Source organism: Ictidomys tridecemlineatus, chromosome 1, assembly GCF_052094955.1.
Source record: "Ictidomys tridecemlineatus isolate mIctTri1 chromosome 1, mIctTri1.hap1, whole genome shotgun sequence".
NCBI classification, from domain to species: domain Eukaryota; kingdom Metazoa; phylum Chordata; class Mammalia; order Rodentia; family Sciuridae; genus Ictidomys; species Ictidomys tridecemlineatus.
Window position 1 is genome coordinate 15,234,211 of NC_135477.1, and position 123,946 is coordinate 15,358,156.

Consider the following 123,946-nt stretch of genomic DNA (forward strand, 5'->3'; position numbering starts at 1 on the left):
TGACTTTTTTTGCTTCAGCTGGGTCGGCACAGTGAAAGAGAGCAGTGTTTATTCAGTTCTGTATTATTTTCATTTGGGGGAACAAAGGCTATCTTTTCTTTCAACTCCAAGAATTGTTTGCCAAGATTATCTTTATTGAAATGCTCTGTATTAATAAGCAACACCTCTACAGTCTCACGTACAAGAGTCATTTTTAGCCTCCAGAGTTAAAAAACAGAACACACAACAATGACAAAAAGGGAAGTTAAGAGGAAAACCGCCCAAAAATTACATTAAGACTTTCTAACGACTGAGCCTGTTATCTACAGGGTCAAGTCCAATGTCTTAGGCAAGAGTGAAAGGATTTGTTGCTTCCTGGCCCTTGTAACTTGGCATCTCACTTCTCCACCAAAAGCTTCCTAAAGGGACCATCTTGACCTGGTGTCTCAGATCTAGGTGTCTGTACCTGTCACCTCAGTTATGCAGTCTGGGATCTTTGGCTGAAAGTGAGAGAAATTAATGTCGCTCCAGCCTGCCCATTCCCAGCCACCTTCAACCAACTGTTGACAGCAGGTGATGTACAAATGCCTCTGAGCCTCTCGAGTGGAAGCCCCAGGATGAGTGGCATTATGAGCTGAATTGTTCCCCCCATCAAGTCATACACTGAAGCTCAACCCAGTGACTGTATCTGAGATGGGACCTTTAAAGAAATAATTATGTTAAAACAGGGTCAGTGGAGCAGGTTCTAATCCAGTGACTAGCATCCTTATGAGAACAGATTTGAAGCATGGGAGGAACAGATGAACTCTAGATAGGGCAAAGGTGTGGGAGGGGAAGGGAGGGGGCAGGGGACTGGCAAGGATGGTGGAATGTGATAGACATCATTATCTAAAGTATATGTATGAAGACACGAATTGGTGTCAACACACTTTATATACAACCAGAGAAATGAAAAATTGAGCTGTATATGTGTAATAAGAATTATAATGCATTCCATTGTCATTTATTTTTTTAAAAAATCAATTAAAAAGAAAAGAACAGATTTGAACACAGATGAAACCTGAGGGAAGACCAGATCATTTGTTGGGCCGAGTTTATCCTGTTCCAAAAAGATTTTAGGTGAACATGCAGCCAAGAAGGTGGCTGTCAGAATGATGGCAAAGAACAAGACCTCAGAAGAACCAGAACTGCCGACACCCTGAACTTGGACTTCCAGCCTCTGGAATTGTGAGAAATTAGATTTTGGTTCCTTCAGCCGCACCATCTGTGGTCTCATTATCACAGCTCAAGCTGACTAGTCCCCAGGTGGAGCCAGGGAGTCTTCTTGTCTCTTCAGTTTAAGTTCGTTGTGACCCTGTTTCTCTCAACTTATCCCAGTTATTTCCCGTCCCATTCATATGAAAAGGAAACCTGAAATTTTAAAGTTATTTTGCTCGGTTCTTCATGCCTTGTTGTTTTTCTCTTCAAGTTTTCAATCCATCACTAACCAAATCTTCATCGAACACGACTATGTGTGAGGTGCTGTTCTAGAGCCAGTCAGGGTGGCCTGGTTTGCTGGCTGGCTCGCCACAAATCCACCAGAGGTGTCAACAAAGCCTTCAACAACGAGGGCTGAGAAAAGCTGAGTTTTCTTCCTTGAAGCCACTATTTTTCTAATTATTGAAGAAATTGGGATTGTTAAAGAATTTTGACAGCGATATGAAAAATTGAGTTCTATATATGTAATAAGAATTGTGATGCATTCCGCGGTCATGTATTTAAAAAATAAACGCAATCAAATAAATAAATAAATGAATATACAAGAATTTTGAAAATTGCCGCAGTCTGGCTGGGCACAAATCACGAGCCACTGAAGCAGGAACAAACTTTATTTCTGAACTCCACCAGCACACTCCACACACGCTCCCCGGGAACTCTCCCGAATGCCACGCGGCTCCTCCAGGAACCAGCAACTGGAAATCCCTCCTCTGGCACTTCCCCAACCAATGGGAACTCTCCAGGAAAAGTAGCAGGCCAAGGCAGACAGCAGGGGTCTAATATACACAGCTTAACATAACCATTATCATCTCAATGGCTTGCTGGCATCACCTCTCAACCACTCTGTTCTGGCAAAAATGCCATGCGTTATTCGGACTCGGCTATGGCTCTCAGCAGAAAATATATATAAAATATGATCAAATTACTTAAATTCACTTCTTGCAGAAGAGATATAGCTATGAAGGTTTTAAGAATTTTCCTCCAACCTGATTGGAAAAATAGATATTGGGAGAATTTCTTCATGTCATGAAGCAAATTTTTAAAATCGTCGCTAAAGCCATAACAACATTCTTTCATATGGATTCATTTTGTCTATCTTCCCTCTATCAAACCATTCACCTAGTCCCATTTCTAGACAATGGGACTCTTTCAAATTATTATGAGTATTGGTTTGCTATGCTAAGTAGCCTGGCTTATTGATCCTTCATGTAAATTTTTGTTCAATTTTCTGAAAATTTCCTTATGGTAAGTTCCAAGAAAGAAACTACAGGGATCACAGGAGAGGATCTTTGTAGTTCTTGAGACATCACAAAACTGCCACCATGGAGTGATTGTACAAATGGGACATAGTTTTTACTCTACAATAATCAGGTATAAAGGAACTTCTGCTTAGAATTGATAATCCCAAACTTAAAAGAAAAAAAAAAGTTTCATGAGATGATCAGAAAACTCCTTTGGAAAGCTGGCTACAAGAAGTTCAACTTTTTGCTATTGCATCTGAATTTTGTATAGTACAAATCATTCGGCTTGTGCTAATCAAGATGTAATAAAGAAAAGTTGATTAAAACTGAAGAATTTTAAATCTAGTATAAAAGATAAAAGGAATGTTAGGAACCACTTGCCATCTTTATAAATGATAAAAACTGAGGCCTAGGGAGGTGGACTCCCTAGGTCATAAGTCTAATCAGAGTTGACTTTGGTATCAATGTCTCCTGGGTCCTCCCCATAGAAATTCATCTTAGGAGATTCGAGTTAGGATGGCGCATAGCGATAATGATACATGACTGCTTCTTGATCATTTCCTATAAGGATATCCCTAACTAACAAGTGGCTTTCATGAATTTAAAAAAAAAAAAAAGCAATCTAAATAAATAAATAAATAAAAGCACCTTCTAATAATTGGTTAATTAGGAGAAGAGTGGTTTGCAAAGAGGATAAGTATTGACCATGGCTTCTCTTCAGAGGAAAATGAAAATGTAATAATGCCTTCTTTTGATGGACTGGTGAAAGTCCTACTTTCCCTTCCCTACTCAGGATTTTGAAATGAACCATTAGGGAGAGGCAGAGCATTTCCCTGGCTTCCCTTGCAACCTCAGAAACATGGGTTTCATATGCAAGGAAGGTGGGCAAGGAAAAATGTTGGTCTCCTGGTTTGGATTTAAAAACTTAGTGTTAGGTGGGTGGCCGCGACTTGTTGGAGACTTAGTGGCAACTTAGAACAAAGCAGCCCGAGCCGGAAAAGAACATCAATCAGATGCCGGCGGAAACGCCTGTCAATCAGCCAGATCTCCTGACTAACGCCTGTCAATCAGCAGGACCCCCTGGCCAATCCTGGAGTTCAGCCAACTCCCCTGACCAACTCCAAGGGGGCAAGGGACTCTAAGGACACCTTTTCCTGTCCCAAGCCCTTCCCTTCCTGCTGTAAGCCCCATAAAAGTCCAGTCCGTCGAGCTTCCATGCGGTTTCTCCTCAGACCCTTCCCCTGTCCCCTCTGTGGGTCTGATCGAGTTCCCCCGGGAGTGATATCTCAATAAAGCCTGTTCAGCGGTCCTTTTAAATCTGCCTCCTTTGGCCGCTGCCTGCCTTGTCTGATCTGACACTTAGAATTCTAAAAAAAAAAACCAAAATGTTATGCCAGCACTGTCTAACAGAATATAATGTGAGCATTATGTAATTTCCAATTTTCTAATAGTCACTTTAGTAAAAGTAAAGACTAGAACCAGGCATGGTGGTGCAAGCCTGTAATCACAGCAACTCTGGAGGCTGAGGCAGGAGGATCACAATTTGAGATCAACCTCAGCAACTTAGTGAGACCCTGTTTCAAAATAAAAAATAAAAGAGTTTGGGGATGTAGCTCAGTGGTAAAGCACCCCTGGGCTCACTCCCCAGTACAAACTACAAAAACAACAAAAAAAATCAAGAATTGGGCACAACAGAGAGAGGGAAAGGAAGGGAGGGAGGGATGTTGGGAAGGAGAGGGAGGAGTAAAAAGGGAGAGAGCGAGATGTCAATCATTCACAGCTGGACGATTTTGTACACTTGGCCAACAGCTTGAATTCACGTCCCCAGTGCCAAGGGTTCACCTACGGCTGACCTGTGGCAGCCACCTGAAGGCTGCCCTGCCCCCTGTAGCCATCAATCACGCCTGGAGAACTTGTCAGGGAGAGGAGAGGCAGGCTGAGCCCTGGGCAGAGAGTTTTTCTTATCAGGGACTCACAGTCAGAGAAAGAAAGTCTCCTTATTCAGGGAGGGTGGCTTTTGTTTGCTTTTTTGTTTCTCTTTTAGCTGAGAGAGTTCCCTGAAAAGATGAATACCACTGGAAGCGGAAATTCTTGCTAATAAGAAAAAACCTTCCCCATCCATACATGTCCTGCCCAAGGGACTGTCCCAGCTTCAAAGGATTCAGCAATTGTCCCAGAACCCCTCCTGCTTGGAGCTGCCTGAGGCCCAGTTCCAGGGACAGCCACAGGGTTTCCAGAAAGGCCTGCTCTCCGTTTCCTTTCGCTTTGGCCAGTGCTGCATCTAGAGATGCTGAGACCACTGCTGCCCTTGGAGGATGAGGGCAGGGCCTAGGAGGGCCAGGGACTTGACTCTCCTGGGCTGTGCGAGTGACAAGACCTGGAAGCAGGGACCGAGGAATATGGAGAGGCCTGGCGACCCCCATGTCCAGGAGAAGGATCCAAAAAGGCAGAGGGCCTTGTCCCAAGCCACAGAGCAGGGTAAAGGCAGAGCTGGAGCTGGTGTGTCCCTGACTGGCAGCTAGCCTCTCTTGCTCGTAATTCATGCTGTAATTCAGCAGATGCTGAAATGCCCCTCTGTATTTGCGGGTGTTGGGAGCGGGGCCTAGAGAGAGAGGGCTGTGCATCATCGGGAGCCGCACCCACACCCAAAGCGGTCAGCAAGCCAGTGAGTGGTGGTCCTCACAGTCACCAAGGCAACCCTGGGTGCCAGATTTGCCACTTCATCACTCCATTGATCTTTCTTGTGTCCCTACTGCACACCAGTCTCTGCTCCAGCTACTGGGGGATGCAGCAGGGAGCAAAGTACTCAACCTTTGCCTCCCTTCCCAGGGGGAGAAACAGATAATGCGTAGGTTAGAAAGTGACAAGCAGAGGAGAAGGGATGAGGTATGTGGAGAAGGGAAGGGCTGCCATTCAAAGCAGGGCGGTCTGTGAAGACCTGGCTGACAAGCTGTCATCCGGGCACAGTCTTCCTAGTTGGGGAACGTTCAGGTGAAATCCTTAAACTTCTGACTCTAAAATAAAACAGCAGTGATAACAATAACAGGGAAGTCTATTCAGAGGGCTTCTTCCACAGCCTTCTAAGTTCTTTATATGCATCAAACTTTCCTAGCTGTAGAAGCCCTGTGACACAGGTGCTCTTGGGCCAGGTGGGAAACTGTGGTGGAGAAAAGAAAAAGCCACTTGTGTGACACAGAGGGAGGAGTTGGCAGGCCTGAGACACAGTGGCTGTCGCCTGTTACACCTTCTCTTTCCTCCTGGTTTCCCCATTCTGCAGATGAAGGGTGTAGCTATCCCCTACCCAGTGTTTGGATGAAGTGAGTCAACACTGTTGGTGCTCTGCCAGGCTCCTGGGACTCCCCTACTGATTCTGCATGACTGTCCCCCAGTTCTGGGCACTCTGCTTCCCAAGGTTCCCTCCTGGGCCCTTGTCTGAGCACTTACTCCTGGGCTACTGGGGCTGCTTCTCCTGTAGGCAATGGTCCATAAGATCCTGGAAGTCCATGATTCCACCTACCCCGAGCCCCTGCCCCAAAGGCCTGTCCTTTGGGCTCTCCTGGGAGAATTCTCACCATTGCTTCTCCTCTTCCCACCTCCTGGTCCTGTTTCTTCTCACTTCCTTTCTGGTTCCTGGAGAGGGTACTTCCACTGTAAATCACTGGCTTGCGACTGTGACCACACCCAGCTTTGTGCCTGCCGCCCACCACCAGCTCAGTGGGGAACTTTCATCTCCCCAGGCCTCTGGGGGCTGAGCCGCCTGCACTGTTTTCCACCCAGGGGTCGCCAGCTAATTCCCACTGCGCTCCCTGTGTGACCTTTCTCAGGGCTCTGGGAGAGAGACCAAGTCCCCGGTGCAGCACAAGGCCCAGGCGAGATGCATTGGAGAGCTGTATAAGGAAGGCACATGCTTTGGGTAATTGTCAAGGGGACAAATCATAAACCCAGATTTTTGATCAACAAGACTTAAATAGAAACGGAGGCCATTCATTATGCTACCGGATTTAGTGCTTTTAACAAGAAACACACACACTTAAAAAGTAAGTCCTCAAAATTCAGTCTTTTGATCTCCACTATGGCTGATGAATCTCCACAATTTAGTGACATCCATGTGAGCCTGGGGACAGGATAGTCACCATGTTCAGATCCTCGGAGTGTTTATCTTCCTCACTTGGTGAGTACATTTCAACTCCCTTTCAAAGTCAGATGGCTTTAAAGATATTAGCAAATGATCAAATTTACCTTATGAGATCCAGTAGCCTTGCTTTTCTACCGGTGACATTCTTCACCCTGTCCTATCTGCCTCTCACGCCAACAACCTGAAAAATAATGCTTGTGTTTGCACATGTGTGGATGCACAGCATTTCTGGAAATTATTGTGTCCAACAGGGACCTCTCGATTTCACTGAGACAGGGTAGCATTATTCTGGAACTGGGCCAATTAAGGGATGCAGGAAGGGCTGGCATGTGTGTAGGGGAGGCAGACCCATCTAAGACTGGAAAGAAAGCCAGAGTCAGTTAGTCGAGTGGTCCCCAGTCCCGGAGGGACATCAGCATGGGGATCTACATGGACAGAGATCCAGAATCAGAACCACCAGGTGCTTTGCCCCAATCCAGCCCCAGTGAGCCTTCAGCCTGAAGAGTCTGGCCCGAGGTTATCATAGGCCCCAGGGGGTGGGAGGGGCAAGAATGGGGCAACAGGATCTAAGCACTAGGAAGTCTGTTGTCGGGTCCCAGGGCAGAGTGGGGGAGGGAGCTCAGACAAAGCAAAGCACTGAACCAGCCAGGGATGCCAGGTGACCACCCAGGCCCAGAACAAAGCACAGATACAAACCTAGGAAAGAAGCACTGAGCCCGACCTGAAGGAGAGCCCAGAGTGGAGCCTGTAAATCCCCCCAGCTTCTGCAGGCCGGGCCAGGAGTGAGTCCTTTCCAAAGGAGTCAGACCTGCTGCACTAAGTGAGGCCCCCTGGGACCAAATCACAGAAAATCCTCATCCTCATTCTGCTGCACCTCCGTCAGCCTGCCTCCAGGGACCGGAAAATGTTGGCCACTAGGGTCCTCTCTGGGGGTGAAGAAGCAGGAGAAAGGGGTTGGATGTTTCTGGAACATTTGTGGGGTGTGAATCTGGTAAAGGAGTACAAAACACTCAGCATGGACAAAGTAAATTGACAGACATCATTGATCACTTATAGACAAGTCAGAAACCATCTTTTTCCAGTTGGACACATCATCTCTCATGAATGCAGATTTCAAAATCTCTAGGTTCTGCTGGAATTTTGTTGTAGCAAATATTGACCCAAGTTGGTGGGCCGCTGGCAGGGTCTTGCCAATGTTTTGGTTATCTGGAAACTCTGACGGGCTGTAGTGGAGAGAATGGATCCTGGGGAGTCAGGAGACGGGGCTGGGTTCTGGCCCGATCTCTGTTACCAACCACCAGCGTGTCCTTTAATGACCCTCTTGGACTCACTGCCTCCCCCGTCTCCACATTCTTAGGATGAGGGGGTTGGGCTAGATCTTTTCCAGCTCTATAAACACGTGATCTTATGACATAAATGGGGGCACCGTAGCTAAAATCATCTGATGTTAATTTGGACTTAAAAACCATTCTGATAAGTGTTTTCAGCCTTAGGAGGTGGCCTGAAGTGCACTTGTGAGATCCAAATTGGCCTCTCCTGAACCCCAAGCCTACGCAAGGCTCGTGGCTTTGGAGAGCTGCTTGGAGTCTCCAGGCTGGACAGATGGTAAGGAATTTGGTGCCACTGACAATAAAGGTTGGTCCATATCTGGCTGGATCCTGCAGTAATAAATGCATCAAGTATTTTCTTTCTCTTTCTAGCTGGATGCAGCTCATTTGAAACAGAGCCCGAAACTCCAAATGAGGACACACAATTGACAGCCTCTCAAGAAGATTAAAACTCGGTTCAGGGTTACTCTAGATCAGTGTGGTTTCAGCATAGGCCTAAGTCCAAGCTGTCAGAAGAAACTCTGAGACCCTGATTTGTAGACATGGGGAGAAGCAGGAAAACACATATGTGAGGGCTCTTGAAGGAAACCTGGTCACTGGTAGCATTTGACCCCATTTCAAACGCCTGCTGCTCTCCTTTTTCAAAATAAGGGGTAAAGTGAAAACAGGTCTTCTGGCAGGTAGGGGGTGACCAAGGGTAACTTCCTCACGCAGGAGCTTCAGACTAAAGGGAACTCTGCCTTCTGAAAACATTGTTCACAAAATATTTAATTCACAAAATTAAGGGTGAGGAGGAAAGGGGATTCTTCGTTCCTCTAAGGAATTCTTAGGTCCGTGTACGTGAGGTAGGGCCGACAGTCAGAAAGGAAGCCCGTACATCTGGGAGGGGCACTTGTCTGGACTTGGGCCATGAAGAGGGCGATTAGGTAGCAGTGGATACTGGCCAGCCTTGGGTGGGGATCAGAGGTGACCAGATCTCTCCAACATGCCCCATGTGAAGTCATCCCTTTGTCAACCACGTACACGCACATTTATGTCACAAGAAAAGAATTTGTCCAGCTGTAAAAAAGATAGAGTACCAAATGGGAGACACCTGGACCCCACATACCTGTTACTTAAACATACCTGTTACTTCCCATGGTGATGGTGGTACAGAGGGACTTAGATTTTTTTTTTTAATATTTATTTTATTTTATTTTGGTGTAGATGGACACCACACAATGCCTTTATTTTGTACGTGGTGCTGAGGCTCGAACCCAGGTCCCGCCCATGCTAGGCGAGCGCTCTACCGCTGAGCCACAATCCCAGACTGGGACTTAGATATTTTCAAACCCACAGCTAGTTCAAGAATAATATATATCAGGCCTACCAATTATTGTCTTGTGTTATTTCTAGAATCCCATTGTAGAGTCCCATTTTTAGATTGTGAAGATTAGTCCATTCCGCTCTCTTTTTTAAAATGGTTCTATGACACAAATTTACCATCTTAGGAATTTTAAGTGCACACTGCAGTATTATTATGGTACAACAGATCTCGAGAACGTTTCCAACAAGCAAATCTGAACTCTAGACCCGTGGAACAAGAGCAACTCCCCATCTGTCCTCCCCAGACTCTGGCCACCACATTCTACTTTCAGTTTCTGTGCATCTGACCACCTCAGATACCCCCGCAGCCCTCAGTCTTTCTCACACTGTCTGGCAACAAGTTCAAGATGCAGATATTATTATTGCTTTCATTTTAGAGCAGAGCAGACTGAATCATTGGAGTGATTTCTCTAACTTCATAGAGCTAGTAAGTAAGAGTCAGACCTCGAAACCAGATCTCCTGACTTCTGGGCTGTGGTGGTGGCCCTTTGCCACAGCGCTGCCCACCACCCCTGCTCATACGGAATTAGTAGGAACCAGAGTGTTTGCAGATGTAATTAGTCAGGTAAAGATGAGTTCATATGAGACCCAAATCTGATGACTGATGTCCTTAAAAGAAGGCATAAGAACACACAGAGGCATGGAGATGTGCACAGGGAGAGTCCACGTGGAGAGCGAGAGAGGACTTGGAATAGTGCGAAAGCAAGCCAAGAAATGCCAAAGATGGCCAGCGCCTGCCGGAAGCGAGGTGGGGCCACGGAGGGCTGCTTTCGTGCTGCCTTCAGAGGGAGCTCAGCCCTGCTGGCAACCCGAGTCAGACTCCAAGCCTCCACAAAGGGAGGATAAATGGGTGTTGTTTCAAGCTGCCAGATTCGCTTCAGCAGCCCTGGGAAACCCAAACAGGTGTTATCTCTCTTGAAAAGGAGTCCAACACTGACTTCCCCGATGTCTATGGAGTGTTGAAAGGGGCTTCGGTAGTGAGTCGAGATGCCTAGACACCCTCGAGGCTCCCAGAGGCTCCATCTAGAATTCAGTCTTCCCTCTTCCCCTCCTGGCCAGCATCCATCCTGTCTTCTTTAATTCAGACCAACAGCCCTAACCCAGGACCCGGGAGGAAAAGGGACACCACGGTGAATCCACTGCCTGCCATCCCAGTTGGTAAACATTACAGGCCCCGGGCACTGGGGCACGAGATGGTCTTCTTCCGTGTGATAGGCTGAAGATTTAAATCTCTCTGCCCTTGTCCTACTCAAGCTCTTGAACCAGAACGCCCTGGCGTGATTTGTTCAGAGCAACCCCAGGTATGCGCGTGTCGAGTTTTGGGTAGTCTCTGCTACCTGTAATCATATTGGCTTACAGTAAGAAACAGAGGTCAGGATCCGGCTGGATGTGGGAGTGGGTGCCACAGGATGGCTGTGGGACTTGTTCTGTGCATCCAAGTCAGGATGTTCTCACAGAGGAGTCTGCAAAGTCATACGAAAGAAGAGGAAAGCTAAAAGGATGTTCTTCAGACCCATGCTATAGCAAAGGGGTCATGCTCAGATTTGTAGAGGTTTTGAAAAGCAAGAGTTTCCTCTTATGGGAGGAAAAATAGATTAGCATGTGAATCACGATGAAAGTTTCAGGTTTTCTTTACAATAGCGCTGGAAATGCCTTGCACGTTCTGGCTGATCTCCTGGTGAAAGCAGCTGTTACATCCACCAGCGTCCAATAACCAGTGACTCACAATCTGTGGTCCAGTGGACTCTCGAGCTGGAAGAAATCTCAGAGTTGATCCAAACACACTCCTCTGGCAGACAGAGAAGGGTAGGCAGGGAGACCCTCTCCAGTCCCATCCTTGTCCTTCCTGCCTCACCCCAACCAGGTGGACAAAGGACTTTGCCTTCTGTTTTTCTCTTTGCTTGCCTTTGCTATCTTCTCCTTAAATTCACTTCCGTCTGCATTGTCTCTGACCCTACATCATTTGTAGTTTGAGTTGTGGGCTTCAGTGGGATATAACTAATCAACTACCCATCCATCCACTCAACTATCCATCCATCCATCCATCCATCCATCCATCCATCCATCCATCCATCCATCCATCCATCCCATACTTACTGAGCAAACTCCTATGGGTCCACCACTGTGCACCAGGGATGTAGAGATCATTAGGGCAAGATCCCTGTTACCAGTGAGATTGTAATCCGATCAGAGGTATAAAACTAGTATGCAAGTAATGAGCCACAAACCAGCCTTCTTCAAAGAGTACTTCCCCATCTAGCAAAGCATTTGAAGAATTAGAGAAAAAGATTTTAGTAGAGGATATAGCCAGTCTTATAAGTAGGGATCATTTATTGATCTGTACAATTTGAAAACTTAATGAACCTTGGCAACTGTGTTTCCTCAATTTTTCAAAATAGCTCTGCTGCTATTTTCAAAATAGCTCCTGTCAGTCAGGAAATGCTGGATGCCATGCTGTCAGGGTTTTCTGAATCCATACATTCTTCTGAGCACCTTCCTTCTCTGCCTTGGATGGATTGGATCGTAGGATTTTCAATTCCAGTATCTCCCATTACCCCATTTCTATACCCAAAGAGTAACCACCTGAGCCATACAGTAGCTACTTCAATTACTTGAAGCCTGCTCAGGAGGTGGGAGAGAATCAGAGTGATTCTTTCATCCAATACTTGACCCAGCATGAACTCTGCTGAACTAAGGGCTGGGGCCTAAAGGCTCAGACCCCCATAAGCAAGGAGAGTCTTAAAGTCTTTGCATTTCTGTTTCATAGGTAGAAGGACCCTTACTCTCTCTTTCTTTAACAGCTCGGAGGAAAAAATTAAGTCAACATCTTTTTATAGTGAAAACACATCTCTCCATATACGGAAACACATGGCTCCCTGAGACACAAATGTCCAATTAATTGTGGACAAATTTAACCAGAAATTAGGAAGCATGTTAGGAATGGCCCCAAATCACCTGGGCCTTCATCCACCCTGCCAGCCCCATGGATGTGGAGTTTATTTCCCCAAAGGTTTTGCTTTACTGGTGCGTCAATTTGAATCATCAAGGACATTTCAAAAATATTCTATATCGTCTGCACATTTGAAGTGGATGTACAAGTTTAGAGTAGACTGGCTATAAGCCGTCATTTTCAAACACACTTTGGGTGGCAACGGAATCCCAGGCACTCACTGGGGCTGAAAAGCCGATGTCAGGCTGGTGCTGTGCCTCCTGCGGCTGGGGCTGATCCTCTTTTGAAACAAACAAGACTTTGGGGCCTGAAACCTACTCTGCCAGTCACCAACATAACTCTGCAAGTGAGCTCCCTTCAGTTCCACCCCAAGGACACCAAGGCACCGCCCAGCTCTCTCCTAAAGTGGCATTAGCTGCAATAATACTCAGAAAACCTTCTGTCTTAAAAATGCTTTGGCCTCAGGCGTTTCACCTACATTTGTCTTATGTGGAGGTGGTTCAAGCACTTGGGGGGCTGTTTCCCCCCACGTCCATCTCGCCTGTGGATTACAGGAAAGCATTTGGAGCAGGGACGAGGAGCTCAATAATCCTTTCTGGATCCGATGGTGAGCTGGGATGGCGAGCATCACCTTCAGCCTGTGTTCCAGGTCACAATTCACACTCCCGCTGGGATGGACCTAAGAGAGCCTGTTTTGTGCCAAGGACCTTACATCTCAGAGAAACTACGGCCCGGAATGGGTTATTGATCCATAAAGCTTGGAATCATGGATTCCTAGAGCTGCAGGACACTCCAGGCCTTTCGTTATCTAGTTCAGCCACCAACCCAAGGAGAGACCCTTTCCACCCACTCACTGGCTGCCAGATGATCACTGGGCCTGGGCTTGCACATTTCCGGTGATGGAGAATACAATGGGTTTTTTTTTTTTTTTCTCCGTCCATCCATTTCCAGACTTGTCTAATTGTTGTGAAGCTCTTCTCCGTAATCAGACAAAATCTGCCTTCCTGTCGCATCCACTGACAGCTGCATTCCAGAGCTTCCGGAACAAAACTCGGTGTCCTCTGGATCCCAGGAGCATTGCTCCCACCCCCACCACGGCATCTACCCATCTGGACCATTTACTCCCCTGCTTTAGTTCCCTGGAGAGTGAGGTCCACACTGACCGCTGGTGACTCGGCAGCTTGGAGTGTTTATTTATTTTGCTTTTGTTTATTAATGATAACCACCACCTGTTCTAAGTCCCACCCATTCCCTTCCCCCTTTCCTGAGGTGCAGAAAGCCCTCATTAGAACAGCGGGTGAGTTCACTGCCCTCTTTAAAAGCAAGGCGATGGAAAAGGCTTGTGTGTCTCTTGACAAGGCTGCTTAAATGTAATCACAGATCTGTCACAAAACATGCAGGCTTAGGAGGGGTTGTCACATTTTTTCCTGCAGTGGGAGACGTTTGAAGAAAAACATTTTTTTTTTTGAAAGTTAATTCAAAAGGAAGAAAGAGGGAAAATTAAGGACTAAGTGATTTTATGAACATTTTGCATAACTACCATATCACTAGCTTTGCCTGGATTAAGGATATTGCAGAGGATTTCTAAACAAAAGAGAAAATGGGACTTGGAGCCGTATGCGTAGTAAGGAGTTGGACATTCCCATTCTATGAACTTCCAATTCTCTTGCTGTAGCGAGAGGCGGGAGGTGGAAATACTCATTTCAGGTCCAGATTTAAGCCCATCATCTGAAGGAGGTTTCTTCAGAGATGTCCTGCTCACATGATGGCAATTACTCAGTCACATTCTACACCACGATTCCAGATTCCAGGGGAGTTATGGATTCCCAGGCATTTTTTTAAAAAATGTTCTTTTTAAAGCTATTTGGATTTGTATAAAGGAAAAAAAAAATTCACATCCTTCCGAGTTCTGTTGATGAGACCGTGGGGAATGTCCTGGTTGGCTTTGTCTTTCAGCCTGGCCTCTTCAGTGTCCTGAGGACCCTGGCCTGGACCTCCAAGTCCTAAAAGGATTCCTGCCTGAACTTAGCATCTGGCTGCTTCCAGGGTGTGGCCGCCCCACCTCACCCTGTTGCCCAGCATTTGCAGGCAGGGTTTCAAGGACATCTGAGCCTGTAGCCCCTAGCTCCTCCTGGCTAGATCCTGGTTGCTGCAGGGACAGTCCTAGGGCCCAAGGCAGTATTAAGTCCTAGAGTCCCAAGGATATTGCTGCGTCACCCCGTTGCCCACTCTCCCAAGCACTGCAGTGATTTTTAAGGCTTCTGCAACCACCGAGCAGAAATAAGGCTTCGGAACTCTTCCTGGCTTAAAATGTGCTTTTCGTTTTCTCACCAGCCCACGTCTCCCACCCCTTCTTGCCCTGAATTAGAAGCACATCAGCAGACAGATCTCAGGACCCTAAACTGCCCGAATGGCGGGTGTCTATCTTTCTCGTTCTCCAGTTAAATTCTCCTTCCCCTTCTCTTTTTCTTTTTCACAGGGTCAGGCTAAATGAGAGCATTGCATTCAGAGACGGCTTTAGCCTGGAAACACAGCCTCCCGCCAACCTGCCTACCCTCTCCTCCAAATGCAAAGCAATCCCACTCTTTTCAATTCCCAGTAGTTGTAATGAGGATTATGAGAAAGCACCGTAGATCAATTTTCAAATGAAATGTAAGAAGGCTTTCCAGTGCCTAATCCTGACTGTAGAGTACAGCCACAGTATTACCTGGAGTTGCTATTAAAAACCAGGCTGAGCCTCAAATTAAGTTACATTGTACCTGCCCAGGGCAGCAGAAAGGGACATCAAAGAAAGGACCCATTTGGATGACAAACAGAAATAAATGCCTGGCCTGGGCATTGAAGACATCTGGCTTTTTTTTTTTTTTTTTTTTTTTTTGAGGCTGATATTTGTAGGTGGGGACAATTAGAGACTTTAATGAGAACTGGATGTGGTTTCCGTATGCCCTCTTCTAACTCTACGTGAGTGAGTCTATTTCTGAAGGCTTCTTGGCGTGTCGATTGTCTATTCCTTGCTCTTTACAATTTCTTTTTGCATTTTAATAAACGAAAGTAGTCTTTTAGGTAAGAAGTCAAGGTTGGCCTGAATGCATGCAAGGTCAGAATTAGACTATTTTAAAGGGAATGTGGTTTCATTACTTTCGACCTAGAGCCATAGTAAATTGCTTGGAGAGGACGGTCTCTTTGGGATTTGCTCAAAGGGAAAAATAACTTTTGTAATTAATATGTCATTTGTCTTTTGAAGGACTTTGAAGTGTTTTGAATTCATTCTCATAGGCAGTTCTAACGTTACCTTCTATGATCTTTTTATAGTTTATCTTGATCCAAAATCTGTCAGACTCTACATTGGGTGACACTTTATAAAAAGCGTTTGGTTGTCCTCGATGAAGCAGGACCAGCAGCTCTAGAGCTGGCCAGACCCGGGTTTGAGCCCTGGCTTGACAGCCCTGGGGGGAGGGGTGGCTGGGGGCATGCCACGCACCTCTCCTGGGTTCTGTTTCCTCGCTGGTAAGTGGGAATAATGACAATCTTCACTTCTTGGTGATGTTGTGATGAGAAGAGGACAAAACGCACATGGCCACTTGTAACAGGGCTGGGCACGTACTGTGAAGAACATCTGCGGCCCTCCAGGGGTTTCTGAGAAAAGGGGCACAAAACGTCAGAATCTGAAAGGGTCCCTGTGCTCTCTCCCACCCTTCCTAGGAGGAAACCAGATGACAAGGACACCTCCTGCTGTACCCAGGTTTAAGCCTTAAGTCAATAAGAGATTTAATCTCGCGGGAAGCAAGAGCATTTTGTTATGGGTACAGAACCATTTTATCAGTCTTCAGGCAAAGTCAACAGCAGATGAAAGGATGTCATTTTTTCCAATTTTTTCTGATACGTAGGGTGAGAAAACGGCAGTGTGAGTCTCCGAGCAGCCTTCGAGGCACCTGTGGTACGATAAATAAGACCATGCTGGAGTGCATGTGGGGAAGAGACCTGGACTGGGTTTCCTGGACGCCTGGATTCTACGTCTGTCGCCGTCTGTTCAGGGCTGCTGTGGCGAACGCCTTCAGCTGGGTAATTTAAGAAATTTATCACTCACAATTCCAGAGGCCAAGATCAAAGTGCCGGCAGATTCTGAGTCTGGAGAGGGCTTGCTCTTTGTGGGTGGTGACGTCTTGTGGAATCCCCACAAGGGGTACAGGAGCTCCTTCATGCTCTTTCATATGGGCCCCAGTTCCCATCTGTGCGGGTGGGATTCTCATGACTCACCTCCTCACACTACTGCCTGGGGGAGTTTATCATCCCTGTGTGAACTCTGGCCACATCCAGACCACAGCGGTCACGGACAGTGGCACTGCTGATACGTGAGACTCCATGGACCTCTTTCCCCTCAACTAGTTGGTCCCCACAGTCTCTTGGGCTCCTGAGTCCACCACCAGCGTCCACTGGCTGTGATTTCTCTTTGGGGGTTAACAAAGCCTGCAGTTAACAGTGTTGGGCCATCCCATGAGACCTACCTTGCAAAAAGGCTCACGGCAAGATGTGCCTTTCCTCCCAGATATTTATGCCCAGGAGAAAGACCCCTCCCAGCCGTGCACTGGGGTGACATAGGTGCCAGCTTTGACTCCACAGGTATTCACTGGGCATGTGCCTTTCAGCACTGCTGCCCACCATCAGGCCCATGGGCATGGTGGTTAAATGGAGGGGGGGAGGGTTTCGCTGCTTGGTGAAAAACCAAATTCAGGTGAACCCTCTGGCTTTTATACAGATGGCCAACAAAGCTTACCTAACATTTGATCAGAGTGATGGAAGGTCTTTTACACAGAGTTCTGGAACTTTCCATATTTAGTTCCAACTGGAGCATCCTCGTCCCCAGTGGAGTCTGGTCCTCTCGGGTGACTCAGTGGGAGCACAGGCTGCTCTTTCTTCCTGACGTCTCTCTCAGGCCAAGCCCACCTGCCCCGACACAACAAGCTCTTAAAAATCAAATGCCCTTCTCTATCCTGTTTAGATGAGGAAACTGCTTTGTGAAGCTTGAAAATGGGCCACCATTTAAGTAGCAAGTTTGGTAGGACTGCTTAGTTGTCAAGATATAGATAACATCTTCAAGTGCCATGTAAACAGATCAAGAGTTGGGGAGCAAACCCCGAGCATCAATTTGAAGAATGACTCCCCACACGCCCGCTCATGATTCACTCCCTGAACAAGCTGTCTCCCTTGAACTGCTCCCCAGCTCCCAGGACACCCGAGGAAGGAGCTGCAGGAGCCCCAGGCTTTGTTGCTCTGATGTCCTCACCACCCTCATCCCCTAAATGAGGGCTCTCCCACTCCTAATTGTTCATGTATTTACTCTTTTTATAAAAGATTCAAGTTTAAAAGAAAGGAGGTTTTATTTAATGGGCTAAGAGCTGGAGTTGAATGGAAGGTTCTAAGTGGCACAACTATATAATGGAGGATGGGGGTAAAAGAACACAGACTTTGGGATACTGACAGGCCATCCAGGAGTGAGTGGAGGCCATCTGCGGGCCTTGGTGCAGGGCTTCTTCGGGACAGCCGTCCTGTTAACCTACTCTAACGTTTGCTGGGCTAAGACTAGAGAGGTCTGCTTTGCTTTTCCTTCCCTCTCTCCCTCCTTGTGGCAGTCTGGCTGGGCACAAAATCATGAGCAGCTCCAGCAGGAAGAAACTTTATTTCCAAAACTCCCGCGAACGCCACACACGCAGTCTTCTCCTGGGACACACCACACCAACAGGAACTCCCTCCTCCAGAAATCCCTCCTACCGCACTTCCCCAACCAACGGGAACTCTCTGGGAGTCCCCGCGAGAGCTCCAAAGCAGCAGGCCAAGGCGGGCAGCAGGGGTCTAATCTCCAATTGAATACACTTCTTAACCTAACCATTATCATCTCAATGGCTTGCTGGCGTCACCTTTCAACCAAAAATGCCATGTGTCATTCCTACTATGGCTATGGCTCTCAGCACCTCCTGCCCTTCCTTTTTTCAACCAGAACTTTCCATCTGTATTGATTTTCTTTGCTGTTATGGCAAATTACCACAAATGTGGTGGCTTAGTGCAACAGAGATTTATTGTCTCAGTTCTGGAGGTCAGGAGACCAAGCCACCTCAGGTGGCAGTTCAGAAGTCACCCTTGTTCCATGGCTTGTGGTCCCTTACAGCAATAGCTGTACTCAGGCCTCTGCTGCTCTGCTCCCATCTCTCTCATTCTTCTGTGGACCCCTGTGATCACATTGGGACCCCCCAATTGTCCAGGATGATTCCCCCACCTCAAGGTCTTTAATAACATCTGCAGTCTCTTCCACCCCATAAGGTAATGTATTCCGAGGCTCCAGGGTATCAGGCTGCAGACGTCTTTAGTGGGGGGCATTATTCTGCCCACTCAGCCAGAATTGCTGAGGCTGCCGGGCTGGGGGAGTGGGAGCTGGGAGGTCACCGAGTGGAAGTGAGGCTCAGGTTTGACTTTGACTTTCTGAGTGAGCCTGCAGGCCAGGGCTCTGGACTGGATTTGGACAAATGGCATTATTCTGGGTTCTTTTCACAAAACCACATAGTTCAAATATTAACTCAACTGCCATGACAGTGACAAGTGTCTATAAATATATATACAGATATAAAAATCATCTATCATATCTTCCTTTATTTAGTTAGTTTTTTTGGTACTAGGAATTGAACCCAGGGGTGCTTTACCACTGAGTTACATCCCATGCTTTTAAAATTTTGAGACAGGGTCTCGATGAATTGTTGAGGTTGGCCTTGAACTTGTGATCCTCCTGCCTGAGCCTCTCGAGTAGCTGGGATAACCATGTCCACTGAATAACCATGTCCAGCTTATAAAGTTGAAGGCACCCAGAAAACAAAAGAAAGGTATTTCTGTTGAATTTGGCCCTTCTTCTTCATGGTTTTAGGCAAGATTCTGAATTTTTCAGGTAAGAGTTTAGGGAAGGGGTTCGTGCCTGTTGTAGAGACACAAAATATCCAGGAGAACTGTGTGTGTGTGTGTGTGTGTGTGTGTGTGTGTGTGTGTGTGTGCATGTGCGCATGCTGGGGATCAAACCCAGGCATCCTGTGTGCTAGGCACGCACTCCACCACTAAGTTCTACTCCAGACCAAGAGAACTTTTAACCCTGGTGAAAGGAGTTTTCACCAAGCTATTGAATTTACTTTGGCCCTGCCCTTATTTACCATTGTTTGCACCTATTCTTTGCCCTCTAGTAAATAAAATCAAGAGTTTCCCGAAACACAGACCATTGTTGGATTTCCCTTCATAAAACAAATGGCAGCCACCCCTCCCCCCAGCACTACCCCAAGAGCAGCAGAGGTGCTCCTGTGCCTTCAGGAAAATCCATGTTCCTAGAGAAAATATTGTCTTTCAGTGGCCTAAGTTTGCCCTTAAAAACTTTCTTCCTTCTACCCCCCACAGAATTACGGTCTCTACAGAAATATTTAAAAAGAAGGCATTCCCGGAAAATGCTCATGACTTTCCTCTAGGCCTCTTTTACTTTGGGGACGCCTGTGCATTTGGATAAAGCTTCATTTGGAATAAAGTTTGAGGTTAGGGAAAGGCAAGCTAATAGCCCTTTGACAAATTCCAATTTTATGTCACCCTCTTAATCTTTAATCTGGTTACCATATGTTGTTTCTGAAGGATTAGTTGATTAAAAGACTGTATTTGCAGTACTAGCTTGTCCAAGCCAGACAATGCCAGAAAATGAGAAAAAAATAAGTAAATGTGCCAATGACATAAACATTTGAAAACAATGCTTTTTGTCTAATAAATTCTTACTTTATTTTGAACTTCAGTATCTGTTTTATTGCATGTATTTAAGGTATAGAAGTCGATTTGATAAGCACCTGTACATCAAACTAATTAATATATCCTTCACCTTACCTAGTTACTCCCCTGTTTTTGATGGTGAGAACAAGTAGAATCTACTCTGGGCAAATTTCCAGGGGACAACTAGCACTACTGGTCATCTCCATGCTGTTCATTACATTTCCAGAATTTACTCATCTTGCATAACTGAAGTGTCCTGGACCAATGTCCCTATATTTTCCCCTCCCACTAGCCCTTGGTAGCTACCATTCTACTCTACTTCTGTGAGTTTTGCTATTTTAGATTCCAGATTTAAGTGAGATTGTAAAGTATTGTTTTATTGGTATCTGGCTTATTTCATTTTCTATAATGACCTACACGCCCATTTATGTTGTCACAAGTGCCAGGATTTCCTTCTGTTTTGAAGGCCTAATAATATTCCATTGTGTGAATATATCACATTTTAAAATCCATTTATCTATGATTGGCATTTAGATTATTTCTGTATCTAGGCTATCAACAAAATTCAACATCCTTTCATGATAGAAACTCTCAACAAAATAGCTATGAAAAGAATAAATTTCAACAGAAAAGCACCACAGGTAACAACATACCTAATGGTGAAAAGCTGAATGCTTTTTCTCTAATATCAGAAAAAGACAAAAACACACTTAAAAAAAACATTTCTCTATTTTTTATTATTAATTTTTAAAATTTACATATGACAGAGGAATGCATTATAATTCGTATTACACATATAGAGCACAATTTTTCATTTCTACTTAATGAAGTACAAGAAATCCTAGCCAGAGCAATTAGGAAAGAAAAAGAAATAAAAGGCATCTTAATCCTAAGGAAAGAAGTACAGTTGTCTCTGCAGATGGTATGATCACATAGAGAGAAAAACCTAAACACTCTATCAAAAAAATCACTAGAACTAATAAGTAAATTCAGCGTGCTTAAAATTTTAAAAAATGTGTCTGGACTGGAAATAGAATACAGATTTTATTCTAAATTCATAAGCATTTTTTACAATAAGAAATAAATATAATTATTAATTAGAGAATCTGATATTAAAAAAGAGAAAATGATTTAATTCACTGATACTAACAATGGTTGTAGGTTTGGGACATCTCTAACAATATTTTTGAAACAAAATTTAAACTAGTAAGTTAGAATTTAATATTGGATTGTGTATTTTAAAATATAGTAAATGTTTGCATAGACTTAAATAGTTATTGTAATAGTTTCTTAGGGCTACTGTAACAAAGTACCACAAATAGTGGTACTTTGATGACTTAAAAACTTTTTTTTTTTCAGTGCTGGAGATCAAACCCAGAGCATTGTGCATATAGTTTCTGAGCAACAACACTTCAACACTGAGTTATACCCAGAGCCCCAGCTGGTTTTTTGATTGTTTGTTTCTGGGTTTTTTTTTTTTTTTTTTTTTTTTGCCTCTCACAGTTCTGGAGGCTCTAAGTCCACACTCAAGGTGTTGGTAGGGCCATACTACCTCTGAGGTTCCAGGGAGGAATTGGTTTCCATGGATATGGTCTATTATTAATTGATTTTTGGATGTTTAATCAACTCTGCTGACCTACAGTTTATCCCAGTTGGACATTATTCTGACATCAGCTGGTGTGCTGCAATTCAACTCTGGCATGAACCAACTAAAGTTAATTCACATCCTTCAAGGTAAAGGGTATGATACACAACAAGTTGCCCTCACTTCTGAATAACTTGCTACCAACCCGCGGTGTCCCCAAGAGCTTCTTGGATTAATTTATTAGATAATTAATAATAATTTATTAGAACAATCCACAGAACTCAGGAAAATGCTAACCTATGAGTATAGCCAGACAAAAGCCATGTAAGGTAAGGTCTGGAAAGGTCTAGGATGCAACTTCTGTGCTTTCTTCTCTTAGAATCAGGGAGTGCCACCCTCCCTGCACATCCATGTTGTCTCCAAGCAGGAAGCTCTGTTGATTGCACCCAGGGATTCCATTACATAAGCATGATGTATTGAACACGGGCCAAGTGATTGTTCTCCACCTCTAGATCCTTCCTCTCCTCCCTGGAGTTTAGGAGGTCAGGGTGATAGCATGTCTCAAGATCCAGACCTTGGAATCACAGAGTGGGTCTTCCCAGCTCCCATCCAGAAGCTCTCTAGGGACATACAGTGAATCACTTCATTGGTATAAATCCAGGTGCGATCTAAGAAACTCATAAATAACAAATACATCTCTATCACTCAAGGAATCCCAAGGGTTTTGAAGTTTCCACGCCAAGAACACTGGAAAAGACCAAAGCCTTTATTAAACAGTAATAATAATTATTTTTATATGCTGCTATATATAATTTCAATACTTTTATTAGGAAATTTTGCATCTATACTCATGAGTCATTGGTTCTTAGTTTTCTTGAGATGTTTTGTCTTATCTTGGTATCAGGCTCATAGAACGGATTGGAAGTATTTTGTGCTATTTTTTTTTTGTTGTAAGTATTTTGTGGAGAATTGGTATTACTTATTTAAATGTTTAGAAGAATTTGCCAGTGAAGTCATTCATTTTGGGGAATTTTTAAAATATGTTTTTAAAATTGTAATTCTATTTATTTTTATAGATGTATTCAGACTTTCTATTTCTTCTTGAGTCTTTTTCAGTCATTTTCGTCTTTATGGAAAGGACTGGTTCTCCAGGAGCCTTCCCCTCCTGGGAACTCAGGGGGAGGAAGTCCCGCCTTCTTGGCCCCACTTGAGTGGCATTTCCATTACACTGACCTGGGGCAGGGGCGGGAGGCAGGGCTCAGGACTCCCATGCCACAGATGCCCACAGCTCTTATTGAGACTTAAGATTTTCTTGAATAAATGTTCCATTTGCTGCATGCTCTTGGAACAATTTCCAGAGACTTTAAATGGTCATTTAAAAATATTCTTCACTAGTTGTGAGTATTCACTGGAAAGAGGGAGCTCAGAGGTCCTTGTGTGCCACCCATGTGATGTGACATTAAGTATGCCTTAATCCATCACTGGTCATCCTTTTCACAGAATGTGCTGTTTCATTCTTGACTTCATAACTTCTGCTGGCTGTGAACAGATTGGGTAGGACTAACCGAACGGAAGACGGGGGAAGGAGACACTGCAGGCATAAAATGTGGGGAATTAATATTGAATTGAAAAAACATATTAAAAACTGGAGTGGTTAACTTTGAAGTCAGAAGGCTAAAGTTATACAAAGAACTAGGAGCCGTGTTCATTGAACACGTGGGATGCTTGCGATGCAGAGCAAGGTACCTAGATTAGAAGCAGGGACTCATCTCCTGGCAAGGTTGCTAGATAGTTGAATATGTACTTTCCATAGATCTTGATCTTTCCATGGCTAATCTCATCAGTACTAAGCTGCAGCCTGTCTCTCCCTTCATGCACTGTAGTAGGATTCAAGGGGCACTTTCTGCATTAACAGGAATTACTAAAATGACTTCAGTGTTGTACCTTTCACCCGTGACACCCAAGCGTGTCTTAAAGCTTGTAATAGCAAGGTGAAGGAAACCAAACAAGGTTGGCCGTGTGGGTGATCATTCTGTTCTTCCTCCCCAAAGTTAAACAAATACAGGCAGCTGTTTTTTCCTCCAGGACTTTCTGCAAGGGTGACTTGGGTAAAGCTGCCCAGAGACGGGGGGCCCGGGGTAAACAACCTCATTAGTCCTGGCATTGCTTGTGTTCTGAGGTCATGTCAGCTTCCTGAACTGGGCAAGCCATTGTTCTTCCCTTTCCAGGATGGGAAGATAAGCTCTACTTCAAATATTTGTCCTCCTTATCTTGTCTACTCTAATAAGGGACTTGATTGTGGTGACATTTCAAATAAAACGCTAAATATAGAATTAAAGAGATAGATATTATTGAATGGGATGACTCCAATTACAATCCTAAACCTATTAAAGGAAATGAAAGCTTCTTGTGCGTTGGCAGGAAAAGAGAACTTAGCCTTTCTGAGAGATTTTCCCACTTTGCCAGGGGCAGTTCAGTGATTGCTTCAATAAGGGGAAATAAGAGCAGACTCGTAACAGCAATATTACCCACTGGCTTCTCCTAGCAACTGAAATTAAAATGTCCTCGACCTATTTTAAAATCATTTACAAAGTTTGATTAGATAATTACTACTTACTAACATTACATCCTAAGAATGGCTAGAATCTGACTTCAGAGGCTAGAAAGTGCAGCTGGACTCACACACACACACCCACACCCACACCCACACCCACACACACACATACACACACAATACCTATATAAAATTTGGGCATGTCTACACAATTTGTGTGTGTGCATATATCTCACAAGAGCTGAGTATGGCTTAAAAGTTATGGGGTCATCTTCAAGCTAAAAAAAGCTAAACCCTGTTTGTAATTAAGTTAACTGAAAGTGCCGTAGCGAACAGCAAGATGAAGTAGAGCATTCCTTCATGTGAAAGACATTCCCATTTTATTTTTACTAAAACCGACTTAAAAGCTCACTTGAAGCAATCCCATATTTTATTTTGAGGGGTTTATCCCTTCTTGGAAAATAATCAGGTCCTGGGTGCTGATGACGGCAGCTCACAGGCCTGGAGGCAGAGGTCAGAGGAACTGGGAAAGAGTTGCCCGTCAGTCGGTGAGGCTCCCTGACTGCCTCTGCCCTGACCAGCTGACCAGGGGAGAAACCAGCACAGAACATGACAAGGTCTGGATGTAATCTGTGTGTCATGGGGAAAAAAAAGCTCAAAGAGAAATATATTCTTTAGAAAATTGTCAAGATTAAAGTTACAACTCTATAAAATATTACATGATTATTGTAGATCAGATACTTTTTACAGATCTTATTTTAATGGAGTTTTAAAATATTCTAAGTAAGGTTTTATTTATTTATTTATTGGTACCATGGATTAACTCAGGGGTGCTTAACCACTGAGCCATATCTCTAGCCCTTTTTGATATTTTATTTAGAGACAGGGACTTGCTGAGTAGCTTAGGGTCCTGCTAAGTTGCTGAGGCTGACCTTGAACTCACAATCCTCCTGGCTCAGCCTCCCCAGCTGCTGGGATTACAGGTATGCGCTACTGTGTCTGGCTTAAGTAAGGGTTTATATCTATAAAGGTTATCTCAAAGATTTTCATGGACTATTCATAAAAAAGAGGGAGAGGGAAGTGAATACCAAATTGGTTTTTTAAAAAAATTCTTCCAAGTTTGAAGGTCCTGACCTAGTTAGGAGTTCAAAATGTAAGTTAAATTAGCTAGATTGGAGTTACACAAAATTATCGCCACTAACAAGGTTGTATCTGGTTAACTAAAAACATTTAAAATAATTCTCTGAGTCCTGTAAACTTCTGTGTAAGTGTACTACTTGATTAGTTTGTAATGACTTGGGCATAAAAACAAATTCATGTTGGAATGCACCTAAACAGATTTGTCCTTATATATTGTAAAACATACCCTTAGAATGGCTCAGAATCCTGGCCCTGTGTGATAAATGCTTACAGATCACCTTATGGACTGTCTGAGACATTCATTGGCAGAAAATTCTCTCTACAGCAGGTGTGATCGTGCAATGTTTTGAGCATTTACTAGTTTCTAGTCGCTGTGTTGAGTGCTTCTCTGACATGGTCACGATTCTGTACAGTTAGTAACATCCAGTTGTACAGGCAGGAAAGTGCATATCAATGGAGATGAAGTAATTTGCTCAAGGTCATTCTGTTGTCAAGCGACAGTGTCAGGTCAGTTGGCACATCCTGGATGTGACACTATGCCATGGGGCAAGTCTACTCTCATTCTGCAATTTTTTTTCTTGCACATATTCATCATAACCATCATAGCCCCAGTCCAACAAGCATTTATTTATTTGCCATTATTTCTTGTACCATTCATTACCTGTTACCTTTTCCAGGGTGCACACAAGCCATGATTAAGGGAAACAGAAGTAAGATTATACCTAATTTTGCTCTAAAAAATTGCTAACTTGTAAATTTTCAAGCCATACAAAAATGCATATGTTAATAAATACCACTTCCTCCCTATCTTCTTCCCCAAATTCAATTCTCTATAGCTATTAGGAGTCTGTTGTGTCCTACTTTCTAATTCCTTTTTTTCTATTCATAAGAACCCTTAAACATGTGTCCATCTATGTTTCTATTTTTCCACCTGTGTGTGTGTATGTACATATGTATCTTTGCTTTGAACAATTCCCATATGCACAATTCAGTTACTATGGTTTAAGTAACACCAGTCCTCCAAGAGCACGGTTCAAATTCCAGCTAGAAGTTAGACTGTTGTCCTCAGTCTGCAAATCACTCATGTAGTCACTTATGTTCCCCATGACTCGAAACCAGTAATGTCACTTCTTTCAAAGTCTGTTATGGCTGGTCACTGGGCATCTGTAATTCATTCAGTTCCTGCAGAGAGCAAAGCATGTAGTGACACTGCTTTGTTTCCTAGTGATACAGCCATGTGACATTTTACAAAGATGATGAGTCAGCACAGGGCACTGGCCAACAAGGACAAATAGTACAGCAAAGAAATTAAAAGTGATAACAATGGAAGTGAAATCTGAGAGGACCATGGGGTGCTGACACTGCTGCGGGTTGATAGGACATGGGTGAGAAGCCAGAGAAACTTAGTGAAGGGAACTTAATAAAAAGATGTCCCAGAGGAAGTGGTGCTGGCATAAACCGTCACCTCAAAAACTCTCGGAGCCATTTCACAACACTGAGAGCAAAAGAAAGGAATGTGACAATTTGCCAAGGTATAGGAATTATTTGCCCTGTATCATGACTTACATCCTAAGAAAGCAGGCACAGCTGGAATGTTCTTGTTAGGTTTTTGACAATAAAACCCTGAATTCTCAATATCGGAAATGCCTTATAGTGTACTAAAGAAATATTAAATTTACTATTTTTCATTTCTCCACACATTTTATAGTTGAAACTTCAAGAATGAATATGTTAACACATGATTTTGAAGGCCATGGAACAATCATTTTTCCCCATAAATTACTGTTTTGCAGTTTGTTCGCCTGGTCATTTTTTATGGTCTTGCCTAAAGACTCTATGTGTATATGTGTAGGTATAGAATCAGTTTAAAAAAATAAAAGCATATTCACGTTCCTTCTGAAACTTGTGTTCTTCCTATAACATGTGAGTGCAAGTAGATGTGATTCTTTTTAATGCCTGCATTGTATTCCACTGCATGGATAGACAGTTGTACAGAGAACATTTCCTACTGATGGACATATAGACTGTTTTCAGTTTTTCACTATTACAATGCTGACATACTTTCATGCACATATTCAAGTATTTTATGGAGGCAATTTCTGCAACTACTGGGTCATTAAAATAAGAAAAATATTTACCTTCACTACTGTTCATGGCAATAGAAAGCAACACCACAACATTTTACACTCGAATGGCCAAAATTCAACTCTGACAGTACCAAGTTGGAGAGAACCTGGGTCCACTGGCTCTCAAGTATTTTGCCAGTATTAGTGTAGTTCAGAGAGCCTCTTTGAGAAACACTATCCAATGTGGTTCCTGTACTTCACATAGGTACCTGTAGGAACTGGGTTCTTTTCACACCAACGCAATTGAGGCCTGGTATCTCCCTAGACCTTGTTAGTCATTAGTCTTTTTGTTTACTTATCTCCTTGACTTTCCTCTCAACTATAAAATAAGGTCTGGAGCAGACATCTTGTCTGACCTGTTCATTACTGGACTAGAAGAGCATAAAACACCACTCAGCGAGTAGCTGAGTGAATCATTTGCACCTCCTGATACAGTGGGACTGCACAGCTTTTCATTACTGTCTCTTCTGGGGACTGCATGCTCACATTTCTTGGACTTTTCCAACTGGGGAATCTCTTATTGCCTATAGGAGCTTTTCACATATTATACACAGTATTTCTATGTCTGTTTTGGGTTTTGAAAATATTTTTTAAGTTTGTCATTTCCTTTTTCATTTCTTGACACTTTTTGTGTGGTCACACCTGTCAATCTTCCCATCACTGCTTTTGGGTTTCAGGCCACTCCCAGGAATGGCATTCTAACCTTCCACACTATTCTTTCCTTGATCTTTTCCTGGCATTTTTGTAGTTTTATTTTCACGTTAAGTCACTAATTCCTTTCCAATCTATCTGCACAGTATCAGGTAGAGAGTTAAATTTTGTTGTTCTTTTCAAATTTCCTAATACCATTTTCTGAACAGGTCACTCCTTTCCAATGTTTTTTTTTCTTTAATTTTTGTTTTTAGTTGTCGATGGACATTTATTTTATTTTACATGCGATGCTGAGAAGCAAATCCTCACACATACTAGGCCAGTGCTCTGCCACTGAGCCACAACCCCAGCACCCCCAATGTTTTTAAAAATCTGTATGTAATTATGACAGCATGATTTTATTTTGAAGTGTTTGTTCAGTTTTTTTAAAATAACTTTATTCCCCCAAAGTTCAAATAAATCATGGCTTACAGGTTTCTAAGTAGTAAAATTATCTTATATAACAGAAAGCATATTAAAAAAAAACCCAGAAACATGGCTTGAGAGAAAATATTTAATCTATTTCATGAAAAAAAAGTATACAGCTTTAGAAAGAGAGGCAGTAGGTTTCCACATGCAGTATAAACATACCTTCGCTTTCTAAGATCACATGTACCGCACTTTTTTTTTGCATCTCTGAAGGCCACTGTGCTTACTGCAAACGATTAATACATGCACTCAAAGAAAAGACACTGAAGAATACGGTCTTGAAATAAAAGTAGAAATAGTGTTGTATAAAAATATGTCTGTCTACATTAAATATTTTTAAAAAGCACAAATAAATTCTTTTAGAACTAGACCGTACCTACAAATATCAGCATCTGAACTTGTAATTTACGATTTTCATTGCATTTTCAATCAATGAAGAAAAAATAAATATGATTACACTTTGGAATTTTAAGGATGAAGTCAGCACAGCAGACCAGCTCTAGTTTCAGAAAGAAAACCACACACTTTCTCCACACAAAAGATAGGAAAGAATCTGAGTTTTTATAATTTAATGTATTTATGAAATGTTATAATTTGAAGCAGTGATAAATGTATGAAAATCTCAATTACACAGCAAATTTTTATTTCTCCACAAACCACATGTAAAGTAATGACAGTGATCCTAAAATGGCTCTCAATGTATCCTAAGAGGGAGATTTTAAATTTTTTTTTTTGAAAATTTTAACCTATGGGAAGTATAATTAGAACATATAGATCAAATGACAGAGAAATTGATTTCAAGTCACAAAGGGTATTGCTCCCCTACTTTGAAGACTGATAATAGGAATTTAAGGGGAGGAAAAAAATCCCCCCACAAGAAACTCATTCTTCCCTATCTATGGTTACTGACATGACCACAGTTCCTCCCTGAAACTTCTACACAAACTCTGTGGTTTCTAAGGAGCAGGAGGTAGTGTGCAGGGGAATGGTGGTTTCTGTTTTCCAGATGATGCCAATGACGACGGTTCACAGGCGTGGATACAGTACAACGTGTCACACGTAGCTCCATCCCAACACAAATCGGCTGGTGTTCCCTCCCAGTGGGACTAAGAATAATGACTATGAAATTTTAAAAGTGGAAGACAGTTACATGGTGGAGTCAGGAACTTGTCTATTTTTACCCTTAAGAAACATAATTTATTGACTAATGTTTTGTCCTATTTATCTCAACATATTTTTCATGAGCATTGCACAAACTACGTAAAGAAAGAATTAACAAAAATTTTGCTTAAACTGGTCTGCTTAAATCTGAGGGCTGATTTTTTTTTTCTCTACTTCTTAGCACTGAGTTCTCCCTTCACTTATTTCAAATGGAAACCTGTAACCAAACACATTAAAATTAAAAAGGGGTAAATTGTGTTTGTTCAAGTATTTAACATTAAAAATCTGACAATGTTGCCTAACCCTGTGTTTCTTAACCAAGACTGACAGAGGAAGGAATCCTTACCACTTCTGGACAGCTACAAGGATGCTTTTTGGTACAAGACTGTTGAGTACTCATTTGTGCTTATGTAGTGCTTTTTAATGAAAGGTGGATGGTCCAGGGGGAGGAATACTTGGAGATGTCTGCAATACTCTGCTTTTGGTCCTGAGGCTTTCAACAGAACAAAACATCCCTTGGTCCTCTTGAGTGGCATGCCAGGGAAGGACACCAAAACAACAACTAACTCTATCTAGGCAAATGGTCCATGACACGTGGCTGGTATTTTAACTTTACAACTCTAACCTTTGGAAATGATTAAACCAAACCAGCACACTAAGAAAAGGAAGGGCTGTGTCAAAAAGCCGAGTAGGGCCGCCTCCATTCTTCTGTATGCAGACTCTGCCAAAGGAGGCCAGGCTAAAGGAGGCAGGTTGAATATGTGCAAGGGCCAGGGCTTGTCGGCTGTGGAATGTACATAGATGACTCGAGCCTCTCACTTAAAGTACTATTCTTTATATTAACCTAGTGCAAAGAAATGAATGAAAAGCAAACTTTTACTTATTTGGGACAAACAGTGATTTAAGATTAGTGCTAATTCTTCATTCACATAAACTATGTGCCACAGGTGGAAAAAGCAATCTTGGTGATTAATGGTAAATTCCACTTTTAAAATATGTCAACGTTCATCACTTTCTTAAATGGACATACATCACCTTATAGATTTCAGGAATGAGATTTTATACTAAAATTAATAAATTCCTTAGTGCATGCTACTGTTAGTATTTATTAAGCAAGCCATTTAACAGTGAAAAGATGACTGCATTCTGTATAAGAATGATCATTAATCAGAATCACTGGCAGATAATCACTGCTAGCACTTTGCTTCATTTCTTTTAATAGCATCTAATGCTGAAATCATAGGCTGACCCTGGCAAAAACTTTACTGAAATTGAATTGCATGTATTTGTGTCATTGTGGAATGGTCTACATACCAGTATTTATGAAGCAAGAAAACACTAGACTTTACATTACTAGAGCTAATTTGCTAAGGAAACAAAATTTTCTTAAAATACAAATGATCTTATCAGGGTTTGAAACAGTCCTGTGCTAAGAATTGTTAACTCTTGCGGCCATGGTCTTCATTACTGTCCGCAGACCAACTGAAGCCACACAGGTGGGACCAGCACTGGGATTTCTTTAATACACGCATCTGCCAAGAAAATTTGTGGATTAAAGAAGAGTCATATATAAAAGTCTTTGGGGAAACAATTATTCAGACCATTTTAAGGCCTGAATAATAGTTTATAACAAAAAAGCATGCAATTAGATGGATTTAAACTTCAAAAATAATCATTAAGAGTACTGGGTTCTCTGGATTGACGAATTACTACATAGAGCCTGGAAAGATGCCCCTTCCTGAATGTGTGACCTTGACTCTGCTGGTACAACTGCTCACCCCTATCTCAGCTTCTGGTCCTTCCCTCTCAAGGCCATCCTGAGTTATTGTACAAAGCGTTTGAAGAAGCACTGGGAAATGCTTACTACCTAGTTGGAGGCCTAAGAAAGTGTTCACAGAAGTAAGTGTTCTGCATCTTGGCTTTTTAACCTTATACCCTAGTGTAGCAGAGCCAGGAGTTAGGAGACCTGAGCCAGGACAAAATATCTACCATTCACTCTCCTCCCTCGTCATCCCACATCACCTAGCAACTGTGGACACCCAGCCCTGCTCTAGGTATCAACGTCATTTTGGGAGCTTTCTGATCTCAAAGCTGTTCCCTCATCTGCACAAAAGAAACAATAATCTTCCTGTCTAGTTTATAAGGTTATTTTGAAGCTCAATTAAGGCAGTATCTGTTAAAGCACTTTGAAGATCCTGTAAGCACTATCAGAGTGAAACTTCGGGTTAAAACAGGTATCCTGGTGCAAGTTGTTAGGCACGTGCTGTTGGAGTATGGTTCAGGGTATCTGGACCTTCTCTGAAGCAAGTGGATTATTCATGGGTCCAGAATATCTTTTTAAAGTTTTAATATGACTGTAGGCATGCATCTTTATAACTACAGTACTGTTTGGAAAACAATGATATGCTTTATTATAGAACTTTCTCTTCTTCAACACCAACTCTATGGAGAATACTAACACAACAAATAGTTGGTAGATAAAGATTTTCCTGTAAATTTGCAGTTGCAAAGAAAATGTCAAGCCATGTGTGTCTGTGGTCAACTTATTATTATTAACTAAGCCTTTAAGTAGCAGTTTCATTATTTACTAAATGCTAAAAAAAAATTATTACGCTATAGGTACATATTTTTATTATCTTCCCCAATTTTCCAACTTTGGAAAAACAAGTAAAGAATAACTTATCTCAGGGGTATTAGCTCGAAAGTAGACTGGCCATAAAAGAAATGTGAGAACTTCTTGAACTAATCTTCACATCCATGTACACATACACACACATTCATCCACACATATTATATAGTTTTGGGCTGCATTAAGACCTATATATTAAGCTTACTGTAGCTTTTTGAAGACCTGATAATACTCTAACTAAATACATTATTAGACAGTTAGGGATAAAATTGTTTTTCATAGTCTTTGAACTTTGCCAAAGTTACACTTATAGGTGATTAAACACAAGGTTTTCTCTTGTGAATAGGTTAAATATTTGCTTGAGATAGAATACTCAAGATAAGCAAAATTCTTTCCAGGGATCATATTGATCCTGAGTATCAATTTTTTTTAAAAAATCTTACTATTTGTAAAATGATATCACAGCAAGGATAATTCAGGGTAAAAATCCAGGCATTATGTCAAAATGTGTGTAATGTTATCTTACTAGTATTTTAATTAAGATGACTTAACTGAAACTTTAACTCTTTTGAAACCCACTGGACATAACTTGTGCAACAGAAAAGCAAAAGTAAAAAAATAAGAGCCCTAACGAAAAACAGAAGGCAGACATGGATCAAGAAGTTTTAAAAATAAGCTTTATAGTGCCTACTCTTATATAAGAGGTTTATGTTAGTTATAAATTCTAGAATCACATTTATATTGCTTTAGTGTGATTTATTCAAAATCATACTAATCCATTATAAATAAAATTTTTAGTGTATAAAACAATGCAGACTGGCAGTGGGTAAGAATAAGAATGTTCAATAAAAGAGTACTCTGAAAATCAAGAAAAGCATTTGCTTAAAACTAATCCAAAACTCTACCTAGGCAAGTAAAGGGAAAGCTTAAAAAGTAGTTTTGAATTTTTAATGTACACAAAAATATATAAACATATTCTGGGTATTATACTGAAAAATAAGTCATCAGTTATTTCTACATTAGCAAGTTAAAACTCTATTTCTTTTAGAGAGTGAGACTATTTATGTCCTTATACAGGAAACGAGCCAAAATATTCTCATCCTGTCCAAGTGGAAATGAGAAGTATGATAAGTCAATGACATTAAAAAGTAATAAGGTCTATTCTCCATAAAAGAGAAAATTATGTTTTGGTTGTTTGTGGAGGGAAAAGGTTTAATGAGGTAATTACATACAATTTTAAACAGAATTCTTTTTTATTTTATATTTTTCTGTAAAAGTAGTTTTTGTAGGCTATTAACTAATCAAAGTCATGATCTATACATTCTCTTAAGAGATTTCACCAACCTTCTGAAACAAGTAAATACTATGTTTCAAAACTGTATTTCCCAAAATATACATAAATGAGCAGACAATGTGTTTAAAAGATTACACTTCAAATTTAGCATTGTTTTTAAAGAAGGGGAAGCATATTATGTCATATTGTCTAAAAATATAAGGAGGGGAAGCATATTATTCCATATTGTTCATAAATATTTATTAAATAAATAAACATGGTCCGCCTGAGGTTTTTAAGATCTTGTAAGCTGATTAAATCACAAACATGTTGAATCTACTTTTGGAAAAACAAGAGTAAGTTTTTAGATAGTTATAAAATAAATTGTGATAACAGTAATTTTTTCTAAAAATCTCCAGTATTCTCAGTAGCTATTTTTTTTTTAGAGTTCAAAAAACCAAAAACCAACAAAACAGTATATGTTTTGGCTCTAATATTTTAAAAAGTAGTTAAGATATACTATACCTGTGAATTACACAAAAGTACTTCACATTGAAAATTTCAATATGAAGACTTAAATGTGATCTTAAAAACATCACGATCAACAATCAAAATTTAAATTTTAAATATGGGAATCAAAAACCCCAAAACCAACAAATCTGCATTTAAAGCTTACAAGTACAACATAAATTTCTGAAACAACATACATACCCATTTATATCAGATTCAGCTGTCACAATAAATTTTTTATCACAGACAGTAATGTGTCCTAAGTCCCTTCTCCTTGAAACTTATACTATTTCTGGGAGCCATTCATTATCTAGTGATAATGTGTTCATTCAAAAACCAAACCAAACCAAAAAACAGTTAAGGAAGAGGCCTATATGCTCAACTTTTTCTGTATAAAGTTATAAGGCATTAATAATGCTGTATTAAAACAACAAATAATTTATAATAAAAATAGATCAAAACTCTCTTTTTAAAAAAATATTTCAGCTGAGAAAATCACAGAAGGGAATAAAGGTATATGTAACCACCACATGCTCTAAGCATCTACTGTAAAGAAAATAAAATATATTTTTTTCTTTTTTGGCTTAAAGTAAACCTTATGCCTTAAATGGCAGGTATCCTTACACAAACATGTAGACTGGAGCTTAGGTCTATCTAAAGTTACTATAAAATTTACATATGCAAATGTGTTTATTTCTATTAATAAAGGTAGAAAAAGTTAGTTAAAATACTTGGTATGATTATATCAGCACTGCAAATTATCTTATAATATTCTTTATAGTGTAGTCTTCAGGCTTTTGCCAAATAGCTGCAGAGATTTCATATCTTTGTCTAAATGATGGTCAATGACATAGCTAATATAAAAGCAGAATGAATTTGTGTACAATAATAAATAAGCATAGCTTTATTTTAATTTTAGTTGCTAGAACTGAGCAATGGGCGTCTTGAATCCAGAAACAGAAATAAAATTTTTTCTGTAATGAAAGGAATGGAGGACAGGGCTTGTGACTAAGTGCTGCTAGCTGGCTTGCTAGAATACATACCTGAGCTCTACTGGATCTATGTACCCTGGTTGTGTGTAAGTTATCTCTAAAGGCTGCCTGAACAAAATTCCCTTCATCATGCAAGCACTGCTGTCTGCACTACAGTAATAGAGAAACACGCTGATAGATACAACTGCTGTAAGTGATAAGCAATTGCCAGGAATTTGCAGTGAAATCGTTGGTTGGTTGGAAATGTTCTCTATGTCTCCAGATGGTATCTGTCCTTGAAGAAGCCACTCATTGCCTAGAAAATAAAAGAAATAAATTGTTAAGATTGTATAAGAAGACAAGTAGGAGACTGGAAAAATCTCAGGGAGACAAGATACATTCAATCAACTAATATTGATGAAAGTTTCTAATGCTGGGCACTGCAATCTGGGGCAAAGGCATAAATATAAATAAGACATAATGACCACAAATGAGCCCCATCTGGTGATTTCTATATGTAATTATTACAATTCTTCCTTTGTTTAAACACCATAAATCATAAACTTAATTCTACTGAAATCAAGCTGAATATTACAAATATGGCTCTAGATCCTTAAGCCCCAAATTTCAAAATGAAATCTAAGCAGGCTAAATAAACACAAGCTATGTGAGATAACAGAACATTTTACCACAGAGACACAGAGACACAGTACAAAAAGAACTTCATCTAGAGAATACAAGTGTATGTACAACTCCACAGTGGCTTTTTAGTTAAGATAATGGTAAATTCATTATTTTTTTAGTTAAGATAATGGTAAATTCTTAGAGTAATAATAATAAAAATACAGATAATGCCATGTATACAATCTCTGAGTCCAAACAATACAGAAACTAAGATTTTTTTCTACCTCATTTTAATAGATAAAACTCATCTTAGACTTAGATACTAAGATCATCTATATAACAAACATTCAATAAACCACTAAAGAACTTTAAGCCTTCTAGTATTAAAATTCTTAACCGTCTATATTCATTTCGAGCCTTCTCTCTGAGGAAGGCCTGTGTCCTATTGAGGAAGCAGTACTGCACGGACATTCTGCTCACAGGGGCAGACACCAGGAGTCAGATTTGGGAAACACAGCCAGAAAGTCTTCCTGCTAGAGAACACTCAACATCTCTCACGATGCATCAATGACTTGGCCTTTGTACAAAAGCTGGGTCCTCCACTGAGTAGCCATGAGACACTTTTTAGCTTTCTGTCTCTTTTCTTTGCCTCCTGAGGAGCCACAGACTCAAGAGCCTGCCTCTATTAGTGTTCTCTCCTCTCCCCTTTGGTTGATTGCTTCTAATATTCGGTTGACTGAAAAATGAAATTTGAGAAAATTTAAGACACCCCATTGCTCAGTTCTAGAAATTGCAATTAAAAAAGTTAAGAAGAATAAGGAGAAGGTGAAAGGGAAGAATGGGAGTTAAGTGCAGAGAGTTTATGCAGGAGTTTTTCAACAGGTCTACAATTCTCTTGAAAATTCTTTGGCTTTCTTTACTTAGTTCTGGACTGGGAGTATGCTCTACTTAATCCTTGATTTCACCCGATAGAAAATTAGCACAGAATTTCTTAAATTTTAAAGCCAGATGGGAAAATAATAAACTGCTCTATTTTAATATTCAAATCAAGAAATAAAAGAAAATATTTCTTTACCTATTTTCATATATATGACATTAAGGATCTGTGAATTTATAATATATGCCAGAGGGTTTTTTTTTTTCTGCTTTTTTTTCTTTTGGCTTAAAACTTTCACATATGCTAACCACTTTAACTGTCTCAAAAAGCAGCCAAAAAGAGAAAATATCTTTTAATCCTAAGTGTACAAATGTATTCCATAAAATAATTTTCAAAATCTTGCCTAAAAGTTTATTTGCCTGTATGTAATAAAAATGGCACAAATATCTTGGACAAGTGATGAAAGAGCTAAGTATTTTCCCCCAGACACTTCACTTTAGTACCATTTGTATTTTATATCCCAATGACTTGAGAGTAATTCATCTGTTTAACAAAGCAGAGTTAAAAATGTTAATCTGTCAACATCTTATTTTAAAAATCAATACGCTGCTCTACAATTACACAGAGAGAAATGAGATTAATGATATCCAGCTGATGCACCACTTCAGACCTGGGGGCACAGACACAACAGTTAAACCAGCAGTATAGGGTCTGCTGTGAAGCCAGAGGGCTGTGGGACAACTCTTCTGTCTACAAAGCTAGCTCCAACTCTCTGAGTAGCGCATGGCTGCCCCGCTCCTTGTAGGGAGTGAGGGGGTGGTTTCCCTGTAGGCTCAGTCAGCCCGCCCCAGCCAGCCTCCCAGTCTCTAACTGGCATCTACACAGCTGGCCCACCAAGTTCTCTTTGTCCTCTTGATTTAGACTTGTTGAGTGGCTTCTGTTCTGAGAATGTATGAAGGTAAGAAGGCATGAAGCCAGGATTTGGGTAATGTACAAAAAAAAAGTGTGTGAGAGGGTATGAGGGAAAAAGAGTTGGGGAGGAAATGGAAGATTGAGTGAGAACGTGTGAAAGAGCGTGGGAGACTAGGAGAGAGGATGATCATTTGAGACAAGAAGTCCTACTTTCAGAAGTTCTGGACCACTACTATCCCACTGTAGAACTGCTGTCCGCTACATTACAGATGATGGAAAGCTCTAGAAAAACTCTAGTAAAACCAGGCGGTATGCTTATTCCATAGCATCCATGAATGAAACAAGAAGCTAGCTCACACTATAAAGGGCAGGGACTGCGTTAAGGTGACTAGACAGATGAGTTACAGAAAAAGATGTTAAATAAGGAGGTGCCACTTCATTTCTCTATTTCAGACTTTAACTTTAAAAGATTCTTTTTGGGAACAAAAATGAAAAAAAAATGAAGAACAAGCTTAGAATATGGGAAGAAGCATAGGCAAGTCCATTCTCTAAGAAACTGCTAACAACTGAGGTGTAATTCAGTGAGTTACACTGTCCTTTAATAAAATGGAGGAAAGGACCTCTGAGATCAAAGAAAACTGCCAATGTGGGTTAGATCTAAATTCATTTTTTTCATATAATCTTCCTCAATCACTGAGTAAAAAATAACACATGATAAATGAGCAAAAATTATTGTATTAAACACAAAAAATTTATTAAATATTTTCATACCTTCAGCTGTTAGAAACCAGCAACTGGATACTCCTTCAGTTAGCTTTGCTCCTGACGGGAGGTCCAGTCTGAGCTTGAACTGCAGCGTCTGCCCAGGACAAGCAGTTACTGTGGAAAGCCCAATGCTCGGGGCAGATTTAGGCAGTTTGGGTACCGTCTTCTGTTTTTCCACTAGGAATGGGCCATCTACCACAGCATTTTCAGATCTGAGGACAGGGAGCTAGGAAATCAAAAAATCTGTTATTAAAGCACCAGTACTGTACAGCAATTGAGAGTGAGTTTATTTTTAGATTTCAGTAGGAAAATGAATTTCTCTATCACTGAAACTGTCATTCTAGTCTGAATTAGAAAGTGTTTGTCCTGATGCCCTCCAGATTATTCTGTGAGTAGAGAGAAATGTTCATCTTAGCAAAAAGAGAACCAATACTTATAAAAGAGTAATTGTCCAGTTATGTTTATAGGTGGCAGGAAATCAAAGCAAGATTTTATGAATTTAAATGTAGTAGATATATCCATCCCCTTATAATTTGTAGCCAAGTATGTTATTCATCTTATAACAGAGATCTATGTGAAGAAAGATGACAGCTTTGATGGTAAACTGTTTTTTTATTTTAAAACATATTCTTTGCAGATTACTAGAATTTTAGAAGAAACAAATCTTCCCCCCCCCCCAGGTAAAGGTGATTCATCAAGAGGTAGCAATGATAGATACTTCTCTTACAATTCTATTATAGACCATGTCCACAACTTTAAAATGTGGATTCTAAAACTTCCTCTGGCAGATAATTTGGTACTGGATTCACCATAGGGAACAAAGATTACACGATAATCTCAGGATCACTGCGTAACACTACCCAACCCACGTGCCGTGTGTATGTAGTATGTGCTGGTGTATCTATATATTTAAAAACAGATCTGATTCCTTCCTTTTCTCTTGAAGGTTCATCAAATTCTCTCCAACTCCCAGTCTCTTTCTCAAACTCTCAGCACAGATGGAACTTATATTTTAGGAATGACAGGATATCCTCAAAGCAGTCCTGCTGGTCTGGTTATCACAGAACACCTCGGAGGAGGGCTTACTATACCACCTCCACGTGTCACCTGAGCCACTGGAGATGGTCTGACTCAAAGCATCTCTGTCAGTGCCATGGCACCTGAGTACTGTTCTTAAAACCACACCCTCAACTTATGCTGCAGTTCACTTACCACAGAAACTGTTCTTGTTTCTAAGTCCATCACTTTAATTTGGTGATTATTGGTATCTGCGACATATAATAACCGACCGTTCTCTCCAACACACAAGCCTCCTGGCTCATTAAAAGATGACTCAGTAAAACTGGAACTGAAAACATTATTTGTGTCTCCGGTTCCTGCTAATGTTGTACAGCTTTTTGTTTTTGGATCCACAACTTTAATCTAAAGAAAAAGAACAAAATTTATGTATCTGAAGATCCACCTCAGGCTTGTATAATGGAAAGGTATAGCATCCAGAAAATGTTAGAGTTTTGGATTGCCATTAAATTATCAATAAATCTAAAAAAAAGTAGGTATTTCCTTATTCTCTTGAAAAGCCCAACACTTATAATCTAAGAAGAGGTATTCCACCCCAAGAACTAAAAACTGTGTATTTTCTAGGTGTAATCTTGGATAAATTTTTTTCTGTAATTAAAAATAAATATTTCTATTGTTTTTCTTTACAGTGGAACATACTTTCACAACTGAACTGACCCTTTTCTCATGAGCATCTAGCACTGACAGAAGATTTGAACTTCTTTAATGACATCAGTCACGTCTCAAACATATTAAATTTATGATCTCTTATTACAAAGTGTTAACATTTGTTATCTATGGATGCTTTCTAAAAAAGAAACATGCAATGGGAACTAAAGCCACTAAAAAGACAAGTGGGGACGCTGGTGGAGATGGGATTTCGTGGCAGCAGGCACTGCGAAGACGAGAGCTCAGAAGCCCTCGCCTGCTAGTTGACACATTATCTTCCACGCTATTTGCTTTCTCCTTATTTCCTGAACATATTTTGATGGATCACAATTCATAACTTTTTTGCGGGGAGGGGTACTGGGGATTGAACTCAGGGGTGCTCTAGCCCTGAGCTACATCACTAGCTCTTTTTATTTTGAGGCAGGATCTTGTGCTATGATGCCCAGGCTGGCTTCGAAGTTGAGATCCTCCTGTCTCAGCCTCCTCAGAAGTTGGGACTCCAGGTGCGTGCTGCTGAACCCACACAATTCATAACTTTTTATTATAGCCAAGTTTAGTGCTTTTCCTGCTTCAGATATCATCATAATATCTTGCCAAAGAAAGGACCAGAAGAAACACAGAACAAGCTGGTACATAGCTGCCAAGGGCTGTTGTTCCTCTGTATTCTGGAGTGGCACTTGTAGGAGGTACACAGATCTTTCAGCGTTTTAAACACCACAGGCAAAAGCAAGGCATTATATAATTCTGTCAAGACTCACCTTGTGATTATAGGAATCTGCCACATAAAGCAAATTTCTCTTTTTATCCCACGCTACTCCAAGTGGGTGTTGAAGCTTTGCACTGAGGCCTACTCCATCGACATCACCAAAAGCAAATAAATTCTTTTATTTTTTTTAAAGAGAAAGAAACAGCAGTTATTAATTTTTATAATGTTTGTTAGAAAATAAAGTGAAAAAAAAAAAAAGAAAAAAAAAAAAAAAAAAAGAAAATAAAGTGAAAATTAATATAGCTGTATGTGCTATTACAGTTAAAAGGGAAAAGGCCTGTCTTTCATACAATCAGGGCTGGACACTTGCTGTAGACTGGCAGGGACTCACAGGACTGTGGCCTGGGCTGGTTTTGGTGCATCGCCACTCTACTCACGCGTGGTGAGGAACAGGCTAAATCATCGAATCTGGTGCCCTTTTCAACCAACATCTAATATGCGCTCTTCTCTTCTCAGTGAGCAATATTCTATCCCTTCTTTCTCTCTAAAACCTTAACGTTTACATGGTTACATATCATCAAGTAGCACTGATTTACTTTTCTTAGTTGGCTTTACTTGTTTTTCTTTATACTCATATTTTCTTAGGCTTGACCTTCATTTGATCTCATGAACAGGCCAAGAATGACTTCTCCTAAGTTTCATTAACTCTGCACAATTCAGGAAACTGACAGCTTGATCAGTGACTGGGCACACTGCAAAAGTGACTTTCTTTACCATGGGATCTCTTTCTCCTCCTACGAGGTGCTTCACTGCTCCATCTTTCAGCGAGACGGTTCTCACTGTACTGCTCTCACTATCTGCTACAAATAGGCAGCTCCAGGGATCTTCAGAGGCCAGAGAAAGACCTGAAGGTTGGGCAAAGCCCGCCTTGTGAGGATACGCATTGTTTCGATTTTCCTCATTTCCACTTCCAGCAAACCGAAGGCAGGTTCCTTTTTTTAGCTCACTGAAAGACAAGGTCATAGATGGCATCAATAGATGGGATATTGTGCCCAATATAGTCATCCAACAATTAATGAAAATGATCTAATCAATGGTGATAGCACTGTAAAAAAAAAAAATCAAAATTAGTGATCTTGGCCTAGTGAAACTGTGCTAGTCAGCCTTCTCTGTAATTTTCCAAACCATTACTTATTCAGCCACTGGGTAGAAACCTTCCTACTTTTCTTCAACATACACACAACTGAAAGCCCTCTCAAAGGCCAAACAGGAAATCCCCGACAGGATTGGAATTATAAAAATAATGGTCAGATTGTTTGATAAAGTTTATTCCCAGTTTAATGTCCTGACTGGTTTGCTGCATGAAACATTAAGTTCCGAAAGGAAACTAACAAGACTACCTAATTCGTGATAGTTTAAAGCTTACATTTTCATTAAAAATGTTTATGCTCTTGTGTAAAAATAGAGAATAACAAAAGGAATTAAGTAATAGTTTTTGAAAGAGAGCCAGGTCAGGCATCACTACTTTAGGAAAATGACATAGGCTGACCTTACTGCATTGACTACTGAGTCACATCAAATCAACTTCTTACATATACTAGGGAAATGTCCACTCAGGATACTGGAATGATCCTTTTTGTGATATAGAGAAAGTTTTACAGGTTAGTTTCTAAATTCATGCATAGGGAAAAAGCTGACTTAAAATGTAATATACAAAACAAATAAATTGAAAGGTAATTACTATTAAAAGTCTAAATACTTAAAAAATGAACCCCCTTAATCAAATAAAAAAGAGTGAGAAAAAGCAGTACATTTTAAAACATTAGGGGTCATTACTACTTGAGGACCAGTCATGAATAAAGATAATGCATCCTTAAAACAAAGGTGAGGGTCAATGTGAACCAAGTGTTCATTTTCCTATTATGAACAAGAATGACGATCTTACTTAATTAAGAAACTTAGACAGCCCTTGACCATTTATGTCCAAAATAGCCATCACCCAGAAGAACATATTCTGGCAAGCTCCATTACTTCTGTCTGCTGTTTACAATTAAGCCTCACGTACGCTGCTGGTAACCTCTAGCCTGGATAGCACTGACAGTCTCCTCGATGGCATCTCTATCTCCAGTTTTGTCCCAATCTGAATGCTGCCAGGGTTCTTTCAAAATCACAGAACTAATCATGTCACTCCCAGCCTGACCCTTTCTATAAAGGCTTGCAGAATGTCCAAATCTCTTAAGAGGACTCACAAGGCACTGGGTGATCAGCTGCCACTGACATCACTGGTGCCAGCTCTTGCCTGGAAACTGCCCCTGTCCCCCTGTGGAAGCCCTGCTCCTCCATGGGGTCTCAGTCCAGTATGCCTCTTCCAGGAAGCGTTCTCTGACACTCAACTCTTACTCTTACTTATATTCAGGACAATTTCAACATGAAGACTGCTCCAGTGATTCTTTTCTACATACACTGTTTTTGAATTGTTTGCGATCTGATTCTTCCTCTGTAGCCCACCGAGTATGGCAACTGCATGTTTTCATTTTATCTTTAATTTAGTGAGCATATCCTTTCATCTCTAGTCCTAGCACTGAGTGTATTTAATAAATATTTTTATATGATTGTTGTAAAACATTACATAAATATGTTTCAAAGCAACACACACACACACATATACATAATATTTAGAATACCTGATATTTTCAATTTTCTATATAACTGCTCCTTTCTACTGATAAAGATAATTGAGAGGACCTTACTTTCTATGGTGATTTAATGACCTTTATGGTCTACTGACTTTTATACTTCATTTATTCTACAAAACCTTACTGAGTACCAGATACATAATTAGGTACAGGGGATGCAACAATGAAAGGGACAGAGCTTCTTTCTTTAAGAGATGGTCTAGTATGAGGACCTAGTTAAAGAAGGGAGAGACAGGAAGAAAAAGAAAGGCTGGGCAAACTTACAAGCACAGTGATGGAACGATATCTGGATTATAGTGAGGCCACAGAGAAGGGTGTGGCCATCTATACCTGGAATGTCAGGCAGAGGCAGAAAGGCTCTATGGGAAAAGATCTGTAGAGACACCACCTTTCCATTCTCATATACCCTATGTTGGCAGTAAATTGACCTGTGTTTATGGTATGTGCCAGGCATTACACTGAGCTCTTCACAGGTTATTCATTATCAAAGAAAGTATAGGAGATCAATATGAGTAAGGAAACTGAGGCTTAGAAATCAAACAGATGAGTTCTCCTAAACTCAGAGTCAGTCAACGGCAAAGCTAGGGTTCAACTCAGGCCTGACTATAAAACCTGAACTTAGTGACCACTCTGCCACGCGATGCTCCTCCATCTGAAGGAAGAACAGCAGTTACTGGAACTATGTGTCATTAGTTAAGGGCTCACCAAATATTTCTAGTTCTTTTTCTGGATGCTCAGGAGGACAGCTCTTCTGGGCTTTTAGAAGCCAGATGTGATCACAAGACTTGCTTGGCTCGTGAAATGTGAGTAGAGGGGATGTGTGTCACTTTGCAGAAGTTTAGGGGCCAGTGAGTGACTCGCCACCTCCTTCCCTCATGATCTACCTTGATGATGGGCAAAGCTCTAAAAGGCAGTGGCTTCATCAGCCAGGGTGGCAGAGCAGCGCTCCCCAGAGAATCTGCACAGTGAGCAAGGAAAGTGTCTTGCTCTGAGCCAGCAAGAACTGGGTCTCATTTGCCCTGGTAGCATAAGCTAGAGTGTCCTGCCTAGTCCAGTGGGCCTGGTGAGCATGGCAACCCTGGGGGAGGGAACTCTGAGCCGTTAGAATACAGTCCACTCAAAGAAAGATGCAGAGACTTACTTTTTCTTCGGTAGTTTGCCAGAGTCCAGCAGGAGTGCCCATATCTGATGGGTCCCTGCCATGGCTATCCATAGGATGTCATCTCTCTGGACCTCTGAACCTTTATAAAAAATAATAATTACTATATTCACATCTGGTAATATAAACACTCCACTTGTTTCAGAAATTTAAATTCATGAACAATAGCAATATATTTATAAATCACAAAAGAAAAAATATGTTTTATGTTTTTATGTTGCTTTTGAAATTTTTCTGTTTTGTGAGAGGTTCACTTCTTCACTTATAAATTCTTTTTCTTCTTTTCATTTCAGTAGTGGGATTGGACCCAGGGGCATTCAACCACTGAGCTAACTCCTATACTTTGTCCTTCCATCCCTGCCCCCACCCTTTTAATTTTGAGACAGGGTCTTGCTAAGTTACCCTGAGATTCTTCCACTTTGGCCTCCTGGGTGGCTGGGATTATAGGCGTGCGCTACTACACCCAGCTCAGACTTATAATTTCATCTGGAATTGTAAGATTTCACGATAATCCAAAGTGTTAGGATACACTAAAATTATTCAACACATGTATACAATGTGTAATAATTAAATTAGGGGAATTAAAATATTCTTAATAGACTTATGCTTCTCTGCATTCTGAGCACAATGTTTTTAACTATCTGATTTCTTATCATATATAACAAAATAAATGAGCTGACATACTCTTCAAAGAAATTCTCAAATATCTAGAACAAACCCTCTAGGTTATACTCGTTAATAATAGCTTCTTTGAACAATTTCCATGAAAGAACAGAACTTTTAAGAGTTCAAGAAATGTGTATTCCATCAGAGTCTGTAATTCAGACACAAATCAAAACAACTACTTAAAAACCCATGGTTAATTGGTTGTAACTTTTAAAAAAATTTAGGACTGACATACAAAAAATAAAACCAAGACTGTAATATATGACAACATAGCTTTTTACTAAACATAATTTTCTTTTTTAGAAAGTGAACGATATCACAACTTATTACAATGGGACAAAGGTCTACTTCTCAAATTAATTCTACTGTTAAGATATTTTATTATTTTAATTTAAAATGTATTCTAAAGTAATTGAGGCACTATAACTAAAATAATTTGCTCAGACATTATCTTATAATAAAAGGAATGTCTTAGAAAGGTCATGTTATTTATGTTTCCTTTAATTTTATGTAGTTTGTATCCAGGAGAATTTTTTTTTCATTAACTGGTATCTCTTTCAATTTAACAACAAAAACAAAAACAAAACAAAACAAAAAAACACACAACCAAACAACTAACCAAAAAAACAAAAAACAAAAAACCCACAAACAAACAAAAAAATGCAATGATGAGGATCGTCCTCAAATAACTGTGGCTGCCATGTGCCAAGCACTTTCCAGAGCTTCATTACAGTTTCTCAAAAGCCCGGTGAGAGAGATGCTGTTAGGAGGGCTGACTTATAGCTGGGTAAACAGGCTCGAAGAGGTCAGATAACTTGTCAGCCTCACAGAGCTAGCCAGCGAAGGAGCTGGACTCTGAACCCAGGCAGTCCACCAGAAACATCAATGCCCTTAATCATTTCACATGCTACTTCTTTCTCTGTGCTCTTAATTGCTATCCAGTAAAATCTAAAGAAAAATAATTCATTTAAACTTAGTATTTCATACTCAAATATGTCTATAATCATAAATTAAGGTAAAAATGACACTGGTGTCCATACATTCTGGGAACTGAGCCTCTACTTACCTACCTTAAAACTAGATCAAAAGCTTTCCACAATTAATTTTTAACATTCCGCACTGCTCCTTCAGCTACTCTGGAGCTACACTCTGGGACTACTAGAATGACTGCAACACTGACGCTAATACCATATTCCATTACCTTAGATACACTGAAAGGTCCAAGGCCTGCGGAGCACTGGGACAATGCTGAGAGGCAGCGACACTCAAATGTCAGCCACAACCGTTACGGCATGACTTTGGACCTTAATTTTATAGCATGTCATTTTAGGGGAGTCCTAAGGCATTTACAGACTGAAGAGCCCTTGAGAAGATGGCATTGAGGGTAAAAAGCAGGACACATCTTCCATGAGCACTTGTTAATTTTACAGTGAGTGTTACTAAGCCTGTCTCATAACAGAGGATACTCACAAAGGGCTGGTTTACAACTGCTTATTTGTGTTCAATCTACCATGAACGCAAGATTATAAACTTCTCAGCATTAAGCAATGAAAATGAGTTTATGCTCCTGCTTAGATGACGGTGATAAGAACTAAAGAAATGGCCAAAACAAAAAAAACAAAAACTTGAGTAAGTGACATAAACAAAAGGCACAGAAAGTCCACCAAATGAGCAATTCTCATGAATTTTAACTTAATCTGGAAGGTTTTCTAATCCTAATTTTCCAAAGCCCATATTTATTCAATAACATTTTTAGAATCCTATCTGAATGAAGCATCATAAAAGATAACGGTTTCAAGTCTACCACTCAGTCCTCCCATTTCTCTGAATAGAACTAATTATGCTATAGAGTGATGGGCCACTAAAAGAAGAGAGTTCTGGACCCTTTCTCTATTTCCTTAGCTGTGGAACCAGGTGGCTTTGGCTTTGAGTTCCCATTGTATCATTTGTCCAGCCTGTGTACCTCCATTTCCTCATCTGTCAAATGAGAAGATCTTGTCTTGGTACTTGGGATTGAACCCAGGGGCATTTTACCACTGAGCCACATCCCCAGCCCTTTCTATTTTTTATTTTGAGATAGGGTCTCACTAAGTCATTGAGGGCCTTGCTAAATTGCTAAGGCTGGCCCTGAGCTTTTGATCCTCCTGCCTCAGTCTCCTGAGCCTCTGGGATTACAAGCATACGTCACCACACCAGCCAACTTTTAAAATTTTACAGAGCAACTATTAGAAGCCATGAATAAATTTAGATATAAAGCCTACATAAAAATGAATTCTATTTGTATACCATCAAACAAATACAAACAATTTTATAATGATAATGTTTTAGAAAACACCAAACCCCTATGAGCAAATCTAATGAAGGATGTACGTGTCCTCTTCAAGAATCACTATCATGGTGGCAAAATTACGGATACACTATTCTTCCAGCTTCTCAGGTCAAAGCCTGGAGTCACCCTTAATCCTTCTCTCACAGGGCACACAGGATCCCTCAGTAAATCCTGTTGGCTCCTCATTAAAATATATCCAGAATCTGAGCACCTGTCACCACCTCGTTGCTCTAAGCCATCATCAGGGAGTACCGCAAGGAGCACCCGCTAGCTGGACTATCACCTTATCTCCACATGAACGTCCTCCCCTAGGAAAACCGGGGCAGGGTGAGTTAGGCAAAACCAGCTCTCAGCCTAAGAGCCCCAACTTGGCAAAAAAGAGCTATGCTGGTGCACATCTGAAAGGCCAACCACACAGAGCCTCCATGGTCGAGTTCTCTGAACAGGTCAGTCCAGCTCAGCTGGGCTCACTACACACACCAGCAAAAGCCTCGCAGTAATGAAGTGTGAGCATTTGTTTAACCTTGGTCTCTGGGAACTTACTTTCTTCAGAAGCATCGCAATGAGAAAAGCAGAAGAGCAAGGCTGTGAGGCTGTGGCAGATCTTTGGGATTCTACACATCAAGCGACGAGGAAGGCGGTGCAGCGACCACCTAGAACGCTTCCTATGTTTAAGGCTCTAAGTGCTGTACCCGGGTTCCTTACTTCTATTTTACAACCTTGAGAAGTCTTGTTATCATCATATTCATTTTATAAAAAAACTAAAATTCAACAAGGTTAAATAAGTTGCTAAAACTCACATAGCTAAATCTGGAAAACGAGTTCATCAGTGAGTCTGGCTGAATTATTAGTGTTGTGATAAGAAAGAAGTACAGAGGTGAACCTGTACTCTTCTGTTCAGTTCTTTGGTTGGCCCCTTTCGTTCTGCTCTGACCCACAGATGGCTCTGGACACACAGATGGCTCTGGACAATGTCCCCACATCTGTTTTCAGTGTGATCACATAGATAAATCAAATGTAGCACATTTCCCATGGCAGGATGTGCAGCTAGGCTGACCCTGTCTGCCCTTCTCTCTGTAGACCCTACAACTTGTGTATGTATGGCTGGATAATCTAACAGTATATTTTCTAGTTCTCTGCCTTCCCATTTTTGTTATGGTTCCTATCATCAGTATCTCTTTGTGACTTTCATGACAAAACTCTCTTGTAGCAAACAATGACAACTGCAAAGACTCACACAGAACTTTCTATGAACTGATGCGCATTCGTGCTCCTAATCCTCCTGGCCTTGGGGTGGGTGCTACCTGTATCTTCCCTGCTGATGAGGAAACTCAGGCATGAAGAGGCTACAGGGCTCGTCTCAAGTCCATAGCTGCAGAGATGGAGGGACTCGGAGCCCAGGCAGGCTAGCTCAGAGTCCATGCCCCACGGCACCACGAGGGTCCACCTTGCAAGAAGTTTTCACCTGCCTGGTGATCTGTTTCACTGCGAGCTGCAGAGTCTGTTGTAAATAAAATGTGTTTAAGAAAGGAAAAGAGAAATGTGGCCAATGTCACCTTTGATGACTCTCCAATTTACACTGTTCTCCCTAGAGTTTAGAATCTCTAAAGCACACGGATGCATCACTAGGTATGGGTATTACTTCTGCTCCTTCTAAGAAGAATAGTAATCAAGAACATTTCCATTTTTAAATTAACAGTGTACTTGGTATTATTGACATTTAGAGACTCATGATGAAAAGTAAAACAGTAAAAATAAAGACGATACCAAAACTGAAAACCTTTTATAACCTTCAATAAATATTATAGAAATAGTTTCAGAAAACAGGAATGAAACCAACAAATGTGAAAACTATCTGAAATTTAGTTTTTATAAATTTAGTTGTTTTAAGCCATTACGACTGTACTCTCTTGGTGGCCTCTGAAATCCTTCTTGGTGCAGACAAACTCGTCCACAGCTTCTACGAAGCAAACCCTCAAGCCAGGAGGGAAAAGCAGCAAGTGCACAGGAGAGACCCGTGACAACCCTGTGACAGCTGTGGGAAGGCAGAGGAGGAAGGCCACAGTGGGGAAGCCATCTGGTCTTCAGCCAAAGACCTAGGGACACAAGTAGAGGTCTCATGCTGGGAGAGAAGCGAAACACTTAGATCAGTCACAGACACAAGACAGAATTCAGCTGCCAGAGAGGAGAGACAGCATCCAGGTGCTCAGGAACTTCCTATGAATGAGGCTGGACCAGCCTAACAGACACCCCATCCCCAACACAAGCCTAGTGCAAAGTGACCGGAGGAGCAGTCTGTCCCTGGGGGAGCTGTGCGGAGAGAAGTGCTGTGTGGCTCTGCTGTGCTGGGTAGCTGGAAGCTGACGGTGGGGCACCTCAGCCATCCTTCCCTGCGCTAGGGCCACAAAAGGGAGCAGCTGCCCAGGTACAAAGAACAGAAAGCTGCGGTACACTGACAGTAACCACAGCAGTAATGAAACCCAGGCCTGCTCAAGCTTCAGCCCCAGGTGACAGCCTCCTGTAATGTGACATAAATGTACAGTGGCACACAAAATGGCCGGCATATAAGAAACAATGAGAGGTCACTCTTAAAGGTAAGAAAATAAATTACACATTTTGGAGTGATAAAGAAACCAGTGGAACCAGATTCAGAGAAGATGTGAAATTTGGAACTATGGAACCCAGATGTTAAAACATCAATGCTTACTGAGTTAAAGATTAGAGGAAAACACAGTCAATGTACCAAAACAGTTGGGAAACTTCATCAGAGAAATAGAATCTCTAAGAATAAAATGGAAAAGTTGCTTTTAAAAGAAGTCATAATATTGGAGACGAAGAATTCCTCATCAGCTGACTAAGTGAGGCCGAGGAGAGTTAGTTAGTGAACCTGACAACAAATCAACAGGAACTACCAAACCAGCACAGGCTGAAAGAAGAGTGAAAAAAAGAGAATACAACATGCAAGAGTTGGTGGATATGACATCGACGAACCTGATGTACGAGCAAATCAAATCCCAGAAAGAAGAGAGAGACAGGGGCAGAAAAAATTAGTTGAAGAGGTAAAACGGTTAAGAATTGCTTGAAAATAAAGGATATCAAACCAGAGATCCAACTCCAGGCGGGATAGCTCCTAGACATATGGAACTCTGGGAACCAAAGGTAAGAGCCTGAAGGAATCAGAGGAAAATACACTTTACATGTAAAGGAACAAGAGACCTCCTGTGGAAAGCGATGCCAGCCAGAAGACCAAGAAGGGACACCCTTAAAGAACAGCAAAAGAAAACACTGTCAATCAAGATTTATGTATGGAATAAAAATATCTTTAAAAATATACAAGCTAACCACGTTTTCAGGCCAGAATAAAGGCAAAATAAATCATGGCAGCAGACTTGAATGAAAAGAAACTTTAGAGGCAGTTCTTCAGGTAGAAGTAATGCTGACAGACACTTGGACCCCTAAGAAACAGCCACTTTGGAAAGACAGCTGGCAATTTAATTCCTACACATTGCACAAGAGAAGTAAATATGCATTCACACACTAACACACACACACACACACACACACACACACACACACACACAAAACAACTAAAAACTCCTGTACGTAGCTTTTATGGGGGCTTTGTGAATCGCATGTCTATCAACCGGTGAAAAGGAAACTGGGCACAGGAGGACAATGCACCAGTTCTCGATAACAAAGAAGAACAAACTTCTGATAAGTGGAGCAATGAGGAATCTCCACAGCATGAAGCTGAAGGGAAGAAACTTGACAAAAGACACTGCTGAGGAACAGCAGACGGGCAGCTGCCAGTGGTGGGAGGGACTTGGTGATGGTGGAGAGACTGAGCAAAGGGGCAGGAGACAAATTTTTAGGGTGATGGAAGCAACTCTGTATCTCGACTGTGGTTAATAGGTATAAGACTGAATGCATCTGTTAAAATTCATAGAACTATATACCTAGCAAATTTTCTTTATGCAAATTATACCTTTGCTAACCTAAGAAAATAATCTTACCAACATCAAGTCAATGTGACAAGAGTATAAAATCTTTCCTCAAATTTTAGATATAAAGATGCAACAACTGTTTTTCAAAATAAAAATCTATTAGTCACTGCATAAAATAATGCTACAAAAATTTCTGATCACTTAATTATTTATAAAACAGAAACATTTTATGGCATTTTATAGAATATTCATGGAAGTAATAAAAATGTATTACCTAAGCACTAAGAACCAACACTATAGATAATCAGACCAGCAGGATAAATAACTGGATTTCAATCATTAGAGGTTTTATAAGAAAAACTAAATTTCTATCTAGGGAAAAATGCTGATTAAAGGGCTAAGGAAGGTTAATGGGATTCAGGCACATTATACTTTTATAAATGATTCTAAATCAGGTAAACGCTAAAGTACTTAGAGACTGGCAGGGGTTCTGACCTCTGTGATAAAACATTTTTCAGGTTATTGTCTGGCGTCAGTGGAGTCAATGCAGACCTGATACACATTTTAGAAATATGGCAAACTATCTGCTAAAAAATGTATTTATTGAAGTCAGTAATAATTTTTAGTGCATGATAAAGTTCTGGCCATATATAGAGTGACAATCAAATAAAAAAAGAAAAAAGATGAAACTCACTTTTGTAAAAATCACTTTATGTTAATCATTTTTATGCTTTATCACCGTGACAGCACACCAAAGTTACATATGCAAAATAGACACATACACTCACAACTTACATATATATTTAAAGTACTCAGAGGATTTCAAATCTGTTTCTCTATTTTCACCTTGAAGTATGTTGTTTATTAAGCTGGAACCCTTGGTTGAGTACATATGTTCAACTATGGATTTGTCCTTGTTATTTTTCATTCTCTTTACCTCATCTTTACTTTCTTTTACTGTTTGTTTATTTGCAATACTGAAGAGTAAACCCAGACAAAGTACCTCGGAGGTACATCTCTAGCTCCTCCCTCCTTTTAAAAATTTTGAGACAGGGTCTTGCTAGATGTCCCCTGCTAAGTAACAACTCGACACTCTTGCCTCAGCCTCCAATAATAATTCAAATATATATGAACCACTGCAAATGAAAGCAAAAAATTGTTTCTACTTTGAATAGAAGTAGAATAGTTTAAAAAGATTCAGTAAAGGCCAGTAGTTAAGTCAAATTGTCGAATTAAGTATGAAAACAGAAAGAATGAGTTAAAACTTTTTTTTTCATAAAAACTGAGTAGAGGGGCTGGAGTTGTGGCTCAGTGGTAGAGTGCTTGCCTGGCATGTGTGAGGCCCTGAGTTCAATCTTCAGTACCACACACAAGTAAGTAAATAAAACAAAAATGTCCACTGACAACTAAAAATATATTTTAAAAAAACTGAGTCAATTTTAGCTCTCAGATGTCTACATGTGTTTTTAAATTCTCATCACACTTTAAGGAAATCAAAACAACACATTTTGGGTAGTAAAAGAAAGACTGTCAGGTGCTGCTTAAGGAAAAGGCTTTATTCTCATATCAAAATATTGGCTAACAAGTGTACATTTATATGTCTTAAATTAAAAGACAGTATTTAAAAATTTTTTAGATTCCTAAGATTTTTTCCTATATGGTCAATTATTGTACTGACTCACCACAGTAAAGAGAGATTCTACTGTATTTATGTACTTCTGTTTTTCTTTCACAAAGCATTGGTAGATTAGAAAGAAACTATCTCTAATGAGATAAATAAAATTTGATAAAAAATTTGAATCAAAGGTAAATATGTTAATATTAAAAAATGTCATGTTGTTCATTATACTTTACTAAAGATAAATTTGTCTATGAGTTTCCCAGCAATCAATACAACAAGGCAAACAGTTATGATTTAACTTAATAACAAACCTGAGAAAACATAAACAACCTAATACTCAGGAAAAAGAAGTATAGTTACCCATAATACAAAGACCAGAAAAATTTTCTCCAGTAGACAAAGGTCACTTATAAGGCAATAATTCAAAATGTCAGCAAATATTTATAGTAGAAACTCTATGTCCTACAGGGCTGTGTTTGGAAATAAGTAACGTGAATATATACACACATTACAAATATAAATGAATATTATGTTTATGAATTGATATATTTTTAAAAAATGGCATCATGCTAAAATGCAAGTAAAGACAAGTACAGCAAATATCCTATAATCCAATTTTCCATATTCTGACAATATACATTAATTCAGAATTAGATTCATGCAATTAAATTAAGAGTAATTTAAAGCAGTGGTTCTTAAAATGTATTGAGTGACACACCACTTTGAAAATGTGATGAGAATCTAAATAATTCTTCCAAATCTTAAATAGAATTTCTGGGAATACACATAAAATGAGTACATATCTTATAAAGCCTACCCACTAATGTCTTGGGCCAGAGTAACCACTGTGGCTGCAGGTCTACCACAGAGCCGAAGCTGCTTTCTCCTAGCCAGCACTCTGCAAGGGACTGAGCTTACGTACATTCACCTTACCTACCTCTTGCTTCTCCTGCCACGGGCCTGAGTGAAGATATTTTCAACTCTAAGTTAAACGCAGAGCCATGCTCTGTTGAGCTGAGGCAGAGCTCATCTCCTTTCTTAAAAACTGATCAAAATAAACAAGTAAGTTTCAAAGAGATGCAACCTGATGGAGTGCTTGACAATGGAGCCAGCGTTTCCTTGGAGATTGATTTGGGTGCCTTCTCACTACAGAGATTGACAACCAGAAATCCTATACCATAAAGTATGATTGAAAAAATTTTAGCCTAGACAAAATTTAAGGACTCTGGCTATTAAATAAATCCAACTTAGTAAAGCATGCAGGAAAGTACCTTCTGTTTTTAAACAATGTAAAATACATGATACATAGTGAAAGCTGAATTATGGTTCCCAATTCTTCACTTGCCATGGCCTCTTTGTAAGCAAAGTATGTATCCTTATTCTCTGACTTTGAACTTGGTTATGTGACTCGTTTTAACAAACGTATGATGTTATAGTAGGTAAATAGGTATGGCATGAACAAAGGCTTAAAATGTGTATAACTGGGCTTACCCTCTTGCACTTCTGCTTTGTTAATAGAAGAATATACCTCAGATAGCTACCGGTCCATGGAAGGTGAGCACCACATGGACTAGATTTATACCCAAACATGCTGATCAGCTAAACCCAACTCCATAAGTGAGCAAGAAATAAAGGTTTAGAGCTGCATACGGTGGCACATGCCTGCAATCTCAGCAACTTGGGAGGCTGAGGCAGGAGGACCCTTAAGTTTGAGATAGGCAAGAGCCCTATCTCAAAATAAAATAAAAGGGCTGGAGGCATTACTCGGTGGTAGAGCACTTGCCTAACACAACAGAGGCCATGGGTTTAATTTCTAACACTGCACATAGGAAAAGGAAAAGGAAAAGGAAGAAAGGTTGGTTAGTTTAGGTTTGTGTGAGTCTTGCGATAATTTCTTGGTGGCATTATTGAGGCAATTACTAATAGACAAAGATGATACAAAGTGGCAAAATGCAAACATCAGTAGCTACATTGTTGTATGAACTCCTGGCTGTAAATAATTTTGGGGGGTTAGGGGATGTTATATATTAAGTGTAGAACTTTTTTCTCTCCCTGAGAGATGGAAATTACATGCCAAAGCAGGAATTCTCATTCACTTTAACTATGTTACTGACAGCTACATTTCAGACTGCTTTTCCATCCATAAGATTTATGTTCTGCTTTGCCATCTGTAAGATTTATGCTCAGTGTTGTAGCAAAGGCAAGGAGGCAGCGTGATAAATGTTGGCAAGGATTTAACTATGAAATTGTTTAGAATTTCGAATGCATGGTAATAAAATGGAGATGAGTTTTAATTAGTTTATTATAATTTTAAATTCTCTACATATGACGTGTCCCCTCTGGCCTGGGCCTGGGATGTACTGCTCCACAGTGCTGCCTCCCTTAGAGGATGACAAAACAACTCATTACTGTTTAGAACAAGAATTCCAAAAATGGAGTTCTCAAAAATATATTCCATGTCACACTAAGTTAAATATATTACACGTCCATGGTACTAACCCATTCATTTACTTTAATATTAAAAGCTTTACAAAAGCTAATCACAATGGAAAAATGCCTTTGAATTATAACTAAATTGGCAACATAATAGAAAATTATCTCAAATGTAAAGCAATTCAACAAAGCTAACATGTATTGACTCTTTGACTATATAAGACTACATGAACCATTTATAAAGCCTCTCAAATTCCATTTTTAATGGACTCTGCTAACTTCTTTATTTGTTTTTCTGATTTTAGACATGTAAATAACCATCTCTGTACCACTAAGGGCCAGTAAAAATAAGTGTACTAATAAGAGGACTCCAGGATTTCTTTGAATGAATTAATATAGGTAGAAAAGAACATATGAACAATGTTAAGTCTTGTTTATTATCAATATTTGCATATTCAGTAGGGTTAATGTTTTTAATTGCTCAAAAGAAGCTATCATATTTCAATACTGTACAAACTTTTTAATATAAAGAAAAAGCAACTCCCTCTTTGCTTTCTTGACTTCTTTTTCAAACTGGAGTTAATAAGGACACTAAGTGATATACTTCATAAATTGTCTTCAAGTCCTGAAACTATAATCCTTTCAGTTTTCTGAGTATTCTTAAACTAAATATGTTAACTGGAAAATGCTAAGATAAAATTTTTAAACTTTAAGTTAGAGGACTATATACTCCATCTTGTATATAAAATATAATTGTTGTGTGTAACATTTATACTAGCCTGTATATATTACTGTTGCCTTTGTTGTATACAATTAACTCCAAGTCATAAGTATAAAAGTCATAAAATAACCAGCAATACAATTAACCTAAATGAGTATTGCAAGAATATTTTTTAAACCTTAACTATTATTAAGCAAAGTTTACTCCCATTGAATATTGAAACCACACATACCTGATGTTCCCAAAGCGACATCCCATGGGGAGCTAATGGGTTGCTGCTCTCCTGCTGCTCCTCCTTCTCTGTCTGTTCCCTGAATTCCAATGCCAGCTATAGTGCTCACCTTCTCAGCTTCTAGGTCAATCTGTAAAAATTTAATGGATATGTTACACATAGCATGCTATCTTTTTTTTTCCTTTTGTGATGTAGAGATTTCCAACAGAACACAGACAGTATTTGCAACACAGTGTTTCTGAAAAGGCCAATTGATTATAAGGAACTTTCTATTTAGTACAATCAGTCCCTCTCAGTTCCCCACTGTCTACCCCCGACTTCACTCCTCCTCTCCCATCCTCATCATGCCTCTGCCAGAACTGGCCTGGACCTCATCTTACCTTGAAAATATTTTAAAAGAAAGTGAAATTTTAAAACACAATCTAGCAAAATGCATGTTTCTTAAAATTAAATTTCTATATTTCAATTTTGCTTGACACTGATCCAAGAATGAGCCAGCCAATCAGCATTCCCAAGATCCCACAACTAGTATGTCACTAGTATGAGATTTGAATGGATGCAGTTGATGACTCTATTTCTTAAATGAAACAAAAAGAATGTTTTAGGCACTGGGGATTGAACCCAGGGCCCTGTGTTCAAGGCAAGCATTTTACACTGAGCCACACCCTACCATAAAACAAATGTACTCCACTGATTAAAAAAAAGATGCTCTGCTTTCAAATCCCGACACCTTCCCAACATTTTACCATGAATACTTTCAAACACATAGAAAAACTAAAATTTACAGCAAATATCCATACACCTATCACCTAATTAGATTCTAGTATCAACACTTCACTTACTTGCTTTACCATATATTTTTTTCTAGCTATAAATCCATTTCTATTTTTTGATGCATTTCAAAGTCAACTGCAAACATCAGCATACTGTCTTTATTAAAAGATCAGCACTTCATGTGCTTTTGTTTTTCTTTTCCTGATACAGGGGTCTCACTATGTTGCCCAGGCTGGTCTGGACTCTTAGGTTCAGGCGCTCCTCCTGCCTCAGCGTTCCTAGTATAATCAAGTGCAACCAGGCCTGGCTGACCAAGTGGCTTTAACTTACATTTCCTTCTTAACTCACAATGTTGAATACCTTCATCCATGCTTCTAGTCATTCCTTTATCTTCTTAGATTCTGTTCAAATCTTTGGCTCATTTTTTTAATTGTGCCGTCTTCTATTTCAGTTGTAGGAACCTCTGAATATCATGGATACTAGACCCCTAATAGATGTTTTGTGGGTTTGTTTGTTAATGTTTCTGAAATTCTGTGTTTTAATTTTTTAAAATGGTAAATTTTAATGAGCAGGTATTTCAAATTTTGATAAAGTTTAATATCATTTTTTATGATTACTATTTTTTGTGTCCTATCTTAAGAAGTCTTTGCCTACTTATAAATCACAAAGATAATCTCAACCATCCTATGGGAGTATTAAATGGCTTGTTATTGTGGGTTTTGTTTGTACGTATTTTTGATACTGGGGATTGAACCAGGTGTGCTTAACCACTGAGCCACATCCCCAGCCTTTTTTATTTTTTAAGAGAGTCTTTCTAAGTTGCTTATGAGGCTGGTGATCCTTCTGCTTCAGTCTCCCAATTCACTGTAGTTTTGATATGCAATTTCTTGCTTAATAAGGATGACAAGTATCTTTTCTGGTGTTTATGGGCCATTTGAGAAATGTTTCAAAAAATTTAGTTTTGTCAGACACACTGGCATAGCCTATAATCCCAAGGATTTAGGAAGCTGAACAGGAGGATCACAAGTTTGAGGCCAGCCTGAGCAATTTAGAGAAAACGTGTCTCAAAAAAGTAAAAAAGGGCTGGGGATGTAGCTCAGTGGTAGAGCACCCCTGGGTTCTATCCTGAGAGAGAGAGAGAAGGGGAGAGAGAGAGAGAGAGGAGGAAGGAGGGGGAGAGGGAGAGGGAGAGGGAGAGGGAGAGGGAGAGGGAGAGAGAGAGAAAGAAAAAAGAAAGAAAACAAACTTGAGTGATATTACAGGAAAGTTCTAACAAATATTCAAAACCCAGTAATTCCTATTAGGCAACTTTTACATTTAGGTCTGTGAGACATCTTGAATTGATGTTTGTCTATGTTGTGTTAGAAAAGTGTATTCTGTTTTAAAAGTTCCATATGGTTATCTAGATGTTCTAGCACCATTTGCTGAAATTATTTTTTCTTTCTGTGTTTGAGTACTTTGATGTTTTTTGAAAATCAAATAACTAGTCAGGCGCAGTAGTACATGCTTGTAATCCCAGAAACTCGGAAGGCTAAGGCAGGGGATCCTAAGTTCAAAGCCAGCCTCAGTAACTGAGCTAGGCCCTCAGCAACTTAGTGAGACCCTAGCTCAAAATAAAAAGGGCAGGAAATGTGGCTCAATGGTTAAGTGCCCCTGGTTTCAATCCCAGGGGTAAAAAAAAAAAAAAAAAAGAAAATCAAATAACTGTATACATATGGGGCTACTTAAGGCTCTTCCTTCATTTTTCTTGATCTATATCTACCCCTTGTGTAAGAACCTGCCTTTCTTGATGAATGTAGCAAATATAGAGAGTTTTCAAATCAGGTGGCATAAGTCTTTAAATTTTGTTATTTTTCAGGATTGGTTTAGACATTTTGTTCTGTGTTTCCATGTAAATTTTGGACTCCATTTGTCAACCCCTACAAAAAAAGCCTAGTGAAATTTTGATTTGGATTGTACTGGATTTATATATAGATCAGTTTGGAGAGAACAAATATCCTAATATTGAGCCTTCAATATTAATTCTATTAGATACATTCATATAATATCTAACATGGAATTAATTTTCTCAGCAATATATTATAGTTGGAAATACCTCAGTATCCATGGGGGATTGATTCTAGGGCCCACCCAGTACAATAAAATGCCAGGATGCTCAAGTCTTGAATATAAAATGACAGTATTTTTACATAACCTACATAGATTCTTCCATATACCTTAAATCATCTCTAGATTACTTATAATACCTAATGTAATAAAAATACTATGTAATAGTTATACAGTATTGTTTTGAGAATAATGACAAGAAAAAAGATTGCACATATTCAGTACAGATGCAATTTTTTTTCCTGAATATTTTCAATCCTTGGTTAGCAAAATCTACAGATGCAGAACTTGTGGATAGAGAGGACAGGCTATATACAGGTCTTGTACATATTTTGTTAAATTTATTCTAAGTATTTTATGTTTTTGCTGTTATGTAGATAGAATTTTAAAATTCTAATTTCCAATTGATTGTTACTAGTATATAAAAATAGAGGCCAGCACCATGGTGCACGTCTGTAATTCCAACAGCTCAGGAGCTGAAGCAGGAGGGTTGCAAGTTCAAAGCCAGCCTCAGCAATTTAATGAGACCCTTAGCAACACAGTGAGAACTTGTCTTTAAAAAAGAAAAAGGCTAGGGATGTAGCTCAGTGGTTAAGTGCCCCTGGGATCAATCTCAGTATCAAAAAAAAAAAGAAAGAAAAAGACTAAAAGACTTGATCTTTTTATATGGGTTTTACGTTCTATGACTTTCCTAAATTCACTTCTTAGTTATAGTAGCTACTAATAGATCTCTTAGAATTTTCTGTGTATACATGTCACTGGCAAATAAAGACAATTATTCCTCACTTTTTTATACTTCTTATTTCTCTGTCTTGCCTTAATACAATGGCTAGAACTTGCAGTAAAAGTGTTCCCAATACTGAGATCAAAAGATTCACTATTTTGCATTAAGTGAAGCTGGAGGCTTTTTGTAGATGCCTTTTATCATATTAAAGGCATTTATTTCCATTTCCAGCATGTTCATTTCATCATGAATATAGATTAAATGGTTTCAAAGATTTTTCTTCATCTATTTAAACAATCTTAAGGTTGTCATCCTTTCTTCTGTTACTACAGTAAATTTATGTTAATCTTTTTTGGCAATACCTCTTTTCATTATTTCTCTAGAGTCTGCTCTATAGCTATCTGAGATTATAGAAAACTCCTATATTTAACCTTACCAATATGTTTACTGAACCTGATCTGTGAAAATATAATAGGCAACTTGGAAAGGGTCCTTGAAATAGATCTTGACTTAAGAAATACATCATAGAAATAGACAAGAAAATTTAAAAACTCATCTTATTAAAAAAGAACATCAGACCTGGGTGATATTACAGGAGAGTTTTAACAAATGTTCAAAACCCATTAATTCCTGTTAGGCAAATTATTCCAAAATACAGAAAAATGAAACTAGTTGATTTGATGAGGTTAGTGTGACCTTGATTCTAATATCAGATGAGCAGAGTACTTGAAGTTTTGGAGCCATTTAATTTTGAACATGAATTTTAAAATACTAAATGTAAATTTGAATAATCAAAATCAACTTGATTCCTAAAAAATTAATGTCAAGGTAAGGTTTATCCCAGGAATAAAAAGATGGCTCAACCTCAAAAGAATCTACCAATTCTTCACATCTACAGACCAAGGACATAAAAAAAAAAAAAAAAAAAAATCATACAATCATTTCAATAAATGTAGTAATAAAACAATTTTCAGCAACTAGGAGTAGAAATTTTTCTAACTTAACAGATATTCTGTTTTTAAAGTTACAGCAAATATTAAACTTTTGGAGAAAATACACACACTTAATTTTAAGATCATGAGCATGACAGGATACCCATTTACTCTGCTAATGCTTAAACACAACGGAGGGAGGTCCTAGACAGCAATACGATAAAAAGGAAGAGAAAGTTTAACAATCAGAAACAATTTGTTTATGTAGACATTTATATACAAAACATTCAAAAGTCTTTGTTTCGTTTTTGTCACAAATGGACAAGTTGATCCAAAACTTCATATGAAACTACAAATGACCTAGGAGAGGCAAAACAGTCCTGGAAAAGGAAAAGTGGGAGCACTCAGATTTGCTGATATAAAACACTTAAAGCTATAGCAACAAAAGTGATGTGGTCCTGGCTAAAGGACAGACATATAGGTGGATGGAATAGACTTTAAAGTTCAGAAATAAACCCACCCATTTATAATCAATTGATTTTCAAGAAGGTTACCAAAATTAATTAATGAAGGCAGAATATTATTTCCAATAAATGATTCTGAAGTAACTGGATAGGCACATACAAAAGAATGAAATGGGGCCAGGGAATATAACTCAGTGGTAGAGCATTTGCAAAATCTGTTAAATCTACTAAAAACTTAGAGAATTGTACGCTTAACTGGTGAGTTTCATGATACATAAAATATAACAAAACACATCATTTAAGATAGCTATGCAAATAAAACACTGTTTTACAAGGTCACATGTAAGTACAAAAGACAAGCACTAAATGTATCAGACTGCTGCCACAGACTTGTTCACATAAGGGAATGGCAGTTGGAGTGGGAATAGGGATGTAGGAAATTTTCAAGTTAATATATGTTCTAGACCAAACAAGGTTCTGCTTGGAACAATGATGTTCATGTGTGTGAAAATAGGACTATGATCAATTTAATCTTCTGCAAATGAGGTCTTAAAAACAATGTAATAAATATTCTTAAAAAGGAAGGGAAGAAGTAATTTTGCTACCTATTTTTACAGACGCTACACTAAGTCATATAACAGAGAAAAGTTTAGAAAGCCTAACTTTGAGGTGATTATGTTACTTAAATGCATTAAGCATTTGAAATGCAACACCATGGTCAATCCTCCAAAACCTACTAAATTATAAAGCAGAAGGATGGAGCACACTTCAAAAAGAACAAGTCCTCAGGATTTCTGGGCTAGCCCTCTTGCTACTTCAATGGATGGCTAATGTCCATGACATTCTGGAGAATTACAGAAACATACAACCCCCAACACAAAAAGGAGGAAGAAACATTGATCTCTAAGGGCTCAATAATAGAAAACCACTTTTCTACAAAGTAGGTATCATGGAAACATCAGTCCCATGAGAAGCTCTGCCTAAAAAGGTTCTTCAGCAGTAAGTTTAGAAACATTACACGACTATGCCACCACTAACATACTCAGCAATATATTATCATATTTGAGAAGACAACCTCCAAGAGTTTCAAAAATTACATCTATTTTATTAATCCCTAAAATCCTTTTCTCACATAATACCTTCTTTTATTAATAGAAATATATATATATTTAAAAATGCTTCATTAGGCAGATGTTATTTGTTCATAAATTAACAAATGTCTACTGAACACCTTCCATAGACCAGGCCCTGTTCTAGGTGCTAGAATTTCAACAGGAAATTCAACAGGGTGTGGTTCAGTGGTAGAAGACCTGCCTAGCATGCACAAGGTCATGGGGTGCATCCCTAGAACACCCCCAAAAATAAAAGAAAGAAAACCTATTTCTTGTCTCCATGGAGATTTACATTGCAGAAGATAGGAGACTTACATTGCAGAAGATAATATTATATATTCCATATATATATCTGCAATTACCCAACAATATTATTGAATAAATGAGGACAAATGTCAACCCTGAAAGAAGTAGTGACTAAAGCAAGAAAGTTCCTCAAACAATATGTTCATCTAGCAGGATGGGTCAGAGTAACTTAGTTACTTATCATCCAAATAGATGGCAACTTAAAGATCAGGAATTATAGCCCAAATAGCTACAGGTGGGGAACATTTAAAGGAAGTGGGTATGTCCAAAATGGAATATGACAGTCGCATCATTCATGTGACTAATTTGAAAAAAATAAAGAATACCCGCAAAACATTATGTATTTATATGGTATAAATCCCTTTGTTTTTTAAAAGTTCTCTATAGAAATAATCTTTTTTTTTTAAAGAGAGAGTGAGAGAGGAGAGAGAGAAAGAGAGAGAGAGAGAATTTTTAATATTTATTTTTTAGTTCCCGGCAGACACAACTTCTTTGTTGGTATGTGGTGCTGAGGATCGAACCCGGGCCGCACGCATGCCAGGCGAGCGCGCTACCGCTTGAGCCACATCTCCAGCCCCATAGAAATAATCTTTTAAGTATAAATTTATTTGTATATGAGTAGCAACTCTGAAAAAAATCTGAAAAGATACAATTTTTAACTGTGGTTGGTCACCTCTAAGGAACTGGAGTTGATAAACAGTAAACTTTTTTATTAACTAATTTTTTCTTTCTGTATTAATAATTTTTTAAAAATGAAGAACACATATTACTTTTAATGAGATGAAATAAATTTTAAAACTAATTGATCAGTGAGTGTTACCAGGCAACAAGTTCAGAGCTGAGGAGAGGCAGGAGTGGTAGGACTTTTTTTCCCCTAGATTGGAGAAAATTTAACTGGAAAGGACAAAGGATCATTGTGTGAATTAGTGATCAGGAGAAAACCTCAAAATGAGAGCTTTTGGGTAATCAGGCACATAACTTTCAAATAAAGGATAAACAAAGAATTTATTGGGTTCTTCTTCTGTGGTAACTATAAACTGACACAAATAAAAACAAAATACTTAAGAATAAAACTAAAGCAAGTACCCCTGAAAAGGTGGAATAAGGATGATCTGATATACTTAAACATCACCCTTCAACCTTGAACATTTAATGTAGTAAATAAATATAAGCTTTTCTGATAAGAAGTAGTAAAACTTAAAATGAGAAATTACCTTCCTTATGAGGTGATTTTCAGTGTCTGCCACGTATATGACATTATTCTTCATGACTACACCCTGTGGGGAGTTAAAAGTTGCCTCTGAAAATATTCCATCTTTTCTTCCAGGGTTAGGTCCTAAAAGACAAGACATAACTCATAAGATAAAATTTTCTGACTAAGAAGTAATTTCAAAGTAAAACCAACAAAAATGAAAATAAAAATTTATATTTAATGCTGAGATTTTAAAAATAAACAACATGATACTTCTTCCCTCAAAATGAAAATGTTTCCCTAGGTATCTATTTTTCTCAAGAGTGAGTATTGGTAATGACAGGGCTTTTGATGTAATAGTTACTAGTGAACTTCAGCAACATAGAAGAAACAAATTTTAAAAGCACTTTACTTATTAACTTTCTAAACTAAAAAGTTAAAAATAATTTTAACCTTTCAACAGCTAGCTGAATTATTTTCAACAAAATAATAAGATAAACTCCTTTATAATAAAGTGAAAATTATGCAACACTTCCCTAGAAAAGCACACATACCCCACACTATCTCAAACAGTGCAACAGCCTCAGCTGAGTCCTTGCTCTCTGTTTTACCTCATCATGAATTTAGGCCTATAACATCTCATCTATACTTGAAGATTCTGGTCCAAAGGCCTACTAAGACTTTACAAGGGATGGAAGAGTTCCAAGGGTGGGGAATATAAGATGATAAAACACAGTTGCTATTTCTGGTTCCTGGGGAAAAGCAATTCAAAGTCTTTAAGTCAGCAGCCACAAACTGCTCTGCAGAACTCCACTGTGCTAGATGTGAGATAGGTAGGAAATGACCTGAGGAGTCTACACACATGGCTTAAATCCCAGCTCTGCCCTTCCTAGCTGATGGTTTGGGCAAGTTCTGTGCCTCAGCTTTTCTTCTATAAAATGGAATTAATAGTACCTAACCTACAGCATTGCAAGAATAAAAATAAATTAGTGCAGGTATTATACTTAGAATAATGTCAGGCATACAATATTACTAATGACACTACTGTTGTTGATGTTGATAAGAGTTCCCAGGGAAAAAAGCACATGGTGGGGGAATTGTGTAGTCACTTTAAATTGGAAAATATTGTGTATTGCAGTCCCCTTTTGGATATTCGAGAAACACTAACAGAGTAAGATACAAGGTGTCAGATGACTCACAAAAATTTGTTAAATCATATATTAGTGCTTCCTGAGTGTATTTGACCAAATAATTATTTTTAAAATATTAAAGAATAACTATTAATATATCATCAGATAGCATTATTCTTAGAAATATTTGGGAAATATAGCTTTCGGGTGGTTTCCTTATTAGCAAAGAAAATGGTAGAATCTATTAAAAACTCATTTATATCACTTTAGATATAAAAGACAAAAGAATTCTCATAAATGCTTGGTTTACACAAAAATACTAAGTTGCCAAAACAAAACATAACACATACTCAAATAAAAACACTAAACAAAAGACATCACTACTTCAAGAGGTAAGGCAGTACCTTGGCAACCTGGGAACAGCATGATGGCTCAGGAGTAGGCCTGGCTGACCTGTGCTTCGGGTGCTCCTACCCTATGTCTAAGGCCGCATGTGTTGCGCATCTTGATTCATGACCCAAAGACATGAATCACTTTTCTCTTTGACTGATATGTTGTTACATTTCAGTTCAGCCATGGATAAGCAGAATTAGTAAGGATGTACTTAAATTTTATTAATTATGTACATGTTAAACAAGAGGCTTTATTTATTTTTTTAAACGTAAGGCCAGGAAGATATGGAACAAAATGATTTATCCTTAAATGATTCTTTATTTTGCTACATTCAAAGGGATCCAGAAGTATGCTTAAGTTCTTATGGGAAAAAGGAGAGAAAAGTAAAATTACATACAAATCCTGGCTTATTAATTTTATAATCTAAATGTTAAGTTCTTGAGGCACTGTCCTGGTCTTCAAGAAGATTTTGTTGGAAAATAAAATATAATACTTCTATTTAAGATGTTAGAGGTCCAAAATATATGTATTTTCATAAGTAAGTATACAGTTTATTAAAAACAAGACAGGATATATAATTATACTGAAAGGATACATAACTTAATGATTTCCTGCTTTGACAAGACTTTTTTGGATATTTTTGTTTGCTTTTTGAAGAAGTAAGATTAATTCATATACATTAAATAACAATAATTTTGTAGTTAGAAATTAATGTGTTGTCTTTCTACAGTTTGCTATTAATTATAAATTTCAATTTTAATATATTTACCTGAGTTATTTTAAACTACAGAACATATTATATAGCATAATTAAAAGGAAACTTTACCTCCAATACTGTACTGAATTTGTCCATTCTTCCAAATGACCAAAATTCTATGATGTCCAGTATCTGCTACTGCCAGTCTATTAGTAGCATGGTCCACTGTTATTTTGCCAGGAAACAGCAATGGTGAAGGTGGCAAAGAATCTTTATAGAGCTTTATTCCAATTTTATTATCTCTGATTTGTCCCCTTTCTTTGTAATATTTTAAAGCTATTGAAGTGTATAAAAATAATTTATCTTTGTGTCCCTCTCCAATCAAAGAAAATAACATATTTCCACGGGGCCCAAGGATGACCAGAGTGGGCCAGCAAGAAACTTCTAGCTCTTGCCAAAGGCAGGCATCTGCATCATTGACCACAGGGTGGGTGATGTTGTATCGGAGAACAGCACTCTTAATGTTGTCCAGGACTTTTTCATTTGGAAACTTAGCTGAGTGGACACCAACAATCAGAAGACCATCTGAAAGACGGGAAGCATACAAGAAATATTATGAAGTATTAAACAGCATCATCTATACATTAGACTTCAGGTCATTAAGAGGTATAAACAGTTGATAAATTTAAAAAAAAATACAACTATAGTATTTTTAATGACATAGAACACACATATAAAAAATTAACAAATTTTTTATTATTTGGAGCTGTAGCACAGTGATAGATTGTTTGCCTAGCACATGTGAGGTACTGGGTTCAATCCTCAGCAGCACCACATATAAAAATAAATAAATAAAATAAAGGTATTGTTATGGCAGTATGTATAAACGTGGCTGTATAACCAATGTGATCCTGCAATTTGTACATGTGGGGAAAAATAAGAATTTATACCACATTTGAGTCAAATGTATGATATATGATATGTCAAGATCGTTGTAATGTTCTGAGCAACTAATAAAAAAATAAAGGTATTGTGTCCATCTACAACTAAAAAAATATATTAAAAAAATTAACATATTTCGCTGGGTATAGTGATGCATGCCTGTAATCCCAGGGAACTGGGAGGCTGAAACAGGAGGATCAAAAGTTTGAGACCAGCCTCAGTAACTTAGCAAGCAAGACCCTGTCTCAAAATAAAGAAGGACTAAGGATGCAGCTCAGTGGTAAAACACCATATTTTTTAAAAAAATTTCATGATAATCTTTATTTCTATATAAAAACACACGTGATCAGGGGCTGAGGTTGTGGCTCAGTGGTAAGAGCGCATACCTAGCATGTGTGAGGCACTGGGTTCAATCCTCAGCACCATATAAAAATAAATAAATAAAGGTATTGTGTCCAACTTAAAAAAAAGACTAAAACAAAAAAAGCGTGATCAAATTCATGGGCTATTGTAGTATTAAAATTTTTCATGCCTATTGGCTAGATAAAAGCTTTTAAAAAATAGTATTTGTTTATTGCAGTAATGAAAATACTATTTGAAATAAATTCATTGAATAAGCTTAATGGCAATAAAATGACAGAGGAAAAAGTCAAAGAACCTAAGATAGTTCAACAGAAGTGATCCAACCGAAAGAATGCAGAGAAAGAAGACCTTGGAGATCTGTGGAACAGGTTAGAAGACATAAAATGTAACCAGAATCCCAGAAGAAGAGGAGAAAGAGACTGGGGAAGAATATCTAAATAATAGACTTCTAAAATTTGGCCAAAGATATAAATTTACTGAATTTAACGTCAGCGAACAACAAAAAAAGCAAATTACAAGACAGTCCTGCCTCGATACATCACAAACAAATGGCTGAAAACAAATGATTAAATACATCTCAAAAGCAGATATTGAATAAAGGTACATGAGGAATGGTTGCCAGAGAGCTGAATGTAGGGAAAGAAATGGGAAGGGCTGAATACTTCTTGCCCTGGGCAAGTTAATTCACCTCTCTGTTGATCAGTTTTTGCAAATGAGGGAACTATCACTAACTGCTTCCTAGGTCAGGCAGATTAAAAGAATCAGTGTAAGGCATTTAGAATAGTGCCAAGTATACAATAAAATCTCAAAAGAACCTAGCTATTATTATTTTTTAAAGTTGTAAGTATAAAGATAACCAAACAAACTTCTCAAATCATCAAAATAAATTAATAACACACGATGTTGGAAAACACAGCAATACTTATTATGTGTCAGACTGTGTTATTGTGTTTATTAAGTCATGCCCATAATATGTGTATTGGGTTATACACATAATGGCACAATGCTTTTAGACAATAATCATAGGAATCAATATGAATGGGTTCAACTCATCTATTAAAAGAAAAAAGTTTTATACACACTGAATATAAGAGATACATCTAAAATAAAGTGAATCAGAAAGGCTACAAATAAGGGATAGGCAAAGGTAGAGCAGGCAATAATGAACACAGGGGAATACGGCATTACGTCTTCTCTGACTCCGGGGCCAGTAGAGCGTTCAGCTCCCTGACAAAGGAACCTGACTCTGCTTTCACCTCATTAAATAAACTGGAAGCCTATGAAAGTATTTCTTTATAAAAACACATGTGATCAAATTCATGGGCTATTGCAGGATAGCCCAATTCCAAATTGTCTTTGTTCTTCCCTACTTCAAACCCATCCTTCCTTTTCAACTGCCTGGCATCTTCAAGCTGAGTTGCTGCACACAAAAGCAACAGCCTCATGCAGAGGTCCGCACTAACATACGCTCAATAAATCCCTGTTTTTCACTACTCCTAATGGCTCTGCTTCTCTTATCAAACCATGACTAATACTAAAACCCTACATCCTTGTTTTGGTCCTACCTCTACTATTACGTGTATGAAATCTTCAGCTACCCACAGGCAGTTTCCCTATCATCCCTAGTTGGATGAAGCTCTCCTTAAGGTACATTCACCAGGAAGGACACATGTGCACGGTATTCTGAGTTCTTGGACACTCAAACTGTTTTTCACAGCTTTGACTGATGCTTGAACACAGGGTTGGAAACAGTATCCTTGGTTTACTCCTGAAATGCTTGCTTGTATCCTGTTTGTGAAAAGTCTGACAAGTCTTGATAACATGTCTTCTTTGCAAGTCATCTTTTTGTCCCAGGTCTTGTTTTTTTTTTTTTTTTTCTTTCTTTCTTTCAATCTTTAAAATGGAATAGTTTTATTGGGATACTGCTTGAACTGTTTTGGGTCAATTTCCCCTTGTACATGGTAGGAGCCCTCAATACGTAGATTCAAGTTTTCTTTCATTCACACTAAGTTTTCTTAAATTCTAATTTTAGTTATTACACTGGTTCTGGCCAGTTGTCTTGATTTTCTTGAGTATCTCCAAGTAGTCTTATGTTGGACCTCCTTTGTCCACCTACCAATTCAATCATTTTTTTTCTAAATCTTTGAACTTTTTTGTTTAGTTCATTTTCCGTCTCCAGGCTTTCTTTTTCCCTTGCTTTACTTAAATATCCCTTAGTACATTTTTATATGAATTATTGTCCCTTGAGTGCCTTATAATTTAGTTTTCAATTGTAATATAATTTCGAACTTTTCTTTCCTTTTCTTTCCTGATCTCAATCAACACACATTTCTTCTTTTTTTGTCTTTTTCTTAGTTTTTCAATTTCTGAATCCAGTTGTTTTTTCATTATTCCTAAATGCTGTTTGAGGATATTTAATTCAGTATGGAGGAAGTGTTACAGTTTTTGTCAATTTTGTGATTGGTAAAATGAGACTTTGCATCAACATTTCAACTCTGAATTGCATTCTCAGCTTTCCCCGGTTCTATAGGGATATGATCTGCGTTTCCTATTCCTCTTCATTTTGTGGGCAGGTTCCCAGCTTGAGAGTGCCCTCTTCTGACAGTTCCTTTTTTTCTGTGAGGTTTTATTGATGGATAACATCTCTGAAGGGAGGAGTGTGTCTTTCTCTTTTGTTTCTGCTAGATCCTAAACTTTTCCCTCTTATTTCCTTCTTCTCCTTCAGCTGCCCATCTCAAGGGAGACATATCTGCAACATATGGAATTCTCTCCCCAAAGCAATGCTCCTCCCATGGAAGAAATGCTTCCATGCTAGCCCTGTATTCTTTTTTGTTTTTTGTGGTGCTGGGTATTGAACCCAGGGCCTTGCGCATACAAGGCAAGTATTCTACCAACTGAGCTATATGCCCAGCCCCTGCCCTGTATTCTTTCAGAGCTGGTAATACATTCAAATCTGTGTTGAATCTGGGCACTTTATACTGGATTTTCTCTTTCTGGGGGTGAGGAGGTTATTCTGTTTTTGCTTTGTTTGCCTGAGTCCTTTAATCCACTTATTTTTTCTTGAGGAGTCTTTTAAGTTTCCTCGGTCCCTGTTCTTAGCACCTGCAGGCTTGTAGCAGCAGGACCTTTTCTGGTATTTAGTTTATTTCCCAACTTACATTGATGTGAAGGCCATGATATTCTGTCTCCTAGTATTATAAACTGCAGGGTCAGATATTGTTTTATTTGCTCTCCTTGTCGTTTTTATTTTTGGGGAGGGTAGGGATGGAGAGTGGAAAGGTTTAAAATTAGGTGGCCACCATTCTCCAAACCTGGAAGTAGCACTGACAGATTCTTGTTTAAAGTATGTTTTAGCTTTTATATTGCTCACTGGTTAAATAAATGTAATTGAGTTCTAAAACCAGTCCCTTACTTAATGGAAAAATGTAAGCAGTATTTTTCTTTCTCTTTTTCTTTCTTTTCAGTACTGGGGATTAAACTCAGGGGCACCACTGAGCCACCCCAGCCCTTTTTTTATATTTTACTTAGAGGCAGCATCTCGCTGAGTCACTTAGGGCCTCCCTAAGTTGCTGAGGCTTAAACATATTACATATCTGCAACAATTACTATCTATCACAATCCACTGTACGTTTTCCTACTAATCAATATACCTCAACATTTCCTGAGAGTGTTCACTAGGTGAAGAGAGTGAAGGAGATTCCAGGGACATGCAAAGAGGTCACAAGGAAGAAGTCAGCACATGCAAAGAGGTCACAAGGAAGAAGAGACAGAAGTGACCAAGCGGAAAACAAAAGGTGAGCAAGGGATGGATGAGAATAAGGACAGAGGGTCAACCTTAAAGTCAAAAAGGATTAGATCTTCAGCCTCAGGGCAATGGAAGTCATTTGGGGATGAAATCCATGTCTCAAAGGCTCTCCCAACAAAACCAGGGGCTGAGGTTGTAGCTCAGTGGTAGAGCGCTTGCCTAGCACGTGAGGGACTACAGATCTGCTATATCCACTCTTGTCCACCACTGACTTATCTACCCAGGAGTCAGACTGAACTTCTAAAAAATGCGAATCTGATTATGCCCGCCCCCCGAGAGAAAACCCCTCTCTGGTTTTCCACAGTGCTTAGTATAACAACCAATCTCATCTCTCCAGAATCTTCTCCACACTTTTCTCTTCCCCCAGAGTGTTTTAGCAACCTGGCTTTCTTTTACTTCATCAAGAATTATCACTACTAGTGGTCCTCCCTTATCCATTTTCCATGGTTTTAGTCACCTGCAGTATGATCATAGCCTGAAAATTACAGAAATAAACAATTCAAATGTTTTCAATTGTGTGCTCTTCTGAGTATGTGATGAAATCTCATACTTTCCCACTCTACCTTAGGACATAAATCATGCATTTATCCAGGGTATCCACACTGTATATGCTACCCATTTGTCTAAGTTACCAGATCAACTGTCACAGTATCACACAGTGTTCTAGTAACCCTTATATTACTTCATCATGGTCCCAAAGTGCAGAAGTAGTGATACTGATAATTCACATCTGCCAAAGAGAAACGATTCTTTTGAGTGAACACACGAAAGTTCTTGACTTAATAAGGAAAGAAAAAAAATTGTATGACAAGGTTGCTAAGATCTATGGTCAGAATACATTTTTTACTAGTCTGACTGTGAAGAAGAAAAAAGAAATTGATCCTAATTTTGCTGTCAAATCTTAAACTGCTAAAGTTATTTATGCCACAGTGTATGATAACTGCTTAGTAATAATGGAAGAGGGTGACAGGTTATAGGGTTCAGCACAAGCAGTGGTTTTGAGAACCCCTGGGTCTGGACCATATCCCCATGTCAAGGAAGATGACTATGTTCCCCTGGCTTTCAGGCCCTGATATCTGGTGTTCCCTCTGTCTAGAATGTTCTCACCCTCTGTCACCCTCAAAAGCCATGCCTATCTTGTACACCTCAGGCTCAATTTTTACTTTCGTAAGAGAGCTTTCTTTAAGCTTAAACCAGATTAAACCCTATTATTGCCTGCGTGGCATCCTATAATTTTCCTTTTTAGCATTAGTGAGAAACTACACAAATATGTATGTGATTATTCAATTATATGCCTCCCCTGTAAACTATAATTTTTGTTACTCACATAGGGATCATGCATATTTTATTATTCACCTCACAGCACACAGTACATAAATAGGAAATAAAAGAACAGACAGGATTAAATACTGAAGAGATGTACATATTTATAAATTTATGTGACACATAATCCAAATAGGACATCTAGAATGATCATATACAAAGTCCACTGCAAGGTATCTACACTTCCCTTTTCAGTTTTAAGAACTTGAAAGTATAGAGATTTTTAAAAACTCTTTTGCTTTTTCTATTCATCATACATTATAAATATACATATTTTATATATAAAAGTTAGGTTGGAAAAGTTTCTTCCCTTTGGGAATCTTTTGCCCACACCAGGATCAAAACTACTCCATTTAAATATAGAAGAAAAGAAAAACAAAGAGAAGGAAGGAGGAGAGGAGAGAAAATAAGGAGGTAGGAGGGGAAGGAGGCAAGAAGAAATATCAAAACTTATAATTGCTTCTAAAATATTAGTAATACAATAACTTAAGATAAATCATTTTAAAAGCTTCAAAGGTCTTATTTTTCACATTTATACACATATATTGAATACAAATCTATCACAACTGCATATGCCATTTTGGTAGATAGTGTAACAATCTGGGTAAATAAAAGTCCTGAGGATATGAGGGCATTTTTGAAGGCGGTAGAAGGAGACATTCTGATATCTAAAAGAGAAGCAAGACTTCACTAGACAACAGGCTTGGAGATCATTCCAGGCACAGGGAACACTGTGGGTCATGGAATTGAAGTAACAGGACATGGAAGGAACTAAAGGAAAGCCAGGAGTCTAGAACAGCTTGAGGGAAGAGAAGAAGGTGTGGAGAAGATGTGGAGAGGAGGTAGAAGAGCTGTGGAAAACAGGAAATAAAAGGATCAAAATCACTTCGATGTAAACTGAAGCAGAGAACAGAAGCAAATTTGAAAGACAACAAAAAGCTGACATGAGGCCACTGTTCACGCTAAAAACCCTGAAAATTTGTCACAAATTGACCAAGATTTTTAGGGTAACTTAACTGTACAAGGACACAAAATAATAGCTGAAGAAGCAAATATAAAGTATGTACATAAAAGAGTTAACAGAGCAGGCCTAGCGGCCTGAAGGGCCTCTTTCTAAGAGGGCTCCTCCTGGCTCCAGGAGGGTAAACTGTGGGACGGTTCTCAGAACTGGCAACAGTGGCTCCCTCTGCCCACACTGTTTGCACAAACAATACAGTTTAAGCTGAACACCTGCTGTCCTTCTGGGAGATTGGAATTTTGGAACATGCGAGCAGGCAAGAGATGCCCACATGATCAGCCCCCAACGAAAATCTTAGGTGTTAAGCTGTTAATAAGTGTCCCTGGTTGGCAGCAACTCCAATGTGTCTCTCAATTTTCTTTGCTGAGGGAATTAGGGTATGCTGTATGAGGACTTGGGAGTCTTGTGCCTGGTCTCCTCTGGACTCAGCCCCATGCATCTTTCCCTTCCCTGATTTTGCTTTGCATTCTTTCACTGTAATAAACCACAGGCAAGGGCACCACTCTACAAGGAATCTTGTTGAGTCCTACGACTAAATTAAACAATGGTGATTTGGGGAACCCTGATAAAAATGAAACTATTTATTAATTCATTTAAAGGCTTAGTTTTACTATAACTTTAGAAGTACTTTATTCTGTACATTAAAGTACTTTAATATTCAGTAAAATATTACATACAAAAAAGCATATACTATATGATAGAATGCTAATATTTACTTAATAGTAACCTGACGTTCAGGTTTTTAACAGTCTGATTTAGTTATACACTAATATACGCCAAGCAATCACATGTTAAAATATGCAAAATCTTCCTGATAAATGTTTTCTTATAAAACAAAAGGCACTGCACTAAATCTGGGTGCTAGAGAATAACATTCCAATATATAAAGCATAAAGTTAAAAAAACTTAGAAACTCTCTAGTAGTAAAAGAAACTGCTGAAGTTTAATATATAATGTGCTAAAGTATTATGAATTAGTGACTTTAGGACAGTTACATTCTTAAAAAATGTTTAAGTATCAGAATGACTCATCACTATTAAACATCATTTACCTTTTTCTTTAAGTCTCTTTGCATCTGTCATTTCTCATAGACTATGAGAAATTGCAAACCTGAGTTTATTTTGCAGTACTGGGGATTAAACTCAGAGCCCCCCATATGCTAAGCAAGTATTGATCTATATTCTCTGGCCTTTTTATTTTGAGGCAAGGTATCACTAAACTGATCAACCTAGCTTCAAACTTGTGATCTTCCTGCCTCAGCCTCTGGAGTTGCATTACAGGCGTGTACCACAATGTCTGGCCAACATTGAGATTAGAGGCATGTTCCACCATGTCCAGGTAAATCTGAGTTGAAAAGCTATTTTACACAGGAAAGAGACTGGGTTTTAAACTGGGTCTCTTTTAAGGTGTTTTGAATTAATAAGCACTTCCTCATTAGGAAGAGAAATTTTGGCTTACTCAGAAGATGAACAGAACATTCCACAGAATTTAAAATACACTACAGAATGACACTTCAAGAACATAAATAGCACTGCACCAGATATGTTCAGAAACATATCAGGTAGTAATAGAAGAAGACATTTAGCTACAAGAAAGCACAGCTAATTAAGTGACAGCTTACTGAACTTTCATGTGTAATCTCTGTGTATACCTTCTTTTGTGAATATGAATTAACTTATCTTTGACAATATAAAAATCTTTTAAGTTACCCAGGATTTCCATATAGTTGCATATTGTTGAAGTATGTTACTTTGAAATTACAAAGTTGAGACCACTTTCAAAGCATTTTTTTAAATGCTTAAAAATTTATTTCACAAACAATATTCTAACAGCCAAATGCAGAAAAACAAATTAGTCAGTCAGTCTACTGTCCCACTCTATCAAATGAGCTATCTGGGTAACAAATCCTACTCAATGGTATGCTAGTAACTAGCTCATTGAAGGTGGGGGGAGAGGAATGAAAGCAAAAAAAAAAAAAAAAAAACAGTTCAGAAAAACCAAAACCCTGATTTGAAGCATTTGTTGATTCTGTGGGGTAAATACATCCAGTATGGAAGATTTCAAGCTCACACTGGCTCATCAGACTTACATATTCAACAAATGTCCTTCATGTGCCTGTAGCAATCAGTGCTGATGCACTGCTTGCACAGACCTGCCCCCCCCCCAACAGAGGGCACAAACGCATCCTTAAAATAATCATTTTTAAAATAGGGGTTAAAACGCCATATTTATGTTATTATGTTTTTTCCATTAAAATTTACTATATTAACTATTTTAAAGTATACAATTCAGAGCACTGTTGTGTGCAGCCATTACATACATTTCCTGAACACTTTTCATCTCGCAAAACAGAAGCTGTGCCTTAAACAGAATTCCCATTCTCCCTCCCTCAATAACAGCACTCCACTTTCTGTCTCTATGATTCTGACAGTTATTAGTACCTCATGTAAGTAGAATCATGCGGAATGTTTTTTTGTGACTCCACATTTCATTTTGCATAAAGCTTTCAAGTATCATCTGTTTGTTTACTATTTAAGACTGAATTCTATGTATGTGTGCACAAGTGTGTAAGCTTTGTTTACTCTGGTACTGGTGATTGAACATAGGAGCACTTTGCCACTGAGCTCCATCTCCACCCATCCCTTTTTAATTTTTACACTGAGACAGGATTTTGCTGAGTTGCTGAGGCTGGCCTTGACTTGCCAACCTCCTGCCTCAGCCTCCCTGGTAGCTGGGATTTCAGGCATGTGTCACCACACTCAACTAAGGCTGAATGATATTTCAATGCATGCATAGCTCACATTCCATATCTTAGCTGTTATGAATAATGCCACTTGAGAAGTCTATTCAGATCTTCTTTTCTTCAGTTTGGTCTTTTCATCTGGGTTACCCAATTTGGCATTTTCTTATAATCTGTTTTATTTCTATAAAAAAATAAAAATGTCCCTAATTTTATTTTTGATTTTAGCAATTTGAACCTCCTCTTTTTTTTTAAATTTTAGTTCATCTAGTTAAGTTTGTTAAATGTGTTGATATTTTCAAAGAACCAATTTTTGACCTTTATTATTTTTCTACTTACTATCTATTTTGTTTCTCTCTTCCCAAACCTTTATTGTTTCCTTCTGCTAGCTTACAGTTTAGCTTGTTCTTCTAATTCCTTAAGTCTGAAAGTCAGTTACTGATTTAAAGTATTTCTTGTTTCCTAATGTAAGCATTTGTGACTACAAACTCCCCTCTTAGCATTGCTTTTACTATGTGCCCTAAATTTTCTCTACATATTTTCTAGTTGCCATTGTGATTTCCTGTTTGGTCCACTGGTTATTAAGAGTGTCTTGTTTAAATTTCCATAAATCAGGGTGGGGTTGTGGCTCAAGTTTAGAGTGCTCACCTAGCACGTGTGAGGCACTGGGTTCGATCCTTAGCACCACATAAAAATAAAATAAAGATATTGTGTCCATCTAAAACTAAAAAAAAAAAAAAAAGTTTCCATAAATATTTTAACTTTGCAATTTTACTTCTGTTATTGATTTCCAACTGCATTCTATCATGATCAGAGAACATACTTTGTAAAGTATCTATCTTTTTAAATCTTCTGAAAATTACTTTGTGGTCTAATATATGATTCACCCTGGAAAATGTCTGTGGAGAGCCATCCGTGGACTATATGTGGTCCAAATCGGCAATGGAAACCACTGAATAGGAAAATGTGGTATTTGGGAACTTCCAGTGTCAATCCCGCTAGTAAGATCACCCAGATACATGTGAACCTGACTCTACCAGGTCCTACACAGCACCAGAGATGGGGTGACCTGCTGTGGCCACATAGCCTCTCTGAGATGAGTGTAGCCTGTCAAGATGCCAATCAAACTGCTAGACTGCAAGACATCATGAAGCAAGACTCCACCCCTGAAACCTTATCCCTGCCTTTGATACACCCTCTTAAATAAAACCACTGGAGCCATTTTCAAATTGTTCAGCTCCAGCTCCTATGTGGGCTGGACCTATCAGGTGCTCTGCATTTAAAACTATTTTTCTGTCTTTGTTTTTTATTTCTTCACTAATTATTTCAGACTTTATTTTCTCAGGGGGCTTATCTCCTCCTGAACAGGAAAAATTACCCTAGTGAAGTACTGGCCACCTTTCGATAAAATGTCCCACATACACTTGAAAAGAATTGTTTAATCTTGTCAGATCTGGTTGGTTTCTTGTGCTGTTGGAGTCTTTTATTTCCTCATCTTCCATCTGGTTGCTCTACTGAGAGTGGTGTACTGATTCCTCCAACTACCACTGGAGAACATGTGTTTCTCCCCTCAATCTTTGTCTCACGTATTTTGATAGTTTGTTAATAGTGCATAAGTTTTTATCTAGTTCTATTGATCTTTTATTAACACATAATGACCTCTGGTCCTTTTTGTCCAATATTAACAGTCTCCTCTGTGCTCTTTGGGAGATTATTTGCAAGAATTGCCCCGTCCATCATTTTACTTTCAACCTGTTTGTATCTGGGGATCTAAAGTGAGCCTCCTATAGACCACATATGGGTGGATTATGTTTTTATCCACTTTGCCAGCCTCTGCCTTTTGACTAGAGAGCTTAAACCATTTACACTTAAAGTAATTACTGATAAGGGAACAATGACTTTTGTCATGCTGCTATTTGTTTCCTACACAACCTCAGAGCTTTTTTGTCCCTCATTTCACAAATTCCCTTTTTTGGGGACTGGATACCGGGGATTAAACTTAGGGGCACTAGACCACTGAGCCATATCCCCAGACCTATTTTGTATTTTATTTAGAGACAGGGTCTCACTGAGTTAGTCGCTTAGAGCCTTGCTTTTGCAAGACTGGCTTTGAATTTGTGATCCTCCTGCCTCAGCCTCCCAAACCGCTGGGATTACAGGCATGAGTCACTGTACCCAGTGACTTTTCTAGTGTTCAACATTGATTTTTTTTTTTATGTAAATGTTTAAATTCCCTTCTTATTTCCTTTTGTGCATATTCTTTAGCTGTGTGTGTGTGTGTGTGTGTGTGTGTGTGTGTGTGTATGTGTGCGCACACGCACTTACCATGGAAATTATATTTAACAACGAAAGTTATCCTACTCCAATCTGAATTTGTACCAGGGTAACATCAATAACAAAAAAAGTAACAATTCCATGCCCATCCCTTTCAGTTCTTGAGATCATACAATAACATCTTTAAACACTGTGTATCTAAAATCATGAAGTGGTAAGTTTGGGGGGACTTTGTGTTTTTTGGGTTTTTTTTGCGGGGGGGGGGGTGTACTGGGGATTGAATCTAGGGGCACTGAACCACTGAGACACATCCCCAATCCTTTTTATTATTTGAGACAGGATCTTGCTAAGTTGCTTAGGGCCTCACCAAATTGCTGAGGCTGGCTTTGAACTTTGATTCTCCTGCCTAAGCCCCCCAAGTTGCTAGGATTATAGGTGTACAACACCTCCTCCAGTTTTCACATTTCCCTGTTTCTCTGCATGCCTTGTAATTTTTTGGTTGGAAACCGAATAGTTGCATCAAATAATATGGTAATTCTCCCTTCCCCAAGATTCATGGTCTGTTGTTATTTTGATTGTTTAGGGTGTCTCTGTTGAAGATCATCCTGACTGTAAACTTAAGGGCTTCTGGATCCCTTCTGAGTCTGCATCTAAATATCTTAGTCTTCGATGTCAGCTTCCCACAACAAGAAATAAAGGGGGAAAAATAGGCACCAGCCCCTAAGATCCACCAGAAGTCACCTCAGTCGTATGGGGAGGAGCTTCCCACAAAGTGGAAAGGTCAACAACAGTGGGCACAGCTGCTTGTCTGCACCTCTGTGACCAGATGGGGCATCAGCAAGCAGAGCACAGATCAGATATCTGCCATGGTGCTGGAGCTGAGGGCTGGGTAGCTGCTACTGTGCTCAGAGCTGAAAGTGATCAAAATGAAAGCATCTTGCAGTCCAAGGCCTCCCTGGAAGCTGGAAGCCTTTAACAGATTGCAGAATTCCAAACCAGACAGATTCTGCCAGTGCAAATGTTGTCTATCTAGGTGGACATAAATTTGTTACTTTTTACTCCACCATCTCCCATGAGTTCTTTTTCTACTTAAAATGTATTTTACTTTTCAGAAGTGTATATGCACATAAAAATATAATTTCCCACAACATGCTTTCATAAAAATAATGTTTCTAATAAAGTGGTAGGCAATTAAGGGTTTCCATTTGAGGAAATCAATGAACTTGCTGTAAGTATGGGGGGTTTACCAATTAAGTTTACCAAATGCCATTCAGGAGACCATCTTAGGTAGGAAATGGTTAACCCTGGGATTCTTAACCCAGTATGTGATACCCTTCTAAAATGCAAACTCATCATCTCACCCTCCCATTAAAAAAGTCAAAGAATTCAAAAACAAGCTTTTACATCTCCAGATCCTCAAAGGAAGCAAAAGTCTAAACAGTTAAGAATGCTACACAAGGACTTCACAATGTGATCCTAAACTGCCTCTGTCTCCTTTTATTTTTATGACAAGCCCTTATGATCCTGCCATATTAAATGATTCGCCTGTTCCTGAAGCAAGAATTTGACTCTTCTGGGCTCCCCTGCCTGTCTGGCCTAGCACTCCCTGGGCCTGTGTAGCCCTCTGCCTATTTTCATTCGCAGGTGCACCCCTGCTCACTTCTCAAGTTCTAGCTCAATCCTGTTTCTCTGAGAAGACCTTTTAATGTCTATAAGCAAAGCCAGATATCCCTTTCCTCAGGAGTTCAGTAATGCTTTTTATTCAACTTTGTTACATATTTACTCATCAGTAAGCAGAGTACAGTGCACATAATTCACGCTTTATAAATGTGCAAGTTTGAATAAGAGACACAAACATCTAAAGCCCAGGGAATAATGATATATTTCTTCATAGAGATGAATTTTTGAAAATAGGATTTAGCCACTGGGAATATTTAAGTTCTTGATAAATCTTTTGATTGGTAATTTTAAGACACAATCTAGTATAACTTAAAAGCATCTGAAGTTTCATTTGCATTTAAAGTACATCTAGATAATCACATTTTTAAAAAACTAAATTTCAAGATATTCTTCATTTTTGTACATGTCTATTCCATCTTTACTCCACAAGATCTGTGATCCTATCTCTTTTTTGATTGACTCTAAGAATAGTAATTAAATTTGTTAAAAACTAATTAAATGAAACCTTTAATCAATTTCATTTACTCTCATGTTTTTTTTTAAGAGAGACAGAGAGACAGAGAGACAGAGAGAGAGAGAGAGAGAGAGAGAGAGAGAGAGAGAGAGAGAATGAATCTTTTTTTGTAGATGGACACAACACAATGCCTTTATTTATTTTTTTTATGTGGTGCTGAGAATCGAACCCGGGTTCCGCCCGTGCTAGGCGAGTGCTCTACCGCTAAGCCACAATCCCAGCCCCTCTCATACTATTTTTTTAAAGTAAAAAAATCTGATAATTTTTCAAACTTCTACAGCAAATACTAAATATAATCTCATTCACTTTTGGAATCTGTAATACCATAAAGGAGGATTTCTAATGTGCTCTGAAAAACATTAACTGTAATAAATGGCTTTTTAATGAAGCGGGATGAAAGAAAAAGTATGTTATTTTGCATTCCACTGTAGTTCTTGTCATTTGATATTAACAGATATTTCTAGAGAATTGAGCTAGAACTTGCACTTCTTAATAAAAAATTTAAACCTTATATCACAGTGAGAATACTATACAATCAGGGCCAGATGTTTCATTTTTTTTCAAAGAACAAATTTAGGTAACTCTTTTAGACATACAAAAAGATCTTTTCAGACATCTGACCATGAAAAAAGAAAGTTGTGCCCTTATCCTCATAGATAAGCCTTATCTAAATTCTGTTTTTGAGTTAGGCAAACCATCATCACTAAGTTAACCCTTCATGAAAAGGCTCAGAGAGTTCTTAATCCATAGAGACAGCATTTAGAATCACTGAAGTCTTTCAAATGCTTTCTCCCATGAGCAAATGAGTCAGCAACTCGCCTACCCCAGGGCTATCTGTTAGAAACTCATCAAAGAGCAGATACCTTTATCGGAGTGCATGTGTTCCAGAGCATGGAGATCAGGCAACAGGTGAATACAGTTTATGCAGCAGTAGGTGAAGAAATCAAGGATGACCACTTTCCCACAGAGATCCTTGTAGACAGAAATAGGCTCCTCTGTGTTCAGCCATTCTAACCCTGAAATTTACACAAAAAATTACAATAGTTAAAGGAAAAGTCAGATAATTTATCTGAAACTTTCCATTCAAATGTGAATCTTTGTTTTTTTCTAAGACTAGTGTAAATAGTCAAACACCTTAGGAGATGATGAAACTATTCAGTCTGTGGCAGTTGAAATAAACATTATTTTGTTTATAAAAACCACTTTTTTCTACCAATCAATAAGGCAAGTCTGTAGAGGTTAAAGTCCAAAGAGGAAAGAAAGAAGGAAAGGAGGGAATAAGGACCAGGTAGGGGAATAGGAGGCACAGAGGATGGGAAAGCTGCTTTTATGGGGAAGTACGCAAATATAGTACGCAGTAGCTACTACATTATTTCAGAAGTAGTGTAACAATCTGTGAAAGGGGCAAAAATATGTTTAGGCAGAAATGAGGAAATATCAAATATTAAGAAGATCTAATTGCATACACAATTAGGTATAAATGAGATATTGAGAATGCAGCTCAAGCTTAAAAACAGTAAGACAGGACTAACCAAAAAAAGGAGCAAAATGTTTGACATAAAATATAACATACAAAATGCCTAAGCCAATCTCATAAGAGAAGCTGAAATGTTTTAGTCAGATGAGACCGGAAGTACAAAATAAAATATTTTAAATACAAAGTTGGAAGTAACATTAATATTGATGAAGAATGAGTTCCCTTCCCTTCAAAGAAAAATAGGATCTTATTGATCTGTACTTTTGTAAAACAGAATTTATAATTGACTATGATTCAAATTTTAACTCTGTACTATGATGATTTTGTTAAACTAATACTAAAAGTACAGCATCCCCATTTAACCAATTTAAGAAAATAAAGATAAATTCATTGCAAATAAATAAAGGTAGCTATTAAAATATTTATTGCATATTGAATTGGAAAATATTTTATAGCAACTTAAAACCAAAACTAGGTGGTATAAATACATATAGTACTTATCCACAGAAGCTGTGTGCCAAACTCCCAGTGGACACCTGAAAATACCAACAGCATTGAACCTTAACATCTCAAGCCTTTTCCACTGCAACTGAACACATTATGTTCTGGGCCCCAGTGACTTCTGAAGTTTGAGGTGTGACAGCATAACAAGCACCAATCACTTTTTCCTTCCTCACAATTTGACAGATAAGAGATTACTTCTTATCATAGGTCTTAGCAACCTCAGCATGGGATTTTTTTCTTATTGAGAACTTTCACCCTTTCACTTAAAGAAAGCCCTTTATAGCTTCTCTGTGGCATATCTGAATTGCCAGAATCACTACTCTTGCCCTCGGGGACCATTTTTCATTAAAATAGGGGTTACTTGAGCATAGCACTGCGGTACTGCTACATTCAATCTGATAACCAGGACAACTACTAAGTGTCAGAGAGTGGGCAGAATACAGAGCAGGGATACAGACAAGGGGATGTTTCACATCAAGGGACAAAGGGATGATTCACATCCTGGGCAGGACACAGCAGGAAGGCATGAGATTTCATCCAGCTACTCAGAACAGAACACAACTTAGAACTTATGAATTATTTACTTTGGAATTTTCCATTTAGTATTTTTGGACTGCAGTTGACCACAGGTAACCAAAACCTCATACAAGGGGGCCTAATATAGTAAAAACAAATTACTACTAATAGTAACAGGAATTACTTAATTAAAATAAAATTCTAGAAGAAAATTTCCAAATCAAACCAATATTTTTACCAATAGGCTTAACTAGTGAGGTTTCAGGGTAGTTCTATTATCCATTTTGATAAAAGTGTTAATTATGTGTCAGATCAAGCAATTATACAGAACTATTAGATACCTACTAATTATATATTTTTTTTTTTTTTTAAGGCAGCAATTGAACACAGGGATGCTTTTGTTTTGGGTAGTACCAGGGGTTGAACCCAGGGGCACTTAATCACTGAGATATCCCCAACCCCTTCTTTTTTTTAATTATTATTTTTTTATTTTGAGACAGGGTCTCATTGAGTTGTATAGGGGCCTCACTAAGTTGCTGAGGCTGGCTTTAAACTTGTGATTCTCCTGCCTCAGACTCCCAAGTCACTGAAATTATAGGTGTGCACTACCATGCCTAGTTTATACCTAACAATTAATGAAAATTTCATATTCTACTTGCAAGACATTTATTTATAAATCTGCTTCAATGACTTTTCTATATATTGTCCAGAGTACTTAAGTTGAGAGCTTAGGGAAGAAATTATATTTTAGTTGTGCTAGGGCTGGGGATGTGGCTCAAGCGGTAGCGCGCTCGTCTGGCATGCGTGCGGCCCGGGTTCGATCCTCAGCACCACATACCAACAAAGATGTTGTGTCCAGCGAGAACTAAAAAATAAATATTAAAAAAAAAAAATTCTCTCTCTCTCCTCTCTCACTCTCTCTTTAAAAAAAAAAAAAAGTTGTTGTGCTAGGCCCTTAATAATAATGGCTTAATGTATTTGATATTAAATGCATTTTATCATAAAAATGAATGCAATAAGCTGCTAACATTTAGTAAGCTCTCCTGTTAATTAAGAACTTTACATATATATGCCCTCCATATAATATCCTGAAAGATAAGTACTAGTTCCACTTCACAAATGAGAAAAGGCTTGGAGAAGTTGAGTAAATTGCTCAAAAATCGCACAGCTCACAGAGTAATAGGAATTTAGTCCCAGACCTGCCTAAATCCATCCATTACACTGCAAGGCCTCCCATAAACATTGTTTCTTCTAAAAAATGGACCAAGAACTCACTTTTTGAGATAAAGTTATGTTTATGACTTGATTACAGTATACTAATAAGCCAAGAAAATATTCATTTCTAGCATTATGTTCTCAATAATGAGGTTCAGTAGAAAAATTAGACTTTGTATTTGACAAAATCTGATTACTTTATTATGTGTATTCCTTATGGGTCACAGAGGCCAAACCTCTTTATAATAAAAAAATATATATACACACATTACTATAAATATAAACAAGACTAGAAAACAAAAACACTCCCAAACCCTAGCTGGTGGTTTCCTAGTTATAACCATATAACTATAACTATAGTTATAACTAGTTATATTATAACTATATAGCTGATTTTTTACAGAGTTTTTACAAATTATGCATACATTTGTGAATATATACATACAATATTTTTGAAGTTTCTGATGGGATAAGCATTCAAGCATTCATGTACCCAGTTCTGTGTGTGTGTGTGTGGGGGGGTGGTTTCCTGGGTATTCAAACCAGGAGCAGTCTGTCTCTAAGCTACATCCCTAGCCCTTTTTAGAATTCATTAATTTAAAAAAAAACTCTAGTGTTTAAATTTTTTGCATTTTTTGGAACTGAACCCAGGCACACTTCACCACTGAGCTCCACCTCCAGCCCTTTTTATTTTTATTTTTTTTATTCTGAGGCAGGATCTTGCTAAATTGCCAATACTGGATTTGAACTTGTAATCCTCCTGCTTCAGCCTGCAGTGTCCCTGGCATTACAGTCTTGCACCACATGCACTCAGCTCATGCACCCAATTCTTTTGGAGGTATTCCCCAACATTTCAAATCCAATGTAAGATTAATAAAGGAAGCCGGTGGTGGCCGTGGCTCAAGCCTATAGTCTCAGCAGCTTGGGAGCCTGATGCAAGAGAATCCCAAGTTCAAAGCCAACTTCAGGAAGTTAGCAAGACCCTGTCTCAAAAAATAAAAAGGGCTTGAGATGTGACTCAATGGTAAAGCACCCCTGGGCTCAATCTCCAGGGGAAAAAAAAAAAGCACTTTTGAAGGTGAGTGCAAAAGGTGTGCAAAGACACCCAAGACTGTTGTCAGAAGAGGTTAGCTATCCCTTCCACGAGATAACCGAACCCCGCCACAGCTAACCAATTAACTATACATGTGGTTTCAGTGTCATGCCCGGACACATGCCAACACCACCAGACAAAACAACAACGCCACTCCCAAAGAAGGTAAGGAACGGTTTCATTTCAAACTGCACTGCTGGGAGTATCTCTTCCCCTTAGGTTCCAAAGGAGCACCCAGCCAGGATGCAAACCCTTGGAGACAGGCTATAAGTGATTCAGATTTTAAAAATTAGAAAAGTTTCCCGACTTTGGGCCCAGGAAACCAGCAAACCCGGGGTCTGCAGACCCTAACTAAACTCGGGCGGTCGTTAGCTGCGCAAGTGACCCGGCCTTCTTGCGCCTCAGTTTCCTCCACGGTGAAACAGGACTTGTAAGAGCACTTTACTGGGCTCAGATAACTGCCCCTTAAGAGTTCAGCAAGCCGCGGTCGGTACACGGCAGCCGGCAGGATGCAGAGCTAGGGCCACCAGGCTGGGGCCACGGGCGGGAAGCACCGGGCAACCACCGAGTTCCCAGAGCTGCCGCCGGACTCGGGCCGGACTCGGGCCGCGGCACGTCCCCACCCTCCAGAACCCCCCCCCCCCGCGCGCCGCCTCCCGGGGACACCCAGGGCCGGAGCGCGCGAGCCTGGGGCTGCGGCGCCGAGGAAGGGGAGGTCCCGGGAGCGGCCCCCTCCCTGGCCGGCCCCTCACCTTCCGGGAACTCGGGCACCGAGAGGTCCTGCTCCCAGCCGTCCACCTTCTGCAGATACTGGTAGACCAGGTCGTCCTTCTCCTGCTGGGTGACGGCGTCCAGCAGCGCGTACTCGAGCGAGGTCTGCGCGGGCAGCAGGCCCGAGAGGCTGCCGCCCCGCGATGCGGGCGCCGCCATGTTCCGCGGGCTCCGAGGCGGCCCGGCTCTCCCGCCCGGCCCCGGGCTTCAGAGCGGCGTCTCCGCCTCGGCCCCGCCAGCCCCACTGACAGCCAGGCCCGGCTTTTCTTTTTCAAGCATGCGTTTCAACGCCAAAGTCCAGAGAGCCGCAACTCCCGGGCTTGTAATTAGGCTGCAGTCGCAGCCCACCCCGCCCCTTCCAGGTCCCCTCGCCGCGGCCGAGTCTGGACATTGAGAGCGCCAGATTCAACAGGGGCAAAGCCTGGGGTGGGGGGGCTTCTTGCTCGCTAAGGGACCCCTCCCCAACCCTCCATTTCGGAAACGAATAGGTTTCAAAACAAAAAATAAAATAAATAAGTCCATAGAAGTTAAAAGGGCACTTAAAAATCTTCATTTAGAGTCCCACTTTTAGACTAGGATCAGCCGATTCGACACAGCTCTGTCAGCGAGAAGCAGTTCCCGCCAAGGACCAAAGGTAAAGGGATAGGAATGTCCTCGAGAGAGAAAGCTTTTTAAGTTGGGAATGACTGGCCAGTGGCTTTGACTTGTAACCAAAAGCTATTTTGTGGCTCTGGGAGTGCTGAAAGTGCGGGCGCGAATAGACTGCCAGCCGAGCGGGCCGTGGGGGCGCGGAGGGCTTCTGGCGCAGCTGCAGCTGCTCGCTGGGTGCCGTGGCAGGTGGGTGGCCCCGAGGGACTTCTGAAGGGGAGAGATTTGACGGCAGTATTGGAGCTGGCTGCGCTTAACGTGGGGAGAGTTAAGGCCGCACTTGCTTCCTCGCAACCTCCAGAGTCCAAAGAGGAGGGTGGGAGGCCTCTGGCCAGGACCTCCAGAGGAGGCTGGTGGAGAAAGGGTCGCCCCCACGGCGGGACTCTACAGAGCCTCTGTGGTCTGGAGCGCCCGAGTGTGACCTCAATGAAGCATCACTACCCATATTTACACTTTGTTCACTGTTCAAGGTTTGTACCTTGCTAAAGGAGGAGGATACTTACTGGACGGACCCAGCAAACTGCAGATGTTGAACGTCCCGGAGTCACGGATGAGGACACTAATCACACACTTACTTGATGACGGTGTGTCAAGTTTCACTAGTAAACTGAGGTAGCCAGTTAGTGTTTGGGACACTTGCTGAGCTCCTTGCCCAGAGACTGTACCTGAACTTGTGCTATTTGAACAATTGCCCACTTGAAAGAGAACTGACAGTAACTGCATATAAGTTCTACAAAGGATTGTTTTAGGATATTTTCGAACCTATACATTCCATTAGGGCTTAATTTTCAAAGTATTTCTATTTTTATGAATCAAGTTCTGGAAAGGACCAAAATACCAGAATGAAATAACAGCCGCAGGTGAAAACTTTACAGGTGCTACTCCTGTGGTGGGTATTCTGAGTTTTGTTGTGGTATTAATAGAACAGAAGGTGTTCTTGGGCACAAGGTTTGTAGCTTGCCAATGTGTTAGTTGCCAAAGCTTTAGGTTCCCATTGAGTTAGTAGATTTTTCATTACATTCAGTTTACTTCTCAGCAAAAAAAAAAAAAAAAAAAAAAATGTAACAAGTTTAAAAAACTTGTGACAAGAAATGGACTTGATTTACTAAAGATTAATGCTTCTTCAATGGTAAAATCATTTTGCCATGATAGAAGACATGTTTTCGGAAGAAGACATCTGGGAATACAAATCTAAAAGAAAACCAAAACTAGGACATCCAAATAATTGCTCTGAAAATATTCCAAAATCGGTTGAAAAAGCAACAGATGGGAAATGCCAGTCCAGACGAAAAGGAAACAAAAAGAGAAACAAAGAAGCTAAAGGAAGGGTGGACTGTGAAATGTGCTTTGGAGAAACCAGTTCCCAGACTCCTATATCTTCTAGTCAGAATTCAAGTTGTGGAGATGGTAGTCAACAGTCCCAAGACCAAGAGACCACTCCAGGAAGGCGCCAAAGAACTCAAAAGCTCAAGCAAGTGTCCCCAAAGCCGCGTCCAGTTCATGATGGGTACTGCCCGTACTGCCAGATGCCTTTTTCCTCATTGCTAGGCCAAACACCTAGATGGCATGTTTTTGAATGTTTGGATTCTCCACCATTGTCTGAAACAGGTAAGGTTACCAAAAGAGGCAAGAGTCTCTAAAAGGCCTATATGAAGTCAGATGTATGGTCTAAAAGGCCTGTATGAAGTCAGATGTGTCTGCACAGTGAAATGAGCAAGACAAGCAATAAACCAAAAGAAAGATGAGATACTATCTCAGGTGATGATATCATTGCAAAGAAAGTTACAACCCTGAAAACAGCTTTTTGTTTGTTTGTTTTGCTTGTGTGTGTTTGTATGTGTCTGTTTGGGGGGTCAGGGGGAGGTGAGGAAGGTAGGTAGTACTGGGCATTTAACCCAGGGAGCTCTACCACTGAACTATATATCCCCAGCCCTTTTTTATTATTATTTTGAGACACTGTCTCATTAAATTACCCAGACTGATCTCAAACTTTCAATTCTTCTGCTTCAGCCTCCCAAGTCACTGGGATTATAGGTGTGCACCACGACACCAAACCTAAATACAGTTTAAATGTATTTTGACTTTTTCATAAAGGTGTCTGAACATCTCAATTATTTTTCATAAATGTTAATTGAACCCTTACTGCACTAGGTACTTTCATTCTTTATACTTATTTGACTCACAATGAACATATAAGGTAGGTGATACTGAAATTTTACAGATAAGGGCTCTTAAAAGTTAAATATCTTGGCCAATTTATTATCTTTTTGGGAACTGTATAGAAAATACATCCTTGTTTCTAAATATGATTGTGTTGTAGTCATCAGGCTAGTGTATAGGAAGGAGTCTTAGTTGATTAAGATGTAATAACGAAAAATGTGTCAAATAACTGAAATAATGCTATGTGTTCGTTATCTTTAAACTTGAAGGTCATATTTAACATGTAGAAAATTCTACTTTAAATATCTGAAGAAGGAGTTGAATGACATATTTTAAGGTCATATTTTTTTTAAGAAAAGATTATTTGAAAAGCAATTTAAAAGAGTATTTGATTTTAAAATAATAAATTGATAAATAGTAACTTGCAACATGATGCTGAATTGTATCAGTATTTTTATGCTGATCTCTTTATTGTGCAGTTAACAATAGCTATCCTTGGAAATCCTCAAGTCCTTAAAGGAGGACTGGTGGTTTCCCACTGGTAGGTTACTTTGTAGTATTGATACTGTCAAAACTTACCCTGTAATACTTTTTTCTTCATTGAAATTTTCAGAGTGTCCTGATGGCCTTCTGTGTACCTCAACAATTCCTTCTCATTATAAGAGATACACTCACTTCCTGCTTGCTCAAAGTAGGGCTAGTACTGATCCATTTAGCAGCCCGTCACATGCGGCAGGTGGGAGTTTCAGTGAGACCCAGCCAGGCTTTTCTTGTAGCCTAGAGGAAAGATGGTCTCTGCATCAGAAACAAACTGAGAACTTAAAAAACATTTCAAATGATCCCTTGTTGATGACACAGTGTCTAAAAAAGTCTCAGCCTCCAACTGAAACCAATAAAAAGATTTCTTCTACAAATAGTCAGATCTCGAAGCAAGCTTTACATTTTACAGCATTTGTTAAGAATGACAAACTGGTAAGAGCTGGTTTGCCTTTTGCTGGGGCAGAATTAGACAGCCACAACAACTCACAACGCACACATTTGCCATTGCCAGAAAATGACTTTGGCAGCTGTGAAATCTCCTATTCTCCACTTCAGAGTGACGAAGAAACTTATGATATAGATGAAAAGCTGGATGATTCACAACAGGAACTATTTTTTTCTGAGAGTTCTAAAGATGGCAGCCTAGAAGAAGATGATAGTTCTACCAGTTTTAAAAACCTCCCTGGTCCCTTCCTGAAGGACCTGGAGGAGAGCTGCCCCAAAGTGAATAGCTTCTTAACCCAGCAGAAGAACACTAAAGAATTGTGTAAGTGCAGTGCTCTAAATTCTTCTCAACTTAGCTCCCAAACAGAGTGTAGTATTTTATATGATGATCCAGAATATGCTGATAGACGGTTTTTATTGTCTTCACCTGCATTAAGAGGGGAGCCTGCTGCTTCTAATTGTCATACCACTAAAGCAAAGCCTGGTGAGCCAGACTTTCACGCATCTCAACCAAATAAACAGAAACAGGTGATTGAAAACCCAACTGTACCACTACTTCAGAGTAAGATGTCAGAACCTTTTGGAAGCCAGGGAGGAGAGTGTCTTCCTTTGACCCAAAGTAAAATTAGACAACTATCAAGTGAGAACTTCTGTACTAGAAATGATGCTAACTCACCACATTTCTGCAGAAAGGTATTGGATGGTATGCTAGATGGTGGCATTACAGTTTTGAATACAGGAAAAAAATCAAGTACACCTACTACTGCTAAGTCTCCTTTGAAGATATTGCCCTCTGATCCTAAGTGCAATGAAAGAAATCCTTCTACCAAGGTAATGAAGCAGATGGATATAGGTGTGTATTTTGGACTACCACCGAAAAGAAAAGAAGAGGAATCACTGAGGGAAAGTGCAATAGATGGGATGAACTTAAATCCCATTGTAAGTCCTAATGGAAAGAGGTCCCGGCAGTACAAGAGGAAAGCAGAAAAATCTTTAAGTGATTTAGAATTTGATGCAAAGGACTTAAATGAGAGTCAACTTTCTGTGGAACTGCCTGCTGAAAGGTCACAGCGGCAAAGAAAAAGACATAAAAAGTCAAATTCACCACAGGAAGGAGTACGTGGGAAGAGGTCAGGCCACCTTATTAACAATACAGAATTGGGAACAACCAATTCCATTGAAGACAATACCTTCAAAAAATCGGCTCATGGAAGGCTGCAAAGAGGTTACATGAGATTTTCGGACTCAGCTAATGCAGGGGAATTAAGAAAAAAGACATGTCCCTTCTATAAGAAAATACCTGGTAAGTTGGAACATCAGTGCTCAATTTATCAAAGACCCTCAATTTTTTAACTTAACATTCATTTTCTTATGTGTGTGTATATATTTATGGAAACGACTTGTGTACTCTGTGTTTGCTTTTCATGATACTTCAAGAGTCTCTAATATAATTTTCTTTTTTTTCTCTTTTTGGTACTCGGAGTCAAACCCAGGGGTGCTTCATTATTGAGCCACTTCCCCAGGCCTTTTTATTTTCTGTTTTGTGATAGGATCTCACTAAGTCATTTAGGGCCTCACTAAGTTGTTGAGGCTAGCCCTGAACTTGTAATCCTCCTGCCTCAGCTTCCCTAGTTGCTGGAATTACAGGGTTGTGCCACTGCACCTGTTAGTTTCCTTTTTCTTATTTGCTTTTTATTGTTATTCCATTTAACTCAGCAAACTTTTTTTGAATATATTCTGCATACAAGTTACTATGCTAGTTAGGCAGATATTACAGATTATAGAAAGGCGAGTAGAAATTGAGGAAAGGCTCTAAGTAACTATCATGGATAAGAGGCAGTGTCTAAGCACTTGTGAGAAATATGAAGTCCTTCAAAGAAGAAAAATCCTACAGGTTGTACCTATCAAAATAAAAGCCAAACATTCTAAAACCATATTAGAACTTTCCCTGCCTTTTCATATTTTTGTAATTTTTTTCTACCTTCACAGATGAGTTCATAGAAAAATGTGTAGCAATTTTTTATTATGTGTGTATGTGGTACTAGGGATTGAACCCATGGGTTCTTTACCACTGATCCACATTCCCAGCCCTTTCTGTTTTTACTTTATTTTGAAACAGGGTCTCACTAAGGTTTTAAGGTGCATGGGGCCTCACTGAGTTGCCAAGGCTGACCTCAAATTTGGCATCCTCCTCCTGAGCCTCCTGAGTCTCTGGGATTACAGGCCTATACCACCACATCTAACTATGAATTTTATTATTGAAGAAATCCATAATTATTCTTAGAAGAATGTATAGTAAAGCAGCCAAAATATACTGGGTTTTAGAAGATTTCTGTTGAGGTGCTTTATTGATGTTTTGGAGCTATAATTTGTTCGATGTATTTGCTTTATTTTTAATCATTATTGCATTATTTAATACCTTTCTGGACTTTTAGTAAGCCAGGACGACTAAGCCACGTGTCAAAAGCCTCTAGAAGTGTGAAAGCTGCTTGTTTACTTGCTTGTCACCTGTCCTCACACATGGCTCTTCTTTTTTAAACACATTTGAAGACTGTATTCCTTGTTTCCCCTATGAGAAAACTTTTGAGGCATTTTTTTTCCATTCCAACCCCATAATGAAGTTCAGATTATGTCTGTACTTTTTTTTTTAATATCTTTACTTTGTTTGTTTTTGTTTTTATGTGGTGCCGAGGATCAAACCCAGTGCCTCACATGTTCGAGGCCAGTGCTTTGCCACTGAGCCACAACGCCAGCCCCATATAGTTTTTTGTTTTTGTTTTGTTTTTTTTTATATAGTGCTGTGGCTTTTAAAGGGCCACAAACTTTTGTAAGATTTGGGATTATTTGGGGCCTCAACCATTTTTGCCCCTTTAGAAGCATATCAATATCACCTGCTGAAAATTCACCTTTCAGAATTTCCAAAACATTCTCCTTTTGCTGTTTTGCAGAAGTAAAAGATTTCAGGTGCCCAGTAAATGTCGTAAAAGTATTAACAAAGAATTAATTGGTTTGTGATTGGTTTAAATTGTTTAAAAATTTATTTATTTGGTGGAGTTATACACACATGAAAGTCACTATACTGGAATATTTAGAAGAAACTTACAAGACTTATTCTCACCTTTTACTAAATTTATGCAGCATAAGTTTTTAAATAATTTATGATTAATAGGAAATGAGGTGTGAAAAGGATAGGTGTTCAGCATCTGTGGTCAGGTCAGGTGTCGCTGATATCCCCGTTGTTGGTTCACCCAGCCTGGTGGTGCTTTCCTTGCAGGAACCAGCTTCACAGTTGACGCCTTTCAGTACGGTGTGGTGGAAGGCTGCACAGCCTATTTTCTCACCCATTTCCATTCTGATCATTATGCCGGATTGTCTAAAAACTTCACATTTCCAGTCTACTGTAGTGAGGTAAGTTTTCGTATTCTAAGTTCCAACTTTATAAACTGCTGCAGATTTTTAAGCATTTTGGTTACAAGAGGATTAATTAAATGGTTAAGACCTATCATTGTAGTAGGAAAGATATAAAAAACAGGTTCCAAGGTTTTAAAAGTTTTAAAATGAAATGAGTTAAAATAAGCAGTTATAGTCCATTTTTGAAAAATGTGTTTTGTTACATGAGGAGAATAAACTATATGACATGTCGCGCTAAAAAAAAAAAAAAAAAGATTTCATTCAGTGAATGTTCTTTGAGTGCCTAAATAGGTATAAAAGGCAAAATACCTAACTTTAAAGAGCTTAAGCCTGCAGGGAATTTGTGTTGTAATACAAAAAAAAAAATGGAGTGCCTAGGACTAGGGAGAAGAGAACTGTGTCACAGGCCAAGGTTAGAGAATGACATTTCATGTGAAAGAGGTGCTTTGAACTAATTATTAAAAGGTGAAGACTTTAGTCCCTGTCGCAAGGGCTTTAGCTGGGATTTTATTTAGTCTTTATTTAGTCTTTATTTAGTCTTCACAGAATTTATTAAGTATCCTGTTTTTCTTAGTGAAGCTTGCTGAGGTTAAGTGGCATGCCCAGGTCACACAGCAAGTAATGGCAGAGCCCAAATTTAAATGAAGGTATGTCTGATCACAGAATGAGGCAGAGGAAAGAGAAGATAACTTTCCAATGAGAGAGGAGAATTTGTGTAAAGGCAGACACCTCAGAAGGTGTCTACCTATTCTAGACTGTGTCAAGGCAGTCTACCTATTCTAGATTCTTCAGAAAATTCAGAAAGTCTGGAACACACTATGGGGAACCTCAGGAGACAAGCCCATAGCAATGGCAGGGACCAGATAAGCGTTTTGTGCATGGTGCTGGGAATGATGGGCCTTTCACAAGTGAGGGAGGGCCGGTGTGGATGTTCAAGTAGAAAAGTGTCAGGTTGTTTTAGAAAGACCTTCCTGACATTGTGGAGGGTTTAAATGAATAAAAGTGTGAATTCGGGAGATTATTAAGATGTTGTAATTCTGAATTAGATATGAAACAAAATATGTAGTGTTTTGCTGTGTCAGAAGTAAGCGCATCCTGTTTTGTAGATAACTGGCAACTTGTTGAAGAGCAAGCTTCATGTGCAAGAACAATATGTCCATCCATTGCCGATGGACACTGAGTGTTTGGTGGATGGTGTCAGGGTTGTTCTACTTGATGCCAATCAGTGAGTATTACAGTCACCTTAATAATGGTTCATTTTTTAAAAAAATATTCACAAGGAAATCACATTGGCATGGGTATTTAAGACCTTTTCTGTTAGAACTGGAATGCCTGGTGCTTCTTAAAACTTCAGTAAAACATATTTCCACTTGTTAAAAAAATGTCCCCAATTACAGAATCAGAGAGTAAATATAGAGAAATCCTCTAAATGTTGCCTAACCTTATTTTAATTTAATGGTTTTTCTTTTCAGTGCTAGGAATTGAACCCAGGGCCTTGCACATGCCAGACAAGCACTCTGCCCTGAACTGTATTCCCAAATCACTATACTTGACATATGAGACTCCATCTTTTTTTTTTTTTTTAATACTTTCGCATGTTGGTCTTCAAAAGATAACCTTTTGACCAGGAGCAGCGGCCCATTCCTAAAATCCCAGCAACTGGGGAGACTGAAGCAGGAGGCCAGAGCAATTTAGGGAGACCCTAAGAAACTTAGCAAGACTCTGTCTCAAAATAAAAAATTCAGAGCTGAGGGTGTAACTTGGTGGTAAAGCACCCCTGGGTTCAATCCCCAGTACCAAATAAAATTAACAAATAAATAAATACCTTTTGTAATTGTCTTTAATATCATTTATGTAAACCAAGAGCTCACCCTCCATTTACATACTCGGGGATTAGTTGCACTACCATGCCCAGTATCCCCACTGCCACTTTTAAATTAAGAAATCCACCAGGCTTTAGATACTAAAGATGTAAACTGGACCTGGTACTGCACTCGTGTAATCCCACCTACTCCAAAAGCTGAAGCAGGAAGATTACAATTTGAGGTCAGCCTGGGCAACTACTTAACGACCCTATCTAAAAATAAGAAGTAAAGAGGCCTGGGATATAGCTCTCAGAGCGCTTGCCTAGTGTGTGTTGAGTCCCTGGGTTCCATCCCCAGTACTGGGGGAAAAAATGATTCAGATTTTTCTTTCTTGGAAATTATTTCAACTCCCCCAACCCCACCCCCACTTTTAAATGTCAAGTGCTAATGTTAGGGGTGGGGGCCTGGAAGCCACTAATCCTTGGGTGCCAGTTCTTGTGACTCCACTGGAAAGAATTTGAGTGAAACATACAGTAGGAAGCGAAGGTTTAATAGCGTGAGAAGCTGGGTAGTGTGCAGCATGGGGACTACACAGACTGCCTGGAGAGGGGCCGTGCGGTGCTCACAGAGTTGGGGTTTTTAAGGAAATTGTGTCCCTTATTCTTGCCTCAGTTTTCCTGTCCCCTTTAATTGGTTCATTACCCTTAGCAAACTTTCTCTGTCGGGGTCTTCATATTCTGACAGGGCAGTTGGGTGGTTGTGAAATGGTTTTTGGTGATAAGGAAGGGTTCTAGTAACTTGGTTGCAGGAGATGGTGGTGACATTTTCTGGAAACCGTGGTCCCTCTTTAGGAGTTCATTAACTGAGCTGAGGGGAGGAGGTCTTGACACACCAGATGACTCTTCTCTGATGTTCTTCTGTTTCAGTTAGGATCCCCAGGATTTTAAGTCATGATTCTCCCAAGGGATTATAATTCTCTACAGCTTGGGGAAGGTTGGGCATTCTAGCTCTCATTCCCAAATGCTGCTGGCTTAGATACGTTTTCCTGCTGTTCCTATTTTATGATTCCTGTTTTTCTTGGTGCATAGGCCTGATATGTGTCCTTCATTGTCCTTTCCCTCTGCCCACCTGTTCATGACTAACTAACCTACCTAACACTATCAGCACTCATGTTCCCATAATACATGACTCTGCTTCTTTTCACTTTTCGTAGAATGTTAGTTAGCTCCTGTTCTGTTGAGAGCAGAGAAGGTTAGGGAAAGAAGTAAGACTAAATCCAAGTTTCCTAAAATCCAGGCCAGTGTTATACTTGGGGTTGCTTTCCTTCAAGGTTTTGTCTGCTAGCTCTGCTGCTATTTCGTTTTTCAGTCATCATTTTAAGTTCTGAGTTTTTGAGCCAGCTTTATTGAGGTGTTCACCATAGATTACATAATTAGCATAACTATCTGATCAAGCTAGTATGGTGTAGCCTGTGCCTCAAGCATACAAATATTTGTCTTATCAGACAAAATATACCAGGGGCTTAGGGCTCATTCCCCAGGCCAATGACCAATCCTGAAGTTGGCCTTTCTTGGGAATGTGCAAGGTTTGAGCCTCTCCTGCCTGGGGAGTCAGGCCTTTCCTGCACACCTTTCTTTCTTCAACCTAAGTTTCCTTGAGTTCTGAGTGTTGCATTCCCTCTGAGCACAGTGTTTTGTCACTGTGGTCAGCTAATGGTTTGCTAACTTGTGAAGAAGGTACTCTCCCTTTAGGTGCGAGTCTGTTGTAATCTTCCCTAAGCATGTTTGTGTTCAGCTGCCCAGGTGCCACCATGATCCTTTTCTACCTTCCTAATGGTGCTGTTGTATTGCACACTGGAGACTTCAGAGCGGATCCCAGCATGGAGCGGTCTCTTCTTGCAGGCCAGAAAATCCACACGCTGTACCTAGACACCACGTAAGAGAGGCGTTCATTGAGTGCTTCCTTTTCCTGCTGATAGCATTTATTCTGTATTTTATGAATTTGCTTGGTAATTAAAATGATGGCTTAATGATGATTATTATTTTAAAGTATTAGCAGAGGAATGCTGTTTGGAAAATATACACTTGAAAAAGAGCATATTTGGGACTACATGTCTTAATTGATGATAGCTAATTTTTTTCATAGTTCCTTTAACAAAATTTTTTTTTTTTTGTACTGAAGATTTAATCCAGGGTTGCTTTACCACTGCACTACATCGCAACCCTTTGTATTTTTTTTTATTTTGAGACATGGTCTTGCTATCTTGCTGGGGCTGGCCTCAAACTTGAGATCCTCCTACTCTGTCTTCCAATTCGCTGGGATTACAGGCATGTGCCACCACACCTGGCTATTTTTGAGTATGTTTATGGGACACCCTGTTACTGAAAGGAGGAAGAAAAACTGAAGAAAAATACCCTTATAGATTATTCTTCCAAAGTGTCTGTTAACATATCAGATAAAAACAGGAAAATTATGCCAAATTGCCATTCTGTTTCTGAGTATTGAAAATTGCTTATAAAGGTAACTTATAAGTGATAGTTTTGAATTTAAACATAGTAGTATAAATCATTACATTTTAATTATATATGTAATCTATAGATCAAGGTATAATTGACAGATAAAAGTACTATATATTTCTGGTATGTAGTGTGATATTATGTACTATAATACCTCATCAATTTCAATCTGTTGGAAGAAGTTTAAATGGGATATTTTAATAAAAAATGGCCCTTCCACATCCAGTTTTCTTACAGTAACTGATTTTTTCCATTCTTTTATGTCTACTTTAAGTAGTAGATAAATTAAGAAAATAAGTGAAAGCCAGGCATGGCAGTTCATACCTATAATCCTAGCAGTTTGGGAGGCTGAGGCAGGAAGATCACAAGTTCAAGACCAGCCTCAGGAATTTAGCCAGACCCTGGGGGTTGGGATATAACTCAGTGGTAAAAAACCAATAGGTTAAATCCTCAGTACCCCAAAAAGAAAGAAACGAAAAGAAGTTAAAAAACATTGTTACATAGTTCTAAAGAAAATTGTGTATTTTGTCATGAATGTTGATAGGAGAAAGAACTGAATTTTTCCCTCTTTTCTGGTGATTGACTAGCAAAAGTGATTTTGAAAATTGGGGAAAATGTATTTATTGGGTATTTGTAATTTATTACATTTTAGTGAAATAGTGCTTACCTTTCATCTCAAAATATGTATAGATAGTATTTTAAAATTAATCTTTCACTGGGTGTTAGTCTGTTTAGGCCCAACTGGATATTTTGTGTTCCTTTAATTCTCTATATATTTCTGTATGTGCAAGAAGAGATAGTATCAACCAAGAAACTATGAATTGATCTAAACATTAAATTCATGTTTAATTTCATTATTTTAAATTATTTAATCCACATATAATCCCTATCAGTAGTATTTTCTTTGATAGTATTTGAGTTGGAAAGAAAAGATTCTGAGATACATAATTGATAACTAAAATAGGGGACTGGCTGGAAATATTCTTAGAAGGAAAAAAGTCTTGAGAAAGGCAATTTCTTTGAAGTTGATAAAAAAAATGTACTTGAGCACATGCCTATAATCCCAGAAACTTGGGGGGCTGAGGGGAAGGATCACAAGTTTGAGGCCAGCCTTGGCTTTAGTGGGACCTTATCTCAAAACAGGAAAAATAAAATAAAGGGAGTGGTAAAGCACTCTTAAGTTCAATTCCCGTTACTAGGGGGCGGGGGGAACAAAAAAAAAGGGAAAAAATCCTTAAAAAGAAATGAAAACTCACAATCCCCATCATAAATTAGCCATAACTTGTGGCAAATAACTTTAACTCCAGGAAGTGACCTAACCATTGTGGTTTTAATATATTATACTGTTGTCATATGTGATTTGCTGCAGCTTATCTCCTAAAATAGCATCTATGTTAAGACGATAGCTTTCTTCTGCTCTTTTAATAAGTACCATATTTCCATATTAAGCTATTGCAGCCCAGAGTACACCTTTCCATCTCAGCAAGAAGTTATCCAGTTTGCCATCAACACCGCCTTTGAGGCTGTAACTCTAAACCCCCGTACTCTGGTTGTCTGTGGCACTTACAGTATCGGAAAAGAGAAAGTCTTTCTAGGTGGGTGGTAGCTGTATCTAATTTACATTAACGTATTATAAGCACCAGATTCTTTTTGCATAAAGCCCTGTCAGTGTCTACTCCTGCATTTGTACATATTTTCTGATATTATTCCATATTATCTTTGAAGTTGAAGAAAGATTCATAATATTTGATACATTTAAACTTTGAAAGGCTTAACTTTATTGAAATATTTGATGAATATGCTTATCTTAGTACTTATAAGATATTTATAAACAAGTGCCCATGTGACATTATTATTTTCATTAACTTTGAAGGATGAGTAATGCATAGTTATATCATCCTTCGAGGATACCTGCTAGTTAACTTTTGTTGCTTTATCTATGTATATATTACACTAGTTTGTCTAGGAGATATTGTTCTATTTTTATGGGGTACTTCGATTTCTTCTTTAGTGTGATCACATTATCTCAGTCATTAAGATATGAAGTGTTAGCCTAGCATGGTGGTGCACGCCTGAAATCCCAGTAACTCCGGAGGCTGAGGCAGGAGGATTGCAAGTTTCAGGCCAGCCTCAGCAACTTAGTGAGGCTCTGTCTCAAAATAAAAAATAAAAAGGACTGGGGATGTAGCTTAGTGGTAGAGCATCCCAACCCCCAGTACCAAAAATAAAATAAAAAGTAAGTTCTTTGGCATTATCACAATTTATTTCACACAGATAAACAATTAAATGATTCAGCCACTTAGAGATATAGTAAATGTACAAATGTTTTGAATTTGTTTTTGATAAATTCTTATTTTAAAATGTGATTAAATGACAATTTTATGATTTTTCCATATGCTGTAATGTTTCTGTCTTTAACCTTTTGTTTTGCCTGTAGCTGTTGCTGATGTTTTAGGTTCAAAGGTGGGCATGTCCCGAGAAAAGTTTCAAACATTGCGGTGCCTCAATATGCCTGACATTAATCCCCTCATCACCACAGACATGTGGAGTTCATTGGTCCACCTTCTCCCAATGATGCAAATTAATTTTAAGGTAAGGACTCAAGAGAAATGTTTTTTAGGGTGAACCAGAAAAAGATCTAATGATCATAAACTAAAATCCCATTTTACTTGCATATAAACTTCAAGAAATTCAGGTATAATGAAATCACCTATTTTAAAATTTGCCTTAGAAAGTCTTTCAAGGGAATTCTAAATGTTTTTAGTTCTTCTGAATATGTAACTCTAAAAAGTAGTTTGTGTGCCAGGTGTTTAGAAAATAAAGAACTGTCATACAGGAAGGAACAGAAATAGAAAAGTATGCATGTGTGTTCATTGAATCCTCCATGTCAAGATCACTTTCCAGTTCTTTCTGGGTGGATGGTGGAAGTGAGGGGAGAATTCTGAGTTCTTACTTCAGGTCTGTTCTGTTCTGATCCAATATTAATATTAAACCTCTGTAACATTGGTGTGTGTTGAAAATTTATTTATTGAGGATTAGATCAAAAAGTGGAAGTTCCTGAGAGAAAGTTCTAACATTAGTTCTTGGTTATAAACTGAGACACATATGACACAGCCTTACCGTGATTTGGGGGCTTGTCTGTCAGGTTTGTTTACATAAAGAGGTTTATTCCATATATTTACATTTTGATACTTGTCAATGGAATATTTCGAAAAATACTGAATATTTTGTATTAAACACAATTCAGAACATACCACACAAAGAAATATGTTTTTACTTTTGCTCTAATATTTGTAAAATAACTTTTTTGGAACTTTTTGAAATGGGATGCTAATTACTATTGCTATCTCTGTTTTGTAAATAATACGTTGTGTAAAGAAAATGAATGTTAATTCTTTATTAGGGAAATTCTTTCTGGTCTAACCACTCCTTTTTTCTGTGAGACTAAGGTGAACTATTTATGGCCTATTTTCATGAGTATGTGTAATCCATAAAAATTTTAGGCATGCCTGGCATTTGGCCTAGCACATCTGTAATCCCAGGGACTTGGGAAGCTGAGGCAAGAGGATTGCAAATTTGAGGCCAGCCTCAGAAATTTAAATGAGGCCCTAAGCAAATTTAGCAAGACACTGTCTCAAAAGTAAAACAATTTTTTTAAAAAAAGGGCTGGGGATGTGATTCAATGATAAAGAGCCACTAGGTGAAATCCCTGGTACAACCCCCACCCAAAAAAACCTAACAATTCAGGCACAATCAAGCCAGAGTATTGTCCATTATTTCTCCCTTACCCCAGTACTGGGGATTATACCCTGGGGTGCTCTACCAGGGTGTTCTTCACTGAGCTGTATCCCTATTCCTTTTAATTTTTTAAAAATTTTTTAATTTGTCTTGCTAAATTCCCCACGCTGGCTGGAGACTTGAGATCTTCTTTCATAGTCTACCTTGTCACTGAAATTACAGGCATGTGCCACTGTGCCTGGCTTGTCCATTGTCCATTGATGGTTTTGTTTTTGTTTTTGTTTTTTGGTACTGAGGATTAAACCCAGGGGTGCCCACTGAGCTATTTCCCCAGTACTTTTTATTTTCTATTTTGAGACAGAATCTCACTGAGTTGCTGAATGTCTTGCTAAATTGCCGAGACTTTTCTCAAATTTGGGATCCTCCTGCATCAGGTTCCACAGTTGCTGGGATTACAGGCGTGCACCACTTGGCCTGGCACCTGATGTTTAAGCGAGACTTGCAGACATATTTTAAATGTGGGAGGCAATTAGTATGGAGACTAATGAGATGTCATCAGTCATAAGGATGTCCAGTAATATCCTGAAAAGGGTATAGCATATTTTAATCATTTTACTTTATAGTTTTATTTCCAAATTTGTTTTTATTTTATAGTTTTTTTAATTTTAAATTTATTTATTCTAATTTGTTATACATGATAGCAGAATGCATTTTAATTCATAGAGCACAATTTTTCATGTCTGGTTGTACACAAAGTAGAGTCACACGATTCGTGTCTTCATACATGTACTTAGGGTAACGATGTCCATCTCATTCATCCATCTTTCCTATTCCCCTTCCCCTTCCCTTCTTGCTCCTTCCCCTTTGCCCTATCTAAAGTTCCCCATTCCTCCCTTGCTCCTCACCCACAATCCCCATTATGGGTCAGCATCCTCATAGAAAACATTCACCATTTGGTTTTTGGGGATTGGCTTACTGCACTTAGCTTAATATTTGCCAACTCCATCCATTTACCTGCAAATTCCATGATTTTATTCTCTTTTAATGCTGAGTAATATTCCATTGTGTGTATATACCACAGTTTCTTTATCCCTTCATCTACTGAAGGGCATCTGGGTTGGTTCCACAGTTTAGCTATTGTGAATTGTGCTGCTATATACATTGGCTGCATCACTGCTGTAGGCTGTTTTTAAGACCTTTGGGTATAAACCAAGGAGTGGGATAGCTGGGTCAAATGGTGGTTTCATACAGAGTTTTCCAAGGAATCTCCATACTGCTTGCCAGATTGGTTGCACCAGTTGGCAGTCCCACCAGCAATGTACGATATCCCTTATCCCCCCACATCCTTGCCAACACTTATTGTTCTTTGTATTCTTAATAGCTGCCATTCTGACTGGAATGAGATGAAATCTTAGAGTAGTTTTGATTTGCATTTCTCAATTGCTAGAGATATTGAATGTTTTTTCATATATTGGTGATTAATTGTATATGATCTTCTGAGAAGTGTCTATTCAGTTCCTTGGCCCATTTACTGGTTGGGTTTTTAGTTTTTTTGGTGTTAAGTTTTTTAGTTCTTTATATCCCTAGAGATTAGTGCTCTATCTGATGTGCATGTGGTAAAAATTTGCTCCCATTCTGTAGGCTCTCTTCACCTCACTGATTGTTTTTTTTTGCTGAGAAGAAGCTTTTCAGTTTGAATCCATCCCATTTATTGGTTCTTGATTTTGTTTCTTATGCTATAGGAGTCTTATTAAGGAAGCTGGGGCCTAATCTGACATGATGAAGATTTGGGCCTACTTTTCCTTCTATTAGGCTCAGGGTCTCTGTGGTTAGCCATCAGGAAACTGCAAAGCGTTACCAGACCAAGACACCACTTGACATCCACTAGGAGAGCTGTAATAAAAGTGATGGTAACAATTGATGAGGATACATGGGATTGGAACCTGGGTCTTTGTTGGTGGAATTTGAACTGGTGTAGCTATTTTGGGAAACAGTTTGGTAATTCCTTAAACCATATCATGTGGGGTGGCCATGGGACCCAGCCATTTCATCCTATATGCCCAAGAGAATTGAAACACACGTCTGCACAAAACTCCAATGGAAATGTTTATAGCAACATTACACATAGTAGCCCCAAAGTCAAAACAATCCAAATGCCCATCAAATAGTGAATGTTAAAATGAAATGCGATCTATGAATAGATCTATTCATAAAACAGATTATTATTCACCTGTAAATAGGAATGAAGTACTAATGCATCTGTAATATGATTGAACCTTGAGAACACTATGCCAGACAAAAGAAGCCGGACACTGAAGGCTACTTATTGTATGATCCACTTACATGAATTGTCCAGAACATTAAATCCGCAGAGACAGAAAGTGGGTTAATGGTTCCCAGGGCTTGAGGGAGAGGAAATGGAGAATGACTGCTAGTGCTCAAGGCTTCTGTTCCAGAAGGGGATAGTGGTGATGGTTGCCCAGCTTTGTGAAAATACTAGAAACTGCTGAATTGAACTCTTAAAGTGTGGGGCATTTATCTGCCTCGAAGCCAAGGGGGGTTAAGAAAAGAATGAGGGTCAAGGAAATGAAGACAGGAAATACAGAACATGTGCCCAGAAAAGGATTTGTTTGTTTATTAGAAACAAGGGTTTTTATATTGTGAGTCACAGGGAGAAATGGAAGATAACTGAGGAAGGCAGTTATTGATGAAGTAGGGTTTCTGAGTGGGATTTGGAACACAGGTAGATTCACCAGCCCACGGCTTTACAGGCTATTTTCTGATATATGTGGCCTTCTTTTAGACAGCTTGTATTTACGAGTCCAAACTGAAACAAGAATTAAATCTTCAAGCAGCTACAAACTCAAGAATTTTTATGTAAGAATTCAAACTGGTTTTAAGGATTCAGAAATGTTCATTAAATCTATATTTTAAATACTCATTGTCTGTATTTTGCCACTTCTAAGAACTTATGCTAAAAAAGGAGTCCTTTGTGACAAGATTCCTCTGTGAAGCTCCCTGATGATGGGAGTTAGAGAAAGCTAAGGGCTGAGGATTTCCATTAAACCAGACCCAGAGGGCGGGGCTTAACAGATCCTCTACCTTGGAGCCTGTCGGCCTCCAGAAGCTGCTGTCTGTATCCTCTCTGCTCCTCCCTGATCTACCTGGCATAATCCTGGAGCAGATGATTCCTCCACTAAAGTGTCCTGGTATTGATGATATTTCTTGAAGATTTCTTTGCTTCAAAACACAGATGTAGCAGAAGCTGTTGGTTATAATGGTGTTATATTTTAGTTAGTAATTAGATAATTTTTTTAATCAGCCAAAATAATTTTATTGCATCAGAGGTAATGACTTTTTATGAAAAGATAAGCCTAATACAGTTTTCTGGGTATCCATGGCCTTCCTAAAACCCTCTGAAAAGCTATAAAAAGTAATCCCTGGGTCCTATTTATGCTATATGGTTGATTACCACTGCTGATTTAAACCTGATTGGCCAAACGTGGTAAAACATTTAAAAACAATGATGCTATAGATGATTGACTCCATACTGAAAAATAGTTCTAGTGACATTGCCAAAAGGACTTTTCTCACAAATTGGTTCAATAAGCAGAAATGGTCATAGAACAGAGATTTTGTGTCAACTAAACTGTTTATAATAAATTTCCTCACGAGAGTTGTTCTGAAATCATGGTAAATGGACAACTGGTAACTGTTGACGGTCTCTTCTGAAGGTTGGCTTGTATAACATCTTAAGTTTATGTTTGTGGCACTAGACTGCACCACATGGTGTTTTTGTGGTCACTGATTTGTTTCATAAAAAGCAGAAATTAGTTCTCTTTTTAAATTGTCCTGGGTGTTTTGAAGTAACAAATAGGAATGGTTGGGTTGATGACATAGATTGAAAATTGAACTCTGAGCTAATGGCATTTCATGTATAATTACACTAAAACCCAGTTTCCTGTCTTGTTTCTCAGTGAAGGCAAGGGAGGGAGAAGACACTGGATTAGCTCAGGCTTAGACACCAAGGCAGCAGCTTGAAACTTTGCAGAGAATATTATAATGGAAGCTTATTTGTACATCCATCCATGCAAATTTCTTTCTTTCTTTCTTTCTTTTTTTCTTTCTTTTTTTTGATGTTCCTAGTAGTTGGTTAGAAATAGGACTGTTTTGTGGTAGATGCTCTTGTATTGACCTCAAATTAATAAACAGGTAATTGATACAAAAGAAAAATCCAAGGATTTTCATTTCATCGGTGAAGTGTATTTTATTATTAATCCATTCTAATGAATTATTGAATAATTGAAACTGGATGTTATTCTGGGCTGGGGATATAGTTCCATTGGTAGAGTGCTTGCCTCATATGCTGGGTTCAATCCCCAACCCCACCAAAAAAAAAAAAAAAAAAACCACAAACTGAAACTGGGTATTATTCTTAAAATTAAAAGTATTAAGATTTTTTTAAAAAAATCTCTCATTCCACTATTATCCTTAGTTGGATTTCTCTTAGCTCTCAAAGATTGAAGTTTGGTTATCAATTTTCTAAGAGTTTTATCAAATATCATTTATTGTGACTTTGGTTTGGAGTTCCATTCAAGATATAGTTTTTACAATACTAGGGATTGAACCCAGAGACCCTCTGCCACTGAGCCACACTTCTAGTTTTTTGTGTTTTGTTTTTTTGAGACAGGCTCTCCTTAAATTGCCCATGCTGGCCTCGAACTTGTGAATTTCCTACCTCACCCTCCCAAGTAACTGAGATTATGCATGTGTATGAGCATGGTAATGCCCAGCTCTATTCAAGATTTATAAAAGGAGCATTTTACTTCCAATTATAGTGGCATAAAGAGTTTGAAATTTAATCTAGTTCATGTTTAAATGGTAGAAAGGTATGAACACCTGAGAATAATGCTAATGTGATCTTTAAAATATATATATCTGGAGGCTGGGGTTGTCACTTAGTGGTAGAAGGCTTGTCTGGCATGCATGGGGCACTGGGTTTGATTCTTGGCATCATACATAAGTAAAAAATATTGTATCCACCTAAAATATATATCTGTTAGAAGTATAATGTCGCCATCCTTACAGAATTCTGTCAATCCTCTGTCAGTTTATGTGTATGGAGTCGTGTGGGCACTGATGTTTACCACTAGTGATGTTAGAGTCTCTTGCAGTAGGATTTGGAGAGAGGTGTTTCTTTGCTTTTTTTTTTTTTTTTTAACTATCTGAGTTGTAATTTGCTTACATTTAATTACTTGGTGTTTCAAGTTGTTTCCTCATATTTTTTAACAGTACCTGAACTTGTTTAGATAAGCAAAGAAGAGCTGATAATCTATTCAAAGATTCCATTTTTTTAGAAACATGGCTGAAAGGTCGTTGCAAGCCAGTCTTAGCAACTAAAAGCTTCTCGTGACCATGCCAATGTGACATCTGTAATCATCCTGCTTAATTCCACATGACCCATCTCCATTGACTGCTGAGTCAACGTGCTGTTTTTGTTTTTTTAAAAAACAGGGTTTGCAGAATCATTTGAAGAAGTATGATGGGAAATATGATCGGATTTTGGCTTTTCGACCCACGGGATGGACGCACTCTAGCAAGTTCTCCAGCATAGCAGATATTACTCCTCAGACAAAGGGAAACATTTCAATATATGGTATATTATTAAATTTTCTCACATTTAATGTTTGTAATCATTTGCATTTCTTAAAATCAACATCCCAAAGCCAAAACAAAACCAAGCACAAAATAATTTAACAATTCCTGAGGGTTATTTTTTGTTTATTTGCTTGTTTTGGGAGGGTATACTAGGGCTAAGAGGAGTTTTCCCATTGAGCTACATCTGCAGTCCTATTTGTTGTTTAATTTTTTATTTTGAGACAAGGTCTTACTAAGGTTGTGAGTCTGATCTTTAACATGAACTTGCAGCCCTCCTGCCTCAGCCTCTCCTGGGATAACAGGCATGGATCACTGCACCCAGCAATAATTCAGGAGTTTTAAATCTCTCTATAACTCTAAACCTCTGTCTAGTCCATTGTACACTGATACAGAGGAGCTCAACCAATAGATAGGTATTGACAGATTATTTCCTTTGTGTGATCAATGATATTTAGAGGAAATTGCAGAACTACTGAAAGGAGGAACTCAGTGTCTATGAATGGAAGTCTAGATTATGCATGAGATTGTGAGCAGGAGGAGAATGGCTTGGATGTGGTGACAGCAGGAGGGACAGACTTGACTTTGGTGTTCTCCTCTCCTGGAGGGAGCTCACCCTTGCCCGCAGAGCTGGCTTAGTTCCATGGATGAGCCTCTGAAGACTCTAGCTGACTCAAAACAGGTCCTCCAACCCTTCTTTCTGGTATTTGATCTTTAATAAAGGAGATAAAGGGATTTTGAGGGTTTCATCTTTTTCTAATTGTTTATGTATGTAAAACTTGGGACTAGAACCTGCTTACTTGTTCTAGAAGTCAAATCTCCTGCCTGCCATTCTTCCCATTTGACTTATATTTCTTCAAGATTTTCCTGAAATCTTTAGCTGAGTGAAGTGTTTTAAATAAATAAATAAAAATAAGAAAATCCCAATTAAATGGGACTCTCTAGAAATGGATATTATTAAGTATATGTATGCATAGAAAAGTAATGAGTTTTTCAATGTTCTAAGTTTTATATTATTTTTAATTTTTTAATCTTTATTTTCTATAAAAATACCAAATTTTCTTATGAGAACTAACGCACCAAGGAATTTGGACAAGAATGCTCAGGATTACTTTTCTGTTTTATTTTGCACTCGAGAGCTTGTTTGGTTTTTATTTATTTAACTTTCCTCTGTACATATATGAATATACCACAGTGAATTTCACCATCGTGTACATCCATAAGAAATTAATTTAAAAAATAACTATGGGTAAATAGAAGAAAGATCAGTAGGGGGAAGAGGGAGATAGTGGGAGAGGAGGAAAGGGGAAGGAGAGCACTTTATTATTAGTTTGATATTTAGTAGGTAATGTCTTCACATTGGTCTTTTCAGGAATTCCTTACAGTGAACACAGCAGCTACCTAGAGATGAAGCGTTTTGTCCAGTGGCTGAAACCGCAGAAAATTATACCTACCGTAAATGTTGGCACCTTGAAATCTCGGCACACAATGGAGAAATATTTTAAAGAGTGGAAATTGGAAGCTGGATATTGATGATACCACCACAGAGGATTCAGCAGTAGTTAAGTTCCTTGGGTGTAGTTAGTAGTTAAATGGTATGAAATACATTTTATGTGAACTGCCCCATGAAGATCACATAATTTATTTTCTCATTTATATTTGAATAAGATATTCATGGTGCTGAATGCCTCTCAGAATCATCAAAAGTAGCTGGGTACAGTGATACATTCCTGTAATCCCAGTGACTTGGGAGGATCAGGAGTTTGAGGCCAGCCTCAGCAACTTAGCAAGGTCCTGAGCAATTCAGGAGACCCTGCCTCAAAAATGGCTGGGATGTAGCTTAGTGGTCAAGCATCCCTGGGTTCAATCCCTGGAACCAAAAAAAAAAATTCATCAAAAATAACTGAATATTCTCAATTCCTTGCCTCTTCTTCCTTGGAGGCATTTATATTTCACTTTATGGTTTAGGGGAGAAAACAAAGGCAGTTTTGGTGAGCAAAAGAATTCATAGTGATGGAAAAACTATACCGAAAGTATTATATACAAGTAATTATGTATCTTTGAAATTATGAAATAAAATTTTTATATGATATATATTCTTAAATAAAAATTACTATAAAATTTGATAGAGTGTCTTTTGGTGGGTTTTGTCATTGTTTTGTTTCCTTTTTCATAGACTTTTTTTTTTTTAAGAACAATTTTAGGCACAGAGAAAGATTGAGCAGAAAGTTCAGGGTTCCATACCCCCATACCCCCATGTCCTCTCCCATTAAGAGCAATCCCCCACCAAGAACGTACATGTATGAGAGTTAATGGACTTATATTGACATATCAGAAACACCTTGGTCCACAGTTTAACTAGGGCTCACTGTTAAACTGTGGGTCTTGACAAACCTACGAGAGCACATCTTTTATTACCGTATCATACAGAACTGTTAGTGTTAGAAATTCTCTGCACTCTTCCTGTTCATCCCTTTCTCCCTCGTATGCCCTGAGAGTTACTCATCATTCCACTGTCTCCACAGATTCGCCTTTTCCGACACATCCTACAGTTGCAGTTTTATACCATGTGCTTTTTCAGACTGGCTTTTTTCACTTAGCAGATAGTGGAAGAGGGAAGGGGAAGGAGAGCACTTTTTTATTAGTTTGATATTTAGTAGACCATGTCTTTACATTAGTCATTCAGGAATTCCTTACAGTGAACACAGAAGCTACAATTAGAAGAAGATGATAGGTCTGTTGCTCAGTGGCAGAGCACTTGCCTAGCATGTGTGAGGCACTGAGTTCGATTCTCAGCACCACATATAAATAAATAAATAAAGGTCCATTGAAAACTAAAAAAAATAAATTGAAATAAAGGGATTTTGAGGGTTTCATCTTTTTTTCCTTTATCTCCTTTATTAAAGATCAAGTACCAAAGAGAAGGGTTGGAAGGCCTGTTTTGAGTCAACTAGAGTCTTCAGAGGCTGAAGGTTAAGCCGCTGGTCTGGTGTCCTGTCTTTTCCTGCCTGGATAGCTTCCCCCGACCCCTTAATGCTGAATTCTATTGCAGTGTCTGGATGCACCACAATCTGCCAATCCCCTCACCTGTGGAAGCACATCTTATGAATAGAGCTGCTATTAACATCTGTATGCAGGTCTTTATGGGTAGTGGGTACAAAAATTTTGAACACCTTTGGGTAAATATAAAAAATTGAAATTGCTGGGTCACATGGTAAGAGTATGTTTAGTTTTATAATAAACTGCCAAATTGTCTTCCAAAATTGTTATCCCATTTTGTATTCCCACCAGCAAAGAGTAGATGAGGTTCCTATTGCTCCTCGACCCCACCAGCATTTGGTGGTGTCAGCAGTCTAGATTTTGGTCATTGTACATAGTGGTTTCTCATTGTTGTTGGTTTTTTTTTTTTGTTTTGTTTTTTAAAGAGAGAGTGAGAGAGGAGAGAGAGAGAGACAATTTTTTAATATTTATTTTTTAGTTCTCGGCGGACACAACATCTTTGTTGGTATGTGGTGCAGAGGATCGAACCCGGGCCGCACGCATGCCAGGCAAGCGCGCTACCACTTGAGCCACATCCCCAGCCCTCATTGTTGTTTTAATTTACATTTTCCTAATGCCAAATTGTGTGGAACATTTTTTTCATATGGTTGTTTCTTATCTGTATTATTCTTTGTTGAAGAACTTGTTGAGTCTTTTGCTCAATTTTTAAATTGTTAGTTTTCTTATTGCTGAGTTTTAGAGTTTTTTGTATATGTATGTATGTATAAAAAAACAGTGTGGAGGGGTGTTACTGTGGTTTGAACCCAGTGCTGCTTTGCCACCAAGCTATATACCAGCCTTTTTTATTTTTTATTTTGAGACGTTTCGTTGTCTTGCTAAGTTGCTTAGGGTCTCACTAAATTGCTGAAGCTGACCTCAAACTTGCAATCCTTCTGTCTCAGCCTCCCAAATCGTGGGATTATAGGCATGCACCACCATGCCTAGCCTTATTAAGGATTTTTGGGGGTTCTATATGCATCAGAAATATTGGTCTGTAGTTTTCTCATAATGTCTGTGTAGTTTTGATAATAGGGTAATATTGGCTTCATGGAACAAGTTAAGGAATATTTCTTGTTTCTATATTCTGAAAGAGAAGATATATTCCCTCCCTTTTTTTACACCTTGGTACTGGGAATTCGACCCAGGGCCTAATGCATGCTAGCCAATAATTTCTTCCTTTAAATATTTGGTAGAAATCACCAGTGAACCTGTTTGAGCCTGGTACTTTCTGTTTTTGGAAAGTTATTATTGATTCAATTTCTTTTAATAGATATGGGCCTGGTAACATTGTTTCCTCTTGTGTGAGTTTTGAAGATTGAATCTATCAAGGAATTGGCCTATTTCATCTATGTTATCATGTTCTTTTGGCTTTTAGGATTTACAGTTGCAATATTCATGCAGTGTGACAAAATCTCAATTGAATTAAACATTTGACTTTAAGAAGATGATTCAAAGAGCCTACGTAGTCACATAATGAAGGATGCAGAAAAGTTTGCATGAATGGTGTTTATCTGAACTATTTACTCAAAAGATTGGTTAACTATAAGTTTACACTGCAGTATTATTATTTTCTAAAGTGGAATTATGTAATTTATGGATCTATATCTCTATAACTTAGACTGAGTAGTTGATCCAAAGTGAAAACTTGGGCCAATACAAGTTAAAAAAATGCTTTTATGAGACCTAAATATGAAAATTATAAATGGAATGAATGTAATATATGTGTGTGTGTGTGTGTGTGTGTGTGTGTGTGTGTGTGTGGCTTTAACTCCAGCAATGACATTAATTGGGGTATTTCTTGATAAGCTTTCAAAGAAACATTCACAAAATTTTTAATAATTATTTTAATCATGAGAAGGAATGCTTACTGCATTCTCCTTGGAACTTTTCAGAATTTTATCAGCTTGGCTTGTACTTCATTGTGGAGGTAAAACTTTTGAGGATCACGTTTAGTTCCAAGTAGAATGCAGTAAGCATTTCCCCCAGTATCAGCTTCTTTCTACTTCCCCTTCTCTCTAAGTCACTTAGGATGTCAAGAACTGCCAAGCTGGGTGTGGTGGTGCATGCCCATAATTCTATTGACTCATGAGGCTGAGGCAGGAGGATGGCAAGTTCTAAGCCAGCCTCAGCAACTTAGTGAGACCCTGTGTAAAAACAAGAAAGAGTTGGAGATGAAGCTCACTGCTAGAAGCACCCCTGTGTTCAATCCCCAGTACCTTAAAAAAATAAACAAACCAAGTGGTCATTCGTCTATTTGGAGTTGATGGTAGATTTCTTCATCTTTCATTTCAGTATTAATTTTTTTAACTCACCAAAGTGTTGGGTATTAGAATTAAGAATTCATATACAATTCTCAAGACAGCCTAGAAAAATTTGGTTGTGGTTGTGACCTATTTGTAAAACTATTTGGTATGTCCCCTAAATGAGGCTATGCATGTTTCACAGGAATAGTAACAACACAAAATCATTCCAAGCTGCCATAAATCATGATGTTCATGTGGAAAGGTATCTTTGCACAGGATAATAAAAAGGCTGGTACTGCTCTTAAGACAATATGGCTACCGTGTGCAGTGATACAGTCCCACAATCCTAGCAATTCAGGAGACTGAGGCAGGAGGATCACAAGTTCAAGGCAAGACTCAGCAACTTACTGAGGCCTTAAGCAACTTAGCAAAATCCTGTCTCAAAATAAAACTAAATAAATAAAAAGAGAGAAAATGACAGTTCTAGTGGGGAAAAAAAATTAGTCAATAAATTTAAATGACCCTGAATGACTTGACCAGCTCCCCTATGTTAAAATACCTGTAACTATGGACTATATAAAGTTTTTCTAATTATAACTCTTCATTAGCAACTTCAAAAAGTTTATAACATCAAGACAAGTTAAAATATTTAAAATTTGTAAATGAAGTAAATGAGAATAGTTAAACACTACAACCATGTCTCCTACAAGATTGTTTTGCGGGGCATCTAATTTAAAATAATGCTGTTATTGAGTTATATTCCCGTGGATGAAGTGTGTCCAGAATTTATTTGGTTCTGAATAACCATTAATAGCTAAGGAACTAAGAAGTGAGTCATCTTCAGGTACTTCAGAATCCACATTAGCTTATGACTTACCTAATTATTTTACTCTGTTCATTTAGTTCATTTGGTATTGATCTTAGAAGCCAATAAAGAATTTATGTGAAATCAGCAAAAGCATAAATTAATGGTCATGGATAATAGAATAGTTCATCCATGACAACTTCCTTTTAATCTGAGCACTTGGAAGCTTCTAATTTGGTGGTCATTTTAATATGTTAATTATGTTTCATCTTTCCCCTTCCTCTCAAAAGTGTCTACCCTTTCCTCCCAAAAGACATATTCTTTATGCAGTAACATCTTCTCCTCATGGTTTTACAGTTCATTTTTTTCTTTTTAAAAATTATTATTTTACCATGCTGGGAATGGAACCCAGGATCTTGTACCTGTTTGGCAAGCACTCTGCCACTGAACTCCATCCCTAGCCCTCACAGTTCAGTTCAAGTTTTGATAACAAATATTTTATAAATTATTTGTTTTATGTAGTGTTCCAAGTATACACAACCATGTATAACACAAAATTATTATTTTCTTAATGATTCATAGCTGGGCCAGAACTAAGGTGAGGTGGAGGCATAAGTTAAGAGGTGCTCCCTTACAAGACACAGAGTGACCCTGAGTCAGAGCATCTAATTATGTTCTTTTGCTCCTTGGGTGAATAAAAATTGATTTGTAAAGAAAATGTTGTTTTGTTTTTGTCTTTAGTATATATGGAAACACAAAGATTTTAATCTGAATTTAAGAGTGCATTTTGAAGCACTTCTAGACTCATCAATATCAAGCTAATCAATAGCAGTTTTTCTGAAGCATTAAAATCCAGATTCCTTTGAGGTCCTTCCCTTTGTAAATACAAAATATATTAAGGGCAACACCTATATCTTATACATCTTATGACCCAGTACCTTTTTAAGTCCCACCCAGGGACAGTTGTCAAAAATGAAAGATGCTTGAACACATCTTGAATAAACAGTGACAAAACCCCATCTACATTCTAATAATCAACTTCCACATTTCTTTTATGTGTGTTCCTCCAGTGAAACTATTTCCAGAAGAACCACTGGAAATAAAAATATACGAAACACAGTGAATTGTTTTAGTACATTCAAGCATCCGTTAGGTAAGTCCAATTCAGTGTAAGAACGATTAAGAAAATGATCTTTGAGAGATGAACTGGTGTAATTTCATATCCTGACAAAGGTGACTTTGGGGTGGGCCAAGCTTGCTGACCCACTTGGTGAAATAGGACACACAAGGAAGCCACTTACACACAACAATACATCAAGAGTTCATGGTGGTCAATCTGACTTGTCTTTAAACAACTGGCTTGATTTAAATCAAACATGGTTTTCTGAAGGTGCTACTCTTAATGTTTTGCACTGAATTTTGTGGTTTCAAATTCTGGTTAAAAGTGCAGTAGTTTGCATGGGAATTCAAAGACACCCGAGAATATTATGTGCTTTGTCCCAAATATGATTGACTTTTTTCAGGAAAAAAAGATTAGTAAAGACAAGTTACATTATCTGTATGAGCCCTTCTGTTATTTCAAAATGGAAAGCAAGAGCTTAAGATCATAAAATGGCATCAAAGCTGGACTTTAATATGCTGTTAGATAACGTTATTAAACTGTTTTTAAGTCCATTTCAAAGAACTATTACAGACTTCCTGTTGAGGCTCTGAGCTCCGATTACATATCACATGGGATACACAGATAAAATTGTAAATGAACTAAAGGCAACAGTGTCTGGAAGGGGAATATAAGCCAAGTGCCCTTGTTTTGCTAAATCGGCCATGGCTTTTTATTTATTTATTAATTTATATTTTTTTTGGTCTTTTATCCAAGGAAAGAGTGCCAAACTGTTTTTTTTCTTTTATTTTTTGCTTGTTTGTTTTTAAATAGCTTTATCAAGTTATCATTCACATATCATAAAATTCACCCAAAGTATACAGTTCAGTGGTTCCTAGTGTATTCAGAGTTCTGCACCCAGCACCATTTCAGAACATTTTTATCATCCACGAAGAAGCCCGAGGCCCGTTAGCTATTTTCTCTCACCTCCCTTCCCCCCACCCTAGATCACAACTGATCTTTCTATCTCTAAAGATTTACTCTTCTGAACATTTGTTGTAAACAGAATCATATGCTACATGATCTTTTTGTGACTGACTTTTGAACTTCACATAGTGTTTTTGAGGTTCATCCATGTTTTGCCATATATCAATACTTCATTCTTTTATGACCAAATCCCATTGTTTAAAGATACCACATTTTGTTTATCCACTCATTTATTGGGGGTATGTGAGTTATTTCCACTTTTGAGCTCTTATGAATAATGCTGCTGTGAACATTTGTGTAGAAGTCTTTGTGTGGATGTATATTTTCATTTCTCGAGCAGGATCACTGGGTCACATGTTAACTGTGTTAAACTTTCTGAGGAACTGCCAAAGTGTTTTCCAAAATGCAGGGCCATTTTACATTCCCAGCAGCAACGGACGAGCTTCCAGAACCCTGTTCTCCCCAACACCGGCTATGTTTTTTTTTTTTTTTTCAGCCATCCTGGTGGGTGCAAAGTGGGATCTCATTGTAGTTTTAGTTGTGTTTCCCTAATGACTAATGATTAGCATTGAGCATCTTTTTTACTAACTCTGTTTGAGAAAAGAATAATATACAGGAAGTTCAAGTAAATGTGTGTTCTAAAATATAGGCTTGAAACCTAAGCAAAATAGTCTGTTTTACAGACTTTAACTTTGATTTACCAGAAAATGATGATGTGCAACAAAAATGAGCTTGCAATTTTGGCCCAGTGAGAATTATTTGAATTAATAGCAGGACAAACTTAAAACGCATAGCAGCATTCCAGGTGTCACCAAATAGTTATCTGCAGAGCAGACAGGACATTTGCTGCTTCGGATTGCAGACAAAAAAACAACATGAGTGTGATGATTGTGAGTTGGAGTGGAATGCCGGAGATAGGAGGGGTTAACATCAGGATGGACTCCATCAGTTGACTTGGAATAAGCAGTCATTTCTAAGACTGCTCCAGGATGCTGATGTGCATATATAACAGGCAAATCTTTAACCAGATTTAACAGATACATGTTACAATTTTAAAGTTAAATATAACTTTAAAATTGTAACATGTATCAAAAATCATATCTGAAAGTTGGATTTTAATAAAATAGATAACTTATCTGGGTCCCTTTTAGCTCTAAAGCCTATAATCACATAATTCCTGGGTAAGGTCAAGTTTTTTTAAACATGTGTAGTAAAAGATTATCGTTTTAAACAACCCAGCTATTCATGTCACGGAAGCAGACAATCAGCTAAGAAACTTCTCCTTTTGTTTCAAGAAAGAAGACTGAAACATATAAGAGTCCTATACTTATTCCAGGTTGTGTTCCTGTAATTTATTCATATGTATTAAAATATTTAATAGTTTCTGACAAATAACAGGTGAGATAAGTCAGGAGGGGTTTGAAGTTCACCCCATTTTTTTGGTGACCATCTGCAAACCCTGGACAAGAGGAAACAGATGGGTTTGGTTACATTATCCTTGCTCTGCCGAGTAAACAGTTGGGAAAAACATTAAGTGTCTTTCAGCTCCATATCTGCTTCTAGGCGAGGAATGTTCGATGATAACAGTGTTAGCCTTTTCAGCTGTTCAACATTTAGTGATAGAAGCTGAAAAAAATTTTAATATATACTATAAAAAGCAACTCATTGGAATCCTCTTTGGGTGACTTTGTATATTCATTCAAGAAGTATTTACTGAATGCTAATTATGTTGAGACACTATGCTTGAATTCCTTAGGGAAATCTTCAGGGACAAGGTAGCATTTGAGATAGAGTTCACTAACATGGTTCAAGCAATAAATTGAGCAGCTAAAACCCCAACATGTTGAGTGTAAGCGTGCACCTGTAGTCCTAGCAATTTGGAAGGCTGAGGTGGGAGGATTGCAAGTTGGAGACTAACCTGGGCAATTTAGCAAGACTGTGTCTCAAAATAAAAGATAAAAAGGGCTGGGTGGGGATGTGGTTCAAGGGGAGAGCACCCCTGGTTCAATCCCCAGTACTGAAAAGAAAAATAAGACAGAAATGTCAGCCTTTAAGGGGCTACTGAGATATACAGAAGTGGACAGGAAGTCATAAATCATAATATATTGTAGGGTCAGCAGAACTGTGTGGGCAGAGGTGATGTCACAGCCAGGAGTTGAATGCGGAAGCATAGATGGCCTCATTAAAGCAAAGCCACCTTATTGTCCCCTTCTGGCATTCAGGAATATTAAAAAAAAAAAAAAAAAAGAAAAGTTTGACAAAGACCTATTGAAGGTCATTTTAACCTTTTCTGTAGCCTGTCAAAAATATCAAAATGTGAGTCTCATTTTCAATGTATGTTACAAGGTTAAAAGTTATTATAAAAGAAGAGAATTCTTTAGCAAAAATAATGGAATTGCAACTAAATTCGTGGATAAATCATGCTAACTTTCCTCCACTTCATCCCAAAATTCATTAGCATGGTAGAAAAGATATTAAAAAGGAATAGATTTACAAAGATCAGAAGTTAACAGGGGAGACATCAGGGGATGGAAGAGCTAACCAAATTTTGGAAGACAGGAAAAGAACCAAACGTTCAGAAAAGATGATTTGAGAGAGGATACAATGGAGAATCTGGAGTGTATGGAGGCCATATGATTATACATATGAAAAGCAAAGGGCATTATTAATTGAAGAAAACTAAAAGCTGTACAAGAAAGGGCATGTAACTCTAGTATTCTACTTCTGCAATAAACAATATTTATATACTCCTGTCTAAATAGGGAGTGGTAAAGTATTTAATTAGAATGAGTGATCTATTGCTCCCAAGGAACAGGGAAAGAAGTAGATGGGAGAATGTTCAAATCAAGTTTCCCAGTGAAAATCTCCCAAGTAGTAGCTTCCAGTTGCAATTAGAATAAAAGTGAGATGCCTTACTTCAGTTTCAAAGTCCTGCCATCCTTCTCCGACTCCCTCCTGGTCTCGTGTCCTCCGACTCTGCCTTCTTTAACCTCCCTTCAGCGACACTGGCCTTCTTTCTCTTCTTTGAAAGTCAACTCTTTACCTCCTCCAGGCCCTTGTCATTGATCCTTCCTCGGTGTAAAATGTTCTTTTGGTAGAAAATGGGCTGGTCCCTGTACCCATTCTGCTCTTCTTCCACGGTAAGAGCATTTCAGCTCAGTGTGTGGCTGCCCCGAGTGGAAGCCACATTTCAAGTTTCCCATGCAGCGTGGTGTGTCTAGGACTAAGGTTTGGCCTAGGAGAGGTGAGCAAAAGAGACAGGAGGTTGCTGAGTCCTGCTCTTACCGAGGAGTGTGCCCTGCTCCTCCTCCCTCCGTCCTGCCGTTTGGAACTTACAGCCATCTGGGCCCTTCCAGATGGGGGGCTGGAGGGGCACAAAGATAAAAGGAGCCCAGGAAGGCAGAAATAAACTCCATTTGCTTAAGCCATTGTTACAGAGGTTCGGTTTTGTGCATTCAACCTGCACAGCAGATGTTCTTCTCCCAGATGTTCACACTGAGTCCCTTCCCATGATTCAGGGTCAACTCAGATGTCACTGCAAATGTCTTGATCCCTCTACTGAAAGTCAGTGTTTCAGATTTCTATCCCCGCCCAACTTTCTGTATAGCGTATAGCAGTGTAGTAAATTGTTTTGCTTAATGATTTGCTTTTTATTGTCTTTCTCTGTTATCCAAATTTCATGAATGGGATATCCTTGTCTGTTCTGCTCACTGCTGGATCCCTAAATCCTGCAACAGTGGCTGGCACACAGTAGGTGAGCATTATGTATCTGTTGACTGATTGACTGCATCATTCTGGGAAGTCAGTATTCAAAATAGATACATCAATTTTAAAAAGCATCTTACACACAGTGTTTAGAAATGCAGAGATAAATTAGGAGAAATGCAGCTAAAATATTCTTAAATGGCTACTTTAGGGACCAGACTAAAGTGGGGACAGGTGCCACAGGACACAATCATGTATTTCAATTTCATTTCCTTTGATACTATTGGATTTTTAATATATATATATATATTTGAAAAACACCAAATTTTAAAATAAACAAATATTGTGCATTCATTAAAATGGTATGGTAGAATAATGTTTATTGATATGAAAGGACATCCACCATGTAAAAATAAAATGAAAAACTATGTATCATTATATAGAACAGGATTTCATTTTTGTACTTGTAGGAAACACATCTGCATAAAAAGATGCTATGTTATAGTTAATACATATGACAAATTCCTGCCTTTGATATAAGTGAGTATTCCATTTCCAATAAGGAAATGATTAATAATATTAAATGAATATTTGAAGACTTTAGGCTTGAAGGGACACAGGTGGGACTTCTTCCCAGGGTTTCTCTAAGCCTTGGGTCAGTTCTTCCTTTAGGCCACTTAATTCAGAGTTTCACCCTTACCCTAAGAACAGTGGAGTCAATGGAGTCTGTTAAGTAGATGTGGTGTGACAAGCTGGGCTTCAGGCAGATTTGTGGAAATGGTTTGAATCAGAGAAATGAAGTAGGAAGCTATTAATGCCATCAAGATAAGAAATTATGGGCACCTAGTGTTGGAAAGCAGTGGTTGGATAAGAGAGAGGGCAGTCTTAAGAACAGCAGTCAGAGTCAGGAAGTGTCCAAGGAGCTCAAGGACAGCTCTGACCTTGTTCACTGCTCCATCCCAGGGGCCCACCTAAAATGGTTTCCAGTGCATGTTGACACTCAGTTAATACTTATGATTTAAAGAAAAGGGAAAGATGAGACCTGGGAGTCTGGCTAGATTGCCTGGACAAACTACAGGCTGTCCTCTGGGCAGTGACAGGAGGGCTAGTGTGGGCCAAGGTACCTGTGAGCTCGGTGAGGCCATATTGGGTTACAGACACCTGAGTGAAGGCTACTGGTGAACAGGGGATGTCCAGGTTTAGACTTGTGCTAGAGAAAGGCTTGAGGGTCATCAGTGTACAGATACCTGTAGCCAGGCAGTGAGCAATGGTTTATTAGGAGGGTGAGGGGAGAAGACAGGACAGAACCTCCAAGCAACTTCCAAATTAAGGGGCAGGGAGCCCAGGAAGAACAAAAAAGAACAGCCAGAGAGGCAGGAGGGAAAGCCTGCTGTCGAGTTGAGGGGACAGTCAGCAGTGGAAACACTGCCAACACAGCCCAGAGATGAGTTCTGAAAATGCCAGTTGTACTTAGAAAAAGGAAGCTGGTAGGGTGATCACTGGGAAGGTTCTGGAATGTCCAGGCAAACCAAACTTGAGCACCATTTTCTTGTGTTCAGGAGATTAATGAGTGAGCAATCTTTTCTTTCACTTTTTTTTTTTTCCGGAGAAAATGCCTGTTTTTTGAGGAATAGCTCTGCATGTTTATAAAGCCAGGGGCGGTTTGACAGTATGACAGTTTAATGGTTGAACAGTTTGACAGGGCTGGGGTGCTTTCTGATTGGTGGGTAAGGATCATGTGATCCAGCAGGGCTCTCCATTGGATGGCAGGATCATGTGAGCCAGCAGAGCTCACCATTGGATGGTTCTTCTTGGGGGCTGGGGAAGTTAGTCTTTGGAGCTGGGGCGACTCCCAACATTCCCCCCTCTTTGTTATTAAATGAGAGTGTGAGTTGAACTCATTCTGGCTGCTTCCTGCTGAGATAGGGTGGTATGGGAGAAAGAGAGGAGGGAAGTAAAGAGCCCCCACAGGAGGGCAGAGAAGACTGGTATAACTTCAGGAACCAGATCAACGAAGGGTCCTTGCCACCACAGATCCATGATGATGTCAGTCCATTCAGCATAGGTCCTCAACTGGAGGTATCATCAGTAGCCAGGAGTTGGTAATTCCTGAGGAGAATCTGGTTAAAAGCTTGATTAGACATTTTTTACACACCTGAATCTGAATGAACTTTATGATAAAGGGAAGGAACAGGCACAGGGAGTTTTTATAGCCCAAATCTAATGGGGTCTCAGGGTCTGCAAGCTGCCTTGTTGGCACAAGGGGAGTTAAGTGTTCAGCCTTGAGCAGGGGCTTGGGCATTTGGGTTTGAAGCAAACAGATGATAAAGAACCAGACAGAGGGTTTGAGAAGCCAAGTCATCCTGCAGCTAACTTTATTTGGCATGACCTGCAGACCAGCCTGCCCTGCACCAAACACCCTCAATTCCTCTCTTCATTCCTAGTCCAATCTAGCTCCCTCCCTTCTCTATTAAGGCTGCTCTTCAAACTTTCTCCTAACTGGGTGTACTAGCTTGCTTTTCTCTTTGCTTTTATCGAAGGCGGCCAAAGGAGGATGGTGGCCCATTGTTACCATATTTCCTTTTGAGAGCAGTCATATCTCTCCAGGTTTATGTGAAACACCTCAACTTTAAATACTGATACTTGAAATTCTTAGGAAACTGGGAGGGTAAACAAAACACACATGTTCCCTCTTAGTCCCAAAAGACAACTGGTAAAGTGCTCTCTTATGATCACACTTATTCAGGGGTTACCATGCTCTGGACACCTAAGTGGTTTTTCAAAAGGACAACACACAACGGTCCCACTACCGGCCAGATCCAAGCAAGTAGGGGGTCTGTAAGGAAGAGAAGGGGTTCTGGCTGAAGGGGGCCCTTAGGGTCACTTGCCTTGATTATAGAGCAAAGAGAGGACCCAAGAGGGACCATAAATGAGGGGGTGCATTAGCAGAACTCATTTATGGAACATTGGGCTAAGAACAGAGACACGGGAGAGGAAGAGCTTGAGGAGGTCTTGTGGGGAGGGATGACAAGAGTACTTAATGACAGGTGACGATCGTTGGCTCTTCTGATGAAGGTGTAGGAGTGCCCGGCTTAAGCCTACTGAAGAGCCAGTGTTGTGTGAGTAGCAGCAGTGCTCAAAAGAGTGGACGAAGACGGCAAGCCTTGAGAGAGGGGGCCCTAGAGCAGCGAGGCATTCCCCCCTCCCGGGTTTCGGTACCAATGAATGTTCTTTCACTTTTTTCCCCTAATTTTTAATGGGTCTCTGAACTTGTTTGTACCCACCTCTGGACTATCACCTTCTTATCAAAGTTCCAATGACTTTGGAACTGTTTGGCAGCAGGAAGGTTTTTCCACTTAGTCACATTCGTAATCAGTTCACTATCAGTAAGCTACAGAGACTTGTTTGTTCTGGTTCAGACCACGGCTCCTGGGACACCAGTCCTCCAAATGCTTGGATTTCCAGCTTTATGATTTCATCCGCCGTTCTTGTGTATCTTTCTCATCCTTCCTACAATAAAGACTCTCCCTCCCCATCCCCTCTCTCTCCAGGAAAGGGTAAGAGGTCTAGAAACATTAAAAACGATGCTGCCATCATATGCTTCGTAGCCAATTGTGTGTTTTTCCGGATTTCCTTGGCCCAGGATGTGCTCAGCGTGTAGTTCTTTCCTGAGGGCCGACTCTATTCCCCTCTTCCTTCTTTGCCTCAGAACATTGCTTCTCTCTTTCATCAGGACTCCAGAATATCATCACTTCCCCTGTGTCATGAACAGGGCCTGTTCCTGACTTCTGTTGGAGCAACAAGAAGGCTCTCTCTGTCATCTTTCCCATCTTGTGTTTCTTGATTTGCTCTTTGGTGACCTGGCAAGTTCCCTAGAAATACTAAGGGCACAATTGTGTTGTGGTAGCATGGACCAGGTTCAAACAAGATGTTTTTCCTGCACTATTACTTGTTTTGTCATCAAAACATTTATGCTAGAAACACTTTCCTGAGTACCTTCTGGGTGGTGGGCACCATGTATGTGCTGTAGGTATCAATGGCAGATATGGGGTCTGCTGTCACCCAGTAGCTAGCTACTCAGCTGGTCTCTGGATGAATGAGACACCTCAAGTGGTCTTTGAAATGGACAGGATTTGGGGGGAGGGATGAGGCCAGGGTAGAACCCACACTGAAAAGGCCCCAGAGCTAAAGCCATGACAGCAATCCACAGGGAGGTGGTGGCCTCTGCATAGCTGCCAAGACAGGGCCGGATGAGTGATAGATGGAAAGTCCTGGAACCTGTTAAAGGTGCACTTGAGTGGGCAAATCACCCCCAGTCCCCAGCACAGCTCTTTAGATGGTGAACCCCTCTTGGAGGGAGACTTCACCAACCAATGAAGAGGAGAATTTTGCCAGCTTCAGTTAAACAAGGTGACATTAACCAAATGAGCTGGGAGCATATCTTCACCTGTTGGTGCCACCATACTATATAACTGAGAAATTTATAAAAAAACAGAAAATGTTTTCCCACAGTTCTGAAGGTGGGGAAGTCCAAGATCAAGGCACCATTAGGTTCACTGTCTGACAAGGGCCAG

At 39.1% G+C, this 123,946-nt stretch overlaps 2 protein-coding genes across 6 annotated transcripts; one reads left to right on the top strand and one right to left on the bottom strand.

Annotated features, from left to right (window-relative positions):
* Positions 1–28,629: 28,629 nt before the first annotated feature.
* On the bottom strand, positions 28,630–86,736 carry Nhlrc2 (NHL repeat containing 2). 2 transcript variants are annotated; one of them, XM_013356548.4, is made up of 12 exons: positions 86,559–86,736; positions 81,865–82,017; positions 66,472–66,927; positions 64,145–64,266; positions 56,513–56,642; positions 44,549–44,648; positions 41,486–41,717; positions 40,764–40,886; positions 39,493–39,702; positions 38,287–38,506; positions 35,175–35,418; positions 28,630–31,251 (listed from the first exon to the last, which is right to left on the bottom strand). In XM_013356548.4, exons 1-12 carry the CDS (start codon positions 86,734–86,736, stop codon positions 31,239–31,241), a joined length of 2,181 nt encoding a protein of 726 aa, XP_013212002.2. In that variant the 3' UTR covers positions 28,630–31,238. The 2 variants fall into 2 exon arrangements, with proteins under 2 accessions (XP_013212002.2, XP_005320746.2); XM_005320689.5 differs by lacking the exon at positions 28,630–31,251 and having other exon boundaries at positions 33,583–35,418.
* On the top strand, positions 85,953–109,620 carry Dclre1a (DNA cross-link repair 1A). Of its 4 annotated transcripts, none has more exons than XM_040273398.2 (10): positions 85,953–85,971; positions 87,696–88,833; positions 89,999–91,672; positions 93,644–93,777; positions 94,887–95,005; positions 97,380–97,520; positions 99,551–99,696; positions 100,539–100,693; positions 107,354–107,495; positions 108,867–109,620. In XM_040273398.2, exons 2-10 carry the CDS (start codon positions 88,371–88,373, stop codon positions 109,025–109,027), a joined length of 3,135 nt encoding a protein of 1,044 aa, XP_040129332.2. In that variant the 5' UTR covers positions 85,953–85,971; positions 87,696–88,370; the 3' UTR covers positions 109,028–109,620. The 4 variants fall into 4 exon arrangements, with proteins under 4 accessions (XP_040129332.2, XP_005320745.2, XP_021579007.2 ...); XM_005320688.5 differs by lacking the exon at positions 85,953–85,971 and adding an exon at positions 87,075–87,211; XM_021723332.3 differs by lacking the exon at positions 85,953–85,971 and adding an exon at positions 87,330–87,414.
* The last annotated feature ends 14,326 nt before the right edge of the window (positions 109,621–123,946 follow it).

What these genes read in the sequence shown, in the direction of transcription:
- Dclre1a (XM_040273398.2), top strand. Translation starts at nt 88,371, where the DNA reads ATGATAGAAGACATGTTTTCGGAAGAAGACATCTGGGAATACAAATCT. An exon ending in GTTCTACTTGATGCCAATCA is followed by an intron (nt 95,006 to 97,379) that starts GTGAGTATTACA and finishes GTTTGTGTTCAG; the next exon opens with CTGCCCAGGTGCCACCATGA. An exon ending in TGATGCAAATTAATTTTAAG is followed by an intron (nt 100,694 to 107,353) that starts GTAAGGACTCAA and finishes TTTAAAAAACAG; the next exon opens with GGTTTGCAGAATCATTTGAA.
- Nhlrc2 (XM_013356548.4), bottom strand. Translation starts at nt 86,736, where the DNA reads ATGGCGGCGCCCGCATCGCGGGGCGGCAGCCTCTCGGGCCTGCTGCCC. An exon ending in CAGATTCCTATAATCACAAG is followed by an intron (nt 39,703 to 40,763) that starts GTGAGTCTTGAC and finishes CTTTTTCTTTAG; the next exon opens with ATTAAAGTTGTGGATCCAAA. An exon ending in CTGGTTTCTAACAGCTGAAG is followed by an intron (nt 35,419 to 38,286) that starts GTATGAAAATAT and finishes TTTATTTTCTAG; the next exon opens with GCAATGAGTGGCTTCTTCAA.